Source organism: Saccoglossus kowalevskii, chromosome 15, assembly GCF_978046115.1.
Source record: "Saccoglossus kowalevskii chromosome 15, keSacKowa6.1, whole genome shotgun sequence".
Lineage (NCBI taxonomy): Eukaryota > Metazoa > Hemichordata > Enteropneusta > Harrimaniidae > Saccoglossus > Saccoglossus kowalevskii.
The window spans coordinates 4568339-4712517 of NC_140655.1; the positions used below are offsets into that span (position 1 = coordinate 4568339).

The 144179-nt window shown below is 35.2% G+C and overlaps 6 protein-coding genes and 2 pseudogenes across 8 annotated transcripts in view; 4 read left to right on the plus strand and 4 right to left on the minus strand.

Annotated features, from left to right (window-relative positions):
• Positions 1–895: 895 nt before the first annotated feature.
• Positions 896–16180, plus strand: LOC102804900 (cytochrome P450 1A5-like). 2 transcript variants are annotated; one of them, XM_006811059.2, is made up of 10 exons: positions 896–984; positions 1495–1675; positions 1955–2128; positions 11138–11234; positions 11543–11704; positions 11978–12186; positions 12562–12693; positions 13439–13678; positions 14339–14437; positions 15163–16180. In XM_006811059.2, exons 2-10 carry the CDS (start codon positions 1510–1512, stop codon positions 15414–15416), a joined length of 1533 nt encoding a protein of 510 aa, XP_006811122.2. In that variant the 5' UTR covers positions 896–984; positions 1495–1509; the 3' UTR covers positions 15417–16180. The 2 variants fall into 2 exon arrangements, with proteins under 2 accessions (XP_006811122.2, XP_085364758.1); XM_085508632.1 differs by lacking the exon at positions 896–984 and having other exon boundaries at positions 1535–1675; positions 1934–2128.
• A 9220-nt stretch (positions 16181–25400) lies between these two features.
• LOC144345425 (cytochrome P450 1A5-like) lies at positions 25401–33973 on the minus strand. Of its 2 annotated transcripts, XM_078006867.2 has the most exons (10): positions 33884–33973; positions 31912–32092; positions 30961–31134; positions 30164–30260; positions 29769–29930; positions 29214–29422; positions 28710–28841; positions 27557–27796; positions 26749–26847; positions 25401–26380 (listed from the first exon to the last, which is right to left on the minus strand). In XM_078006867.2, exons 2-10 carry the CDS (start codon positions 32075–32077, stop codon positions 26127–26129), a joined length of 1533 nt encoding a protein of 510 aa, XP_077862993.1. In that variant the 5' UTR covers positions 32078–32092; positions 33884–33973; the 3' UTR covers positions 25401–26126. The 2 variants fall into 2 exon arrangements, with proteins under 2 accessions (XP_077862993.1, XP_085364759.1); XM_085508633.1 differs by lacking the exons at positions 31912–32092; positions 33884–33973 and adding an exon at positions 30538–30571 and having other exon boundaries at positions 30961–31127.
• Positions 33974–38638: 4665 nt separating this feature from the next.
• LOC144363063 (cytochrome P450 1A5-like) lies at positions 38639–47413 on the minus strand. Its single transcript, XM_085490791.1, has 10 exons — positions 47368–47413; positions 46303–46482; positions 45972–46149; positions 44247–44336; positions 42974–43135; positions 42524–42732; positions 41400–41531; positions 40729–40968; positions 39485–39583; positions 38639–39106 (listed from the first exon to the last, which is right to left on the minus strand). Exons 1-10 carry the CDS (start codon positions 47411–47413, stop codon positions 38853–38855), a joined length of 1590 nt encoding a protein of 529 aa, XP_085346917.1. The 3' UTR covers positions 38639–38852.
• A 29359-nt stretch (positions 47414–76772) lies between these two features.
• LOC102804791 (cytochrome P450 1A5-like) lies at positions 76773–84843 on the plus strand. Its single transcript, XM_078006840.1, has 9 exons — positions 76773–76938; positions 77923–78100; positions 78715–78804; positions 79006–79167; positions 79983–80191; positions 80895–81026; positions 81920–82159; positions 83665–83763; positions 84549–84843. The coding sequence occupies exons 1-9, from the start codon at positions 76773–76775 to the stop codon at positions 84800–84802; spliced, it is 1530 nt and encodes a 509-aa protein (XP_077862966.1). The 3' UTR covers positions 84803–84843.
• An 11699-nt stretch (positions 84844–96542) lies between these two features.
• Positions 96543–106100, minus strand: LOC100369896 (steroid 17-alpha-hydroxylase/17,20 lyase-like). Its single transcript, XM_078006822.1, has 9 exons — positions 105935–106100; positions 103899–104076; positions 102351–102440; positions 101339–101500; positions 100856–101064; positions 100325–100447; positions 99314–99553; positions 97266–97364; positions 96543–96802 (listed from the first exon to the last, which is right to left on the minus strand). Exons 1-9 carry the CDS (start codon positions 106098–106100, stop codon positions 96543–96545), a joined length of 1527 nt encoding a protein of 508 aa, XP_077862948.1.
• A 10844-nt stretch (positions 106101–116944) lies between these two features.
• Positions 116945–134488, plus strand: LOC102804565 (steroid 17-alpha-hydroxylase/17,20 lyase-like; annotated as a pseudogene).
• On the plus strand, positions 124076–125870 carry LOC144344847 (uncharacterized; annotated as a pseudogene).
• Positions 134489–141671: 7183 nt separating the features above from the next.
• Positions 141672–144179, minus strand: part of LOC102804456 (cytochrome P450 1A5-like) — an 8815-nt gene continuing 6307 nt past the window's right edge. The window contains exons 8-9 of the mRNA XM_085490792.1: positions 142578–142676; positions 141672–141925 (exon numbers count right to left, since the gene is read on the minus strand). Of these exons, the coding sequence (XP_085346918.1) occupies positions 141672–141925; positions 142578–142676 (353 nt within the window). The remainder of the gene's footprint in view (positions 141926–142577; positions 142677–144179) is intronic.

The window sequence follows — 144179 nt, forward strand, 5'->3', positions numbered from 1 at the left end:
TTGCGAGACAAATTTGGGAATTAAATGCTTGTATCTTCTAAAATATCTTTTAAAAGTTCTAACAAGCACTGATTGTGAGTATCCTTGCTTCATCAGCTATGAAGCAATTGAGTTTGTCGTACCCGAAAATCGTCGTACAACACATAAATAAGCTCTAGAATATCTAAGAAGCTGTGAGATATAGATTAAGTTCATGAACATGTAACTTCCTTATGTGACTTTTATTTACTAATTTATGGTTGGTTTGTTTATTCCACTCTCCAACAACAAATTTAATGCCATGATTTTGCATGGTGTATGCCGTGTTATACTGTACTCATGCTTAGATATTTTGTGTAATCTTCGGTAATTTTGCAAGGCTAAACATTACTTTTCAATTTTGTTATTTATAGAAATTAGGTCACCTCGTGGTGGGAAAATTCATACAAAACTTGTCAAATCCGATTCCTATCCAAATTGCTCTACCAGAGATATACATTTCTTATCTGGCGTAGATGGCGTTATTTCGTATGTATGCGGACGGAGTCTGTGTTACCAGCCATAGTTATGGCCTAAGACGCCAATGCACTGTACTACAATGGTTTTTACGTGGTACAAAGAGGTCGACTCGAACTTTCTCCGTCTCTGTGGAGTTTGCAATTGAATCCGTCTGAAATTGTTTTGATTTTTTCAATGCATTTGCGCGCCCCAAATCACTACGCTTGAATATGATTTTCGGTTGTTTTAATTACGAAACCAGTGACTCTGTGCGAGTGCATATACAAGTCAAACGAGGGTAATGAATTGTTCACAGTTGGTTCACCTATGAATGGGTTGACAATGCGTGTAGAAACGCACTGTGTAAATAGAACTCATTGACCTATAAAGTCACATAGAATATTCGCAAGGTGAGTTGAAGGTTATTTGTGAGGACTGGTAACTGCGGATTTTACAGCCAATGTAAATAGCTTTTCATTTAATCGTAGGATTGTAATGTGCAGAAAGGTAAGTTTACAGAGCACAGTAGTATCTGTAGATGCTGCGATCGTATATTAGATGGTGACATAACTAGTAGTATTGGTCAGTATTGTATGTTTTTGGTGTTGTGGCGGGTTGTCGCAAATTTGGCACTATACGTTTATTTGATTTCAGAACAAAAGGTCACGCGATATATGTGATAATCCAATAAATACGACTAGTTTGGCGATATTTACTGAAAGGAACGGTCATCTTTAATCCGACTAGGTTTCAAGTTTTCCTAGTCAAACGATATGTACATTAATGATCCCCTTAACGACATTCGAAATGAAATAATTCCTTGCATACGAGCATTCATTAGGAACAAGATCATAGAGCCCATTTCCCAAGGCTTTTGAAAATATCATCGTGATCCAATTAAAAGCCAAACAGCGTCAGTTTTACATTTGAACAAAAATGTTTTCTCCTCACCATGAACGACCAGTCTTATCTTCCATTCACTATGTTTGTAGAATATACTATTTATTTTGTTTTCAGATTTAAATCAGAATCATGATAACTTATAACCTGCATCATATCTTTGAAATTCTCAACACTCCAACTAATGTTATGTTACTGTTGTTGGTGTTTATCATAACATATGGATTGTTCAGTTTACGCAAACCATCTGGGTTTCCACCTGGACCAATGGGATACCCGTTTATTGGCTCTATGGTAGGTGAGTATATCCCAAGTAATCATAGCATACTGATATTCATATAAAATACACAAGTTTTTGTGATCGGAATTCGTGCTTAAGTTTGAGGGCCACCTACCGGCTGAAGTTGTGTAACCTAATGATGTTTTCCTTCTGCTTCAACATTGAGATTCGATTGCGTTTGTTCCACTTTTGAACACCAACATACGAATTTTTACTGACACTGTCATATGTATAATAATATAACTATAAAAATTTATATTCAATGCATGCTCCAAGCGCTTTAATCACATTCATTAGATTTGTTGAAAGAACCCCACCTAACGCTGATGAAATATGGTATAAAATATGGCGATATATTTACAATCAAGATTGGCAGTCAGCCTGTGATTGTACTCAACTCCCTAGATGTTATTAAAGAAGCATTGGTGAAGAAACAAAATGATTTTGCTGGGAGGCCATATTTTTATACATGTAAGTCAACTTTTAACACTTTGATACGTTATATTCACAAGACAAACAACGGTTTAAAATTGAGATGTGTAAAATCATCCCCATTATTTGAACTGAAGAATACTAGTACCCTAAACGTCCTTTCGGTACCCGTAATTTTAAACTGATTTTGGCAAAATAAATTTGACCTTTGTACGAACGGTGACCAGTAGGGTTGTCAAAAACTAAATAAACAAATTAGTTGACCGTCTTGGGTAAAGTTCACCATTCCAGATTTATGTGTATGCTCATATGAGACACTAACTAACGTGATTCGTTTTAATACAACAACCTATGCTTTAGCTATTTTTTTCATTCCTAGTAGTTACCAAAGCGATTATATCGACATACATAAAAGTAAATAATTATACAACGTGAGTGGTTAATAACATACTATAGGTACGATTATTAAATTGACGTCACAAATAAATTAGCATAAAGTGTCATACATTTCTTCACGTTTTCTGTAATCGTACGAGTAATGACGACGTCACGAATAAATTATGACGTTACATCCGGTATGACATCATTTCCGGTTCAGTGACCCTTTTTTATCGTACTGGTAATTACAGCGTCGCAAATTATTTATTGCGCCACCCTGGCATGAATGTTATGATGAACAATAGAGGGCGCTCTTTCTCACACACACGCACATACATCCACTCTGAGTACGTTAATAAATATGCGGTGTTTTTGCATACTAACTAACTAGTTAGTTGATAAAACAGTATAAATTTATAGCGTTATAGGTTAAGTATTTTTTCAACGCCACGAAGTACGATATGAGTAAGAAACACTTCGATTAAAAACATAGAAGAGAGAAACACTGATAAATAAAAAATAATGTTGCATACAAATATTTTGTTAATTTTGTTAATTTTGTTTATTTGTTTCTTTCTTTCGTCCAATGAGTACATTTTTTTCATTCAGTTACTTTTTGCACACTTTTTTTCTAATCAGAATCTAAATCTGTATCGTTATCTGTCGTAAAAAAAGACAGTGATATAAATTGAGTATACGTTATATCTTTGTTCTTGTTTGAAATGTCGAAGTATAAATCACCCAGTAAAACTTTGTGGGAAAAATACCTGTCAAAAAGCGGTAGATTGAGTCTGGTGAAGTTCTTAAAATATCTGTTCACATAAACATCGTTTAAATGTCTATTATACGTAAAAGAGTCAACTATGTAGTGCATGGGTTTACCTTGATATCTGCACAACAAATAATACACAATGTATTGACCACACACTGTAGAGAATGGTGCTTGACAAATGCGATGTAGATCCACGTACGAACGTTTTGTTCGAAAAATCTCTTAAATTGTGTGCAGTGGGCGGACTACTGTCAGGGGGAAATTCTCGTCTCTCTCTATATCTCATCTGCTTGAGGTACCGGACCGGGAAAGTCACTTAAGCTTTACAGTCAAATAGACGCACACAACGAAATACGTTTCAATAGCTAGTCTTCAGCCACATCGAGAACGCCTCGAGGCAAACTACCTTGTCGGAGTCTCTACCCAGGACTGACCAAGACTCTCTCGCCTCGTGGAGCTCTCTCCGTCTCCCTGTGACCGAGGACTTAGATATTTATTACGTATCAAAACTTAACCAATTACAGAGAAGTTTAAAGACTCTAAGGTGTGGCCTTCAATCATACAGCCAATCACACTAAGTACTGAACACGTCATATCTTTTGATTAATCGTTCACTATATTACTAACTGCAAATTCAAACTGTCAGAAATAGCGGTCCGGATGGTGACGGTTATATCGTAATTAGTTCCAAATCACTGAGTCAAATTCTGTCCAGGATCTCGCATGAGCCTAAATGATGACAGATATAACACAGCCATTCACTAGTAATCAGCTAAATAAGTAAGTCAACAACGCAAAAACTAATTCATGACACTACCATACGTGTACGGATTAGTCGACAGAATACGATCTTTAACTTCGGTGTAATTTTAGCCTGTTTTCCATGCCGTTGAGTAAATACTTCATTTAAAATATTATGTATTCATGTATTCGCCCGATCATGTCGACCGTCTTACTGCATGACGTAATGCTATCAACGTTGGCGCTCGGGTTTGCAACAGTTTTTCAGTGGTATTGGCGAGTCGGTCTACGTTCATGGGCCCTACAGCGGCATCCCCAGCTAGATTTCTCCAATTGGCATTAGCGATATTAGCCTTGATGTTCCAAAGCGTAGAACCAATATCGATGATGTTTATGTCATGAATTTGTTTTCGCGTATCTGTTGACCGACTTAATTAGCTGATTATTAGCGAATTGCTGTGTTATGTCTGTCATCGTTTAGGTCTATTTGAAGTTTTGGACGGAACTTGGCTCAGTGGTTTGGAACTAATTACAAGATACCGTCGCTATTCTGACGACCGTAGTTATTAATGTAGTGAACGATTAATCAAAAGATATGACGTATTCAGTACTTAGTGTGATTGGCTTTATGATTGAAGGTTACGCCCTAGAGTCTTTTTACTGTTTTGTAATTGGTCAGAGTTTTGAAAATGAATAAAGAGAGTTTGAGTTGGTCTTGGCGAATACTCCACGACAGACGCAGTCGAGTCGAGTCGAGAGTCCAAGAGAGTCCTGGGGCGAGCCTTGAGGCAGTCCAGTCTTGGGCGAGTCTTGGGTCAGCCTTGCGAGAGTCTTGGGGACTTTTCCCCAGGGCGCTGTGTCTTATAGAGTGCTCCAAAAGATCGACTAAGACGAGAGCTGAAACGTATTTCGTTGTGTGTGTCTTATTTGACTGTAAAGTTAAAGTGACTTTCCCGATCCCGTACCTCAAGGGGACGAGATAGAGAGACGAGACGAGTTTCCCCCCTGACACGAGTGGAGACCCGAGAGAAAGAAGATTATCCCCTGATACGTGAGTGGAGATCCCGGGCAGGTGTTTTACACACATTGACATCCTGTGAAGAGAAGTGAAATGACGAAGGGGTGTCTTTCTTGTGAACCGAACTAACTAGCAGCGATGGCAGAGACGACTCGGAAACTGCGTTTGACGACTAACGGCTTTACCCGAACGACACCGATGAACGACGCTGAAGAGATGAAGACCTCTGAACCCCTTATGAAGGACGAGTACCGGATAGGACTGTATAATTAAGAATTGAGCGACATTAAAGACAAGAAGATGAAAGAACGACCCCGGACTAACGCGACAAGAGAAGAGACGCTTATAGACTTTGATTAGAACTTTAGTGATCTGTGTATTGCTTAGAGAACCGCTCGTTGGACACTGTAACTGACACTGTGTAACTCAAGACGTTGAACTCTTTTCCAGAACCCTAACCCTATTGCTCAGTAATGTAATGTATTGGTGGTTTTTTCTATTGTTTTTACCGTTTTTTTGTGGTGTCGAATTGTATGTGTGTAAGCGCCCAGATTTTTGTTTTGAAATGATATTTAGTGACGTTCGAGGTCCTTTATAACGATTTAAGCGCGTTTCAGTGGACAAGTATTTGCAACATAGTGTTTTGAGTTTTGTGATGTTTTATGGAGTTTTTATGAGTTTATGAGTACGGATTATAATGGGGAAAGTAATGCCCCAATGAGTTTTTCAGAGTTTTGAGATTTGTCGAGTACAGAGATATCGACGTTTTAAGAGTTGTTTTTGTTCATGTGTTGTTTTCCGGAATACTTCTGACGCTTTTTGAGTTGATAGCACCTTTGTAACGTTTTTTAATGTCTTTTTGAGATGAGAGTTTGGTGCGCTTATATACGTATTGTTTGATATCGCAAGCTTTTGTTCATGATTGACAGGATTATATGTAACTCAGTAGTGTATATCGTTTTAGTCTTTTCCGTCATTTTGCCAGAGGAGTAATGTGTTATGAAAGCGACATTGTCTTTGCATTCTGTTTCCACGCCGTATGACTTTTGTTTAGATTAACGACTTTCGAGTTCAGTTGAAGTTTATAAGCGTATATGACAAGAGTTTGATTAATAGCTTTTTATTCATTCTTTATTAGTTACCGCTTTGCAATGCTTTAACCGAGAGACGCATCCCTGGTAATCACGTGATCATGCTGTCGACTGCAGCGATTGGCTGATCGCTTGGTTACACCGCAACGCCTTAGTTTTTGACCTTTTGATATAGAGTTTGTAACCTTTAGTAACTGAGACAGTGCAGCGAAGGGTCACCTCAGCGAACCGTTTTGAGAAAAGTGAGTCGATTGGTAGCCTTTCCCTTGTTTTTGATTTATAACCGTTGATATTTGCGACTTTATAACCATTGTATTTAGACTTTATAATCATTGTACTTAATTAGTGTGTTTTTCTCTTTTTGATTTATTCCTTTTATTAGTATTGTATTTAACCTGTATGACGATGAGTAGAGGACGGTATCTTTGATTTGTGAACGTGCAATGCCGAGAGGCATATCTCAGTTTGGGTGAAGGGATGTGTCATGAATTTGTTTTCGCGTATCTGTTGGCCGACTTAATTAGCTGATTATTAGCGAATTGCTGTGTTATGTCTGTCATCGTTTAGGTCTATTTGAAGTTTTGGACGGAACTTGGCTCAGTGGTTTGGAACTAATTACAAGATACCGTCGCTATTCTGACGACCGTAGTTATTAATGTAGTGAACGATTAATCAAAAGATATGACGTATTCAGTACTTAGTGTGATTGGCTTTATGATTGAAGGTTACGCCCTAGAGTCTTTTTACTGTTTTGTAATTGGTCAGAGTTTTGAAAATGAATAAAGTTGTTTTGAGTTGGTCTTGGCGAATACTCCACGACAGACGCAGTCGAGTCGAGTCGAGAGTCCAAGAGAGTCCTGGGGCGAGCCTTGAGGCAGTCCAGTCTTGGGCAAGTCTTGGGTCAGCCTTGCGAGAGTCTTGGGGACTTTTCCCCAGGGCGCTGTGTCTTATAGAGTGCTCCAAAAGATCGACTAAGACGAGAGCTGAAACGTATTTCGTTGTGTGTGTCTTATTTGACTGTAAAGTTAAAGTGACTTTCCCGATCCCGTACCTCGAGGGGACGAGATATAGAGACGAGACGAGATTCCCCCCTGACAAGTGTGGAGAACCCAGAGAGAGAAAGATTTACCCCTGATATTTATATGATATATTCTCCTCTACTTAGGTTTGGAAGAAGTTACATGTCTTGTCATCATCTTCATCCTTTTGATGACGCATCCACAACCCGTTTGAGAAGGTCTCCCAACTAAATTGTCTAATACCGAATAAGTAATGTGTGGAGTGTACGGTTGATATCTGTTCACTCTAGCGATAGACGAGCTTTGCGAAAACTTAATACCACAATCACCCGTCCACGTTAATATGGCACCTTCTCCCCATATTCTACCTTATATCAATCTCCACAGTCTCTAAAGTCGACATTCGAATCGGGAGTAAGCATTGACTGTTGAAAGTGTGATTGATCTTATCTCCATTCATTGTTTCAACATTTACTATCCTCAAAAGTGGAACGGAGATGTCCCTGGCGATTTCATTTTCGACTATGTTGCAATACATGTAGAGGAAATAAAAACTTCTACTATCAGAAAGGTAGTGTTTCATTTATAATCGTTGTATTTTGGGAAATTCTAACTATGGTCACTCTCTCTCACCTCGACTTATATGTCATCAGTATCTCATCTGGCAGATCTTTGTCCTGGACCACGTCTAAAGTCATTTCGATCAAGTTGTAGTAGCCTGGATTCAATTTCATTTCTCTGTGATTTCTTTGACCGACTGTGGCATCATAAAAGATTCCATCTTGTTCATGTACGACGTTGTACCACGAATTTGGGTAGTGGATGTCAGCCAACTCTACTTCCCAAATTGCCACCTAATGAAAGTGTTTTCGCTTAGTTTGACAGTGTACATGTGTATTTCGTCAACGTGTTTTCCAGGAAATATCAAGTAAGGCATTACATGATGGGTCTTTGAAATAAATCAGTTTGCCGCATGTGTGTATCTTATATACGAACGTTGCAAGTTACCATCTAATAATTAAACAAGCCATACCTGTGCCACTTTTTTTTGGCATTTACATTTTCTTTTTTTTTCTCCACAGCATACAATACATCATCTTCCTTTACATCCCATTTTTGTAAAAGGGGGGACTTCCAGTGACCGTGAATACCTCTTTGGTCCAATTCGGCAAGTATCCATTCTTTAAAACTTGGCTGGTTTTACTTGATGGTTCTGTTGTACCTCTCCATACTGCTTGATTTAGAACTATAGAAGAGTCTCTTGGTGAATTTCATTCCTCTGTCAATGTGCAAAACATCCTGTTTAGTGTATTGCATCTGGAGGTTGAGGAACATTTGAAATTTTCATAACCTCGACAAACTCTCTCCAACTGACGAGGTTCAAATTCCTCCTTTATGCAAGAAATAATTGACTAAATTGATGGCGTGCGTGCCTGGCATGGATTGTCTAGCAATGGTTAATGGTTTCACCCCAGTCAGCCAGTTGGTTCTGTTCAACTTTCTGAATTAGGAGCTTCGCTTTTCTCTGCATACTCTTAGGAACACTTTGTAAGATTTGTATGTAATTCCATCTGCATATAGTTGAGGTTCCCAACCAGCAACAGCGACACCAGTGGTTAATTGCCACATAACAGAGATTTGAATATGCTCCTTTTCATCCCCTGGAACAATAAGTACTTGTGAATAGAGATTTTTGACACAGTTTGTCATTTGACAATCCATTTGTCATTTGCGTTTTGTCAGCGATTACACCACATTGGAGCATACTAGTCTTGGATGGTGGATAATTGCTCAGCCGGGATTAACGACGTCCTCTTCACAGATACCATCTATTTAAGACCGAGTAGGGGTGAGCGTATTGAAAGGGACAATTAAAGCGGACAGGAAACCTTCTTTCTGAACCAAAATTGTTTCTTCTCAACTGGAGTTTTCTTGTCGGACAGTGTTCAGAGCTGCTTCGCGTACCATGATAATTTTATTCTCTGACTAGGCGATAGCTGGAGGTTCGTTTTCAACACATTGAGCAAACATTCGCACAGAGTACCCCATTTTGTTGTTTCGAGTTGTACAATATGGAGAGGAAATGGACGTTCCTTAGCATGTGGGCTAATATGATGAAATGACTATCGACTATATACTGTACACTATTGATACTCGAGATGGAAGAATTTTCGTTTGAATGCGTACTTTCTCAAGAGTGTCTGGTAACAGATGCTTGAGGAGGTATCTGTGAGAATCTTGGCTGACGTGGGTGGATGGTTAGACCTCGCCCGTCATCGTGCCTTCTTTTACGTTCTTCAATGTACTTTCTCAGAATCCCGCTCAAAACAAAATAATGCAGTACGCAGAATAGGCGAGTGATAGAACTACGTCCGTTTTGGCAGAGCCCATGTCATTGTGATTGGGCTACTTGTCCCCCACATGAGTCGGTTCATGGATTCGAAATTAAATGCCAGTTTATTTCTGTAATTCGTTTTCACTTTTGTCGCGTTTATGTAGTCAGTATGCATTAATCGTCAGCCTTCCCGATAAGAATTCTTTGACATAATTATCCGCTGGACCTCTTTTTTCATCAGATCTCTCAGATAATTACCTGTCAGCGGATTCCAACTTGCTGGATGTCAATGATGGAATTCGTGTCAAAGTAGAAGAGTCTGCTACTTAGTTTCTTCAGATCACTGCACAGTTTAAGTCAGGCAGTGCTGGACGTGCACCATCTCATTGGACACAAATGTGATTTGTGATGTCCTTCGTAGTATCCGCCAACAATACCAACAGTTCTGCGATAATTTCTACATTCATGCTCTGTCCAAAGTTATACCTCTGTCCTAACTTTCCCCAGAACGAGTTGAGATTTAGCTTGGAGAGGACTCTGAGGCCTGAATTGGGAGTTATCTTGCTTCTGTTCAAGACGATACCTCCTCGTTCATGGTACCTCTGGATATAGGTGGTTTGGTCTTCCTCTGTCCGGTACCACTCTGGATAACCAGAAGACTCTTGTTCAACCTTCAGAAACATGTTCTCGGTGGCAGATTGTTGATTCATCATAATGTCAAACTTGATAGACCATGGTGATGTGATACCCCATTCCGTCAGCCTCTCAAATTCCGGAGTGTGAGCTGACGCTCATTGCCACAGTGCCTGTCTTGATTCATGGTTTATGTGCATTTGGAGTGGGAACATCAGTTTGTTTGCCTTGAAAAGCAGAACAGGTGTATACAATCTTCTCAGAGGCAAAACGTCAAACTTGTTAATATTGAAATAGCCTGGCGATGACGTATTTAGTCATGACTGCCCAACTGGATATCTCGTGGACTTTTTGATGTATAGATAGAGGGTGCAGGAATCAACATGTTCTATCCTTTCACCTTCTTTAATCTTGTAACACAGTCACAGGGAATTCGTACCACCGCCGAGAAAATCCTCCCTGCAACTGATAGAGTTTGTGATACCCAAATTCCGACAAACGTCTTGACTGGCGATCGCTCTTCGCACAGGGTCATTGAACCCGAAATGATGTCATACCGAATGTGACATCATATTTTATTCACGACATCGTCATTACTCGTACGATTAAAAAAACGTGAAAAAATGAACGTAAGATAATGTATGCTAATGTATTCGTGACGTCATATGTATTAAATCGTACCTACAGTTTGTTATTAACTATTCATTTGAAACAAATCACACTGAACCCACCAATTGTACTGGGATTGAAAACTTTCCAAAGCAAGGCATCTTTGCTAAAGATTTCTTCTTTTGAAGATTATATTGAGAGCAGCATAAATACTGCAAACATAGTGCATTACAGTAAAATCACTGTTCCATTTTTGAAATGCTGTTCTATGTCATATTTCCCATACTGTGCGCATGCGTTTTTATTTGTACTCAATCATTCTGCCATCAGCGAACAAAATTCGTTTTATGAATGCCTATCCCCGTGAGTGTAACCATTGTGAACTTAGTGTACAAACCCGAGTGTAACAACATTTAGCGGGGTAAGTTTAATTAAATTATCTTATACTGCAGTTTCGAGTCTGATGGCAGAAGAGAGTCAAAACATTATATTTGGTAACTTCACTGATAAGTGGAAGTTGCAGCGAAAGATAGGTCACCAAGCCATTAGGTGAGTTTATATAATTTGTATCCTCCACTGTTGCATTGACATGGATTGAATATTGTCAGTATGTTGGTTTCCTAGCATTAATTCTAGGCGTACGAGATTAGTAGTGTATTGAAACATCCTCAATTGAAAGCACCCATAAATACTTCAAGCACGTAATCTCATTGACAGAAATGGAATTAGTATACGCTACATTAGTGATCAAATAGTGTATTATTACCTCCAATAAACTTCTCCAACATTCAGAGCAAGACCGCCTCACATATATAGAAAGTAATTAACATCAGCACTTCTTATTGATTCCATTTTAGAAATTATGCTAGCGGCGAAAATCTAGAATCTCTTATACGATGTGACGCCTTTCCTAGTTTCCAGAGAGCTATCGCTAAATACAATGGAAAGCCATTCATTCCGAAAACATTACTTTACCTGCTCGTAGGTAATATCATTGCTTCCATGTGTTTTGGAAAGAAGTAAGTCAATGGTGATGCTGCTAACATATTCACACCATTTATTATTTTGTGTTATTAATCTCATCATACGTTCACTTCACTATAGTATCTTAAAATCGGCCAAATTTGAGGTAGGGAATCGCCGACAATTATGAAATAGAACATCTCTAGAGCCACAAAAAAACATGTGCCTAAGCAGACTTTGGGACAAAACTTGGAACACAAAAAAATTATAATCCAGATCTGTATTATAAATCTTGATATTTCATCATCGTAACGTCTGTTTTATTACAGATACGAATATGACGACCCTGAACTTCTAAAGATTATGGTACTCATGAACAATTTGTTTGAATCTTTTGGGAATGGACTAGCTGCTGACTTTGTTCCACTGTTCCGTTATATACCTACTCCCGGACACATTGCAATGAAGAAATATATGAAAGAATGGTTGAACATAATTCAACATCAGATCGATGAACATAAAGGCAAGCTTGGAAATGGTAAAATATATTTTTTTGTTGGGGAGGTATTTCTCGTTTCATGAATTGTGTGTGCGTTGCCGATAATTGACGTGATTCACCAAGATGTGAAAAATGTCTTGTACTAACGTTTTCAGTTTGTAGTCCATTTTATTTGTCTTTTATATTTGTTAATTCCGTAACATGGATTACTTCAGTATCCTAGTCACTGGTGATTATTGGGTCCCCATTTCGTCGTTGGTTTGTTTGTCATAATTTCCTTCAATTTATTTTGCTAAACTGTTCAACTTTTCAACATACTGACTGAGCTGACTGGAATATAAGCACTGACAAAAGATATAGTGTTACTAAAGTGTTCTATTACAAACAAGTTTCCTATTGTTACTATATACTCAGGTAATACAAAAGTGAAAAGTCTCATCGATGACCTTTTATCAATTCAGCGTAAAGCAGAGTTGGCTGGAGAAGACCAGGCCAAGCAACTTACAGACGTCAATCTACGTCAGACATTGTCTGATATATTTGCAGGTACGTTTAATAGAACTATTGACACTAACAAGAAGACAACGCATGACGCGAAAATTACAACGTTTTGCACGAATTTAACCAAAATATAACGAATACTTATGAATGTTGAATGCGATTCAGTACCAAATATCAGACGAAAGTACCAGACAAAACCTGTGAAACATTTGTATTGATGAAATGAGTATCATAACAAATATTTGTGTCACGCCTACTAGATATTCGGCACATACTAGTACATAAGGAGATTTGGGTAAACTCCTAAATGAGTATTGTGTTCATTGGTGAAGATATTTGAACTATTTGCTTTTGATTTGACACCATCAATTATGCCCATATAAAATTCCTAGATATTGATTATAAATAATCTAAATAAACTAATCAGAAATTTGGCTTGCAGCATGTATGTACCAAGGGAATTACATGTTAGCGAGGATTTAGAGATTTTGTAGAGACTTGGACTACTGTGAAGCCGTTTGCAAGTTTAATATTATTATGCCGTGTGATTTCATAGTATTATGTCATTAATGCATCATGTTTGAATAATAACATGACATAATAATGTAAAAATAAAGAAAGAATAACACCATAATGATGAAATCTAACAAAATTACATATATAAGTAACATCTTTTAAAATTAGCACTAATCTCATATCACACAACAACGACGTAAATACATTTGCATAGTATTATGTATAGCGTAGTGATGTAGTGGTAAATAGATTATTGACTATTTCATTTCTTCAGCGGGAATGGAAACCACAATCAACACGTTAGATTGGAGCATTGCTTATCTCACGTATTACCCTGATATACAATCTAAAGTACAGAGAGAAATCGATGACGTCATTGGAGATAGTCGTCTTCCATTGCTAGCTGATAGGGGTAAACTACCGTACTGTGAAGCCGTTATGCGTGAGCTCATGCGAATACGAACAGTTATACCATTTGCCTTGCCTCATACTACTACGGTGGATACATTTGTAGGTGCGTCTTTTTTTGCATAATGTGCAAATACATTTGTTTAAGTATAACCAAATAGTAACTTCGTCTCTTATAATTCATAGTACAATGGACTAGCTCAGCTGAGTAACCTTGATAAATGTTACAAAGAAATGTGTAGCCTATTTGTATTTCAATGAAGCTGATCTACAACTGCCAAGACGTTCCAAAATATAAAGATGCCAAAACATACTATATTATATTTATTCTGGTTACCGCATGAGCAAGCACATCAACTTCAATACATTTATGAGTGACTCACATATACAAACGAGGTCCATAGACCAGTTCATGCACGCATGCAAAGAACAAGTTCAAATAAATTATTTAAACATGTACTATACACACAAATACACAACATATACTACATAAAATCAAATTGTTAAACAAACAAAATGTCAGCTCGGCTACCTAATATATTCAATATAACTTCGTACTAAATTATAAAGATTTCTGCCGATTCTGTTAAACCGTTCTACTTGTGTATTCTACCATTATACTAATGTGTTATACCGCACTTATTTTATCTGACAGATCATTTTATCTTTAATTGCAAGAAGTTTTCCCCCAGAAAGTCAACCATTTCTTCAGAAAGTCTTGAATGTAGCTCATATTATTCTCAATTTCTTGTTAAATCTAATACAGGAGGGTATGCAGTACCGAAGGATACATGGATTTGGTGTAACCTGTGGAATGTTCATATGGATGGGAAATATTGGGAAGAACCGGAGGACTTTTGTCCAGGTAACTTGCATATCAAATCAGCTTGATTGAAACAGTCAACAATGTTCTCATACACGACACGATGTTTCATATACACCTTAGCCTCAAACATATCATTGATAGCGAGCAAGCAATGGAACTTTTCGCCTCAAATATTTGATCATTAATTCCCGTCATCGCGTTAATTATTGGACTAATCTCTCTGACCCAGATATTTAAAAACAATGAACGAGGTGACGGGAAAAATAGAACATTATTGGTGGAGTAAAAACTTGTCTTATGACTCCCAACCGATATCACTACAGACATTTGCGTCTCAGGTTTTTTTTTTGAAATTCTATGCGATCCAATGATTAGTTAGACGACATTAAAATAAACCTGGAAATAAGCCGAGGGTCTAAAACAATTATAAAACCAACCACTGAGGCGTTTTCAGGACATTTCGTTTTTATTTTAGACTTTCAGAAGTGTAGTATATCGAAGTTATTTTAGTGTAATTATGATATCCCATAATTACATTTTCAGATTTTATGTTTAGAAATATTTTGGGTTGTATTTCCGAAATAAAAATATTATTGGTAATTGCTATTGCATAAATAAAAATCATGCAAACAATGACATATTTAATATTGTTTATTCTTGCAAATTTGAAAAAAAAACATATTTGTTTCATAAATACTTGCCTCCTTAATTCGCAGAATGCATGAACAGTGTAACACAAACATAGCGTATGTTTCATTCTACAGAACGTTTCTTGCATGCCGATGGAGAGATGCTGTCAAAACGGGATAGTTTCATGCCATTTTCAGCTGGACGCCGAGTGTGTATGGGAGAAGCATTGGCTAAGAATGAACTGTTTCTTCTTTTTACGAGTGTATTTCAACAGTACACATTTACTCTGCCAATAGGCCACAGAAAGCCGTGCTTGAAGCCACACTTCATCACACAGGTCATAAAATGTTGTCCATATAAGGTCATTGCCGTTAACAGGAGAAAATAAACTCGTGTTATCAACTTCAGAAACATTACTATATTTTTGTATAATTGATCATAAAATCATTTTAGGAGAGCCCAAATGCGAACGGCATCTATGAGAAGGGAATATCATGTTTTACTTAGTGGGCACTTCTAGGTCATTCCCTAGAGGCGAGCTATTAGTATTAGCTTTTATTTAAACGAATGATGTATGCACCCTGGAACAGCGCTTGGTAAAACAGTCACATTTTGATTTGATATGTAGTGATAGTTGTTACACAATTCATCCTTTTCAAGTGTTTTGCTCTGAACATCTGAAGTTAGAAAATATTTTTAATCTTGACCCGAATTTTTAACGCAAAAACTCACTACTCCAGTATTTTTTATTTTATGTTTGTTAATCTGAAAAATGTATTTCTTTGTTGTTCCGTTGGCCTGTAGTGCCAGTTTATTGTGATCGCATACACCTCAACGTTTTGTCTTGATTGTGCGAATATTTTTCTGTGCTAATTATGAAGTGGTTTCAAGGTGTTCGTAATATTCATATGATTAGTAATACGTAAAATCTTGTGACACAAGCTTATACATTTTTTAAATAATTTGTGTCATACTTTCAATTTACATTAAAAATTATTTTTTCATATTCTGATAATGAGGTAAAATTGATTCCCTGCATTTATCATTTATGATTTACAGATAGCGCATGTAAAATATAGTTAAACATTTATTTTCTGAAAGTATAAGTAGCAATAATTCATTGATCAATAATAAAATAAGAAATACAAGTAATTAACAATTTGGTTTGTTTTTGCTGCATTGCCGCTTATAAATTCTTTGTAGACTTTGTCATGCATCATATAGCAAATGCAACACAAAAATTACAAATATTGAAAATCTTTTCAACTGTAGAATTGTCATTGAAATGACTGCGAGAACGATGTAATACAGGATATTTATTTATGCGCATGTCCGTGCAAGATGCCAACCTTTTGCACTGATAAAAGTTCAATCATAAAGGATATTTAATAACAATTTAATTTGAATAATACATGATGCAAATAATAATTGGAATATTAACGGCTTCAAACTGCAGGTAAATCTTCATTACGTGAATTATCTGGATTACGATTATGGAGCTTGGCAAGCTACCACAAGCCAGCAACACACGATTTTGGCCAGTGACAGTACCGTTTGCATCTTGCTACCTTGTGGAAATGCGATGGGCCCATTGTGTAGTCACATCATGCGTCGTCATTGTTATGCAATCTATCTCCCTCAACCGTCGTTTTACGCAGGAATACCAACAGGGTTCTATTTTTACCAGTGTCCCCAGAATCAGAATATCAACAAATCGCGGATAACAATTCGTCTGTTCGACTGAAAGTTTGCAATGTAAAGAAAATAAGAGCAGGGATTTATATGACGAGTGCTCTTGAATGAACAAACAAATAATATTGATAATTTATTGATGATAAATAATGCAGCATATTTGAGATTCCAACATATTGCATTGGCTATCAAAAAGTGAGTCAATGTTTGAGCTACCCTACAAATGTCCTACTGTACTTCACTGACACTCCATTTCGCATGATTACGCAAGAGAGCGTAGTGATCTTAAGATAACAAGATACATTCCACAATGCAACTTTTCGAGGTAGACAGTAAGGGCAGTAAGTCAAGTCAAGTCAGAAAGTTAGTGTCAGAGTATGAGAGTACAGTAGAGACAGAATGCAGAGTACACGTCAAAGAGAGAGTTGGGTCGAGGACAACAGATCGGTTCAGTACGGCTCAACACTCTGCGTTGACGTACAATTAGGCCTCGGAACGTGCAACTATGGGTGTGTGTTATATTATAAATGATGAAAACGACATGCAGTAAATTGAGTAAATATTGTTTAGCAGTTAAAATATCACCTATGCGATTCCCGGAAGGTACTCTCAAAGCCAAGCAACATACCCCAAATTTAACTCAGACAGCGTCACTTATTTCCCCCAGACGACGAACTACATCCATCCATCTAGCCAACCAACCTAAATCCTATAGAAGAGCAAGAAACGCGCGCGAGAACCCGATGACAGATCCATAAACATTTGTCTTTCTGTGTCACAGTGTTTATTTATTTTGAATGTTATTTATTAATATTTTCACTTGAGACTGTTATATATGAATGGCGGATAGAATATAAATATCCGAAATATAAATGCATCATTCCATTAGTTATAAATTGTATTTGAGTTTTCTCTGTTTTCGTCAAAACCACAGTCACAATAAAATATAATAAATAGCCATACTGTACACTAATATGCCGTACCAAGGTTTCCATGAAACGTTCGGCGTGATAAATACATTAATGTAATTAGCAATCATACTAGGATAACAATTAACTGATAAACCAAGTTTCATAATAATATATTTGTCTTGCTAGTGTATTTGAGTAAAACCGGAAAAGTTTATGTGTACTTTAAGAATACAAGAGCGACTGATTATGCGCGCTCGTCAATAACTGTGAAAGTGAACTGTAATTTATTCTATTATAAAACTTGTTTCTTATGACAGTCGGGTATGGAAAATCAAGTTAATTGTAGTTATTAATATTAAAGAAAAATTTTCATCAGAAATCTACACCACATGAGATTCTGTAAATTTGTGTGAATACTGTATTTAATGTCTTTCTCCTGCCTGGATGCGTATATGCACCATATCACTTAGGCAACTTTCTATCGCTCAACGAATTCCATGATACATATAATAGTTTGTATTTCCGTTTCTGCAGTTGTCATACATTTAGAAATAATATAAAATAATTTGGCAAAACCACTAGTATTTTACGTTTCTTATATATTTTTTTGGTAAAACCACTCTTACAGTGACAGTGCGTAATTCGTAGTGCATAATAGTTTCAATAATTCTAAATAATGTACTATGATAATTTACTAAAAAATACTAATAATTAAATACTAAATAGAAATTTTCAGTTTGCAATAACAAAAATATGTAGGTGAAAGCAGTTGACAGTAATAATTTAAGTGTGACTGTTTTCCGGCTGATATTTTCATTTTAAATAATATTTATTTATTTATTTATTTCAAAATATGTTATTTACGTGAAATGTATATAAGTGTATTCGAAGATTGGAATACTTCAGATATCCTATACGTTGTGTTGTTTAATCGATATATACGGGAATAGCACAACATCTTTCAAGAGTGAAAAGGACACGAGATTTGTTCATGCGTCGAATGTCCCTACAATTGTGTTACAATATTTTATTTAGTTCATTTCTTTTGTGAACAACACACACCTACCCACAGACTGTAGTAGCATGGCGTACCACCGGTCCCATTCGCAGAAGTTCACGAATTTACCCTTATCAGATAACATCACATCGACCATCACCATTGACGTCATCAATTTCATTTTATACTTTGAACTGCACATCCGGGTAGTACGTCAGGAAAATAACATCCCAATTTATTGAAGACATCGTAGTATCTAGACCCGCTAAAATGCAATTAATTAGAAATGTAGAATATATTGTAAATTATAAACTATAAAACTCTCCTAGTTTCAGAGTAAACGAATTACGAGAAACACACCCTTCTGTGAATGGGTCTGGCATATCGTTATATAATCAATATATACAAGACTGTGATCTATATTTAACTAACACTGATTTAGTTATATTTCTGTTAAACGCTGAATAGTTCAGAAATGAAAAACACAGTTAGTAAACAATTGAATTGAAATTGAAGTTGTTAGATTTGTAACGTTTCGTCAATATTGAAACGAAACGTACCTCCAACTAGATCGGCAAGAGTCTGACGTAGATTGACGTCTGTAAGTTGCTCGACAAGGTCTTCTCCAGCCAACTTGTAATTTGTAAAGAGGTCATCGATGAGACTTTTCCCGTCATTATTATTAGTATATAGTAACAATATGATTTTTTAGTAGTAGAACAGTTATACCCTATCTGGAGTCAAGGGTTATATTTTACAGTCAGCAAAATCAGTATGAAATTGAAAGAATTAACAAATATGAATGACAAACAAAATTAAAACTTTGAACTGAAAATGCTAGTGGCAACATTTTTCACAACTTTACATGCATTTTGTTGAATCACGTCAATTGTCGGCAATGCACACACAATTCATGAAACTAGAAATATTACCTGAGAATATTGAATATTGTATGCAAATTCGTCGGAAAACAATAATTTACGAATAAGTATTCGTATAATAATACATAGTTCCCGTCAAACAATTCGGAGAAAATAAATTAAGAAATGCAATATGGAAATAAGTTTTGTGTTCAGGTAATGATTTATGCAAATTAGCCGCCTTCATAATTCGTAGTCGTACAGCACGTACTAAATACAACGTCAACGATACCGGAGTTATGTGCCCCTGCTGAAGCCTATCAGGTTTTTGTTTTCTTAAAGAAATCAATAAACTGTCGTTTCCTGCAGCTTTCCATACACTAAAAACCCACTGTCACTCTCTTTTAGTCAGAGTGTAGATGTCATTAAATTGTACAGGATTTTTATTTTGCGACCTTCCAGAATTTGTTTGATTCCTTTCTTGGTTGGCCGCACAGCGGCGACGCGATGCGTGTCTGGCAACAATTGCAGAAACGCCTAATTATTCAATTGAACGGAAAACATAGGTTACCACACTTCATTACAAGTTTTCTAATTAATTAATTAATTTACTTCTAACATTTAAAACGATCAGAAACTTTTGGATCAGTTGTATGGAAATGGGACATCAATGCGTCTTTACCAATATTCCCAAGTTGATATTACTTTCAACTGGACTCAAATTAATTTGCAACTAGATGTGTATTATTGCCCCAGCTCGTTAATTAGAGTATTATCTCTCAAAATCGAGTTGTCATAACATGAAACGCGTTTGCTCTCACAATAACTAATGTCAGATTAAATATGATACGTCCTTCACCTAACAAAATGGTGACTTGGACTTCACCTCATAAGGTACTGACCCATTTGAGAAAATATTAGATTTTTTAACTGATTCAAATTTGCCTTTACATTCATTGACCTGATTTTGAATTAAGTTGGACGACTCCTTAAGAACTTTCTTTAATCTGTTGACACCAGGAGTAGGTATGTAACGAAATATTGGAACAAAGTCAGCGACGAATATATTCTAAAACTTGATCCAGGTTATTCAGAACTTCGAGAATCTTTAGAAATTCAGGATCGTCATTTACGAATCTGTTATCAAACGTATGAAATAGCAATTATAACATATCCACTGAGTGCGAATTTTATAGCAATTATAACATATCTATGCCAATTGAGGGGACCGCCCCCTATTTAGGTCAACCTCGTATTTGTTGACTGGTTATGTTACAACAGTGAGTTTGTTGATTTCAATATAATCGAATGATTCCAAGTCGCACACGAAGCAGAATTGCACCAATGAAAACTTTGTGACATTCAGAAGATTGTTTATGACTTGGTTGACATGTTTAATGATTATTATAAACCACTACACCACAATAAAGAGATTCATCGGTAGTAGTAATAGTAACATTGACTTACTTCTTCCCCAAACACATGGAATTAAAGATGTTTTAGCTGTGAACAATTACTCTCTTCGGTGCAAACATTTTCTAAAACCATTTCTGTCAGGATCTGACCCGTTGGAGGTATGAATAAATTATATATTTGCTCACATCCGTTGCGTATAACCTCTTATGCAGACCATATTAGCTGGTCAATAATACACACCAGTTAACGTCAGTTTCAGTCAGACTCTTTATTACTGTTGAATACGTGCAACTATATTCTGCACCACGGATGAATAAGTACATCTGTAACTGGTCTATTGGCGGCGTGATTGGATTACAATGCCAGAGTGAATGCCAAATGAATCTTGATTGTAAAAATATCTCCATATATGTGAGTTGTTTAGTATGCCTGTTAGCTAAATCAGAATAGCGTTATAATTGTTGGTTAAAGTACGTATGAGTGAACACCAACGGTAGCTAGCGGCCTGATTGGTGTCGAGGTTATAGTAACGTTCCCTCCATGGTTTTTAGTCCAAAAGTTCAGGAACAAAAAATGACTGCCAATAATCGCCAAAACAAGGCAGACTGCACTTTTACTTGCAAACTTCACTTTCAAACAAATTCAATTCTAAGTCGACTGAAACGGAAGTAATTAAATAAAAAAACAGCAACGAACCAACAAAACTTTATACACGGTGAAAATAACTGACAAGTACACAACACTACATAGTCAAATCAGTCACAGAAAGATATATGAACCCTATGGTATACATGATGAAATGATATCAGGTGAAAATAATTGTTTAAATATGTTTACCCCGATCATAAATATCCGGAATATATGTAAACAAATATAAAATTGTAAACAGTATCGTTCTAGTTTATTTTCAGAACGGTTCTTGGATGCAGATAGAGCATCTGTCTCATCCAGTTTCATGCCTTTTTCAGCTGTATACCGAGTGTGTATGGGAGAAGCATTTGCAAAAAATAAATGGTTTCTCATTTTCACGTTTTTGTTTCAAAACTACGTATTTAAGGTACCACCTGGAAGAAAAAAGTCGTGTTTAAAGGGACACTGAGTTGGTTTGGTTATGCGATGCGCTTCGTATAAAGTTGTTGCCATTAAAGGAAGCGAATTAATATAAATTCTTGTTGATGAATAGTTTGATTATATTCATACCAGGAACAACGTGTTTCAAAACATGTTGTGATATGCATTAACGTTGCTGCTACTTTTTAACAAGAATTATGGGATATCTCGGCACCAGCTGCAGTGTTAAAGTAAAATATTGCTATCGTTTATATCGTCAACTGCTTTCACCTAAAATTTGTTTTTATTGTAAAACTGAAAATTTCTATTTAGTACTTAATTATTAGTATTTTCAGTATTAAATTCAACTGCTTATAATAGTACATTATTTAGAATTAGTGAAACAAGTAAGCACTACAAGTTACGCACTGTCACTGTAAAAATTGTTTTACCTAAAAATATATAGGAAACGAAAAATACTAATGGTTTTGCCAACCAAATTATTTATAAATGTCTGACAACTGCAGAAACGGAAATACAAATTATTATATGTATCATGGAATATGTTGCTCGAGTGATATAGTGCATCTGGCACATTAAAAGTGATAAAACTATCTCGAGAGGGGGTTCTTTCACTGCTAAAATGAGTTAGACAAGACTATAGTACTGGAAATGAAATAAACATACACCAAAATATCGAGTTAAAGCTCCTGGCTTTAATACCTCTCAAAATAATTACAAGAAATAAAGCACCGAAAATATAATGAAAAAGTCACTAAAATATGGAATTGCTTAAGGAAGTGTGCATTGGTGATAACTCACAGTTCCAGGACGTAGAAATGGACGATAGTCAATTGCTTCTGCAACATAACTTGATGTATCACTTGATTCACAATATCGTAGCAGCAGACACAGGATACAACGTTGAAATGATGGACCCAACTGTCCTCAGTCTGTTCAATTTATAGACATGATTCAGTGACACCACTTGGGTTTCCACATGAGGCAATCAGAATGTCATCTTGCTAACAGCTCAGGCAACTCATAAACGTCCTTTGTTATTCAAATAACAGCACATCTGGTAGATTCCAATTTTCCTTCCAAAGTTGTAAACGCCCCTTTTATGTAAATCACAAGCACACCTGGTAGATTCCAACTGTCTTTCTAGAGTTGAAAACAAGTATGACCTGCCAATCACCGTTTCTTCCCATGATTCTATGCACATTCCTCTTTGCAGGCTTTGAGGTAATATGACAAAACCATAGAATCTTTTTACCTATCCAGGTAGGAGAAATACATTAAACACAGGATTCACTGGAAATAATTTACAGGCATCTCATGTAGTGTAGGTTTCTGATGAAAATATTTTTTAAATATTAATCGATACAATTAATTCGATTTTTCCATACCCAACTGTCATAAAGCACAAATCGCCTTCACAGTAAATTGTGTTCACTTCCACAGTTATGGACGAGAGATAATAATCAGTCTCTCTTATAATTCTTGAAGTACACAAATACACTAGCAAGACAAATATATTATTATGAAACTCGGTGTATCAGTAAATTTTTATCCTAGTATGATTGCTAATTACATTTATGTATTTATCACGCCGAACGTTTCATGGAAACCTTGGTACGGCATATTCGTGTACAGTATGGCTATTTATTATATTTATTGTGACTGTGGTTTTGACGAAAACAGAGAAAACTTAAAAAATATTTTTTTAATTAATGGAGTAATGCATTTTGGTCAGGCGGGCTTACGGTTTGGGATGGTTGGTTGGATGGATGGATGTGGTTGAATTTATGGTCTGTTGCTTGGCTTTGAAGGTGTCTTCTGGGAATCGCAAAGGTGATATTTTAACTTCTCAACAATATTTACACAAGTCACTGCATGTCGTTTATATCATTTATAATAAAACACAAACGCAGAGTTGCACGTTCTGAGGCACAATTGTACATCAACGCAGAGTAGTGAGCCGTACTGAACCGATCTGTCGTCCACTCTGTCTTCGACCCAACCCTCGTTGACCGTTTACTCTGCATTCTGTTCCCACAGTACTCTCTCACTCTTAAACAAAATTTCTGACTTATGGACTTCAACTCAGAGAAGTGTAGCCAATATCGTAATATGGCTCAAACTGTCATTGAAAATGCAAATCATTTGGTTTTCCAATGATGCCATTTGGTCTAGCATTAGCCATATTGGTATATTGCATTTAGTAACTAATTTGACAATTAATACCCCAGTTCATTGTATTCATTGTGCTTTGTTTTAGGAATAATATTCAATATTATAATACTTTTTGATTATTATGTCATATGGCAACTTTTATTTGATTGGAAAGTTTATATAAAACACCATGAAATTAGGTCGACCAATTCTAATAATCAGAATTACCACAATTTGACAAAAGCACTAAACAAAATATAACAAATCCAAAGTCGAGACATAATGTAGCACCTGCAAGGAAACAAGACGCACCATACGAGGTAATAATGACGACTTTGTGAACATACATTTAATATATTATTGTTATTTCCATTCACATGAATAATTAAATAATGTTTATACTTACACTGCCATGATTTGTATTGTATTTGTGCATGGTGCGAATAAAATACTTTTTCATTTCAAATCTTAGACATTCCAGATATCACAAGAGTTCATAAGACCGATATTCCAAAAATTTTAATTCCAAAATGTTGTATAATTGAAAAGCAGGTCTAGCGTTCTACTATACAATACTTTCATGTGATATATTAATGATGTTTTCGAGATGTATGCAAGGTTTGCCACTCAATATCAAGAATATAACATTATTACAAGTTCATGCTATTTAGGTGTGGTCTACAACACACAGGTCACTTTTTGTTCTATTTGAACTTACACAATTAACTCAGGAATGTGGAATCAATTCAGTGAGTCTCACATAGTCCTTTCATCGTTGTTTTTGATCGAAACACCATATGAAACTATTGCATGTGTTATATTCCGTATCAAATTGTTTGTGATGGTATTTCAGAATTGAATTCTACAGTAAAATATTTTTAACACAATGTTTTGTTATCTAAATGTGTTGACTTATTGGTAAACAAATCAAAACAGCACGTCATTTATTGGACTTGATAACACATACTTCAAATCTAGCATAAACACAGCATGAATTTCTGGAACAGAGTTGCGACATCTAACTTATACATTTGTGTATCTTTTCTCTTAGAAGAAAGCAACAGCAAATTTAATTAGCCTCGCCAGTTTATTTGTTTGTTTTGGCCTCTGAACTCTTTATATCGCATCAAGTGCTGGTTATCGTTATCTTCCTATTTGCAAGAAACCTCTAGTCCAGATATCTTCAATGAATACTGTTGTTGTATTTAGTATAAAACATACAACAACCAATATATAAGCAACAGTATAAAAAAAGCCAACAAGTTTGAACATTCCTGAATAATCACACATATTTTTATTAGAAACAGACATAACAATCAAAAACATTAGATCAATGTGTTAATTTCGACCACCGTTTCATATTTAAGATTAAAGTTTAAAGAGGTCTGAAATTTCCTAAATTGAATGTTATGTTCTTATCAGTCATTTACAATTACAGTTATTTAAAGCTAGTTTTCTTTTTGCAAACAAAACATATTGTTATAATAGAAATAAATATCTTATACTTACAACTGCGAATTTTGCATGGATATTACGTCACATTAAAATAATTTCCAATATTTTGATATGAGCGTTTATAACAAATTACATGAAAGGTCAGGTCCCTTAGTCCATAGGAGACCATTCATTCATTCGCTCAGATAGTATAAGTAAAGTACTAGACTGGGTAGCCGCATTTTACTACATCAGATAAAAACGACTGTTGTAGTTCCATCTTGCACGTCAGCGTTATACTGATTAGCACACGGAAATCGTGTCATAGACATAGCACTGAGCCTGTGCTCGATTTAATTCATGCTGTTCAAACAAAGGTTCAAACATGTAGTTTAGGGGCCACTCTCTTGAAATGTTTTTTTCTGATCAAATGTATAAAAATTCGGAAATATTTTAAACGTCTTGTGATAATCATAAATATACTCAAAATTAGTAGAATGTGAAATCTAGTGACTCAAGTTTACATACTGTAGATTTTTTTAAATGTATGATAATTAAAATGTTCATTTGCTTCTACCAATGGCAATGACTTCATAGGGACAACATCTTATGATCTGCGCGACGCAATGCGGCTCTAAACACGGCTTCTTGCCGCCAGCTGGCACCTTGAACGTGTACTGTTGAAATATACTTATAAAAAGGAGAAACAGTTCATTCTTTGCCAATGCTTCTCCCATACACACTCGGCGTCCACCTGAAAAGGGCATGTAACCATCTAGTTTAGGAAGCATCGCTCTATCGGAATCTAAGAATCTTTCTGAAAATAAAACACACAAATAGAATGCACTAATGTTTGAATTATAACGTATTGGTATTTGGCTCCTCCGATGGTAAAATCTGCGATTTTTTGACATCATAAATACAAATGATTTCTGTGATGTTGTTGAAACGGGGACACAAGACATGTTTTTGTCTCTAAAATAATGTTCCATTTTCTACCTACCATAATATACGCAATGACGTGGGAGAATGGGCAGATACTTGTGATTCAAATTTCACTCGCGTGTCTTCAGTCTTTCCCCAATGATATATCGGCGGCCGTGTTATATTGCAATTATTTAATTGCAATGGATAAGGGCATCCTGTCACATAAGAGAACATAGCAAACTGTTCAAATCACTTTACCTGGACGAAACTCTTCTGGTTTGTCCCAATGTTTCTCATTCATATGGACATTCCACAGGTTACACCAAATCCATGTGTCCTTTGGTATTGCGTACCCACCTGTATTATAATGGGTCATTAAAAATAGCACAGTCCACGTTTAGTCTATTGTTGTAAGCAAAATACCAGACATTCTAATGTAAGGTTTGAATATGTGTGAAATATTTGTTGTATTCAATTGTAGGACCAATTCAAATGTGTAATTACTGTTAGTAGGATTACATCATTCGAAATGGCATAAATGCTTGACTCATTTAGCTACCTTTAACTCGATCATTAAGCAAAAGCATTTGCATATGCATGACATGATGAAAAAGGTCGAATAAAGCCTTCAAACTTGGCAACCATTTTTTTACTTTTTTTCAGACGTGATTTCAATTCAAATACAAATTCAAAGGTCAAGGCATGTGTTTTACTTATGTTCAGTATAAAACTACAAGTGGAAAATACTGAAGGCCTCAAATTAGCAGATACAACATAAAACTGTTTCAGTGCGGGTTGTAGGTTTCAGGTGTAACATGGTCGTAAATACGTGACGAATACATTAGGTTATGATTTACTATAAGTCAGAAATGCATTTCCATTATAGCATTTCGTCATCTCAAAATACCTGCAATAACAAATGTCTGTCAACTTGCAAATTTCAATTTCGTGAAATAAGCATTTGCCGGCGAATACACACTCAGCAGGGGTAATCCACTATATTGTACATAAATTGGGGTTTTAATATATATTTAGTATATATTTATACAAATAATGCAAAACATACCTACAGACGTATCCACTGTAGTAGTATGAGGTATGGCAAATGGTACAACTGTTCTTATTCGCAAGAGCTCGTGAATAACGGCTTCACAGTACGGTAGTTTGCCCTTATCAGATAACAGCGGCAGACGATCATCACCAATGACGTCATCAATTTCTCTCTGTACCTTGGACTGCACGTCAGGGTAATACGTTAGGTAAGCAACAGCCCAATTTAGCGCGTTGATCGTGGTGTCTAATCCCGCTAAATATGAGTTAGCCAAAACATACTAATTACCATAGTACTACAACGTGCAACGTATGTTGTTGTGTATGATACGTTTAATATGCCATGTCTATATTGTTATATTGTTAGTTCAGGTACTTGGCATGGTGCAGTGTCCAGATGAAATAAGAAGCGAATAGAAAAATTTGATTTGCTGTTAAATATGAATATGACAATACAATCTATTGATACAATGGCAACATAATTACAAAACATTGAAATATAAAGATCATAATATAAAGTTGATAAAATAAATTCACAACAATGGTGAAATAAAAAGACAAAATAAAATAATAACATAACGATGGTGAAAAAACAATAAAACAATATGAAATAGTATTTAAACAATTGTTAATTTTAGCACATAATCCTGAAATAGCATAGAATTTGCAATCGTTCGCGTAATCGGGATGACATTGTTTTTTAATATTTTGCTACAGTGTTATTACGCGTGTTTGTAGATGTCACTAAACCTACCCCTCCAAATATTAGCTAGTATTCATGATGAACTGAACAATCATACTGAAGCTTTATTTTCACGCAACAGTTTGGTATCAAAGGAAAAGAAAAAAGAAAAAGAAACAAAGTAAAATAGCTCGCCGTAGAGCACCATTTACACAAAAGACACGTTACGGCAGTTATATATGTCAAGACGTATCATGTTACTAAGTATTGTGATCACAATAACTATTATAACTCATCTTATTACAAGTAGTACTGTTTCACAACGTCTTTATGTGCATCTGATACATCGTAATGAATCACATTCTGCATTTATAGATATTAGTTTTGTTTTACGTAATATTCTCAGAACTATTTTTGTTCAAATAGTTCTAATTACTCGCATTTCACATAACCGAATTTCCTGTGTGAATACTAATATTAAACGTACCTGCGAATATATCAGACACAGTCTGGCGTAGATTGACGTCTGTAAGTTGTATGGTACGATCTCCTCCAGCCAACTCGGCTTCACGCTGAATTGATAAGATGTCATCAATAAGACTTTCCACATCTTTATCACCTGTATATATTGATAACAATATTCAAATTTAATTCAAATTGTTTTAGTGGTCGATGCACATACGCGGAAGTATCATAGGACTAAAGACGATAAATCTATAAAAGCATTTCAATTTTCGACATTGTGAAATCTTTTTTTTAATGGAAAAAAATAATGCAGTAATTTTATCACGTAAAATTATATTTATTAAAGTTGAATAGAGGACTCTATCGAATAAGCCTAGCTGCTGAATTAACCAATGCAAAGGTCAAATAGAAGAAACTGACAACACTGACAATGTAGTAATATATTTCACAATAGCTTTACATACATCGGGTTCAATCATGTGAATATGTAACCAAAAATACCGCCAGAAAATAAAAATCATCTTACCTTTTCCAAGCTTGGCTTTATGTTCATCAATCTGACGTTGAATTATTGTTAACCATTCTTTCAGAAGTGTTTTAACTTCAATGTGACCAGGGGTAGATATATAACGGAATATTGGAACAAAGTCAGCTGCTAGTCCATTCCCAAATGATTCATTCACGTCATTCATGACTCCCATTATTTTCAGAAGTTCAGGGTCATCATACTCGTATCTGTTATAACATACATTACGACGATGAAGCACAAATACCTCTAACAACTATTCTAGAGTACTACATCCTTTAGTTTCACGTCTTGTCCCAAAGTCTCGTTTTGGTATGTGTTTTGCAACTAATGTGTAACTATGTTACTACAACAACATAGCTGTCAGTGTTACATTTGCCGGAACTGATTTATCTCACATTAGGCCGCATATCGCTATTGCATCGCTGTTGCATTTCATCCGATTTAAAAAAGTGAAGCGTGCATATAAGAAGAGGAACAATATAATTAAACAGAATAAAAAAAACAGATACAGTACAATGATGTAAATAAATGTTAGTCACATCATCGACTTACCTTTTTCCAAAACACATGGAAGCTATAATATTACCTACAAGCAGGAAAAGTAATGGTTTCGGAAGGAATGGCTTTCCATTGTTTTGGGCGACAGCTCTCTGGAAAGTAGGAAATGCTTCACGTCGTATAAGAGATTCCAGCTTTTCGCCGCTCGCATAATTTCTAAATGAAAACAAAAATGATCACTAATGGTAATAAATATTCGATACATGTTACGTAGAATGAATGCAGTACCAATACCAGTACAAATGTTAGCTGCTTAACAAAAAAACATTTGCTTTAATCATTTATGGTCGGTTTAAATCGGGGGTGATTCAATACACCACAAGTCGTGTACCGATAGATTGAATCTATGTAAATACAAACAATGGAGGATACAAATCTTATAAACTCACCTAATGGCTTGATGTCCTATTTTTCGCTGCAGTTTCCACTTAGCAGTGAAGTTACCAAATAAAATATTTTGACTCTCTTCTGCCATTAGACTTGACACTGTAACGTTTTGTAAAAAAAAATGTACGTGACCATTCACTCTGACTTGTGTGCTTCACTCGGGGTAATCGTTCAAAAAAATGCGAATTTATGATTGGTTGGATGGTTGAGTAAAAATCAAGACGCACGCTTATGCGTGGAAAATATATTTAAGCCGCTGTCATTATATCATAAAGAAGAAGAAATCTCCGGAAAAGACTTATCGCTTTGAAGGATTTCAATCGTGCTACAAACAGTGGTTTCATTGTTATTTGCCTCATACTGTATGGTTATTTACTTCGTGTACGTCGATATGATCGTTGTGATAAGTACTGCGAATAAAAACTGATAAATCACATGTGGCTGTTTTAAAACGTTAGTGACTATCTCATACGAGCACACACATAAAGCTACAGCAGAAAAAAAATATCCAAGACGGTAAACTAATTTATTTCAATTATTTAGTCTTAACTGGACAACATTCGTAGCACAAAGGTCATTTAACAGATTTAAATTCATATTGTGGTGTAAGGCAGATAAAATCGCGCATATACCGGAATTGGGCACAAGGGATACGTGCGGCAGACCTGTATTTCGTGGAAAAATACTTTTCAAATCCTAAAAATTTAAAAATTTTAAAAACTATATGAAATATATTTTCGCATTGTTGATTTAATGCCTCAAATTGAAAACATCGAGGCTTTTAGGTTAATTGACTTACATGAATAAAAATATGGTCTCCCAGCAAAATCATTCTGTTTCTTCACCAATGCTTCTTTAATAACATCTAAGGAGTTGAGTACAATCACAGGCTGACTGCCAATCTTCATTGTAAATACATCTCCATATTCCTTACCATAGTTTACAAGAGTTAGGTGGGGATCGTTCACCAAATCTAATAGACATAGTTAAACCTGATTAAATATTGTATGTATATTAGTCAGCTCGTTGGACGCAAAACAATTTATAATTATGTATACCCGGAGATTTTGTTACTGAAAATGAGTTCAATATACCCCACTTATGAATATGATGGATGCACCATTGGAAATATTTTGCTACTTTCACAGGCTTCGAATGACCGCCATTGTGAATGTTATCAGCTTATTTTCTGGTACACTGATGTTTATCTGTATTTACAGCCATATAATGTTCGCTTCTACTGATGTGTGATCTTTTCATCTTGTTGCTATCAACTTTATTATCAATATTGTAGCCATGTCCAAACTTCTTCATCATCTTCCTCATACATGTTTACACATACCTGCCTCACCCACCAGCGTTTTTAAGTATATATTGTGATAAACTTTTACAATTCATAATAGATGAATATACAATTCAATGAAAAAATATATGAATATGTGTGAATTTTTGTGAATATCTCAATGACGAAAACAAACTTAAAAAGAAAGCGATACTTTCATAATTAAAATTATCTGTTAATGTGTTATGAATTGTAGTATTGATACTACTACTAACATTTTCACATTGACAAATATATGTTGAGCTAAACTTTCTATAGAGTAGAATCTCAAATAAGTCATATTATTGAACATTTGGCAGCTACGATAATATGGTTCACCAGTCAGTATTATGGGCGCATTCGAATTTCAATTTGGAAGGTAAAAGGAATAACGTCATGAGGTGCAATCATTGTGTGCAATATACTCACCCAATATAGAACCAATAAACGGGTATCCAATTGGTCCAGGTGGAAACCCAGATGGTTTGCGTAAACTGAACAATCCATATGTTATGATAAACACCAACAACAGTAAAATAACATTAGTTGGAGTGTTAAAAATATCAAAGATATTATGCAGGATATAAGTAATCATGATTATGATTTGAATCTGAAAACAAAATAAATAGTGTACTTTATTTAATGGCGAATGGATATTCATGAGAGAACATTGTCATAGAGTAGGAGAACGACTGCAGTTCCAAATAAAAGTATTCTAGCTTTTGTGACTAATGTGATCGTCGTGCGCAACACATGTTTCTGTGAAAAAAATGCCGAATGTGGTCGTATTTTGTTGGCGAATGGACTTATGTTACCTAAACACATCGACTGGCAAGTTTGGGACTGTTTTACAATTTAAACAAATTTTAAACAAAGTTTGCGTTTCTTCTTGTTCCCTCTCACGATATTTGCTCTCAATGAAATCTTAGTACACATTTATTTCACACAGAGATGACTTTATATCATTAACACATAATAGGAGAGTAGTACTGGAACATATGTTTTGGTTTGTCTTGTTGAGTTGGTTTTGATTGGAAACTGATTTAAATTTGAAAGTAAATGTAGAGTCTCCGTCGGGGCGCATTTCGTCCGTTCGTTCAGACATGATTCCCGAAAATGTCTCCATCAACCACATTCAAATTTACACAAACATTACATATCATTGGATACATACATCTGATCTGAATAAAAATGGCCGAATGTTGGTCATTTTGATGTTTCATTAAAATCAGGCAATTCTGCCACCCGGAACTTGACCTTGCTCGTTCAAGGCTAGATTTTGTTCAAACATGGTACATATATTTGGTATTATGGTAACCCATGAACGTCATTTTGTTTCCTAGATAGACGAATAAACGTGGTTCCGGGGATATGACTCAGACATGCCTTGATCAATCAAGTTCAAATATTTTTCTATATACGCCATATATCTTGTAAATATGCAGGTATATATGATTTAGTATTAAATTCTAATGGTTGAATGGCGGTAATTTTAATGTTGAAATTAAAAAAAACAAGCAAAAAAAAAAAAAACGATCTTGATTGTGTAAAGATTATTTTTCGTAGATTTTCGTCGATTCAGTATACGTTTGAAATTTTTTTTAGGAATCTCAATACATTCAGAGAGTCTATTTCGTTTTCCACAATTACTACGTCTATATCGGGTTACCAGGAAACACGACGAATGCCTTAACGGAAAATTGAACACATGTGATAAAAACACAGGTTATACTTGCCCTACATATCACTATGTAACATAAGAATTAGTGACGTAATATGGACGTATGCCGTAACACTTTAACATCTTACAGATGAAACGACAATAAAAAACAAGTTCGAAGCGTGAAAGAACAAGTTATTTTTAGATTGGGAACTAACAAACATAATGGAGGATGTAATATGTTTACGTCATTTCCGCTTGCAATATATATTTTATGTAGTCGTGCATGCTTTGTTCGATTTTTCTACGATCTCTCACTCTATTCATTTCTACTAATGAGATATGATAGCTTGTCAGAAAAGTTATCTTCAATACTAAGACGACGATTACCAGCTACCATTTTCTAAACATGGCATTAAAGATGGGCGCCACATTTAGTACATATTTTCAGATCGGTCGCGTTTATTATCTTAATACAATACAGACGATAACAATTAGCTATAGTGTACATAGCACCCACACGAGAGACTGCGATCGACCCAACAGCTTTGTTCAGCAGTTTATTCTGAGCGTGACTCTCCAACCCTGAAATACAATGTACTTGCATTGCATATAAACAACAACTCGCCACAACACAAACAGCATAGTTGTGTTTACTCGCGTAGACTACACTGCACTTGTATCACAATCTGCGACACGATCACGCCATCTCTAGATACCACTGTATACTATATTACTCACCTTTCAACAGATTAGCGATGCTGCTATTAAATGAAGAACTGTTTTAAACTAGCTACACTGTTCGGAGTCGCAATGCGCAGTGACCAATTGCGCACAAATAACCTTCAAATGACCTTGCAGGTATTGTAAATAGCACACTGAGTTCATTTAATTTCAGTGAGTATAAATGTTATACATCAACAAACGAATAGTACACAATAACACAGAAAAAATAAATTCAATTCAGACGTGCCCGAAACAGTTCAAGCAACAAAAAACAGATAAAGTTCGAACTGACCCACTTATGTCATGTGACACGAGCCTTTGTAGTCGTGCTTATTTGCGTCTGAGGTCATTAATGAGTTGTAGAGTAATGCAGTGTTACAGTACAGTACCAGTACAACAGATGAATTTTGGTCTTAACACCAATCAGTGAATCACACAAGCCGTGATTTCTAATTTATATTTAACTAGAACCAAAAACAAACGCTGATCGTTTTGTGTCGGGAACCCTCGCACAGACATTGTGTGTATACTTGCAATGACGCCATCTACGCCAGGAACATAATATGACAATATGAATATCTCAATGTTGCCAGGCATCGAAATTAACTATTTTCATATAATTATGTAACCTTGTTTCATTAAACTTGCGAAATTACTTTTCTTGACATTATTTGACTGATACGTGTTAATTACATTGTGATAGTTATATATATTTATAATTATATACCACCCAACACTAATCATAAGGAGAATGTGATGTTAGCAGTGATTATTGAACACACTTACCATGGAAACACAGAAATATTTTGAAAATGTATTCATTAAGTTTAATTTGAAGACATTACTATCTTTTTAGGTGACCTTGGCTTGTCTCAAATTACCATATATTAACATAACCTGTTCTTGTTGTTCGTAAACCCTGCTTCTTTCCTGAATACAGAAACCATGTTACAACCCAATGTAGGAATTTCAAAGAGTTTGACTACAAATGCAGAACTATATTAAGAATTATCGACAACGAAATGTATTTAATATGCTCGATAAACAATACAGTGGTACTTTTTAGTCCGATTTTGAATATTCATGATGTAATTTCTGAGTGTCAGTTTTGGAAATCCCGTTTAGGCATACAGCTATATTTAAGTTAAGTGATGCAATGTAAATGATGAATTTTTGAGTGAATTGCTTTTTCTTATGGCGTTTCTCTAAAATGGGATAGTACTTATTTATATGATGAAAGTCAATTATTAACATCGATGGCGTAAATGTCATGGGATGTTAATAGTCGTTTTGGTGTTCTACAAAGTTCAATTTTAGGAGAGTATTTTAATTGTGTTCGTAGAAATAGTATCAGTCGGCATCATCGCACTGGTGAATTATGGGTAGCCAGTGGCTGTAGTTCATGAATTGAAGTGTCAAACTCTACCTTTGTAACAGGACAACCAGTTCTTCTAAATTTGAATTCAGACTGTTAAACGCCGGATTCTTCTATGATACTACCATGGATCTGCTCGCCAAATTTCAGAGTCACTCAAAGCGTAAATCTCGATGACATCCAATAACCACGCTGTCTTAGGTTTAAATACTAATACATTCAATCATAATTTTCCATAGCATATTTCAACAGTTTTGGAACATTATATATTTTCTCTCAAAAGTCAAAGAATTCCACAATCTCGGAAAAGGCAAAGTGTTTATCGGAATGATCACACATACACGGCATCCAGCTAAAAATGGTATGTAACCATCTATTTTAGGTAGCATTTAGATGCACATGCTATGGTTTCTAAGATCTTGCTGAAAGCAAGACGTGTAGTTGTCTTTCAAATAATGTTCCATATTTTCCCAACATCGCGTCCACAGTTCCTAATAACGTGGCCGCAATGACGTGAGGGAATAGACGAATGTTTGTTGCAAAAATATCATTCACGTGTCTTCAGTCGTTCTCCAATGATATAAGGGCGGCCAAGATGTATTGCAATTGTGTAAATTGGAGAGGATAAGGGCATACTGTCGAATAAGAGAACGTTACAAACTGTTGGAATCACTTTAACTGGAAATCACTTTTTCTGGTTCTTCCCAATGTTTTTTATTCAAATGGACATTCGATAGGTTAAACCAAATCTATGTATACTTCGGTACTGCATATTCCATGTATTATATTGGGCCATCCAAAATGACACCTGAAAATAACAACTATAAAATAAGTCTACGTTGAGCCTCTTTTTGCAAAGTGATTTGTGTAATCCAATAGCAGCACTCTAAAGTGAGTGTGATAAAAAAATCATTCATTCAATTTCAGGTAAAACAATCAATTTAAATGCGTCAGTAGAAAATCATTAAAGATACTGTTGGTATTTTGACGATTTTAGCATTGAAATGACCGCCATTATGCTATCTTGAACTCGATTATGAAATACAACCATTGTATAGAAGAAAATGTAAAGGAAAGGGAAGGTATAACGTCAAACGTGGCACATGTATCTCACACAATTTCCCTTCAAATACATGAAGTCAAAGTTTAAAGCTATAGCATGAAGCTGGATGGTTGATTGACCTAGATATAAACAAAATAAAAAAATTATGTCATTTGTTAGACCCCAATATCTGCCATCAACCCAGCTGTCGAAATGATTTTTTGGAACAGAGATGCCTCATCTTTCTTCATAATGTGCGCCAAACATTAATTAAGCTTCTTCTGTTATTTGGCGCAAAACTATTCATAACGTATCAGATTATTACCGTTACCTCTGGCCCAGATATGCCAATGAACAAAGTAAAAGTTGCACAAAAGCGTCAATTCCCCAATACATATTTTTATTCTGAACATGGAATAGAATATTTGTCATGACAATCAAAAAATTAAATAAATGGGTTATTAATTTTGACTACCGTTTCAAGTGTTCCTACATTTTAATAGAATAATTAGACAAACATGTTGATTAACAGATAAATAGAGTGTGATGATGATATCTGCCTTTTATTTACAATCATAGTTATTCAAATCGATTTTGTATTACTTTTATACTAGAAAAAAACAGTATATACAACTAAGAATTCTGCATGGATACTGCGACGCGATAGAATAATTCCATGTTGATATAACCACTTATAACAAATTGGAAGAAAGGTTGGGTCCTCCAATCTGACTGTATTCGTGTTATATCGATACTTGAGATAATATAATATAAAAAATATGATTGGAAAGTATGTCAACAAATTAAGTAAAAACAGGTCGGAAATAGTGCAAATATTTCTATATTTAGAAAAACATTTTAAAAGGTCAGTTAGCCTATAATATATTAGTAAACTACATCAGAAAAAGCGGCTTTAAATTTTCAACCATGCACTACAGAGTTATACTGTTATTTGGGAAGCATGTGGAAAACGTGAGACCCCGCCATCGTTCACCGGGTATGTTTTGAACAAATCTTTTGCTAAAGCTATGTTTGCTTAGTCACTGGTGACAAATATTTGATTTTATGGACAAAGATTTCGATATAGAAATTATACTCTGTTCGATCTACTTTTTAGAAAAAAAAAATGGAAACTGAGATAAAAGATTTTTCCCACACCATTTCCAAATATTATGAACACCCTGAGACCAACCAGTATATGTAGCCTCACCGGTGTATTCAGTATTGTATGATTGTGCTATAGTCATGTACGTCTACTACACACTTTAATTCAAGAATGGCTCAGAGAAAAAACACTTGTAGTATACTTGTATGTATGCATTTATGTGAATGGGTAATGAATGACCAATTGTGTTTTTAATTTAAACAGTACTAACATCGTTTGTTAAATGGTTGTGTATTTCATCTGCTCATTTGTAATTAGATTTGTATTATTGGAAACAACTTGAGTATTTTGACAAATTTGAGTCAAAATATGGTTCTCGTAACTATGCTGATGGAAACCTTACTAACATTATAATTATAAAGGTTGTTATACTTTACTACAGAAACCTCTTGTCCAATGTAGCTATAACTATAACCAAATCCTACCAAAGTGGGACGTTTGTGCCATATACCCACTGAACAAATTAACAACACATAAATACGTAATTTACTGGTTGAACATAATAACATGGAGAAACAAATGTACTGGTAGTTTTTGCAATGGAAAAGCAGAACGAGCCCGAATAGTTTTCTGATTTAGATGTGCAGGACAAAACAATGTTAGCTTATAACCTGTTGTTACAAAATAGCATAACATTATAGAGTGTGGTCATTACGTTCAACGCCACATTCGTTTACAATAAAACCTAGTGTAAGTCAACTTTGCCAAAGGCCCACCATCAGAAAATGATCTAGAGGGGCCTCCTCATAAAAAAAAATTTAGTTCTTCTCTGGATATTACTCCTATGGGATGTATAGGACCTTTATGTCGGGATATATCCATATGAAGTACAATTCGTGTCGCTTCCATCTCCAAAGTTGTCTGGCACCATGATTGAAATATTGTATCTTATTTGGCTACAAATGGGGCTTTTTTAAACAAATAGCAGAAAATACGAAGACAAGGATGCTAGCTTCGTATTAGTTGACGACATAGCCGCAACGATTTCGACGTTATTGAACGTCTTAAAAAATCTTCTCTGGTCTTTAACTGAATTGTATACTACGTGACTACTGGCATATTAGGGTCACCCATTGCGATCTATCAATAAATGTAGCCTCCCGGGGATAGTGATAGTCTCTGTTAGCATCTATTGCATCATTGTCAAAACTTTCTTAGAAAAGAACTCACACAGATATGTTGCCGGAGTATATCTGTACATGCAATAAATTATTGCTGAATGACCGTAAAAAATAGCTGTACAATTCGAGCTCGTTCAAAATGTGAGGTTGGAGATTAAGAAACCACTTGTCCTTTGCCTGTTTTTTATGATCATTTATATCATACATTTTTTCTTAGTACGTAAATCTTAGTGGTAATTTTCAGAGTACTTTTTTCCGACGTCGTTGACGCATTGGTTAATTTATTTACTTCTTTTAAAAGCTATGACCTCATATGGACAGACTGTTATGGTCAGTCCAACGCAATGAGTCTTCAAGCACGGCTTCACACCTTCAGTTGGTACCTTGAATGTGTAGTGTTGAAATAAACTTGTGAATAGGAGAAACAGCTCCTTTTTAGCCAATGCTTCCCCCATACAGACTCGGCGTCCAGCTGAAAAGGGCATGAAACTATCTAATTTAGACAGCGTGGCTCCGTCCGTGTCCAGAAATCGTTCTGAAGGTAAAATACATAGAGAATTAACGTTCGAATCAGCGATTATGAAAATATTTGGTTTGTACATGACCATAAAAATGGCACTGAATTATTGTCAATATATGCGAATGGCGTTAAAAGCGTGAATCGCAAGACTTGTTTTGTCAAATAGTGTTCACATTCACTGCTCCAAATACTATGAACGAGTAAGAACGAACCAATATTTGAATGTCAAATTCAAGTTGTGTGGTCTTTTTGCTCTCAATGATATATCGGTGGGTGTGTACGTCAAAGGTATATTGCAATTATACGAATATTTTTTGGAAAGAGTGTGTATTTTTGTGGTATAAGAAAACATTAGAAAATATTTAAATCAATGCGATTTGAGTTCTGCTTTACCTGGACGAAACTTTTCTGGTTCTTCCCAATGTTTCTCATCCATATGGACATTCCACAGGTTACACCAAATCCATGTGTCCTTCGGTATTGCGTACCCAGCTATTTATATTAAATAGGACACAGTTCCCCTTAGTACTTTATTCAAAGAGATATTTTATGAGTCAAATTATAATGACATTCTAAAAAAGGGTAGATTATTTGTGAAAGGAAACAATTTCATGCAATTGCAGATGGAATTAACTATTTAAATATGTCAATTGAAATTGGTGTGATTACATCAGTAAAGTGGTGTAATAGTATTGATAGCAGTATTATGGTTTAGATATGACATAATACAAATTTGAGCCAATTTACATTATATTAAATTCGGCTTTCATTTTTAGGCTTACATCCATCGATCTTAAATCAGATTATGTAATTGATTCATGTACAATTGTACGACATGAGAACAGCTACTAGAAGACATTTCTTTAAATGCGATCTGAAAAACGCCGTACAAAAGACACTTTATACACATAGAGATTCAGATACAGAATGGCAGAAATGCTTGATTTTGATGAATTGTTTGTAGTAAAATGGCCGACTTTCGGCCATCGTAAATGTGAACACGAAACAAAAGCTGTATATTTGTGTGCGTTTTTTTTTATTTGTTAAAATATATTGTTAAAACAATATTCATTTAGTCGGCAGCTATGACAGGCATAATGGTGCAACTGCTCTGAAAAAAAATCTGTCCTCATCTTGCTATCAAACAACAATATTATATATTTTGTTAATATTGTATATTTAATCACAATGTAATTGAAGCTTTTCTGGACGTATTCTAATTATTATTTTACTCAGTATAGATCGCCTGTAAGTTGTCAATACCAAAATGCCACTTAGTTTGTGGGCATGCGCAGTATGTGAAATAACCTTTTGTCACACATTGCAAGCCAGAATAGAAACATATATGACTCGCAACGAAGTAATCATGTACATGTGACTCGGATCAATTGAATGATTTCTACGCGTTCATCAACGCAAGGTTATTTTCATTACGTAAAAGTATCTACAATCAGAATTGTTTGAATATATTACTGCATGTCAACTTCTTCAGATTAGTTTAGATACAAATGCTACATACTTATTTGTTACATAAGTATTTACCGGGCAATACATACTAAGCATTGCTTGTTCCCTGGAACATGAATTGTAAAATGTTCTATATATTCGCACATATATAGCGCATATACAACACGTACCTACAAATGTATCCACAGTAGTAGTATGAGGTAAGGCAAACGGAAGAGTTGGTCTTACACGCATGACCTCGTGTATAACGGCTTCGCAATACGGTAGTTTTCCCTTATCAGACAACATTGGCAGACGACCATCACCAATGACGTCATCAATTTCTCTCTGTATCTTGGACTGCACATCCGGGTAGTATGTTAGGTAAGCAATGGCCCAATCTAACGTGTTGACCGAGGTTTCTAGCCCCGCTAGAAAAAATACATATTGATCAAGGTCACTAAACCAAGCCTTTTTAATACACCACATTGTAAAGCTTATAGTATCGCTTGCATTACAAGATGAGTCATTTTTGAGTAAACACGTCACTCTACCTAAAATCCATAATAGCTGGGTTAGTCGGAATAGTTTGAATGAATGAAAACTAATGGTCACATTATCTAACTAATGAATTGCAGTTTAAATCAGCTCCTAATTGTTTGACATGTTATGTATAAAAGTATACTTGATAGTAGGTAGAACATACGTCTTTTTTTTCATTTTCTTTTTTTTTCTTTTACAAAATCAGATATTGCAATCACATATATCGTAGGACCATTGGGACTTTTAGTGTAAAAGTGTTCTGTGTTGTAATCTTTGTATATAGCCTAGTTATTTATGTCGACATTACTATCAGACGCACCTGCAATCATGTCAGACACACTCTGGCGTAGATTGACGTCTGAAAGTTGCTTCGCCTGGTCTTCTCCAGCCAACTCTGCTTCATGCTGAATTGATAAGAGGTCATCGATGAGACTTTTCACTTCCTTGTTACCTGGGTATAGTGTAACAGTAAGCAAATTGGTGTGCAAATTGTTTGTAGTAGAATACTTTAGTAATACTATTTCTGGACACGCTAGCCACCTCATCGACTACAAACATATTCTGAAATTCAGAATGCTATGATGAAATTGTTTGCACGTATCTGTTGATCGACTTATTTAGCTGATTACTAGCGAATGGCTGTGTTATATCTGTCATCGTTTAGGCCCATGTGAGGTCCTGGACGGAACTCGACTCAGTAATTTGGAACTAATTACGATATAACCGTCGCTATCCGGACTACTATTTCTGACAGTTGGTATTCGCAGTTACTAATATAGTGAACGATTAATCAAAAGATATGTCGTATTCAGTACTTAGTGTGATTGGCTGTATGATTGAAGGTTGGTTAAGATTTTGAAATTGAATAAAGTTGTTTTAGTTGGTCTTGGCGAGTACACGAGGAGAGACGCAGTCTTAGGCAGTCTAAGGGCAGTCTGGGTCAGCCTTGTGATAGTCTTGGGGACTTTTCCCCAGGGCGCTGTGTCTTATAGAGTACTCGACTGACTGACTGAAGACGAGAGTTGAAACGTATTTTGTTGTGTGTGTCTTATTTGACTGTAAAGCTTAAGTGACTTTCCTGATCCCGTACCTCAAGGGGACGCGATAGAGAGACAGAGACGAGATCCCCCCCCCGCACGTGTGGAGAACCCCAGGGAGAAGAAATTCACCCTCATAATGCTAACGAGCACGCAGTTTGGGGGAAATACAGACAGAAGAAACAGATTGAACACACTGGCTAACGAAGAAATTGGTCAAATAATTACTAGTGACTGGAACACTGAGAATTATGAACTAACCATTGGGGATGTGCAATATAGTGTAATGTAATATAATGGAACACAAAATGTTAGCAAGCCATACTTTCTCACCAATGTCACATTCACCCAGTGCATTCATTAAACCAAAAATATAATTAGCAAAAATATAATTAGCAAGTGTTACTTTTTCCAAGCTTGTCTTTATGTTCATCAATCTGATGTTGAATTATGTTTAACCATTCTTTCAGATATTTCTTCACTGCAATGTGTCCGGGAGTGGGTATATAACGAAACAGTGGAACAAAGTCAGCTGCTAGTCCATTCCCAAATGATGTATTCACATTTTTTATGACTTCCATAAACTTAAGAAGGTCGGGGTCTTCATATTCATATCTGTCATCAAACATACGTTGAGTAATGAAATTATAACACACATTTAGAGTACTACTTATTTTGCGTTCAAAGTTTCAACCTAGGGTCTGATTAGATAAATGGTTTGTGAAAACCTATGTTGCCACAGTATTGCCAGTGTTCGAGGACATACATTATATGTTTGTATCACTGTGTTTTAGCGGGTTTACGAAAGTGAAGAGAACGAACGATGAGAGGTCTGTTGGTCACAGCGTCGACTTACTTTTTTCCAAAACACATAGAAGCAATGATATTACCCACAAGTAAGTACATTAATGGTTTCGGAAGAAATGGTTTTCCATTATTTTTATCGACAGCTCTCTGGAAACTAGGAAAAGCATCAAATCGTATAAGATTTTCTAACTTTTCCCCAGTGGCATAATTTCTATAATAAAAACAAGCAATACATCGCACAAGTTCCGTTATAAACTTAGAATATATAGTTTTGTTTATAGTAATATAGTTGGAACATAAACATGATAGAGATATGGTTGGATAAGATTTATTAACATTATAATGATTGACATCCTGTATCTGATCATCAAACGAGTAATTGTTCATGTTGAGATATATTGATCAGATCTTGTCACCAATACATCAGTATTTAAACAAATCAGTTAAAGCATGTCAGAAATATGGCACTAGAACCGCATTCAATAAAAAAATGGCCGTCAGCCAGAAATGCTTGATTTTTATGATATTTCAGCACAAAAATGGCTTTCTGGCCATCTTGAATCAGATCATGAAACAAATTGATGTGCATATGTATAATTTTAGGTTTGATGCATGTGTGAAACTTGAATAATGGAATAATGGAATAATAATCTGATTGGTCCACACTAGGTGAGTAAGCCAATATCTCAAGATATTGGTGGTTTTAGAATTTATTTTGACTCAAACGCCTGTTGTTATTATGTTTCAAATGCAATCCCAAAACGTAAAGATTGCGATATATCAGTATTTTTAATTGTAATGGGGTAAACAGTAATCTGTGTTTATGCACAGCGAAAATGGTCAGAACGCTCTATGTGTCTTTATGCCTGCTCACAAATTGCGACCCCTGTGTTAATTTTAGTCTTTGGAAAGTGTGAAATGGATATATGGAATAAACTGGATATCACATTCGTGACCCTACTATATCAGATTCAATAAAATCGTGTATCTGGTTATGTACATTACCTCGACCAATTGACTGTTCTGATGGTCAGTGTTGTCTTTTGAGGCCAGGCCTCAGCTTACCAGTTTGTACTGAACCATGAATACTACAAATTGAAATTACCACACACGTTTTATAAATCTAATATCGTGGGTTGCCGATGACCATATCAGTTGGCCATTGAATAATGTGCCGCAATATATTTGGGTGATTTTAGCCGAGGGTGAATCAAAACACCACTAGTCGCATACATATGATAAGTAATATACTGTCAATAATGTGAGCAAGGTTCAACGTATGTAAATGCAAACATTGAAGGATACAAATTATATAAACTCACCTAATGGCTTGATGACCTATCTTTCGCTGCAGTTTCCACTTAGCATTGAAGTTACCAAATGTAATGTTTTGACTCCCTTCCGACATTAGACTTGATACTGCAATATTGTCAAGGTAATTTCAAATTAACCAAAACATTTCGAATTTCGCCGTTACCGTGTATGTTCTGGTGTGAAAACGTTTCAATATTATCTGCGCAGGAAGGGGGAGGATGATTTCGCCGCTTAAACACTCATTAGCACGTCAGAAAGCCGGAAACCTGGAAAATAGGCAAATAAATGCGCGAGCAAGAAATCTACCCACTATTTTTCACTCGACTGATCACGCTATAACTCACAATTCGTCTATTATCCAATTATGGATCAACGATTTGAAAATTCATACAGCGTCTTTTCTTTATTAGAGCCGAAACTCGGTATTTTTTATTAGAGCCGAAACACGGTTATTTTTATTAGCGCCGAAACTCGGTTCAGTCGAGAATTACGCCTTCGCTGTTATTACGAGACTGTTGAACGGTATTTATAATTGACGTGACTGGCGTAAATTATGTCTACCAATCCTGTGCAGTTTTGGAATTGAAATCGAAATCGCCAAAAATCATGTTCTCTGTTACAATGCTTTTAGAAAAGCCGTTTACATATTCATAACAAATATTGTTTTAATCATATCCATTTCAGACCACATGGATTGGCTTGTCATATCGTTCATACGGACACCTACCATTGGGCGTTGTCAGGAATCCCACGGGTGACGCTTGTATGGGAGCATTATAAAGCTTATCTTCATATTTCTATCAACAGGCATGGTTTCTAAAACAATATTCGTGTCGCTTTTAGCAAGTGTGTGTGTGGTATATAGGCAGCTGACAGTGTATGGCACCACGTGTAATAATATAATTCGTAAAACGTTATCACCTACTAAAAATAAACCAGTAAAACATTTAATCACGATGTGGAGGTGCTAAGATCACTTTTGTATTTTTATTCAATGTTTTTTTCGGTGTATTAAATCATTTTTCTATCATAAAAGGTGTTTTGAGTCATGTGATGTATCAATTTGGATTTATAAAAAGACATGCTACTTTAGATAGAGAGACTTAGATAGTCTCAGGGAAACATACACATATACACCGGACCTGGTCCACTTGTTTTCTCTCTTGAGCTTGGTCATTTGGCCAACGCCCAGATACAACTTTTGTACTTTAGGATTCGTTTTACCGATGTCACCATCCGAATAAAGATAAACGGTTCATACCACACTACGTTACAGACTAAATTGTCTTTTTATAGGCTATAATAACAACCCATTGCGTCCATGATTTATTGGAACATGGCGGATTTTGTGTTCAAAAGAAAACAATTTGCGGGCTCGGGTCAGCGCTGAAGAATGAGTGGTTGTATTAAAATTTAACTTGATCACAGTTGTGAATGTCTCATATGAGCACACACCACAAAACAACAACAGTGAACATTATTTGCCTATCTGTACTGGTGACTACGCGTCAGGAATGGAGGGGGGGCTGTGACATGGTTAGTGAATATCTACGCGTGGATGATACTCGTGTAGCCAATTCTCAACAATGTAGTTAAGTGATTTATTGAAAAAAAACTAAAAATTCAAAAAATCAGTGACAATGAAAGAATTACCTTAATGTTTTATCACAGACAAACGCTTTGCTGATTTGTTGCGTTTAATTAAAGCCATTAATGCAATTCAAATCACTGACTTACATGAATAAAAGTATGGTCTCCCAGCAAAATCATTCTGTTTCTTCACCAATGCTTCTTTAATAACATCTAAGGAGTTGAGTACAATCACAGGCTGACTGCCAATCTTGATTGTAAATACATCTCCATATTTCTTGCCATATCTCGTCAGAGTTAGGTGGGGATCGTTCATCAAATCTAATAAATGTAAATGAGTACATATCTGTATCCCCTTGACCTTTCAACTCATGACGTCAAATCATGATAAACCAACTACATCACGTCATATGTGACGTACAAGAACATTCTCATGTCAGCCCAGGGTGCTATGCTCACTTGGGATATACTCACCCATTATAGAGCCAATAAATGGATATCCCATTGGTCCAGGTGGAAACCCAGATGGTTTACGTAAACTGAACAATCCATATGTTATGATAAACACCAACAACAGTAACATAACATTAGTTGGAGTGTTAAGAATATCAAAGATATGATGCAGGTTATAAGTAATCATGATTCCATTTAAATCTGAAAACAAAAATAAATATTATATTGTATACAAATATCTGATGAATGTTACTTCTTTGTATTCGAAAAAATAAAAACAAATTCAGTTATTTGTTCATCCTTGGTAGAGAGATGGGCACCATGGTATCCATAACAGAACAAGATTACCGAGGACTTTCAACTTAAACATTAGTTAAAACACAAGCTTTCAGTTGAGAGAGCCCTGCATTATTTGGATTAATATTACCAAAAAACAGTGAATACATAGTTTTAGTGAGACTCGGAGATCATCGCGTAAGCTTTACCTTGCTTCTCCAGCCACTAAAACTGTATGTCCACCTCTGTTAGGATGAACATTTATATAATGTTTATTTTATGACTAGCGAAGGTGAAGCGTAGTACAATACAGTCGACGTGGGACAACACGCCATAACACCAACATCTTAACTTTTTTATACATACTATACTACAATACATACTAATACAAGATAAAAGACCTAATGCAATCGTGTATAATACTTACATTTCGACAGACCAAATTCATGGAATGATTACCGTTTTACGTTGGCTGTACTGCTCGCAATTGAGGTGCGCAGTTTCAATCGCGCACCAATTATACTAAACTGACCTTGCTGATATTGTATGTGACAGATTTAATTCTTTGCAGCTCAGTGCGTTTGATTGCTATTTACAAAGTGCTGTCACATTTGAAAAGAAAATATATTCATAGATTACAAATAGAACTCAACTGTACACACAACTATCGCAGTGAGAATGGCGTAAATTTAAATGTAGTGAGGTTATGAAGAAACAAAAAAATGCGAGTTGACCTTCTTCTCTCAGTAGACATTATGCCCATTGTAGTTGACTTTCTTTGTACGCGTCTAATGTTAAGATGGTCGTTACTGGGCTGCTGGTGCTTGGACAGAACATTCATGTCGTCAAATGGCATTGTTAAACGTTTTAGTAGTGGCGTACGTGAGATCGTATAACATCGATCTAGTAAGCACTTATCTATTCACCACTCAAGTAGAGTAAACACAGTTTCCATAGTGTATTTCAAAGTTAAACGCAATTGGTTTTTCTAGATACAAATCACGACACACAGACCTCATCCCGTTGACGAATAGCTTAAATCATTTCAACGACTAAAATTGTGTAAGATTTTGTCATCATCATTGTCCACATTCTTTTGTAATAAGAACCCTCATTTACTGTATATGGTGTTAACCCGATTACAATATGATGTGTTGTAGGTGTATATCTATATTTTTAACTTTCATAAGTTTAATTTAATTGGTGGTAAATTTTTATCGTTTTTTTAAGATTACGTACATCTTAAAACGATATTTCAACGACATCTCTTCTGATTAACAACTCACATACCTCTCGTTATAGTTTGCCTGGTGACATAGCGGATCGGAAACATGACACAAACAAACTCAAATAAAATAGCAGCTTTCATCGACGTAAGCGATGAACACGATGCAGAAAAACGCGATGCTCGTGAAAATATGCCAACAAAAATAAATTATATGAAGATAGTTCTACATATTTGGAACACAAAGCATACATGTGTAATGTGAAGTGACTGTGTTTCGCAAAATGTCGATGCAGCGGGACTGTGGACTGAGGCTAATGTTGATGTGGTTTTTATTTCCAAATTACGATGCCAATCCATGCCAAAGTGTCAAATACTGACCAGTTAATGTATGAAAATTTATAATTTCGAGAAGACCTTCGCTACTGAAAATCATCTACCATAGACTGGTTTGCCTTTTTTTCTCAACTTGCAAAAAAAAATGATTCTCCGTGTACCCTTGTGTATCTCATCCTTGTTATTCATTTTTAACTTTGTCAAAATATACCGATGTTGTGTCATGAATTTGTTTTCGCGTATCTGTTGACCGACTTAATTAGCTGATTATTAGCTGAATTGCTGTGTTATGTCTGTCATCGTTTAGGCCTATTTGAAGTTTTGGACGGAACTTGGCTCAGTGATTTGGAACTAATTACAGATAACCGTCGCTATTCTGACTACACATTCTGACAGTTGGTATCCGTAGTTATTAATGTAGTGAACGATTAATCAAAAGATATGACGTATTCAGTACTTAGTGTGATTGGCTTTATGATTGAAGGTTACGCCCTAGAGTCTTTTTACTGCTTTGTAATTGGTTAGAGTTTTGAAAATGAATAAAGTTGTTTTAGTTGATCTTGGGGAGTACAGCAGAACAGACGCAGTCCTGGAGAGCCTTGGGGCGAGTGTTGACGCAGTCTAAGAGAGTCTTGGGTCAGCCTTGCGATAGTCTTGGGGATTTTTTCCCCAGGGCGCTGTGTCTGATAGAGTGCTCGATTGACCGACTAAGACGAAAGCTGAAACATATTCCGTTGTGTGTGTCTTATTTGACTGTAAAGTTAAAGTGACTTTCCCAATCCCGCACCTCAAGGGGACGAGATATAGAGACAGAGACGAGATTCCCCCCTGACACGTGTGGAGAACCCCGAGAGAAAGAATATTCTCCGTGATAGTTGCTCGAGTTAATAATTATGAAGCCTGTCGAAGCCCAATAATACAAGTATGTGAATTGACACCGGTGATTGAAGGGTGTTCCAACCTTTTAATTTTTGTCAAATACGCTTTGTTACAACATAATTGATTGGCTGAAAGTCGCAAAACCATATGTGTCCGTATCATCCACAGGATTTTGTGATAGAACCACGCCTATACTGTGATACAACACTTACGCGACATTAAGTACACAAAACTCGGTCCATTTAATTATTTCATGACTTCTCCATGTTTTCTTCGTGGGGAAAACAAGAATAATTTTACAGACACTTTAAAAGTCAACAATCAGGAAAGGAAACCCTAGAAATTACATCGACGTACTTTTCAAATAAGATAATCATACCGTACTTGTGTTGTTACATTTTTGTGGCATTATGTAACGTCATAATGTTTAAAATAAAATATTCCATCCCGATCAAATCTAGCTCAAGGGGCCAGATTGTGTGTATATAATAATAAACAGTTAAAATACATTTTAGTTGTTGACGGCTATTCAACGTCTGTGTAACATAGAATGGAATAGATATGTGTTTACAACAGCGATGTGGATGAGACATCATGTTCATTAGAGACGTTAGAGCGCCAGGCAAAAATAACGTTTGTTTTCTACTTCACAGACCGTTTTTATTCCTGATATTTAGAACATTTGCAGCACTTACAAGTTGTTTTTATCGCCAGAATTCATTCATAGATCTCAAATTGTATGTACGGAGTGACAAAATCTTCCCTTTAAAGTTATAGAGATGAGAACATATATTTTGACGCCTTTGATGTAGTGAGTAATGCATCATAAATACTATGCGTTTGTATTAAACAATGTAACTAAATTAAGAACATAACCAGTGCCTTCAAAATTGGCACACAAATTATCCATACAATTCAAAATAGCTTATCACATTCTTGGGTCAAACGTCGAAATTACAGAAGCGTTATGAATGTGTGTTATATAACTACAGGGGGGACATGTTGCAAACACGACTCACAAACACCCAATTTGCGGGTCAAAAGACAAGGTCGCCGTGTTTAGTATTGAAATTACAATGGTTATGAGGGTCAAACTTGGCACTTCCTGTACTCGTTGCATGACGTGACTAATTTGACGTATCAACGATCTAGGACATAGTAAAAGTGTTTGTCTTTTGTTATATAACCACATGGTTAAAACAGTCATTGCATGCAAACTTAGTTATTTTAAGAAAGTATAATGAAAACCCAATAATTAATTGCATTTAATTACAATTGTCATGTAACTATAAGGCCATTGCTGATTGGCTTCTGAGTTGGAACGACAATTTTTGTTTCAAATACCCCAGGAAAGTGTGCTTTGTGTAATTAGATTGGCTTAATATTACCCCCAATGAATCGTTTGGTTGTGAAAGTTTTTCATTTTTTTCCTGATTTGTAGGATTCTGAAAAACGCGTCTATTTAACTAGTATTCAAGATGGCTAGCCCCCATATTAGTCAGTTGGCTTAGCAAGATGATATTGACATTCTGGACAAAAGTACCAAATCCATGTACTCCTCAATGCATTACCTTTTTAGTAGGATCCACTAAACATATTATGGCGGCAATCTTGGATTCCAATATGTAAAATTCTGTAACAACCCATATGTCGGCTTCTTCATATTCACATTCTTGTTTAGAATTGCGATAAAAAATATAGAAAGTTTCAAGTAAAAAACAAGTGGAATAATGGAAACGATCAGTATATTGTAGATACACTCGTACTGAACTAAAACTAGATACGTGACATAGATTGTTCAGAAAAAAACATTTGTAATAAGCCCTGTACTGAAAAACATATCAGTATAGATGCACTACTAATTTACCTTTCACAGTAATAGCTGCACAATTCACACGGCATGAAATCGCGTGTTTCCGGTACGGTTACAAAGCGGTTACATGGCGGTTATGCAGTAAATCCGCCGCGTAACCGTCGCGTAACCGTCGGACTATGGGGGTGGCATATCCGTCGCGTAACCATCAGCCGGAAATGCTACGTTTGTCGTCCATTCAGTCCAACGTTAATCAACGGTAATTTCTGAAAAACCGCAGATTTCCGTTCAACGTTTATAACGTATACTTTTAAATAACCGTTGATTAAGTTGGACGGAAGAAACGTAAATGCAAAAATATACGCCAATTTACGTTAAAACTTAAACAACATATACAGCTGGGTAACCGATCATTACGTGAACGGTTTCCGGCATATTCTTGTGTTCTTCCACGTCATGTACGCAGAGTACGCCCATTGTAAATTACATTTATTTTGACGTTTTCCGGGAACTGCCTTATAATATTTATCCTTACATGGTGTGTATAACCGTTTACAATTTAAATGTGCTTTAGCAAATATAATAAAATTATTCCATATTCGTATATAGCGCCCACGTACGGCTTGTTTTTAAATTGCTTGTTAAGTACAATTACTCCCGCGTCATGATCCCGCCATCAACGACAAACACAGTCGTGGCTTGAGGATTGATGTACCCCCAGACGTGCTTAGCTCCAATACATCACGCTTCTTGTACGTCTTTATCAGTTCAATTCCATGACATTTCAAAAATCTAAAGAAAAGTCTAGTATGATAGAACGAAGTTCCGTCATATTTTACGTTTTGGGAAAAAAAAACGTGTAAAGGGCTGCACTTGAACTCAGCCAAGACAGCTCACACTTGTTTGTTAATACATTGTTTATAATCACGTGTGTTACTTCTGCAACAAAAGAGGTGTTACCACTGTGGCATCAAGTGATATTTGTTTTGTCTGACGTGACTGAACGTTCGTCAAATTGCTTATTCGTTAACCCATGGAGGTCTCCTTTTACCTCCATGGTTAACCCAAGTGAACGCAAGCCTACTTTTCTATTACCATAAAATTAGCATATGGTATGACATATGACAACAGAAGCCTTCTTGAATCACATCTACGCATGCGTATACACTTGGTGACGTTTCTCAATTTATAAACTTGCCACGCTACTAATTTCGCCCAATCACCCGCTTTTATCGGTTTTAAGCAACCAATTATCACATAATATCCGACCACGGGATCTTTTCCGACCGAAAAAACTACCACATTTATATCACTTTCTTTTCTCCCTCGCTTATTTAAAACACCAATCGCTGGCTCAAACACTGATCACTGGTACACGAGCGGTTGAATTTGTTGTTTCGAACAAAAAAATATTGCAATTACGTTGAACGAAAATAACCCTCCTTGCCCCCTTGTATCATTCGCGCACGCAACTTGAACTACGACCTTTTGAAGGAGCCGAACTGTGTTCCGTTTGAATCCAGGACTGCTCTCTCCTTTCACAATGATTATCGAGACAGTTACTTGATAAAGACAACGCTAACTCCCTAGGGCAAAGAAACGAAAAAAATATTGATGTGTTTTCCCAAAAATAACGATGCCAAAACCACGAATTAAAATGCGCGCAGCGGGCGATATTTTCAAAATAAAGCGGAAATTAGACAGGTTGGATGAAATTAATACTGTGCACTCGGTTGGTATAAACAGATCCTTAAATACGTAAAAATACGACCGGACAATATCTATCATTATGAAATATGCCCAAGACAGAAACAAATGCAGCACGTGTTTTTTTATGAGCCAAAATAAACAAAACAAAAATTCTACGAACGAAACAGACCCTGTTTGCAATGTTTATTTACACCGCGGCATCTCTTAAACACATTCTCAAAATTTGCGATGTTAATTTTACAAACGTTTAAAACATTGTTATTCTGATATTATTTTGTCAGCATATAAAATAAAAAATCTTTTGTTCAAAGGGCGGTGGTCATCGCGTCCTGTTGGATAGGGGACTCATAACGACGTATACAACACGTGTAAACATTGCTTCATTACATGAAGTACGAAAACGCGCTGCGCAACGACCAGCGCCCTTCAAATTTGTACCTGTATCATACTATTTTAAAGGACGTTGGCGTTTTTTAGTTTGGAAAATAACTTTTCAAAAAAGTGGTTATACACTAAATATTTATGTAAACAACTAAACATGTACGCCGAAATAACGGAATAGACTACTAGTATGTTTTAATATTTTTGTAAACTGAATGACGACATCATTTCTGTGAACAATTGATCACCGATATCACGTACTAGTAATTGACTATGTATTAAATATTTCTGTGAACAACTGATCACTTATATCGTGTAATAGACAACAACTGTAACAACCAGTCTTCTCGGTCATTATTATATTCAGTATTATGTAAATTAGATAATGAAAAGTTCTTATTTGTATTGTTGTTTTATTTGCGAAGAATAATTAGAATGTACTGTATACACGTAATTTCTATAGCATGTTCAAGGGTACCGAATATCCCGCCGTTTAGCGCCCCATCCACAGCTTTACCCTAATGTAATACCATGGAGGTAAAAGTCTTTTTTACCTCCATGGTGATACCAAGTGAAACGTATATTATTACTATCGCATTTTACAAAAGTCGAAACTGGGTGTATCATGGTACAACACACGCTGCGACAACTGAGTGATCAGCGACATCTTTGTTGGGCGATGTTTCAATGGTGAATTAGTTTATTTGAAATGGAGTGAATATGAATATGAACTCTATTACAACGTGTTTGAATTATGTGCAGCAATGGGCAATGACCTCCAGAGTTCACGCACGTGAAAAGCAGGAGATATTTTAGATTAGTTTTATGTTTACCGATCTTCAACTTTTTAGAATACTAGTAAATGATAGCTACCGTTGTCGAATCAATCAAGAGGCTCGAATCCGGAAGGCTTGGCTATTTTAAACTTCGTAAATAGCATTCTTTTCAAGCGGCGACTTCATTCAAGTTTAATGAACGTAAGTGAAATGTATGGAAGAGTCACGATACTTGTACGACTCTTATTCTTGAAATTGGTCATAAATACATGCACAAAATACAAGCATATACTATTTTTTCAATGGCACAAAAATCATACTTATTGTTTGAAATACTAGTAACTGATACCTACACATATAACGATAGGTGCGAATTTCAAATATTGAAACCCTTGGCCGAAACGTCCGTCCACCGGAACGCCCAAACCCAATTTTCTGTCATTTTAAATATAATTACTCAGTAAAGTAACAAGGAAGGTATACATGTTCGATTTATAGTTATAAATCGATGCCAAAGCAAATTCAAAAATGCAGATAACAATATAACAGGAAGTGGACACGGTGTCTCGACGTCAGTTATTTTTTTCGCTTTCACACATTATTATTTAGGCCGCAGTTTGGTTACGTCAGAAGTGTCCAACACGCCGGACCTCAGCGTGTTGTTTCTCGGTGTTTTCCTTTATGTACGTAGCACATTTCGACGAAAAGGTAGTCTGCATTATCAGATTAGTGTCTTAAATTGAAGTCTCTGCTTTACGTTTCTACAATGCTGTCTTTGGAATAACCATTGAGAAATTAGTGTTCCTTTAATATATACCAACCATTGGTTTTGTTTCCTCGGCAGGCTAATTGACATCTCTCACAGCCATCCTGGTTGCAATTGTAAAAACAAATTTCACGAACCTAATTTAGTCAATGCATGGAGGTATCTGTTTATACCTCCATGGTCAATGATAGTTGCGGTTACGCAATCTAGCGCTTGATCATGCTGTAGTTAGGTCACCCATGGAGGCTCTTTTTACCTCCATGGGCTACCTAACCTTGGGATTAAAATGCAATGGTTGTCGCGACGTATACAACACGTTGTTTACTTACATAAAATTCAAACACGCACTGAGCAAAGACCACCGCCCTTTCATCAAAGGCCTATTCTAAGCTATGATTTATTTATACCGCCCGAATATTTTGATTCGAAATTGAGGCAAGCCACAGCCCCTCCACAAAAGCCTCCATTATTTTACAATGTGAAACCACCTTATTATCGATATCCAACAACATTTATTATCTTGAATATTACATTTAAGCCCAAATAATAAACGTCAACAATATTAGTAAATGCTAGAACAATCTCAATTATGAATTCTAAGTAGGAAGACTGAATAGACGTGATGTCACAGCGTCAACCGTAGTGCTTGGCATGATTACAAGATCCTTAAGCGGAAGTGATGCAATCGTAGAACGATTTTTAGCCCTTGAAAGAGAAGCAACGTCACAAAAGTTATAAATACGCCTGTCGCTGTGTTGGCTGTTGGTTGTTGGCTCACCCGCTTCAAGTTGTCCGAATAAAACGCCTCGTTAATTACTACTTAATGCTAAGTGGTGTTGTTTGAAATAACGCTATTTTACAGAGTGGGTTGCGTGGAACGAATTGTCGTATGTTTTAAAATTACGTCAATTAGTCGCGTGAATCCGGGCCAGAATCCCAGGGCCGACCTGCCGTTCACAAAAAAAACTCCTGTAGATTCGTGTGCTACAGTAACTCATGAGTAGACATCATCTTCATAAAAAAAGATCATAAAATTTTCCCTGAAAATTACATGGTCATCAAGTATTGCAATACACTACATAGTAATATAAACAGCGTCCGGATTACTTTCGGAAATTCCGTCGCGTTTCGGAAAGTTTTAATTTTCAAAACTTTTGAATATTTATTTGTGCTTTTAGGTTAGTGAGAAGGTTATAATAATTCTTCATTTCACTTTAACACTGTTTTTACACCCCTCAGACCCCTTTAAAAAGTCACTTCTGGCCATTATAATGGCCACTATTTTCTTAATGGCCAGAGTATTGACCAGAATTTTTTAAGTGGCCAAAATATTTACCAGTGTTTTTAAAATGGCGGTTTTAATAACCCATGTTTTTTATACTGGTCAGAATAATTACAATTGCTTTTTAAATGATGGAGTTGATGAACATTTTTTTTGATGGGCAGTATAATGGTCATTTTATTTTTCATTACATACATAAAATGACCAGTATTTTTGTTCATGTCTCTAAATATAATGGCCCAGAAAACAGCCTGCTACCTCGTGTGAGCTCAATATACGTGTGGGAATTTATTTTTCCCAAGTTTTACTGAAGCTTGCAAGTACACTTAAATGAAATTTCGCGAATATTGCCTCGATCCCCAGTGAAATTTCATAGTAACGCTGATGCCAGTGACTGCTGGTGGACTGCATAACCTGCGGAGTATTTAGATGGTGTTGAATCATAGGACGATTGCAGTACTGCAACTGGCACATCAAGGTATGAATTTGTAATTATTTTACCATTTTACAATGACTTCAATACAATATTAGATACTTTTGTTGTTGTTTATGTAGCAGGATAGTCTTTTGGGGCTTTCGTTTTTGTTCAGTCATGGCACACTGTGTAAGTAATGCTTCATTATTATTCATAATTGTCAAACAACAAGCTCAAGTAGGTGTTAATGAGGATTAGCTCCTATGTTTGTTAATACAAGAAAAGTATAAACAAAGGTTATTTCCAACTCCTGAAATCTGCAAAAAAACATCAACGTAAATTTGTTTCCATTCATGGCAATGTTTTCAAATTATTTTAATAAAATAATTTAACTGACTGCAAAATGTTTGTTTTTTTTAAATTTTCGAAGACTATGTATATTGTTTTTTTTTCTCTTCAGACAATACCAGCAATAGTGTACTGTACACTGGGAAATCTAATTTAGTAATCATGTATTAACTATACATGTATATATTATGCCCATAACATCAAATACCATACAGAATCCCTTTTTCCTGTAAACTAGTATAGATGATATATGCCTACAGTGTGCAACAGTTCATTTTTCTTTGCGCACAAAAGAAAAAAGTAAAACTCATACTCAAAATAACTTTTAATTTAGCATGGATTTAAACTAAATTTCAATTGAATCTAATATTCTTTGCTCATCTTTGAGCCCAATTTGATTTGAATGAGTTGTAGAGATCAATATAAAAGGGAAGTGAACCTGAATGTATGCACCTAAAGTAGGAATAAACAGAAGACACTTATTCGTAGCATTCACGTAGAGCGCTTTAGCAAAGGCTAAGAGGTCCAATACGTTACCCTGTGCTAAAAAAATGTGCATGAATACAGGCTAAGAAATACTAGGTACAGAGTAAATCTGGTCAGTCCAAAGCCTTAGCACAGGCAAAACAAAACATGCATGAACGCTTAGCTCGGCTAAAAAAACCATTGTATTTAATGTTCATTTAGGAGATTTACTACTATATTCATAACTTTTTATTTTGGTGTGCCATTTCCTGCATGACAATCAACGCTAACACATATAGAGAGATTGACTCAAGAAAAAATGTACCGATGATGAGACTGTGCTACTTCCTGTTATTCTGCAATTTGCACTTTCTGAATTTGCTTTGGTATTGTTTTATAACTGTAGAACTAACTTTCCTAGTTACTCTTACTGAGCACTCATAGTTAAAATTTCTGAAGATTTTGCCTATTCTTAATAAGTTTGGGCGTTCCTTACCCCGTGCTAACCATTGTTTCCTTCTGTGCATGAACTCAAACATATGAGATTAGCTTAAATCTTAGCCCGTACTTTGTGTAGCATGAACACTACTATTGAAGATACAGGGGGCAAATGGGCGAGACTTAAACAAAATATAATGAAGGTGTAATATGCAGTCAGTAAATGTCCTGGGCGTTTCTGGGTCAGCCAAATTGATCATGGGTACTCTGGCTCAACTGGGACAAAAAAATATTTAGTCTATACATGTATAACATTACTTAAATCATAGACCTTAGAGAACAGGGACATACTACTGTGGCTACCCCTTTCATGTAACCTTAGTTATAATCCTCTACCCAAATTAACACCTTAGAGAAACTGATAATAAAGCTATGTCAACACCACTGTTACATCTTTTTCTATTTCATAAGCCAAACATGGCTGCCAGGGTGTAGCTACACAAAATGAGACAATTTTGTGGTTGGAATATAATCAGAAAAATTAAATTTTATCAAAACTTGAATAGCCAAGTCCATTCTATTGATGCGAGTGAAACTAAAAATTAACAATTTTTATTCCACTATGAAATCAGGAAAGGGAAACAAAAATGGTAAGTTTTCTCTGCAAGGAAACAAAACTGCCTAAAAGTAAACAATGACCAAGAAAATTTGTGTCATTATAACAAGTGGATTTTTCATCATATTTAGAACAGATATAGCATAGTGCACTTGTTATACACTGACTAATGGGAATACTAGTAAAAACTGTTTCAGATGTATAAATCTTCTAGGTACATGTATATGTATTAATGAGATTATACAGGAGGTTATAACCCACATTGCACATTGTCTCAGACAGAAGTTGCATGACCCTGTTTTCTAAGGTCATGCTTAAATCATAACCATCCGAATACCATTATTTCACTTTTCAAACTAAACTGTTTTTATATTTTTAATAGCATTTTTTTTATTTTGAAAAAAAAATATAGAAACAATATTACACTTAACATAATTACTCTATTAGCAGCACATGCGCTTAGGTAAATTACAGGGATCTTCAACGGTCGAAATATGTAATATTTTCATGATTTAGTATCCACAAATGTAATTTTAGAGCAAATATGGTATTGTATTGGATCATAATTATAATACAATTATTTATTTTGTGAAAGTACCTGGGGATCGATGAAGTTGTACATGCATGGTGGCATTCCCATTGTGGAGGGACTCTATAATTTTGTATGTACACAACTTCCTACTTTGAAAGACAAAATCATGCAGCTGCATTGTTACATAACATTCTTTTGTCTCTTGTAGGAAGTTAAATCCCCCTATTGTTCTCAGAAATTAGGTTCCCAAGTACAGCAATGTACTGTCCACAGAGGGACTGTGTACTGTCCTAGTCTCTCAAGAGATGAACTGTGTGTATATATGGCACAACCCCTTAATATATTCGGTTAGGAAACAATTTGATGTTATTCTGTTTTATTTGATATTTATATTTTTTCAATCAGAATGTACCGGGTATCATCTTTTTGGAAGTATATCTGAGTTGCATAGGGGAAAAATTGACATATCACAAGATGTCATTTTATCCACTTTGTTATTTGTGAGGACAGAAATATGCCAGAATACACAGACACCACAAATTTTTGTTTCCAAAATTGATTACAAAGTGTCTTAATTAAAAACTGGTCATTGTAAGCTAATAGCAATCTGAATTATTTTTTGCAGATAATGACAATTTAAAAAAAGGAAATACTATATAAATGGAACGTAAGAAGTTGAAGAACCAGAATTTATGGACGTGACGTTAAGGGGAAAAAAAGTTTAACCAGTATTGATTGATGGATGCAATGGTTTAGCATTTGCATGTTTATCAGTTTTACATTTGCACACATATTTTGAAAGTTCCAAGTGTGTAGAGTTACTGTACATTCCTTTTTTTATGTTTTCCCTCAAATAAAAGTGACATCTTTCAACTGGTATTTCATGATTTTCAGCTATCTTATATAGTTCTTCTTGCTGACCCGTTTGTACACACCCACACTCACTCCACAATCTTTCATCTTCTTAATAATAATTAACAGGAAAATATAATTGAAAAAATCCTGTAGAGATCAAAAACATGAACAAATTTGACACGCCTACATCTTTGAGAAAAAATATTTTACACTAGAAAAAGAATAGCACAAAAACAAAGAGGAGAAAAAACATTTTGCACAGCCCCCTCCTTAAGCTAATCGCCTCTCAAGAAAACTTGATGAATATCTGGAGGAGTATGACATTGCAAACCTAAAATATTATTATCCACTAAAACAGTCTGTATGGCTGTGCACTACATCATGATTTTTCAAAAACAAAACAAAACATGGCATACTTTTAATATTGCTTACATATTCTTGTTTTGTCTAATGTTTTCATTAATTATCCAATTTCTGTACTTTATGTGTTTGTACACTGAGCTGAATAATTAAGATGATGTTTTGAAGCACAGCGATAGAGGGACTGTGTTTGAAGCAATGTTTTAACCCCCCCTCCCCCCATATGACTTTTTTACTTTGCAAAGCTGTACCTCCCAGATCTTTAGTTGTTTATGCATAGATGGTCTTTGGTTATAAATTATTTACTTTCCAGTCATTTTTGAAGTGTAAACCTTTGTCATACTTTCTGCTGTGTTGACTTCCTGTCACTATGCTTTTGTTTCCCTTTGGTTAGCTAAACATATGAACGCTTGTTGAAAATCACACTTGGAAGTAAGAGTTTCTAATGGAATAGCAAGCAATCTAATCTATTCCTGAAATTGTTAAATTATATATAGTGTTATTTGGAAATGTCAAAATAAACTTCTAGGAATCTGTTATTCAGTTCAAAAAATAAACTGGTTGCATGCAGAATCTCAGAGAAACAATTGCATGTATATGCAAGAATGGACGGATGTTGCAGCAGCAGAAGTTTGGGCCTGGACATTCCAGTCGCATTTTTAAAATGATTTTAAATAATGTACGTATTCTTAAACTGTTACATGAGAGGGGCCAGAGCATGAAATAATATTTTAGTTTTGGAAACTATGCAAAGATGTGTGTTCAGTAATTCAATACCTTTGATGAGCCATTATTAAATTAGCATACTAAGGGTTAGATTTGAATAGATTCCTAGTAAGATTGGTGCATTCTTAATTCAAAAAAACTTAAAAAGTTTTAATACTACTAAATTATACATATGTTTGATATAATTTATTGTAAAACATTAATGTTGTTGTGAAAATAGTTTCATACAAAACGGTGAAAATTTGCCAAAATCCTTATATGTGTTGCCAGTGATATGCTAGTTTCCATTGTTATTTAAATGTACTCATCAGGGAGGTAATCCATTACAAAACATCACTAATCCACAGTAGTCTGGTTTCAGGCTACACCAAGTCATAGTCATAAGAGGGACTTTGACCAAGTACAGGCTAAGATATAAGTGAATCCCAAATGTTTGCATATCAGCTATACCCAATTGTGTTCACTCACAGGAGGGCCCAACAGTTATAGCACAGGCCACAGTGTTGAGGGTCTCTGCACTGGCTAAGAACACCCAAACTTGTTTCCCAAGGGAGGCAGCAATTATGAACAAACAATTAAACAGCAATGGTACAGTGCCATAACTACACTGTTAACCGAAATAAACCAACCACAAATTATCGAAACAACCACCATATATTTCTCTCCCTTAATATTTTTTTTTTCATTCCTTTTCCATGTTTTATTGATTTATAATGCTTATTTTTTTTATTAATATCATCACCAGTTTTTTCAATTGTTTTTTTTTAAACCATTGTGGTGCTTCCGATACTAGTTTGCTGATAGTTGTTAGAAGGGAATTTTTGTGATGTTGATTGGTACACTCAAAAGCAATATCACATGTGCAATTTACGTTACACCCCAAAACGGCATGCGTGCGCATGCGAAACACCATATCTTCGACTTCTGGGGAAGTCGTCTACTAGTATCCCACCAGTCATTAATTACTCCGTACACGCTTCCACACTGATTGGGTCGCTGTAGTAGAGCATACAACAACGCCAATTTGGTTCGCTGTCTACGACATGCACTAATAAAACTCTGCATTCTGTAACGCCGTTATATACTGTTCCTGTGCATCCAAATAAGTCGGTCTGTCTACGCTCGTGTTCCAGTGCACTTCGCTTCATAAATTAGAATGAAACATGTCAGCAGCAGAAATTTTGCGTTCGTAAACAGCGCCCCTTAGCCCCCGTGCTAAGGACTGGCCCTCCCAATGCATGGATGCAATTGGGTCTAGTCAAAATGCAAACATCAGCTAAAATCTTAGCCAGTACTTCATGTAGCATGAACACTATTATTGTCCAGCATTATAATACCGTGAACAAAAAAACATGCCATTCACTGCTAAGTCAGCTAGCGCTACACACATGGAGCTCTATGCTAGACCCCCTCCCCCATATAACTTACTGAACCACCCAACCCAGTTTTGTACACATGCAGTAGTCGTGGAATATTTTCACAGATAATTTTCATATCACATTAAACCATTCATAATAGAGAAAATAGCAAAATATAAAAATAAAGCAGAGCATCATGGGTATTTTTTAGTTGACTGTGTCTTAGCCACTTTAAAATCACCTTCCATCAACCCTTCAACATAAACTTCTACAGTTTATAACACATGTTATGAAAAGTTTCAATTTAAAATGTTATAGTTTGGGTGTATTTGAAGACTAAACTTTAGTTTTTTGTCATTATTAAAATGGGAATTTTGTTTATGTTTGAGCTTAACCCCACTCATAAAGACAGGCTCTTTTTTCGGATTAATAACTCGCTGTTTATGTGACTTTTTGGAGTAACCAGCTGTTTATGTGACTTTTTTTGGTGGAAACGTCAGTTGCTGAGTATTTTTGGGGTTGCACACTTTTCAAAGGTTCAGTAGTGAATGTCTTGTTTGTTTGTTTGTTCAAGGTATTAAAATGCTGGATATTGCCTTTATAAGAACAGGATGTAGTACAGAGTCTCATTGTCAGTCCATTTTTATCTCAAGAATAATGTCACAGAATGTGCTTGTATTGATTGTCAAGTTTAGTATAGTTATGAATAAGAATAGTTATGAATATAATAGTTAAATTTTCAAATGGACATCAAGTACAATGGTATTTTGGGTGATTAGCCTGGGCTCAATGTTTGCACACACTTCGTTAGCGCCCGTGATAAGGGTCTAGGCCGAATTTTGAAAACGGGTCATCTTCTATGTTCAATAATAACCTATTGCATTATACTATATATTATTAAGTCAACAGTATCAAGTGCATGATTTGTTGTGATTTTAAAAACAAATTAACCCAAAACGTCATATTTTTTCAAGATATATAATTCCATATTTCAAATTTTTCAAAATCTTGTATTTTACGTTTACCTACAATTGTACTGGCTTAAAATTGAAGCAAACTGAAGCGAGTGAGGAAAAAGAGGAGAGCTGTCAATCCCCATGTGCCATTACCGGGTATATCTGTGACATGAAAAAAAAAATGACCATTTTATTCATGTAATGAAAAATAAAATGATCATTATAATACCCATTAAAAAAATAGATTGTCACCCACTCCATCATTAAATAAAAAATTACTATTATTCTGACCAGTGTAAAAATAGTGGTCATTATAACTACCAGTTTGAAAATACTGGCCAATATTTTGACCATTAAAAAATTTCTGGTTGGTATTCTGGCCATTAAAAAAAAAAGTGGCCATTACAATGGCCAGAAGTGACTTTTCAAAGGGGTCTGAGGGGTGAAAAAAACAGAGTTAAAGTGAAATGAAAAATTATTATAACCTCCTCACTAGCCTAAAAGTATGAATAAATATTCAAAAGTTGTGAAAATTAAATCTTTCCGAAACGCGACGGAATTTCCGAAAGTTATCCGGACGCTGTTTATAGTATTTTGTTTAAAAATTGTAATATAAGTGATGATATAGAAAACATTCCCTGTAGACACAATCAGGGTAGAACAAACTCCCAGACAGTACATCGCATGGAGACAATGGCATTTAATGTGAGCGTACCATAATCCGTTAATTGTTAAACCACCTATTTTTAGCTGTATATTATATATTATGATTTATAAAGCAACAATAGGACTATTTGTATTTTAAAATAAAGATTGAAATTGGTGACCTTTTAGATCTACTGTGAAATACTTTATTTTCGCGAATATACCTTTTTCCTATATGTCACAGTCAACTCGTCAGAGATCAGTAAAAAAAATCCATGCAAAACACTCAGAAACACTTTTCAGCAAACAATAATTCCAGCTAAAATAAAGTATTTCACAGTACATCAATGTTCATCGTCTACCCTGTTCTATTGTAATGTGTTGGCAGTAACTTAAAAATTACATTATCTAAACACATGTTTTCTGAGATAATGTCCGCCGGGATCTTGCTCTGCCGGAATCCAGTAAATCTCAAATTCAGGTTAACCTCAAAACACATTTCGTGCTCGTAGGATTAGCGATGGTGCGGGTTAAACCCATACATTATCCATGTAAGGTCCAAGGCCACTTCACAAAATGTCAATAGTCGCTAAAGTGTTAATTCCATAGATAAACATACACAATTTACAGAGGGCGCACAACCATCGCATAAGCCATGATAAGGAGCTATTTTGCTTCGCATGAATTGTAAAGTTCAACTGGATTTGAGATCGGCGAGGGCCCAATAACAGAAGTAATATTATTATTAGTCACTACGGATTCGTATGTAATAAATTATTATATGTCGCTATAATAGCATATTTATGTAATGTACAGTTACAGTCGCTAGTTAAGCACTTCGCCACAATCGAATCATTGAGTATTAGTTCAAACAATACCATTGTAAAACAAAAAATATATAGTTGACGATAAATTAGTAAATTATAAACGGATTAGTTAGAAATATATTTCTATAGTCTTTAGACCTGGCCACCTAAGCAGGTTTATATGAAAAGTGAATGATTTCTACCATGTCAAGCCAGTAGTGCAGCAGTTCAAGCTGCGTGATTTCCGCTTAATAAGTTGAACGTAAAACAACGACAAACTCAGAGTTGCCCGTCAATTTACGTTGAAAATATACAACGGGCAACGTAGTATATCAGTTCTTTAAGTTCAGCGTAAAACGACAGCAAATTTGGGAATTTCCGCTGTTTACATTGGGCGTATCAAACGCGCAATTTCTAAATTTACGTCGTTTCAGTTTCGACGGTTACGCGAGGGAAATTCGAACGTTTACGCACCCAAATATAAACAACGGATTTACTGCAAAACACGTTGCTAATCCGGCAAGCGGCTACGACGGAAATTCGAATTTTCATGCAGTGTCAGTGCACTTCTTTCATGCTTTTTTTACAACCACATCTTGTGTCACATCTTCTCTGACAGTCGGATTAACGACATAGTCCTTCAATCTGCAGAAATGCAAGGACAATTTTTCTTTGTGATGATATATGTTATGCACTTTCTTTCTTTTGTGAGACAGTCTTTGACAAACTCCCTCAATAACCATGCTTGTTCAGGCCCCAAGATCATCCACAAGGATATTCAGTTAAACCAACTTCCCCAACAGTGCCCTTGACTTCTTCATTATTCTCCTCATTTGCCTGGTCAATTAACATGCCCGAAAATATTTTAGTTGTTCGTGAACGACGTAACGACAATGAAATTGAAACTCGCCGAAAATGGGTTCTTGAAAATTGTTCATGACTCTGATGTGTACTCTTAATCACCAGGTATATTTTTGTTAGTCTAATGCAAACACCCATGGATTAGTGCCTTTAGGCTTTTACATACATTGTACAATAGAACATTGTCCTCAAGTTGTGATCTAATGAAAAGGAGACCTATAAGCTCCATGTTTATGATTGTATCTGAGCCATTATTGTCATGTATCTTTGGTTTTATCATTCTTGGACGTCAAGGTGAGTAAGAAAGCATTATGTTTGAGCTTTGATGAGCATATATTGTCCTTGTTACATGTGTTGCCTTTAAAAAAGAATCAGCAGTACCTGATGAAGCAATAACAGCTTGTGTCAGAACATTGGTCTATCATTATCCTACTAAATAGTCAACATGACCATTTCTATGTGTAGACCACCCAACATTATGATGCATTTGTCCTCCCAGTGAGTGTCAGTGCCATTCCATTGAGTGAACTTAGCTAGTACATAAAGTGGTGCACCCACTACTACAACAGGCATCTGAAGCACAATTCACAACATCTATTCCATGCTTGATCATAGCTGATGCATCTGCCTTCTCATTAAACAAGAGGCAAAAGTTGCGTGAGAGTAGAATGAAAATCTATTAACGAACCTTGTTTGGAAGCATGAAACACTATTACCCTTTCCACTTCTTCTTTTTCCATTACTTGACCAGCATTCTCCAGCTAGTTCTTCTCGTTCAGCTCAGTTCAGTACCCGATGGATTGTAATCCAAGTTGTCAAGTGATCCAACAGTGAATAATTCTCGTCGAAGTAAGGCAGGAACCACCACAATTCATAGAGACAGCACTTGCAAGCTGGTTCTCATGTAGAAGGACTCTGTCATAGCTTTCACTAAGAAGAAGTCATAAGGCTGGTTAATCATTTTTAGACCGAGTCTGTGAATCTTAATTCCAATATATAGAGGCAGTGGCATTTTCTTCAAGGAATGACGAGAATTGCCAGATGCGGGTGAATGTTTTTTTGTAGTCGGAAGACATTGCCTGTTTCAGCATCTAGTTCATACTCGGTTGGAAAACCAAAATCTTGTAATTGTCATCACTTTGCTTTTGTGCTTCTGGGAAGTATATGATAATTTTCTCTTTAAGTCATTTCCTAAGGTATCATCCGGATGTACAAAGAAATATAAGTATAATAAATCTACGTCATTTGGTGATGGTTGTCTAGCACTGCTATCAGATAAGAACAAACTACAGTACTGTGAAGCAGTTATACATGAGCTCATGTGAATAGGTACAATTGTACCGCTTGCCTTACCTCAGATGACTGCTGTGGATACGTCTGTAGAAAGGTTTTTTCAGCTAGATGTAAATATTTTTTTATTATAACCCTTTTTTTTGTTTTTTCAAATCATTGTACACTGAACTAATAGTCATTTGAATGAGGAACATTGGGGAAAACCGGAAACGTTTCGTCTAGGTAAAGTGATTTGAACAGTTTGCTGATTGAATGTATTGTTATTTAAACCTGAGACAGCGATGTCATGGGTTGTTGCCGTTTGCCGTTTTTGCGTGACCCTCAGTTTCGGGAGCAAATCCACTTACTGAATTCAAACTGGGATTGAAGCCTGGTTGTCCAGTTACGAAGATGGAATTTGACGCTTCAATTTATGAACTCCACGCCACTGACTACCTACAATTCACCAGTGCGATGACGCTGATTGATACTATTCGACGTATGTCAGAAAATACCGAACATTTCTACACTTACACATTTTGGTTTTGGGATTTCAGTTAATATACTAAGCTGTTAATTGACAATTATTATTTTGGTGGTCAGTTTATTTATGTAGCATATTACAAATATATATATGACTAATACGAAATGTCGTTTCTCCTTGTTACCAACCTTGCTATAGTGTACGTTCTCTTCTGTTGGAAACATTACATTTTAGTAACTGGGTATTGTCCGTGTTTGTCCGTGGTGAGATCCGCATTTAAATCGTTTAAATGTGGAGTGAACAACAACAACTATGCACATTAGATAACTTGTGTACCTAATAAACATTGGTTTCACGTAACTCATGCATGTATGTGTAGGATTGACATTGTTTCTAATTATATATGCATACAACTGTATTAAACTATAATGATGCCTATCATTCTAAATTATTCCCGTTATATGAATTGTGTAATTTTAAAATTAAATTGGTTATGAACCCGCACATGAGGTGGTAACAATTTTGAATGTTATTTGATGTTTTGGGTTATCGTGAAATGAGATAGCGTTCGACTGATGAGATTGTACGTTATCTGGAATATTAATATAATTATATAATATTACGCATACACATATCTTGGTTGCAATTGTCTATGATATGTGCCTATTATCGTTCTCGCAAATCCAGTTTTTAGAAAATGGTCAAAGTGACCATCATGACATTGCAAGGTCATATTAATACAAAACCATACAGAGACCACTATTGAAACATATAATTTAGTGATGAAAGAACTACGTCTGATGAAACTGGGTTCATTGACAGGTCTGATTCACCTTAATGCTTGCTCATTGTGCTTATTGGGAAGCCGGATGGAGGTCTTTCAATTTCCATGGGATTCAAGAGGCTCAAAAGGATACCAATCGTCGATGATGAGTCAATTACTTGACCAAACTCGATCTCACTAAAGGCTTATAGCACATACAATTAATTCCGACAAGGTATTTAGTGGCTGACATCGTGATATAGAGTAAGACTTGGCAAACCCATCTGAAGAGATTCTAGAATTTACTATATCGCCTCCAGGGCTTAATGACTAAACCAACAAAATGCTATGCTGGTTTTAACAAGCCCAAATTTCAGGCAAATGGTGGAACAGGGTCAATTAGGTCCAGTCCCAGAAAAGTTTGCACATTGCAGCATGTTCTGTGACTCCTGATATTAACAAATGTTAGATCACTTGTAGGCCTGGTGGGGTACTATCATAATTCGCCCAAATTCACTACCATTGTTGAACATACAAACGAAGTTCGTTCGTCGATTGAAAGCTATGTATCTGGAATTTGAACATCTGCAAAATATTATAAGCAATGCACCCATATTGTTTCTTCCTGATTTTTACCAGTATTATGTTGTTGCGTTTCCAGTGCTATATGTTAGCTCGAAGGTGAGCCATGTAGAGTCACATTATAGTGATTGAAAAAGAATTACATGTCATAGTTTGGGGAATAAAGGAGTTGTTCTATTATTATTCATCCTTTCCTAATTGCGAGAGGTGTATATTATGAAAACACTTTTATTGGAACATTTCAAAAATGTTTTTGCCCATAACACATTATGTGAAGTGGTGCCATTAGAAACACGTTTTTAAAAGTGTTTCCACTAAGAACATTTATATAAAGTGCTTATTATTACAACAATTTTTACTATACACATATTTTGTCAAGTATTTATAATCACGACACGTAGACAAATTTTTCAACCGAAGACACGTTTTAATGAAGTGTTCACTATCACACCAGAAATATTTATTGAAAAAGTGTTTATCATCGCAACACTTTGAAAGGTAAAACACAAACTGAATATTGACAAATGCTCGTAACAGAGACACATTTTAAAATGTATTTGCAGTGATGACATTGTACAAAATCAGTGAATCGCCCAAGTTGAATATATGCTGTTTTTATAATTTGTAATTAACTACAGCCGCCAAACTTTCACACAGACATTCTGCGTAAACTTGAAAAGACAACATCTGCGCAAGAAACAGAATATAACACATCACAATGTAGCCAGGCATCACATGTAGCTATTTTTATAGAAATATGTTATTGTATTTCATTAAAACTACTTGTTTTTTTTATAGAATTCCTTGGTATATCTCAAATTGTCAATAGTTTTACTCTGTAATGTATTTACATCGTTAAAAAAATTCAGTGATAAGTGTGAAGTTGGTAAATAAAAACTTCGTAACTTACAATAGACAGCTATGACATTATGCCATATGTAGTGCAGTCAACTTCTGACAATCATTGGATTAACAGGTTAAGGATAAGGCATTTGAAATGAACCAAAAATTACTTGGGCGATTCACTGATTGGTGTTCACTAGATCGCTGCTTTTAGGATCCACAACCAGTACTGTACTGCACTGTAACACTGCATTACATTTCAGCGATAAGAATGACCGGTCAAATCACCTCATTCATGACCCCATGACCCCATGACCCCAAGTACGCAAGAATACAAAGGTTCGTTACACATGACAAGTGAGTCAGCTTTAACTATCCGGGTTTTTTTGTGACTTCAATTGATACATGCATGTATAAAATTGAATTTATTTTTTCTATACCTTTGTGCACCACAACTTATTGCGTATCAAAATGATTTTCTGTTCTGTTTTCTTGTGTGTTTACTATTCGTTTGTTGATTAATAAAATTCACACGCACTGCAATGTCATTTGAAGGTTATTGTAATATAGTACATAGTGGTATCTAGAGATTACGCAGATTGTGATGTAACTGCAGTGTAGCATTATATTTCAGGGTTGGAGAGTCACGCTCAGAATAAACTGCTTTAGCGACTGAAGCTGTAGGGTTGATCGCAGTCTCGTGTGGGAGTTATGTACGCCATAGGTAATTGTTATCGGCTGTGCAGTAATAATATAATGAACGCGACCATTCTGAAGATATGTACCAAATAGGGCGTCCGTCATTAATGGGATATTTAGAAAATGGTAGTTGGTAATCGTCTTCCTAGATTAGTATTGAACATAACCTTTTCAGAAAAACTTTCATTTCTCAATGATAGAAATGAATAGAGTGAGAGATTGTAAAAAATCTAGCAAAGTGTCATCGGGTTTTACGTTGTTTTATCGGCTTGTTCTTTCTGGTTTGTGAACAGTCCCTGTCTTCATTAAGACAGCGGATGGTCTGGATTAAACACACAGACACAACAGATTAAACTCAGCTCTGGGCTGCCATCTTGGGTGTAATGACCTCCGTTTTAATAGTACTTCCGGGTTAACACACAAATAAGACTCCTTAGCTTAATAAGGTTAATGTACTAATGTGAACCCACTGATGGGTTAATACACTACATCCCTTTTCTTTTCCAGACACAAATGCCTTGGGTATCAGTTTAAGTTTAAGCATTCAGGAGTTCACTTTAACAATTTCAAAACAAAATAAACAGTAAAAGTTTTAGACTTCAAACTACAGCATTTAACAAAACACATGTAATACCTGGTACCTTGGGCAAGGGTTGGACCACCCTTTAAAAACCCATACTGGCAAGACGGGGATTATTCTTACCCATATGTCATTACCAGTTTTTTTCTAAGTAACATAATCCTCTAAATACCTGGGTGCATGAATAGTGCGCTGAGGTCTCAAGTTGGGTACAGATTTTGGTGTCCCTGGAATATTTAAAAGTTCAGATTGTTCAATACCAGGGGATTCTTTTAACTGACTATCCTCAGGCATGTCATTATAAAGCACCTTGTCAGGTTCCATATTAACACTTGTTTCATCAAGAAATCTTTTCACATGAGAAGTATTTCGTTTATATCTAACCCCTTGCGGTGACTCCACAGTGACCTGATTGCCATATTTATTTACCACTTTGTATGGGACTTCTTTATAAGGTGTAGATAACTTGTTCCCTCGTTTCTGTTGTAGTAACACTGTGTCACCTGTTTGTATATCACTCTCATGTGCACGTCTACGAAAGTCTGCATAGTCCTTCACCTTTTGTTTCATTTCACTATCTCTGTCACGTACAGCTCTATCATCCTCTCTTTTCAAAGAAGTTTCTGAGTATTCTGGTAACTTTGTGCGCAACTTTCGGCGATATAGTAACTCAGCTGGGGACACTCCTGTAGTCGAATGTGGAGTTGTACGATAAGCTAACAAAAACTTGTTTAGCTCTTTCTTCCAATCTTGACCTTGCGCTTGTGCTATTCTCATACACTTTAGCAATGTGTTGTTTTGTCTCTCAACCTCGCCATTGGCTTGTGGCCAAAGCGGAGTGGTACGTCTATGCTTTATACCAGTCTCGTTTAGGTATCTTTCAAACAGTTCTGATATAAACTGTGGACCGTTATCAGCTTTTATTGACACTGGATAACCATGAGATGCAAAACACCTTTCCATGGCTTCTATAATTTTGTCACTTGTCACAGTTTTCAGTATTTCTACTTCAAAGTATCGACTATAATAATCTACTATAACCAAGAGATACTCACTCGAGGGTAGCGGACCAAGAAGATCTGCAGCAACATCTACCCATGGACTGCTTGGTAGGGGAGTAGACTGTACTGGCTCTGGATTTGATGGCTGGCTGACCAATTGGCATCCATAACATGCTCTGCATTTCCTTTCAGCTTCATGGTCCATCCTTGGCCACCAAACTTTGGTACGTAATCTTTGTTTAGTCTTCACTATGCCCTGATGTCCCTCATGAGCTAGATCAATCACTTGTCCTCTTAATTTTGCTGGAACGATGATTCTGGTATCTCTTAGTACAACTTGTCCTATTACACTTAATTCAGTTCTGATAGCTTTATAACCTGGAGGGCAGTCTCTCCAGTCACCTGATTTAACACATCTTCTCAGTGTGGTCAACTCGCCGTCCACTGCAGATTCTTGCTCAATTTTTTGTACTGGTATAGCTGAAGGTGCTGCATTCTCAGCAACAAATCTAATGAACTCCTCAGCTTTATTTCTCTCTTTATCATGCTTGGGTTGTTCACTCACCAGTCGAGATAAGGCATCAGCTATGTTACGTGGACCAGGAATATACTTCACAGAAAAGTCATATGGTTGAAGACGTAACACCCACCTCTCGACACGTGCAGATGGTTTTGACCTCTCTGAGTAAATGTAGGTCAGTGGTTTGTGATCTGTTAGTAATTCAAACTTGATTCCATACAGGTATACATGGAACCGCTCACACGCCCAAACCAATGCCAGTGCTTCTTTTTCTGTCTGGGAGTAGCGACGCTCCACACTAGTCAAACTTCTACTTGCATAACTGACTACGCGGCTTTCACCTTTCTGTGTTTGAACCAATACAGCACCAATACCAACTGGACTGGCATCCGCAACCACTTGTGTTTTAGCATCTTTATCAAAGTATGCCAACGTCTCTGCAGTAGCAAGTGCTTCTTTTAATGCCCTGAATGCATCTATCTGTTCACTTCCCCATGCGAACTTTGTTTCTTTGCGGGTGAGCTTTCTCAGAGGTTCCGCCACAGTTGCTAAGTCAGGGATATACCGTGCTGAAAAGTTAACCAAGCCTAGAAAACTCCTAACTTCTCTTGCATCATCTGGCTCTCTAGCATCAATCACCGCTTTCACATTAGCTTGTGTAGGACCAATACCCCTCTTAGACAGCATATGTCCCATGAATGTCAGTTGGTCCATGCCGTACACACACTTGTCTTTGTTTAGTGTTAGTCCCTTTTCTTCTAGACGTTTTAACACTTCAACTAATCTTTGGTCATGTTCTTTCTGGTCACGACCATGCACTATCATATCATCTGCTATGTTATAAGCTCCATCACACCCAGCTATTGCTTGCTGTATAATGTATTGGTAAAGTTCAGGAGCGGAACTAATACCAAACATTAACCTCTTGTATTGAAAAAGTCCCTTGTGTGTCACAAAAGTAGTTATATATCTGGACTCTTCCGATAGCTCAATTTGGTGAAATCCCCATTTCAAGTCTAACTTGCTGTACACTGTACTTTGGTTCATATTGTGCAGTATCTCGTCTACCGTTGGAATAGGATGGCGCTCCCTGATCACGGCTTTATTGGCTGACCTCATGTCAACACACAATCTTATGTCACCACATGGTTTGGGAATTATCACTACTGGGCTGACCCATGGAGTTGGACCCACTGCTTTCTCTACAATATCTAACTTGATCAGCTCATCCAATTTTGACTCTAGCTTTGACCTCATGCTGAAGGGTATACGTCTAGGATTTTGAGCCACTGGGGTCACTGACTTATCAATATGTATCGTAGCTTGATACCCCTTTAGTTTACCTATACCATCAAAACACCTTGGAAAACTATCAAAAATATACTTAGTGTTAACTGTATAAGCATGTAAACCTACTTTCAAAACCCCTAGTTTCTCAGCTGCTAAACAGCCTAATAAAGATCTATGGCTACCTCTAATTACATAGAATTCAACTTTAGAATTACAATCTCCTATTTCAGCTGTGGCATAAAATTTGCCTAAAATATCTAATGGCTTCTCAGATGCATAAGAGAACAGCTTCTTTGATGTCAGCTCGGTTTTACACTTGATACCCTTCGCTTTCAGTGCTAACCATACTGGTTCACCTATAACATTGCATGTTGCACCTGAATCAATGAGCATATCATGTATTATTACGCCACCAACTTTAACATCAACTAAACTACCTTGCCAGTGTTCCTTACTAGGATCAACGGTAAAAACATAGTCATGTTCAATGTCACTTTCAACATGGTGTACCTTATCACTACCTTTAAATTGTGCTTGTTTTGCACTACATTTATCTGATTTTAGCTTATTTCTATCCCCTATAAATTTAGATCTACATACAACTGCAAAATGCCCTTTCTTGTGACATTTATTACACGTTGCTCCTTTTGCTGGACATTCTTTATCTTTGGCATGATGCCCTTCCTTATTACATCGATAACATGCCCCTCTTCTCTGTTTTGTAGCTGGTTGTCTACTTCTATACTGCTGTACATGATTCACTTCATCACGAATTGCTGTACGACATGTAAGCCCCTCCATTTGTTTTACTTGAAAATCAACTGCCTCCATTGCTCTAGCAATTTCTTGAGCATTTGTCAGACTGAGTGCAGTGCCTTTCTCCAATAATTTACGGCGGAGCCCTGAAGATCTACACTTATCAATCAACTGGTCACGTATCTGCTCTTCAGAATCTGCAAAATTACAATTCTGGGCCTGGCGTCTCAAACGACCAACAAATTGATCAACCGTTTCTGTTTCCTCTTGTTTTAACTGACGGAAAATATGTCTTTCATATGGCACATTGATCTTTGGTGTAAAATAAGCATTCAATGTCCGTACAGTCTTATCATACTGCCCTGCATTATCTTGCTCACCTTCTTGTAATTCTCCTGGACCAGGGTCTCTCAGTGTTTCAAACACGTCTTGTACATCAATCCCTGCACAGTGAAGCAGAAGAGCATTTTTCTGGCCATCATTTGTCACACCTTTTCCAATTGCATAAAACTCAAAAGACTTTATCCACCTCTTCCATCTCGTAGAAAGTGTAGCTGGTTCCGTTTTACAATCAAATGCAGGAATTCCGCCCAATTCAATATTCACTGCCATAATTACCAGGTAGATCAAAGGCTAGTCTATTATTATTATCCTCGTCGCCAATTGAACAGTCCCTGTCTTCATTAAGACAGCGGATGGTCTGGATTAAACACACAGACACAACAGATTAAACTCAGCTCTGGGCTGCCATCTTGGGTGTAATGACCTCCGTTTTAATAGTACTTCCGGGTTAACACACAAATAAGACTCCTTAGCTTAATAAGGTTAATGTACTAATGTGAACCCACTGATGGGTTAATACACTACAGTTTGGGGTTGGTTGGGGGTTCGTCGTCCGGGAGAAATGAGTGACGCTGTCTAGGTTGAATTTGGGGTATGTTGCTTGGCTTCGAGAGTACCTTCTGAGATTCGCATAGGTGATATTTGAACTACTCAACAATTATTTACACAAGTTACTGTATGTCGTTTTCATCACTTTATAATATAACACACACTCAGAGTTGCACGTTCCAAGGCCTAAATGTGGTGAGCCGTACTGAACCTATCTGTCGTTCACTCGGTCTTTGACCCAACTCTCTCGTTGACCAGCTACCCTGTACACTCCTCTACTAACCCTGACTACTTAGTAACTAACTGTCTCACTGTCCTAACTCGTACAGTTGCATTGTGGGATGTATCGTGTTACCTTGAGATCACTACTCTCTCTTGCGTAATCATGCAAATTGTAGTGCGCCCGCAGCGACGGAGTTAAATACAATTCGGGCAGCAATCACCTCTGTGATTGCTCATATAGCCAAAGGGAATGCTTACATGTAATTTTAAGTGTATCTCAGACTGGTGACAAAAGCATGAATAACGGCTAGGATAAAAGATAAATTGCAAGCTCGTCGAATCGTACATAGCGGAAATGACGTAAACATTTTACTCCTTCCATTATGTTTCTTAAATCCCAATCAAAAAACTAACTTGATTTTCATTGCCCTTCATCATTACCGCGTAAGATTTTAAAGTGCTTTAACAAAATATGTCCTTAATTCCTATGTTATGTAGCGCAAGTATAACCCGTTTTTATCACGTGTATTTCGACACTTGATGCAACTCTGTCCGAGACTAAGCTCCGTTACGACATTTGCTTAAACACTGTAAGTTACAGTGTGAATCAGTCGGCGTTGTGTAAATGGATGTCGAAATGAAGTCGTCATCAGCATTAACACAAATATCAAGAAGTGTTATTTCAAAGCTATACTGAATAGTCAAAAATACACAAACGTAATTTCTACTCGATGAAGATCTGTTAATTTCCGGAATGACAAAAGTGATTTTTTTAATTTAACATTTAAATTACAACAATTCAACTATTAGAATTGGATCCTAAACATATACACCTGTATGCGTACGACAAGAAGTATGATGTATTATTTAAACATGATTAATCAAAGCATGTCTGAATCACAATCTCATAACCACGTTTATTCAGCTATTATGAATCTGATCCGGGAAACAATGACGTACGTGTTTCCATAATATCCAATATATGTTCAAAGTTTGAAAGAAATTAGCCTTGAACGAACAAGATCAAGTTCCGGGTGGCAAAAATGCCTGATTTTAATGAAACATCAAAATCGTCAAATTGACATATTATCGTGTTTATGTACCCAACGATATGTAGTGTGTGGGTAAAATTGAATATGATCGACGGAGACATTTCCGAGATACATGTCTGAACAAACAAACAAACTGCGCTCTAAAAGGAACTTAACATTTATTGCCAAATTTGAAACAGTTACTAGTCAAAACCAACTACACTAGACAAAGCAAAAATATGTTCCAGTACTGCTCTCCCACGAAACGAAATGTGTTACTGATATAACATCATCTGTGAGTTGAATGTGTTTTACATCTATTGAAAACAAATACCTAGGCATATGCGAAACCAAATAATTCTAGTTTTTTTAGCATCATTAATTTCTATATTAAAATCGAGTCTGATCTAGATGAAACCCAAACTTAAATTTTCTTCAAAACATTAAAACAGTTTCCAACTTGCCAATCAATGTGTTTAGATAATATAAATACATTCGCCGAAACAATACGACCTAGTCTGCATTTTCTTTGCATTTGCATAATTTCTTGTAAACGACTACCACATTAGTGTACAACAGCTAGATCACTTTTATTTGAAACCAAACTCGTCCTCCTACACAATGGCGAATCAGACTTGTTGTAACAGTTCAACGATAAAGTTCTCTAATGAACATCAACCACTATTAAATAAGTATAATATTTATTTTTCTTTGAAGGTTTAAATCAGCAACATGCTTACTTATATCCTGCATAATATCTTTGATATTCTTAACACTCCAACTAATGTTATTTTACTGTTGTTGGTGTTTATCATAACATATGGATTGTTCAGTTTACGTAAACCATCTGAATTTCCACCTGGACCAATGGGATACCCGTTTATTGGCTCTATGATAGGTGAGTATATCCCAAACAATATTTGCAATTTGAGATTGGCCCCGACCTTTTCTATATGCTGCATATGAAGTGTTTCAATATGTTGTGACGTCATGAGTTAAACAGGGAACATATACATACACAATTGTGAAAGACTCTTTTTTATCGGAATTTAATTTCATGACGTCATAATACTGACAGGTCAATCATATATTTTTATACATTTTGCAATAACAACCTATTTTCGATTGATTGCATTGTAAGTTTATTGCGTTCTGTTGACCAGCTAAATATATATTTGTCAATGTGAGAATGCCTGCTAGTAGGCCTATTGTTGTTTCCTGAAGCAATTATGTGTTATGTGTTTCTACAATTTGTAACACAATAACAGACAACTGTAATCATGAATCTATAAATTTCTCTCTAAGTTTGTTACCTTTATTGAGATACTCACGTTCAAACATATTATTACATTTTCTCATCGAATATTTTATTCATATATTATAAATTGTAATACATTTTGAACTTCTAGCCAAATATTTGTGTTTTGAGAGTTTATTTAAAATGTCAACAAAATATATACTAAATAAGGTAGTAGGTGAGTGTAAATGTATATGAGGAGGTTGATAAGAAGTTTGAACATGTCTACAGTATTGTTGGTCATAAAAGTTGTGCAAACGAAACAAGATGAACTGTTAATAAATATAATAAAAATATTTAGTAACTTTAATAATTTTCAGACTTCTTATATGTGTTATTCATTATTTTAATATTACATATTATTATTGTGGTATTTGAACTAAAATATCTTGCTTATTTGATCTTTTTCTAATATCTTATATATTTATCAATATTATGATATGTTAGGCCAAGCAGAACAATTTTCAGAGCAGCCATTTGGGGTATAAAGTTGAAGTTATTTCAGAAAAAAAATCCCGGCTATAACCAATCGTAAACTTATTTTCAACAAGTTGAATAATAATCAGCTTTAACAATGTTTGTCAGATTTGATGAAGGAACCCCACCTAACTTTGACGAAATATGGCAAGAAATATGGAGATGTTTTTACAATGAAGATTGGCAGTCAGCCTGTGATTGTACTCAACTCCTTAGATGTTATTAAAGAAGCATTGGTGAAGAAACAGAATGATTTTGCTGGGAGACCATATTTTTATTCATGTAAGTCAATAAACTGAGACGATTTAATGGTTTCAATTTGAGACACTAAATCGAAGGTTAACGTTTTTGCATTTGCGCATATTCATAACATCATTTTTTTCCGATTTGATAAGAAATTAACCTACGAAATTCGGATAGGCCGCAAGTATCTCTCGACGTCATTTCCGGAATATGTGCGATTTTATTTGCCTTACGCCACAATGTGAATTTAAATTTGTTACATGACCTTTGTGCTAGAAATGTTGTTCAGTAGTCCAGTCAACTTCTAAATAATTTAAATAAATTAGTTGAACGTCCTGGATAAATTTTGGATAAATGGGTGTGCTCACATGAGATGCATACTAACATGATTCGTTTCGACAAAAACACATGTGATTTCGTACTTGTTATTCCCAGTATGTAGCACAACAAGCATGTCGACATACGTGAAGTAAATCATCATACAACGTGAGATAAATAACTTAATAAATCATTCAATCAAACCATATTATTATGTAATTATAGATCTTTCCACTTGAGCTAGGAACAGCTCAAATTTGTTAGGAGGGAAATATGTCAGTGTAAAAGTAAAAGGTCACGTGTAAATTTAATTTTGTTACAAAACATTACAGTGTCAAGTCTGATGTCAGAAAAGAGTCAAAACATCATATTTGGTGACTTCACTGCTAAGTGGAAACTGCAGCGAAAAATAGGCCATCAAGCCATTAGGTGAGTTTATGTAATTTGTATCCTCCATTGTTTGCATCGACGATTGAATTGTTTGGTACAAGACTAGTAGTCTATTGCATCATCCTCGACATAAACCGTCAATAAATGATTAAAGCGAATTATTTTTTATTGTACAGCTAACATGATGGATATAAATTGTTCCGGCATTTACAACATGTCTGTCCTTTTTGTTTTATTTAGAAATTATGCGAGCGGCGAAAAGCTAGAATCTCTTGTACGATGTGAAGCCTTTCCTACTTTCCAGAGAGCTGTCGCCCAAAACAATGGAAGGCCATTCCTTCCGAAACCACTACTTTTCCTGCTTGTGGGTAATATCATAGCTTCCATGTGTTTTGGAAAAAGGCAAGTCGATGCTGTGACTAACATTTATTTACATCACTGTACTGTACTGTTTTTTTTTCATTCTGTTTAATTATATTGAACCTCTTATTATATGATCTCTTTACTTTTTTTAAATCGCATTAAATTCCACAGCGATTCAATAGCGACATGCGGCCTAGTGTAACGTAAATAATTCCTGCAAATGTAACACTGACAATGCTGTAGCAACACAGTAGTTGCAAAATATTATCTAAAAGATACTTTGGGAATAGACATGAAATTAAAAGATGTACCGGTAAAAGTACCGGTCACTGGTAGCATAGTGGTTGTCGCTCCAGACTCATGATCGGTAGACCCATGTTCAAATCCTACCTTAGGCTGAACATCAAAGGGTCAACCCCTACCCTGGGTGAGTGTGCCACAGACTCAATGGTAAGGCCTATTCCACTGGCCGAGATTCATTCACTAACGAATGCGACTTTGGGGGAACCTTTGTTAAGGTCCGCAGGTGCTTGTGTTCGACCGAGCCTGGTTGACGCCAGGATAGCGCATTAAAATTGCCATTTGACAGAGAGATGGCCACACAGCCCTGTCATGTAGTCCCAAACATGAATATGACTTCTGTGGCAAAATGCACTATGTGTCATCACTAGCACTTGCAATTTGCACATACAAAAAAAAAAAAAAAGTCAGGAGAGACAACGGTGACATTCAATTTCCAGAACTGTCGCCTGGCACAAAAATATTTAAAAAAAAAAAAAAATTAAAAGATGTTGTACTCTAGAGTTGTTGTTAGAGGTATTTGTACTTCATCGTCGTAACGTCTGTTATAACAGATACGAGTATGAGGACCGTGAACTTCTGAAGTTTATGCGTGTCTTGAATGACCTGAGTGAATCATTAGGTAATGGAATAACAGCTGACTTTGTTCCAATGTTCCGTTATATACCTACTCCTGGACACATTGAAGTGAAAAAACGTGTGAATGAATTGCAAAAAATAATCCAATGTAAGATTGATGAACATAAAGACAGGCTTGAAAAAGGTAAAGTATCATTTGATTATGTGGGCTATTTCTGGTTTCATTATTTCATTTTTTTTGTGTGTTACTGACAATTCACATGATTCAACCCGATGTATTTTGAAAAATATTCATTCTATTACACTTTGATCAGTTCGTTCATTTTATATTATTTCGAAACACTGCCAAAAGACCTTCTATTTAACATTTACATGGTGAAAACACTGTATTTTCTTTCGTAAAAACAAAACAATTTCACAATGTCGAAAATTGAAGGTCTTTATCATAGTCTTTTCTCTTTCTTCCTATCCAAATTGTGTGCTTGTTAATATTCCCCGCGTGTATGTGCATCAACCACTAGGAAACATTTGCATTTTAATAGAAATCTGGTTACATATTCACATGATTGAACCCGATGTATGTAAAGCTATTGTGAAATATATTACTACATTGTCAGTGTTGTCAGTTTCTTCTATTTGATCTTTACATTGGTTAATTCAGCAGCTAGGCTTATTCGATAGAGTCCTCTATTCAACTTTAATAAATATAATTTTACGTGGTAAAATTACTGCATTATTTTTTTCCATTAAAAAAAAGATTTCACAATGTCGAAAATTGAAATGCTTTTATAGATTTATCGTCTTTAGTCCTATGATACTTCCGCGTATGTGCATCGACCACTAAAACAATTTGCATTAAATTTGAATATTTTTTTCAATATATTCAGGTAACAAAGATGTTGAAAGTCTCATCGATGACATCTTATCAATTCAGCGTGAAGCCGAGTCGGCTGGAGGAGATCGTACCATACAACTTACAGACGTCAATATACGTCAAACTGTGTCTGATATATTCGCAGGTACGTTTAGCATCACTATTCACGCACACAATTCGGTTATTTAAAATGCAAACAATTATAACTACTTGAGCCAAAATGATTCTGAGAATATGACGTAAAACAAAACTAATATCTATGAATACAAATATGATTCATTACGATGTATTAGATGCACATAAAGACGTTGTGAAACAGTACTACTTGTAATAAGATGAGTTATAATAGTTATTGATATCACAATACTTAGTAACTATATAGTCGTCTACGGCAGAGTATTGACTTCCGTAACGCGCTTATTGTGTGAACTGCGTTCTACCGCGATGTAGCTTACTTTTCTCTCTCTATTTTTTTTGTATTTTTCTTGGATACTATACTGTTGCACGCGCGAAACAGATATTTTTGGCCATATAAATGTTAAGTGAGCTTTCAGTTAAGATATTAAAGCTATAAATACAATATTGAACGGGTTGAAACATGCGTATCACTCGTTATGCAAAACCAATCAATATATTCCCGATTAAAGTACGATTGCTAATTCCAAGCTATCAATTAACATTTTGTTTATTATTTCATATTATTTTCATCTTTTTCACCATCGTTATGTTATTTTTGTATAATCATCATGTCTTGTTTGTTTTATTACACCACTATAGTGCATTTTTTTCATCATTATTTTGCCTGCTATATATATTTTCAGTGTCAATATATTATGTTAATTTTATTTCTAAATTATTTTGATTGTATTTTCATACTACATATCACTGTAATATAAAAATTACCTGGACTAACAATGGTGAATTAATGTAAACCTGGCATATTAATGATGTCATACACAATGAGGTAAAAAGGTTATACACATTATCATGCACGTTGTAGTACAACGGTGATTAGCATGGTCTTGTATCATTTCCTAGCGGGATTAGATACCACAATCAACACATTAAATTGGTTCGTTGCTTACCTAACGTATTACCCTGACGTGCAGTCCAAGGTACAGAGAGAAATTGATGACGTCATCGGTGATGGTCGTCTGCCACTGTTATCTGATAAGGGCAAACTACCCTATTGTAAGGCCGTTATACACGAGGTCATGCGAATAAGAACAGTTGTACCGCTTGCCATACCTCATACTACTACAGTGGATACGTCTGTAGGTATGTTTTGCATTATGTGTAAATTTGTACTTTTCTATAACAGGGCTTTCGTTTTTACAATAAATTGCACTAGACCAGCTGAGTGTGCATTGCCATGACAATGCTTATTTCACAAAATGAGTTTAGAATATATGTTTTTTCAATAGAACTGAAATTTTCAAGGTGACATCCAATTTACATTCATAGACATTTGTTAGTGCAGTTATTTTAAGGTCACGAGCAAACTAGTGTGTTTAGCAATCACAAATTCCCACACACAAATGACCGACACTGCGCATCGAGTTATTGTATTATTTGGGAGCATCTATTTTGATACAGTGATGAAAGGTGTGAGAAAGGGTTATTATAAAACACATATTATATAATATTAGGTTAGTACGATAAGTATGCACGAAGACAGTACAGTTGGAGTATTGACCGACGCGAAGCGGAGGCCTATGCGTGGTGTACTGTCTGAGTGCATACTTTGAGGTATCCTTGTTACCTTATTATTATACATCTTTTCCTTACAAGGATACACCATTGCAATACCGAAATTCAAAATGTTTAGAACAGAATCAGCGAACATTTTTGTGTGGAGTCATGTTTGTTTTTATTATTAGAGGACGCTTACGTGTGTAATCATTCCATATTTGGAATTCGCATTTCCTAATATGGTTGGATGAAAATATCCCGTAAAATACCCCAAAATTACACACGCTGTAACTTATGGCGTTACGGTGACAGATGTATGATAATAGTGTTTACATTATGGCATGCTGAGGCTAGAACTAAAGAATGATTGATCGGAACCTGCAAATAGTTATGTTGCAGCTCTTTGTATGGTATTCGTTCGATAATAAATTTAAAGACTCAAATGCCTATGTGTCGTTAACATACCAAAGTACAAAGTACCAAAACAATCAGAGCACATGTGTAGTACTGAATACTGTTGTTTCATTGAACAATGTAATTACTTGTTTGCTGTAAGAATGGTGTTTTGGGTTTATAGAAAATCATAAACTAATTTATCTGTAAAAGCGAAGTATTTACGACCATGTTGCATCTTTAATTGAAACCCACACCCCAGCACCCACTGTTTCACAGCATACGATGTACATACCAATGTGAGACCTTCAGTAGTTTCCCCTTGTAGTTCTATACTGAACATTCATAAACACATACTTGACCTTGACTCTGTATATTAGACATAAAACCGTGTCTTGTGAGTTACAAGTAACAAATGTGTGCCAAGTTTGAAAGCGTTATTCTTTTTTCTCCTTTTCATTTTTTTACAGAGCAAAAATGATCACATATTGAGACCTTGACTTTCAGCACCATGTCATACATATGCAAATGCTTGTGTTTCATAATCGAAATCAAGATAGCCAAATAACGGTCATTTTAGTTCTACATAACGTCAAAGTCAAGCATTTCTGCAATTTCGAAATTGGATCTCTGTCATGCAAGAACATATTTCGTTCAAATGTGTTCAAATTATGCTGAAGTCATGTTATCTAATACAGGTGGGTATGTAATACCGAAGAATACATGGATATGGTGTAACCTGTGGAATGTCCATATGGATGAGAAACATTGGGAAGAACCAGAAACGTTTCGGCCAGGTAAATTATATATATCAAATCACCCTGACAGTTTACAGTGTTCTATTATAAGGTAGGATACCCCTTTCTACTGCGATATTTGCAATATACCTTTGCCAATAACATTATATGAGAGACAAACCATGTATTGTGACTTACAACAAGAAATCATTTGTATTCAACACAAAATATCACAATTGAAAATAATCTTGGAAAAAACCCGAGCTGATGATTCGGCACAATTCTTGAACGCATTCATAATGAGCATTAATTATTTTACATTCAATTCAACTGGATTATTCAAATTCGAGCATAAGTTGTTTTTATTGGTAAACCCTCAAGTAAAAAAATGAAAGATAGGATATTATTTTTGTTTTCTTCCGAAGCTCTGGTGCGAAACTGTTGTGCTTTCCAGATTTTACCATTCTATGGAAATCTATTTCAATTTTGTTAGTTTTGGTTGCATTTCAGGAAAACAAACGTTACCAATTATTCATTCTCGCTATGATGTGAATCTGCTGTTATTGCCTAAATATGGAACACACAAATGATTAAATATTCACTATTGTTCATTGTAATAAATTCGAGTCATGTATAATTCTATGTGATATGAACATTTCTCCCATTAAATTATCTCATTATCATATTAAAAAAGAAAGTTTTTATTTAGCAAGAAATGGGTAAAATACTCCAATCCTACTTGTATTATCGATTATCGGAATTTTAGTTAATTACTCAGATACGCTGAACATCAATACAGTGTGTATCAAACATTAGTGCATCCTATTTGTGTGTTTTATTTTCAGAACGATTCTTAGATTCCGATGGAAAGATGCTACCTAACCTAGATGGTTACATGCCCTTTTCAGCTGGACGCCGAGTATGTGTGGGAGAAGCATTGGCCAAGAATCAACTGTTTCTCCTTTTTATAAGTATATTTCAACAGTACACGTTCAAGGTGCCAGCTGGCGGCAAGAAGCCGTGTTTAGAGCCACATTGTGCCGCTCAGGTCATAAAATGTTGTCCATATAAAGTCATTGCCATTGGTAGAAGCAAATAAACGTTTTAATTATCATACATTTTTTTTAAAAATCAGTACATATACTGTCTACTTGAGTCACTATATTTTACATGCTACTAACTTTGAGTATATTTATGAATATGAGAAAACGTTTGAAATATCACAAATTTGTATATATTTTATCAGAAAAAACATTACAGGGGAGACCAGGAGAGTGCCCCTCTAACTGCATGTTTGAACCCGGTAACATGAGGGCGTTCAGAGTGTAAATTACCAACAAGCATACATACAAATGTTCCAAATACATGCGTGAAAGTGATCCGCCACCTCAGCCGTGTGAGTTATTTTTTAGCCAGATGTGAAGTAAGACAAACTTGACGCTAGCACAATCACACAATACAGAAGACCCCGGTGAGACTATAAGGGTGACTCTACAATCCAGGTATGTATATTATTTGGAAAAAGTGTTTGCCAAACCCCATACTTTTCTGAAAGTAGATCGAACACAGGATCAATTCTATGTCAAAGTTTGTGTCCATAAAAGCAACTATATGTCGCCAGTGACTAAGTAACCATCGCTTTATCACAAGACTTGTTTTAAAAATCCCTGAAGAACGATGACTGGGCGTCACGATTTCAGTATAACTCTGAGTGCATAATTTTTCTGATGTAGTGAAAGAATGTTACACAGCTTAGGACTTCACTAATATAATATAGGCTATCTTGCATTTTAAAATGTTTTTTTTTTAAACAGAAATACTTCAACTATTTAGCTCATTTCGACCTTTTCATTGGGAAGACTGACTTCGTTTTTATGTTATCTTGTTTAATCTGAAAAGGGTGATTTTCGTGTAATTTCTGTGATGAATATGAATATTTTCAATCATCTTCCTTAATATTCATAAATATAACTCAGTTAATATGTGAAATCCTGTGACATGAACTCTTGCAAATTTAACTTAGTTTTTTTTTCTTTACTTTCTGACGTACTATCAATCAAATCATGTTTTTTAATGTTAAAATTTAAAATGTTAAAAAGTCATCGATGTACCACGAATTTTCTCATACAGTCAGATTCGGGGCCATGACCTTTCTTGTAATTTGTTATGAGCGGTTACAAACGTGTCGTAGTATTCATGTTTTTTAATGTCATGAGAAATATTCAATTGTCTGTCCAGAATAATAAAAATGTAATCAGAAATTGGGAAATTTGTTTATTTTTGTCATATTACCGCTTATATTTCGTTTGAAGCCTTTGTCGTACGTCATATACCAAATGCAACTTTTTCAGTATTCATTGAAGATATCTGGACCAAAGGTAATGATACGATATAAATAGTTTAGTGCCAAATAACCAGAAGTGGCTTATTTAACTTGTGTTAGATCGTCTTGTGAGGAAAGATGCACAGAATTTATAAGTTAGAGGTGACATCTCCGTTCCAAAAATTAATGTTGTAAAGCTGGGTTGATGGCAGATATTTAGGTGTGTGTATTAAGTCTAGCAAATAATGTATTTTGTTTAATTTAGGTCAAAAATACAAAAACATCTTGTTATATAGTGAATGGAAACTATTTTATGGAAATTCTGAAACAAGATCACAGATGTAAAATATTTCTTTGTGTAATTTGGTGGTTTTTTCCATGAAATATAAAACAGGCAACATTTTATACGTCAAAATAAATAATGTCATGCACGATTGTATTCAAATTTGCAATTGCCACACTTGTCCACTCGTTTAATGACCATATTGTGTTTTATCTGAATATAATTAATATATATATATTTGACGCTTAGAGGAAGAAGTAGAATTGTTGCGTGCGTCAAAATAATATATCGTTTCATATATCTATATATGTTACATACATACACTCACGTTATGTTTTGTGTACAGTGTATGCATATTTTGCAAACCGCATTTATAAGAAATATATTCCGCTCTTACGTAGATGGCTTGACCTCTTATAAAAGGGCATGAGTTTAGTGCCGACCGCCTAAAAAACAAATAGTGTTTGACTTTGATTTGTGTTTGATTTTAAAATGGAAATTTAGTGATTTGTTGAAAGTTGAATTCATTTTTCCTATGCATATGTACATCCAACCCTACTTAAAAATATGATAATATAGAGTTGTTTTTGATCATGTATTTTTTCTTCAGTACGCCCCTTTCACTACAATAAGCTCGTATATGCAGGCCTCACTATGGTATTAAATATAAAGTTGATACTTATGAATATATATTTACTATACAAATATGGCAGCGCTTTGTAAATAACAATTCAAACGCACTGAACTGCAATAAACTATGTCGGTCACACAAGGTAACTGGTCAGAGTGCAATTCAATGTCTAGTTGTACAGCTTGTGTAAAACGGTTCTCTGTTTAATTTTAGCATCATTAATCTTTTCTAGGGTAAGTAATATACGCACTGGTCTCTGTGGATGACTTGATCTCATGTGGGAATAGGCTAAGATATTTTGTGTTGTGGCGCATTGTTAATAAGTGTCACCTTGACTAGTAATGGCAGTATTATAGAGGTGTTCGCCTAAATAGAGCTGGCCATACATGCAGATTTAGTGACCCGAACTGAATAGAGACATTTCAATTAAAACTTGGTAAGCATGCTCCAACACAAAAAGATTTACAATGATTGCATTTACAACAGATAGTCTGGTTCCATGTGAACTCCCGGTGACGCTCAGAATTCTATCACATTAGGATTTGCTTTTGATTTATTAGTTTTTGAAATGAGTTATTATTTTCAATATGTGTGTACGCATTTAGGAGCGTTTTTCTAAGGCCAAATTTGAACGTGGGTCCGCATGCTTTAATTCGACAGCCCCCTGCTCCCCCGGTGTGGATCAGAGGAGCTCTCTGTTAAACGAGGCGAAGCACGGAAGTCGATACTGCGCTATAATGCTCGCTGAAACTGCCTGTCTACCACTGTTACAGTGAATATTTGTAGTAATATACTAAATAACGATTGTTACATTCAATTGTAAATAGCAACCTCCAAAGGCGTTCTCATCTGAATGCATGTATACACACCAATCTATTCGTTGGACGAGTTCAAGAGTTGCTAGTGATAAACTTGTAGTGTGTTTTATCATTAAAACCTCTTTACCACAATGATTTTTCGAAACCGTCATTTAAAAGCAGGTTAAACTCGACGAAAAACACGAAGCACCGCACGATACACTGACATAATCCGGACCTCAGCCATGCATCAAACGTCCAGTTCGCATCAGAAAAGTGAGTGTACACGGCCTGCTTGTTTGTATGCTGATCACCATAACTCTCTTTCAACAAATACAATATACATAATATGTAGGTTCACTGTCACACAAAACACATAAAAAAATAAAACACAGCGGTGCTTTACAGCGGCAGGATTTATGACATTTAAACGGCGGACTGTTAGAAACTCTGGATGGGGAGATGGCAGAAAATCTGTACACAATGTCTTTATTTAGTTCTGTTGTCTGCATCTGTTTATCAAATATATCGCCTCCCCTGGAATTCTCAATTGCCAACCCCTTAGAGGGGCGAATTGCCCATTGTAAATCAAATTTCCCTAAAGCGCAACCATAGTATGGTGCATAGGCGAACTCGTGGCGACCTTGACTAAAGAGTTGTTTTCATTGTTTTCTCTCAAATAGTCTAGCCTAATAGTAACAGTAAGCATTGTAAACTAGTCATCCCATAAACATTGTCGATTACCATTCCCATTACCAAGTGATATATATGTAAATATTAGGGTTAAAATATTTTCGTAGAGTGTTTTCCGACAGAGTAATACAGTAAACCGAATATTCTCAACAGTGGAACGTTTGACCGTGGTTTCGTTTATTTTCCAGATGCAGCAATCTTATACCAACTAGTTTACATAATGGTTTAGCCTGTGAGCAAAAAATGGATGGGAACCATTGATGTGTGCATAATACTAGTGTTTGATATAAAGAATAGAGAGACCATATTCCTCGATATATTGACTGGAAAGTTAGTGCTCAATATACTGACTTGAGAGGAAATCATAAATAAGGAAAAGATAGACCTTATGATAATGACAGTGGAGACAGTAATAACTATAGTTACTAGATATAGTTTCTAAATATAGTGAAAAGTGAGGGAGTCGTCAATAGAACGACTAGAGAGGTAGTTCTAGATACCGTGAATGATAGCTATGTTGCAACGTGCATCAAAGTTAAACATAGCGTTACCTTCAACATTTTTTTTCAATGAAGATCGACAGACTGAAACTATTTTCATTTGTATAGAATTGTTATAAATGTTACATTCATCCTCTATTATAATACATTATAATCTAATATAAATTATTATACACTATAATATTTATTTTTGTTTTCATATTTAAATCAGCAACATGCTTACTTATATCCTGCATAATATCTTTGATATTCTTAACACTCCAACTAATGTTATTTATTCTACTGCAAATGGTAACCAATAGGCTCTTCTTAAATAAATTAGTCGACAGTGTTGATTGAAGTTTACTGTTTCCTGTGAGTGCTCATGTGAGACTCTCGCAAATGTTATATCGTTTTCCGTTTTTCTACGTCTAAGCACATAAAAACATAAACGATCAGATCGACATCTGCCTAATAAAACACATTTACAATAATAAATGAAATAAACTCTCAGATTGTAAAGTCAATTATAAAAATCGACATGTCTTGGCCGGAGGTTTCGTTAATATTTGCAGACAAAACTATAAATATGATGACCATGAACTTCTGAAGATCATGAGAGTCCTGGACGATGTAAATGAATCTTTTGGGAATGGACTACTAGCTGACTTTGTCCCATTGTTCCGTTATATACCTACCCCAGATCACACCAAATTGAAGAAATATCTGACGGAATGGTTAAACATAATTCAACATCAGATTAATGAACATAAAGACAAGCTTGTAAAAGATAACACAATAAATCCTAATTATCTTTTTGGAAGTTATTTCTGGTATAATGAATTGCGTTGGTAGTCCGATGTTGGTAACTCACATGAATAAAGTCGGGGTGTGTATGTAACGTTGGTGTGAGAGTGTGGTGTGCTAACATTGTATGTTTTTATTACATTATATTTTCCCTTCACATTGGTTAACTTTAACAAATCTGTACCAGGCTTTACCGCCGTGTCCATCGTCATCCCTATCAAACGTAGATATCCTGTTTTGCAAGATCCTCTGCTAGTTGATGAGCTTACTATAGCCTTATGTGCATTTGCTCTTGATATAATATTATAATAAAAGTATTGTCTACAAGCAATATGTATTTTAATTTGCATATTGTTACACTATACTCAGGTAATAAAGAAGTGAAAAGTCTCATTGGTGACATCTTATCATTTCAGCGTGAAGCAGAGTTGGTGGGTGAAGACCAGGCCAAGCAACTTACTGACGTCAATCTACGTCAGACTGTGTCTGATATATTTTCAGGTATGTTTAATAGAAATGTCGACACTCGGCTAGGGTTACTACGTAAAACAGAACTAATATTTATAGATGAAGATTTGACTATTTACAATGTGCCAGGCGTACATACAACAGGTACATAACAACAGAACTCATAGTAAAATGAGTATCGTGACAAGTATAGAAACACGGCACTTGTAATTATAAAGTCGTCTCAGTCGGATTCCTGACAAATATGTTCGCAGTGGCGCGATTCTGGACAGATGTCATGAAATGAAATATTGTATTGTAGATATAAAATACACATAACTGGTACGATTGACAATTGAACGCAGTTTAAGTCATTTTCTATTTGTTGTATTTAAATAATGTAATTTAATAATAATAACTTTATCACACTACTATGTCATCAGAGGGCGCAGTACGGTAAATAAAATACAAATCATAAAAAATACAGTAGCTAAACTATAAGATAAAATTAAAATTAAAAGATGTTAAAAGTTTAATAGGAAAAAAACTTAAAGATAGTTACAGGATTCTCCCAATGTGGAGGTGATAGCTATCATATACCTGATTTCTGTTTTGCCTTATTTAGAAACTTTGCCAGCGGTATGAAACACTTCATTATTGTAATGAAACTGTCTGTTTTATTTAGTTTATTTTTAATTCCTATTTCTTGAAACAGCCCCCCTCTTTCTTTATCGAGAAATTCACAATATAGGATAAAATGTTGTTCGTCCTCAACTGAATTTGTACATTTTTTTACAAAATCGTTCTTCCGCAGGAATTTTTGGTCGTTGTTGTCTGCCTCTTTCAATTTCTAAATTATGATCACTAAGCCTATATTTACTCACAATTCTCACTCTATACTCACAAAGTTTGTTATTTCGGTTAGGTAAGTTTTTATTTTCAAAAACGATTTAAACATGTTATATGTTCTCATTTTATTGCCATCTGTACCATTTTTACTGTGAGGGGAATTTAAGCTTTCCTTCCATAATTTTTCATAATCTTTTGTGAGTTTTATTTCAACAACATTTGAGATTTGATCAATGTTATTCACTTTATGTTTTGATTTTATTGTTTCAAAGTCACTGTGGCCCATTATATGTTTTATCCAGCTAGAATTATTCTCAACTGCTTCATCGAGAGCACATTTAAGTATGTGGTTATCAGGTATTTAGCCTGAACCAATACTTAGTTGCCAATGTTGATGCCTTTATTCTTATTGGCGTTCTGCCAAGTTCTCCTTTAATACCGATTACTGATGTAGTTTTACTTACACCAAGTATGAAACGTAAAATTGATTACAGGTTTGTTCAAGGTCATCTTTTACTAAATCATGCCCAAATTTCTGACCCGAACATTAAAATTGGTGAAATTAGTTGGTCAAATAACTTTAAATACAGTGAAGGGGATACCATTTTGTGATTTAATATGGTTTGTCAACAGTGCGCGCGCATGCTTCACTTGACATGGCAACTGCAACCGTCCACATATTCAAAATGAGGTACACATGCTTGCTGATTGGATAATGTTGAACTATTAATATTAACTGAAACTAATAGTATTTCCGGATTGTTCAACTGAGTGAGATTATTGCTACGGGTAGTATTGAATCGTATCAAGGTGAAATCGAGGTGAAATTGAAGACTGAGAACAAAGATGTGACGACTTATAAAATGCCGGCGATCTGGATCACAATCTGGTGTGTTCAACACTGACACTCCATGGAGATAACAGTGGAAAACGTGTTTTGATATCATGATTCATTTTGGTAGACGGAGTCGCGATGGTTTGCATCAACTAACGAAGTCATCTCTAACAATATTACCCGACGAACCAAAATCGAACCTTATCGAAAAAGGAAATCATGAGAAATCTGGATGTTATTTTCTCTGTTGTATTTCTAACAGACAGATGCATTTTTAATTTAGCGACAGGAGAATCAAGATTTACAAATATATCTGTCATTCAGACATTCTCCAAACATTACTAAAGATGCTACTATAACAACCTATACATCATCTGAAAGCTTAGGTATACATTAGTTTCATATCGTATTGTACGTTTGTCTAAAGAATTAATTTACGGCCAATTTCGTAGGTAATAACAAGAAAAGTGTCTTACGCTTTACAATGTTTCAGACTCTATATTCATTCTGTATTGTTGATTCCTTGTGAGAAATAATTAATGACAATGTACAATGGTTATCTGTGCTTTAAGACACAGTCTGTCAAAACAATTTAACCCTTCAATTATATCCGGAATATACATAAACACATGTTATAACCTTCGATCGTTTGTCTCTAAAATGAATTCATGTCTTACGTGAAACATATGTACATGTTTTCTCTATGTCTACAATAGAAAATGATTTACTCCAAACAAGTAGACAACAAATACATAATTAATATACACTCATCTCTGTATGGAAGAAACATTAAATGCACACTAGACCTGGTTCCGATATAGTTATAAAACGGGGATGTACAGTTTCACTTTTGTGCATGTGTCTAACAGCGACTGTTATCTATCCAATTACACAATTCATTGCAGGTGGGTACAGACTGCCGAATGATACATGGATTTGGTGTAATTTGTGGAATATCCATATGGATGAGAAACATTAGGAAAAACCAGAAAAGTTTGGTCAAGGTAAAGTATATGTCAAAATCACCTGGATTTAAACAATGTTTACATTGTTTACTTATACAACAAGATGCCCGTATTCCCTGCTATTTATAAAATATCTTAGACGTAAATAGCCACAAAGTAATAGCGAGAGAGCCACATAGCTTGATTGTAACCTTCAAATATTGGTTTATTTTCTTCCCTCCGTGGACTTGAAACAGTGGACGCAATGAAAATGAAACAATAATAAAAACAGAAACAAGTCTCGCTGTCAACGAGACCACAGCGGTCAATTGCCTATACTTCTTGGACACATTCAACAGGAGAATTTAAAATTTAAAACTTTCAAAAATGCCGTCAGTATGGATTATTCAAATTCGAGCATGAGCTGAGTGTTTGACAGTAATTCATTACCACATGTAAATTAGGTGTTATTGCTTTAATGTGACCACACATATGATCGTGGTGGCAATCATAATATTCTAACCATAATGCCGAGTCTGTATGGGAGAAGCGTTGGCTAAGAATGAGTTGTTTCTTCTTTTTACGAGTGCGTTTCAACACTACACATTTAAGGTACCAACTGACGGCAAGAAACCGTGCTAACAACCGCACTGCATAGGACGGACGGTAAAATGTTGTTCCTATGAAGTCATTGCGATTGCGAGAACGAATTACTCTTATAGTATGAATTGTCCAATCTATCAACAAATACAGAAATCTGTTCTGCAATAGATGTGACCACTCACAATATTTCACATACTATCTACGAATACAAACTGTGCGTCAGCAGGATGGGAAAGCGTATAAAAAAAAAACATGCCCTTGTAGATCATTTCTTGGGAGCGGTGTATTTGCATGGAAAGTCGACTTCACCAAGTTTGCTGACCACACAAAAAATCAGTGTCATACAGTTTTATACTAAAAAGGTGAACGCTAGCCTTTTTAATAGTATTTTGTCCTACACATCCCAAACAATATTTTGACTATTCAGACTTTTCATTCATTCAAGAGTGACTCTTCCAATATGTGATTTGTACGTAATCTTGTTTATCATGATTAAATACAGTATTTTCCCCTAATATTTCGTAATATTCATAGATAGTTGGTAGTATGTGATTTCCTGCGACATAAGTTTATATAAATTTGATAAATCTAAGAAATTTAATGATACGAACGTTTCTATGCGGTCGCATTGGGAGATACAGATACGGGAGAGTCGCCACTGCACCTTCTCGTATTGTCTTAAGATCGGTTGTATCAAAATTTGAAAACCCAAATACAGTAATAATGGGAAATTGGCGATTTAAAAATCGTAAAATAGCAGTATGTTAAATTATCAACATTTTAAACTTATATATGTAAAACATAAATTCAGAACTATCCAGAACTCCCTATACGGGTCTGGGAATAAACATTTGTAGCTGTTTGAAACATCGTCGCAAAATGTACGTAACTTTGGAACTGGTTGTATGTAAATAATGATACAAAAGAACAAAAACGCAAAACAAATATAACTGAACCATTTGCTGAAAAATTTGTATTCACTTATCATGTCTCTTAGTATGTTCGTTTTGGTATTTTCTCATCAGAATGTTCACAAATCAAACATCAAACATATTGTGACAGCGTGTACAACCAGTTCTCACTACACAGTTGATTCCCAAGTCGTGTCAAACTGTGTTATTTTATCTAATGTGGCAGTTCTTTCTTTACTGAATACATAAGACATGAAAGTAATACTCATGCTCATTCAGGAATTTAATGCTTTATTAATGTTTATCTGTTGAACAAATGTAACGTACATTTCATATCTAAAGGTCAATAAAATAATTTTAATTTTAATGAAAGTAAATAACGCACTGCTAAATATGCATGTCGACCATGCTCACATGAATTAACATAAAACATATTTAACAGATTATTTTTATTCTTAATATATGCTTTATTGAGGCAATGTAAACTACGGCAATGGCTAATGATTCTCGCATCATTTGTTGTCAAGGTATAAAGAGTAGTGGGCATAATATAGACGCTTAGGTTCCGTGAGATCCTCAGTTCACAAGTTTCTGGACAGTGATTGGACTGGCTGGATACACCTGACGAATTAGGGTAATATGTTCGTCTTATTTTCTTTGTTTCTACTAAATAAACCATATATTAGCTCAATACCAAAGTGATATATCCATGCACAGAAAATATTAATTGCGGGTTTCAATGTGCTTCCCAAATTATTGAACAAAGGTAAAGGCTGATTTGCATAATAATGATTTGATGCATATTTAATCTCTTATTGCAAAACTTCCACATACATTTCGTTATTGAGTTGACTGTGCTGTGTTGTGTACTTATTCCTCAGCTCCCGAAAGTGACGTTTTTTTATATATATGCTGGTGATCGTCACTGTGTTTGCTAAAATACTCTGGGGGATTGCATGATGGGAGTGATAAGTATTTTGATCAGTAAAATAATTTTAGAAAAGTGAAAACTAGAGTGACTGTAAAATGAAGGTTGGTTTTAAATATTATGAAATTTAGATGAAATAATGGAAGGAAATCGAACTGGTATGAAAGGGCAGTAAATGTAGCCAGAATGCAAGGTCAGAATCCGGGGTCAAATACGTATCAATACATCCATCATGGCGGCTGCAAAGTGTCATTGACTTTGGATGCGGTATTGGCTTTGATTTGCAGTTTTCGTGAATGGCCTGGGGATACATGCAAATTCAGTTACAGTATTTGCTGTTTTTTTGCGCAATAGAAATTTATACAAGAAATGGTGTCAAAAGACACCTCCTTCTAGTAAACAAAACAGCATTGGGAGGTATTTTGAGAAGACGAAAATCCCTTGGGACAGTAATTTATTGTGACTGGTTAATGACTCATTGATCTTTTCAGTTGATTTGGCTAGTGTTGGTTAGATAGCAGTATGTTTAGAATAAGTTCATCCGCTTAATATTTGTAATTAGATTTGTATTGTTAGCAACAATTTGTTTAACCAGCCTTAAATTTTGATTGAGTTATGGTTCTCGTAGCTATGCTGATCGAAACCTGAAATTTTAATTGCCTCAATTCTTGCATGCATGCTTGTTTTACTTTAATGATGATATTTACTTCGATTGAGTGGCAAAATAAGTAACAATTTATCCAAGAAATACATGTGATGAACTTAATCATAATGTACGAAACTACTCATATGATGCTGGACATAGTAAATAGAAAAACGGCAATACAGCAAAGCGATCAAAATTGTCAACTCTGGAATAGTTATAATTCTTTTATTCTAAACAGAAAGATCATAGCACGTTTTTGTTGTCAAACTTAATAATAAGATTCCATATACAGGTAATTAAAACTGCGGAATTGTTTTGAATACTGAGATACGTGTCAATAATTCCCCAAATTTTTAGAAAAGGTTATAAATAATTGTGGGAAGGACCAGTGTTCATAACAGTACCCCCAAATCCCTGGTAAGTTGTTGGAGTACGTAAATAAATGCACTAAACGACCGCAAGTGAAATGAACGGTAACATACACACTCGCTAATACTGTTAGGTTGACAGATGCGGTTAAGGGAGTATTAAATTCTTTATGATCAATTATATCATATAATTCTGGATTTGTTTAAGGATTCATTACATTCGCAATGTTAGTAGGTGATTTCTTGGTGCTAAAGTTCAGTGTATTTTTCTGAAATCGTTGACACATTGGTTGTTTCATTTCATTCTCTCAACGGAAATAACCTCGTATGGACAGACACTTACAATCGGACCAAGTCCAACGCAATGCGACTTCAAACACGGCTTCTCGCCGTCGGCTGGTACCTTAAATGTGTAGTGTTGGAACACACTCACGAATAGCAGAAACAGCTCATTCTTAGCCAATGCTTCTCCCATACACACTCTGCGTCCAGCTGAAAAGGGCATAAAACTGTCTGAATGAGGCAATAATTCTCCATCTGCATCTAAGAATCGTTCTGAAAATAAATTACATATAGAATATTCATATGCATCTTTCGAAAGTATATAATCATCAAATCATCTACAGCACTATTTATCAACAAAGATATAGTTACATGACCAAAAGAGACTCAACTTACCCTCGAATTCGAATAATCAAGATTGATGGCAGAGTTAAAAACTACATTTTAAGTTCTCACGAAATATATGCAAATGGTGCCGAAATCTCGTTCAGAGCGAGAATAACAAGACTTGTTTTTGATCTCGCAAGTAGTGTCATCGTTATTACGTCAACTGTTCCAAGTAATATGGACGACAGACAATGAAACAATATTTGAAGGTCAAATTCAAGTCTTGTGTCACTTTAGCTTTTAATAATATCCCACACGCCATTTACATCAGTGGTACATTGCAATTATACAAATGTTAGCAGAAAGAGATATAAGTAAATTGTTTAATTCGAGGTGATTTGATATATACCTGGACGAAACTTTTCTGGTTCTTCCCAATGTTTCTCATTCATATGGACATTCCACACGTTACACCAAATCCATGTGTCCTTCGGTATTGCGTACCCACCTATATTATATTAAAAATGACACAGTCCCCGTGAGTAGTTTTTTTGTGTTATCTATTATAAGCTGCACACAATACATTCTAAAGAGTAAGGTAGATTATGAAACGAAACAATTTCATGCAATTGCTGATGAAATGTTCAATTCAATTGGTGATTAGTATGACGGTAAATTAAATCAGTAATATATTGCCAGTGGTATGATGAGTGATATAATGTATTCGTGTATGTAATAACCATTATGACTAACAGTCATTTGACATGATACAAATTGGAGCCAATTTACGTGTGTAATTACTTTCATTGCTCGGTACATAACATTTAATATGTATTTTTAGGATTAGAACGGCTAACATCGCTCGATCTTGAATCTAGTACAAATGTTTGACATGTGACATTCGCTGTTGTGAATCCGATTTGAAAAACTAAATACTAAATGCTTGATTTGAATTGTTTGCAGTAAAATGGCCGCCATTTGACCATTGTAAACATGAAAAAATAGCTTGTGAATGTAATCGACCCAGGCATGTCTAAGATACAGGTGCGGATGAATGCGTGCACGAATCCGATCAAATGTTCACACAATATATGTTTCTATGTGTGTACGGTATCCATGTGACACATAAGACCGAGTTAGATTTCATAGTTCATATATCAGTGTTACCAAACACATTTACGGTCGTAACTACGCAATCATAAAGGCAAAATTATAGCTCTTTGAGTTGATATAGATATCGACGAAAAGTGGCCCAGGTTGGCATCTCCTTTGAGTTCTGTTATATTACCGCATGGAATCGGCGGTACATGTATGTATTCAGCAATTCAAAGTTTCTCTTATGTTATAAGCAGTTATTCTACGCATTCAGTGTATTCTCATATTATGAAGTTTGTTGCATTGACTTATACATGACTTATGCTGGGGTGTGGGATTAACGTTGCGTTTAAGGGCGAAAACGTAGTTTAAAGGGCGGTAGTCGTCGCACCACGCATGCACGAGATATGGGTTTCATATATACAAAGATGGCTGCCTTGAATGTTGTGCAGACCAACAAGTACAAATTTAGAGACTACCAAGCTTTAATTAGGTATTATGTTATCAAAGGAGGTATCGAAGGAGTCAACAGCGGTGATTAGCTCAAGTGATGCCCGGGTCAAAACTCGTACTGCTAGAAAAACGCACATTGAATTGTGGGAAAATCAATGTTTATTTAAATGCACTAAAATGCACATGCGCGACGCGACGACCACAGCCCTTCAATGTGTATCTGTGACAATACATTTAAATAAAAACAATATTCCTGTCGTAAAAATCTAATTATTCGTTTAATGAAACACATGCGACTTGATTGTGTTGAAATATACAACAACAATCACTGCACATTCTTGGTTTTCATCATTCCCTATACATTGTGCTTCAAAATCAATATTTTTATTTTTCATTAAATCCAACTCCAGGTCGGTTCTTATGTTCCCGTCTATCAACAATATTATATTTTTTGTTCATATTGCATCTTTAATCACAATGTAATTGGTGCTTCTCTGAATGTAATCTCAATTATTATGTTATTTTACTTAGCATACTTTTACTGTGAGTAATACCATACACCAACTTAGTTTGTGGGCAGTGTGCGAAATAACCTCCTGGCACATAGTTCATCACAGAATAGAAACATACACCCTTCGCCATCACGAAGCAATCATATACATGTATTGCGGAACAATGGAGTGATATGCGATTCCTCACTACCTCACAATATCAACTCTCTGTTAAAATGTGTGAATATATCACTTGGTGTCAACGTGGAACCTTCAGCGCTTTTGAGAAACTAATATTTTACACTTAATTTGTAAGCTAAGTATTATCCGAAATATACATACTAAGCATGGCTTGTTCCCTGAAACATGAATTGTAAAACCTAATTTATATTTGCACATAATGCAAAACAATACGTACCTACAGACGTATCCACAGTAGTAGTATGAGGTAAGGCAAAGGGAACAATTGTTCTTATTCGCATGACCTCATGTATAACGGCTTCACAGTACGGTAGTTTTCCTTTATCAGATAACAGCGGCAGACGACCATCACCAATGACGTCATCGATTTCTCTTTGTACCTTGGACTGCACGTCAGGGTAATACGTTAGGTAAGCAACAGCCCAATCTAAGGTGTTGATCGTGGTTTCTAGTCCCCCTAGAAAAAATACATATTGATCACTGTATTAATAAACTGAATTGTTACGTATGTTTCATGACGTTACGAAACCAAAACTGTTTAATACACCATATTGTAAAGCTTATATTATCGCTGGCATTGCATGGTGAGTCATTTTGGAGTAAACACATCACTTAAAATTTTACTTAAAATTCATAACAAGTGGGTAAGTTTGAGTGAATGATCGCACATTTTACTTAGTGGCTTATATGTTGGAATATGTTATTCAGGGAAGCTATTGGTTATATTTTTAACAACTGAGTCAGTTCCTAGACACTTATTTAATTTATTTAAAAACACCAACTGAAAATATCTCAAACCGTGTTAAATAATTGTACTTGAACGCCAGTAGGTTCATTTTTTTTAATTTATTCAGCCTTTTTATTAAACAAAAGTATATGTTGCAGTCGCGAACGGCCATGAGAACGTGTAGTGTATGTGGGCATGATACACACTGTAGACTTGTATTCTATTTCACGACATCTGTAGATTTAGAAAATTGCCACGCTGGCCATATTTGTCAGGAATATGACTAAGACAACTATATAATTGCAAACATTGTAATTGTTTCTCATTTCAACTTCTGTATGTCTGTATCATATGTCACATATCATAATGAATCATATCCTTCATCTATACATACTAGTTATATTTTGTCGTAGTAGCCCAGAACTTAATAAAAGTTGTACTAAATGTTGCAATCTTTACATATATCTTAGTTATTAGTGTCGACATTGTTATTAGACGTACCTCCGAATATATCAGACACAGTCTGGCGTAGATTGACGTCTGTAAGTTGCTCGGCCTGGTCTTCTCCAGCCAACTCTGCTGTACGCTGAATTGTTAAGATGTCATCGATGAGACTTTTCACTTCTTTATTAGCTGGGTAACAGTAAGCAAATCGTTTGTTGTGGAATACTTTAGTGATATTATTTCTAGAAATCAGTGTACAACGACTACGGAAGGATTATAAGAACCAAAATTTTAACTTAATGAGCAGATAATTTGGAAAAGAAAAGAAAAGAAAATTATTGAATGAAGTGGCCAAAAAGGAAATGCGGCAATTAATTACCGGTGACATAGATGGTGAGGTAAAGACTGCTGCGATTTCTCAAAGCCAATGTGAATGGGAAATATAATGGAATACAAGTTAGCACACTATACACACCAACGTTACCTACACTGAGTGCTTTCATGTGAGCTACCAACACCGTACTAACCAATTCAATTCATGCAACCAGAAATACCTTCACAAATGATGATCAGCGTTTAAGTTTGTACCTTTTCCAAATTTGTCTTTATGTTCATTAATCTGATGTTGAATTATCTTTAACCATTCTTTCAAATGTTTCTTAACTGCAATGTGACCGGGAGTGGGTATATAACGGAACAGGGGGACATAGTCAGCTACTAGACCATTCCCAATTGATGTATGTATATCTCTCAAGACTCTCATAAACTTTAGAAGTTCGGGGTCATCATATTCATATCTGTCATCAAACAACATACGTTAAGTAGTGGAATTATAACACACCTTTAGAGTACTAGATAATTTGTATTCAAAATTTCGACCTAGGGTCTGATAGATACATGGACACATATTCGACACATAAGATCGTATATAATTGCTATTGTATCACTGTGTTTTTGTGGGTTTACGAAAGTAAAGACAACAAATGATGAGAGGAGCAACATAATCAAACAGAATATTAAACTACTACATCACAATGGTGTGATTATCTGTTAGTCACAGCGTTGACTTACTTTTTTCCAAAACACATAGAAGCAATAATATTTCCCACAAGCAGGTACAGTAATGGTTTCGGAACGAATGGTTTTCCATTGTTTTTAGCAACAGCGCTCTGGAAACTAGGAAAAGCGTCGCATCGTATAAGAGATTCTAGTTTTTCTCCACTGGCATAATTTCTGAATTCAAAAGGGAAATAAGCAATCAGTAATGTTATTTTGAAATATGTGACGCGGACACGCTATAAATATTATCGATTGACGGTAGCTTCGATGGTGGGATTGGTAAAAATATTCTGCTTTGGTCGACTTTTACCATTTGGTGTCGCAGGTTTGTGTTACGCAATTCTATAGAAGAAACTATAGCTCTTCTGTGTCGATAACAATCATAATGTCCTAATAACAAATTTAATGACACAAATGAAATGACTAAAATACCATGGCAAAGACGAAATACCGACCCGGTTATATGGATGCCGAGGCAGTCCATTGGAATTTTTAATTGCCTCAAAAATTAGTGATTATGTTACCAATGCATCCCTAAATCGTAAATATAGCGAAATAGATACAAGAAATAAACAGGATATCATATTCGTGACCATACTATATCAGATTTAATTAAGTCATGTAGCAATTTTCAATATTTTTTGTCCCGTTATGTCAATGGCGGTGCCTATAGTTATTTGTATTTTTTGGCAAATTCACTGTTCTGGTTGGCAGTGTTGTCTTTTGAGGCCAGACCTCGTACTGAACCATGAATACTAAAAATGGAAGTTATCACACACGTTTAATGAATCTGATATCGTAAGGTCGCTCATGAGATATACTTTATTTCTGTCAACCATGTTACATGTTAGTTAGTCAACGAAATATGCTTCACGCATTTATAAACCCGTTCAGACGAGGATAAATCAATACACTACTGGTCTCGTACCCTTAGAGTTAACGATAGATAATCAACATACTGTCAATCACGTGAGCAAGACCTATGCCAATGCAAACATGGAGGATACAAGTTATATAAACTTACCTAATGGCTTGATGACCTATTTTTCGCTGCAACTTCCACTTAGTATTGAAGTTACCAAATAAGATGTCTTGACTCTCTTCTGCCAACAGACTTGACACTGCAATGTTAAGGTATCTCTAAATTTAAGTATGTAAAAACGTTCCATTGTCTTCTGCGTGAAGGGGTTGATTTCGCCGCATAAACGTTCGAGAGGTCACCCGGAAGTGCGGGGAACCAGGGAAACCTGCAAATAAATTGCGCGATCTAGAATTTCCCCCCATAATTCGAAACTGGTTCGAGCCGAAACCATGGCCAAACAACGCATAAACAAATCGGAAATTCATACAACGTATTTTTCCATCATAGCAAAACACGGCACGAGCCAAAATTACACCCTTACTGTTGTTACTTGACTGTTGAGCAGTATTTATGCGTGACGTGAGTTATTACTATACATATTTTCTGTCATTAGAAAGCCACTCATTGAATTGAGACAACTTGATTGACTATAATAATCCACGCGGTGTAGGCTGTCGGCGAAGGTACGAAAATCGAGTGTCGTAGACGTCCCGTACTTTTCGTACGCAACGTTCTCTACCTACGGTACTCAGACAGCGGTTACGATGCTCCGACAGAAACGAGTATTCAGTAGGCGAGACAACCGACGACATTCTACACGATGCATCGCAAAGCCAATCAAAATCTGGTCAATACGCCAACGCACGCAGACTGGGTCTTCCCATTCAGGAGCGCATATTCATTCGCAGTGACGTCATGTGGATCGTTCTGATTGGTCAACAGCAGTCTTGAAATTTATGAATGTTTTATGTTTATAACTCGTCAATTTTGTAAACATTCAGAGAAAAGTAACGTTAGCTGATGTGACTTCCCTTTACAACCTATGCCATACTAATTGATTTCCCTGTCCGTATGGTATCGACAACTTTCAAACTAAAAATGTAGATATAAGGCCCATGTTCCTTTGTCTACATTTAATTATACCACAAGTAATGTAACTCTGGTTATAATTGTTTGCCATCACGGATAACGTGTCGACACTATCGATGCCATGGTTACAACAAAAGGTCATAAGACGCCAAAGTATTGTTCAACTCCAGTAATCGATCCATGGCGTATTTGTGTATTGGAGAATCGTGGATCTTGCGTTCAGGCCACGGTTAGAAGAAGAGATTTTGCGTTCTCCTAATAACCGTGTTCAGACGGACAATTTTGCCTGCGCTGAAGTATAGGTGAGAGTCTCATATGAGCAAACGCACAAAACCACAACGGTGAAAATAATTTGCATATCTGTACTGGTTATTACGGACCATGCAAGTAGAGGGACAGTGGCATGGTTTGTGAATTTGAGCACTGTGAATCTCTTGATCTACGTGCGGATGCTTCTCGTGTGACCAAATCCCACTGATGGAGTCCAATGATTCATTCAAAAAATTAAACATTTAATAATCATTGAAAAGTGATAAGAATCATCTTATTGGTTTCAAAGAACAACGCTTTGTTGATTTAATGCGTTTAGTTAAAGCCATAAAAGCGATTCAGTTTACTGACTTACATGAATAAAAATATGGTCTCCCAGCAAAATCATTCTTTTTCTTCACTAATGCTTCTGTAATAACATCTAGGGAATTGAGTACAATCACAGGCTGACTGCCAATCTTCATTGTAAATACATCTCCATATTTCTTACCATAATTTACTAGAGTTAGGTGGGGATCGTTCACCAAATCTAATAAATGAAACGATTAAACCATGAATATAATGTTGCACGTAACATAATGGTCATACGAAACTACTGACGGGACCACCAACAGTCATCTTCGAGTTGGCTAATATATAAAGACACTGAGCAGAACCCAATAAGCTTATTATGCGATTAACATAGAATCTGAAATACTAGTTATATGTTACACATCCAGCATTGTCCTTTGTTTACATCGGACTCAACGCCAATGTAGTGCGTGACTGAAATAGAAACTGAACGTAATCGACCGCATTGGCACGAACACTTTTCTGGCATATCAGGATTTTATATTTTGTTTCTTGTGGAAATGTAATGTACGATTTATTGGCGTATTAATTTATATTGAGAACATATCATAAGAAAGTGCAGTCTATCTTCTATTTCATCCTCTGTATATTGTCTGCAAATTCTGTTTTCAGTAGGTATTTTTGGTTGCGTATGCCTCCTTTTTTCTATACTAGTTCGAAATTTCAAATTCAACACATCCATTTTTTTGAAATTAAAAGAGTCTTTAATCCTTCATAAGTCCTACGTTTTTTTTTCAGTCAAATTTTCTCCAGAAATGTATGTATTTTTGTTTGACAACTTTGCCAATGTGCTTTATATGTTTTGTTAAAAATCATTCTGTTGTTCTAGTGAAAAAATTATGTTGTTCATATTTTTTTTTGTATTGAGAAAACCATTGTAAATTCAATTTTTTTTGTTCAAGGTATGCTTGTTTTGTAATATTATTGCCTGGTACTTTACTAATACGAGCCCAGAATTTTATTAAAGTGATCTGAATATCTACTAAGAGTGGGAATTCTCCTACTTTAGCTCTGCACGCAATATTTGCTACAAATTTGTTCAATCCTAGTAGTTGTTTGTAAAAATTGTGTGTTTTTTTCTGATATTGTTGTGTCCCATTTGTTGTAATCTTGAATTTCATGATCCCAGATTTTAGACCCATACAATAATATTGGTTGAATACACCTTTGAAAAAGATTGCTCGGGCTGCTTTATCTGCTAAATTTTGTTTGACTTCAGTGGAGCAGTCATTTGGCTTATGTTGATACCTAGTTAGTTGTACATATCTACACAGGTAATATTTTGTTCATTATAATAGTCTTTTTCAGTGTTCCTCATTTGAAAATAACAACTTTTGTTTTGCCAGATTTAGCTGGAGTTTCCATTTATGACAATAAACCTTTCTATTTAGTGCATTTTATAACCGTTTTTTGTGTCAGAGATCGTCTACATAGACAAGGGAACTTATTTTACAGTTATTCAATGTAACTGGGTCTAATTATTCATCTTCTAGTGAATTATGAGTATAAAAATAATTGAATATTAATGTATAATTTTAATTAGATTTTAAAACAATATCGCAAAGTAGGCAAGACGAGCTCGCACGGGATTCGTCGTAAGGCATTCGTGCAACCACTTTCCAACAAGGTGACTACACTATAACACATATACTGATAATATCTTGTCACATTAAATATATTTGTAGCTACATGTGTTTATTTATGCCAAGAAAGCCCAGGCGGTTTACACAACCTAACACTATTTCTAACATTTGGTGTCATTTGCTACAAATAAATCTATAAACTCTAAAATGACATACAGTGTAAAACACCCCAAAATAAGTAAATTTATCTTCTTTCAGTTAAGCTCAATTTGACAGAAGGGGAATGACATCAAGAAGTTAAACAACTACTGTCGACTGGTGGCGCTGTACTTGAAACGATTTCAACAATTTTAACGATTTCGCTACGTATAAGTATCTTCATTACCTTTCAACTCATGACGTCAAATCATGATATTAAAACAATTGTGTTTTGATTACTTGGGATGTACTCACCCATCATAGAGCCAATGAACGGGTATCCCATTGGTCCAGGTGGAAACCCAGATGGTTTGCGTAAACTAAACAATCCATATGTTATGATAAACACCAACAACAGTAACATAACATTAGTTGGAGTGTTAAGAATATCAAAGATATTATGCAGGATATAAGTAAGCATGTTGCTGATTTAAATCTGAAAACAAAAATAAATAATATAGTGTATAGAAACAGCGGATGGATGAGAATTCAGGAGAGAACAATAGTGAACAATTAAACTAATTTCAGCTTTTTAATCTTCATTGGTAGAGAGATGGTCAAGGTAACAGTAGAAGTGTTCACGCTACACGAAATACGGGCTAAGATTTAAGCTAATTTTCACTAGGATTATTCAGTACAATAACTCGGAAGGTATACTTGTTAGTTAATCTGTTATAAAACAATACCAAAGTCAATTCAGATAGTGCAGATTGCAGAATAACAGGAACTATCACGCAGAGTTTTTTTTTCTTTCCAGAACAATGTCTCTATGTATGTTCGCGTTGATTGTCATGTCGGTTATGGCATGCCGAAATGAATAGTTATGAATATGATAGTTAATATTCCAAATAGCATTGAATACAAAGGCGTTTTGAGCACTTAGCCCGAGCTAAGCGTTCACGCACACTGCGTTAGCTCGTGCTAAGGGTCTGGACTGGGTCTTAAAAACGGATCAGTTTTAATCTGTAAATAGCATTTCTTAGTCCAAGCTAAGCGTTCAAGCACGCTTTCCTGGCATGGGCCACAGACCTTAAAATACATGTATTTTTAAGGTCCGTGTATGGGCTAAGGCACGTGACCGCTTAGGCCGTGCTAGATGTGTGTGAACGCTACTCGTATGATATTTTTGATACTACCTTCGTTATTACTCACTTGCAAGAACTACGTCTCTAGATTCTAATATTACAGTTATAATTATTCTAATGTCTATATGGCACTTTTCAATGCCTAACTCTATCTGGAAACTTTAGTTCTGTATTTTCGTCTATAGTTCAATTCAGCAACGGGAACACGTTACTCGGTAATATTTAACAATTGACTAGTTTTACAACAATATTGTTCATTCATTGACTATATTATTTAAAAGAAAACAAAGAAGCTTAAAAAACCTTCGAACTGAGTTGCGCAATTCATTAGAAACTCGCGCGAGAGCAGAATTGGAAACAAAAATGGGTTTTTCACGCCTAGGTCCGAGGTGAAAAGAGTTTACACAGTCGGAACAAATTATAGCAATCAGTGATAAAACATCTCAATCACTCACAGCTCTTGAACTCTTTCAACTTAAAGATTGGTGCTCATACATGTATTCAGCTGACGGTGACCTGCATTATTTGGAATAATGATACCTAAAAACAGTGTTGTTCATTCATTCATACATACAGACGATATTCCTTGTATCATGGGCAATGTGTTGTTCATTCATTCATACATACAGTTTTAGTGAAACTCGGGGACTAAAGCGAATGCTTTGCTGTGCTCTTTCAGTTACTAATACTGTATGTATAAGGTTTACTCTCATGACTAGTTAAAGTAAAGTCGCTGCAGGACAACACGCCATAACACTAACATCTTAGCTTATTCACACATACTAAACCGAATAGTGTAATTTGGTTTAAGACCACGCCATCTCCAAAACGCCATCGCGTATATTACTTACATTTCGACAGATTAACGTCAAAACCATGAACTACAGAACCGTTTTACTCTGGCTGCACTGTTCGTCTTCGTAATGCGCACCAAAAACCTTAAACTGACCTTCCCGATATAAGTTCATTATACTTCAGCGTCTTTGTTTGTTATTTACACTGCCACACTTGTATGTTAAATATCATAGATCACACAGATAACTCAAACACAAGTTTATGTGTTCGCATAGAGACCCCGGGAATATAGAACCCTGTGTACACATATGTGTGGCCATATAAACAGTTTATAATGCAGTGAGATCGTATGTACATATGCATGGATATAAATAAAGCGCGAGTTGACCTGCCCATTGTATTTGGCTTTTTTTGTTTTTGTCCAAGGTCGTTACTGAGCTGAATGTGCTTGGGTTGACCATGCGTGTCGTCATATGTTAGTTCTATCCGGGGTTAAATTTAAATTAGTAATGGCGTACGTGAGATCGTACAGATCAGGTCAATCTAGTAAATACTAATCTGTGTATCACTAACGTAGATTACTAGCAGTCTCCAGTGTATATCTAACTACGATCAAAGTCAAACGCAGTTCGTTGTACTGGATAGAGACAACGTCGCGTAGACCTCGTCCCTTTTAAGGGTAGATGGAATCATTTCAGCGACTAACATTATGTCTATCGCAAAATAATTCAAGAGACAGCCAGTTGGGTGCTACTAGTTTCTTGCAGGAGTTCTACGCGTGATTTATTGTGTTCAAAATTGTACCATTTCAAACTGCGCATGCATACACACATGATCACTAGTCACCCGTAACAAATATTGAAAACATTATGCGCGTTTTGAGCTATAGTACTGGATTGAACTATCAACAAGCCTCTGCACTCTCCGTAAATTTCGTAACTTGCTAAGAAAAAGAAAAAAAAACGTTGTTATAGTTTGTTGGAATCTGATCAAAAACGTGTATCAAAAAATACTTTTTCACCAGCTTTTCGATTATTTTTCAGCTTTTATCGATGGAATCATAAAATTTATAATTATCATGTTGGCAATCGGAAAGCATTTTGGAAGTTGTTTCTGGAAGGTTTTTCATTGTTCATGAATATCCATTTATGAAAAAGAAGAAACACGTATGAAGCAGATTTCCTTCAAAAACTTAACATAAAAAAGTAATTTACACATGGACGCGAAACCATTCAATTTCATTCTTAGGTATATTAATGACATACTTTAAATCGAAAATCCTTCCATCAATAATTAAATAAAATAAATAATAAATAAAAATGTTTATTCACTCAATAATAACTTACATGGGATTGATAACATCACATAAATTATTAAAAAAAATATGATAAGGAAATCAGAACATTAATTAGAGCTAGTCGAATCTGCGGTGATCATTTCTTGTGAATAGTTGAGCAGAATTTATTTGTCTTTGTTATATCCACCTGAATTCGAAATCAATTAAACCGCAGAATCAATTTCTCCTGCCTCATACCTTAAATTTGTCTCTAAGCTACGAATGTTGTCCAGTAGTCCCGTCAACGACTAAATAATTTAAATAAAGTAGTTGACTGTCTTGGATAAAGTTTACTGTTGCAGCTTTATGTATGTGCTCATATGAGATACTCACCAACGTGATTCGTTTTACAACCACATGTGATTTAGTAGTTTCTATTCTCAGTACGTAGCACAACGATCATATCGACATACGTGAAGTAAATAATCATTCAACGTGAGACAAATAACTTGATAGATCATTTAAAGAACTATATTCTTTTTTAATTATAGATCTTTCCACTTGAGCTAGGGGACAGCTAAAATTTACTGAATAGTGTTGTTTCATTGAACAATGTAATTACTTGTTTGCTTCATGAAGTGTGTTTTGGGTTTGTAGTAAATCATAAGCTAATATATTCGATCATTGGACTTATTGTTAATAACTGATGAGCCGAACATCATTACAGTGTGCCTCAAACATTAGTGCATTTTCAGAACCATTCTTAGACTCCGATGGAGAGATGCTACCTAAACTAGATGGTTACACTCCTATGTGTTGGAGAAGCATTGGCCAAGAATGATCTATTTCTCCTTTTTACAAGGATATTTAAACAGAATTAGAGCCGCACTGTATCGTGAAATCATAAGATGTTGTCCTTAAGAAGTCGTAGCCGTTGATAAAAGAGTAAACTCGTGTTAATTATACAACAATTTGAAACAAATCTACAGTATGTATACTGTCAACTTAAGTCACAAGATTTCACATCCTACTAAATTTGAGTATATTTATGAATATCACAAAACGTTTGAAATAGTCCCGAATTTGTATATATTTTATCAGAAAAAACATTTCAGGGGAGAAAAGCGCAGTGGTCCCCTTAACTGCATGTTTCAACCCGGCAGCATGAGGGCGTTCAGTGTGTTTGAATCCCAAATCAAGTCCTAAATGTTACAGCCAATTACCAACAATGATCCAGCATGGAGTAGACACACTTGATCGTAGCACAATCATACAATACTGAAACCCCAGTGAGGCTACAAGTAGGTCGAACACGGGATCATTTCTGTGTCAAAGTCTTTGTTCGTGAAAGCAACTATTTATCTTCAGTGACTAAGCAACGATAGTTTTAGCACAAAACTTGTTTTAAAAATCCCCGATGAACGATGACGGGCGGTCACGATTTCAGTATAACTCTGTAGTGCATAATGGCAAATTAATAGTCGCATTTTCTGATGTAGTGAAAGAATGTAACACAGTTTAGTACTTTACTTATATAATATAGGGTAGCTGACATTTCAAAATGTTTTTCTAAACAGAAATACTTCAACTATTTTGCTCTTTTCGATCTTTTCATTGCAAAGACTGACTTTGTTTTTATGTTATCTTGTTTAATCTGAAAAGGGTGATTTTCGTAACGTGTAATTTCTGTGATGAATAGATGGTGGTATGTTTTTGTTAACTTTTTAATTATATTCCTTAATATTCATAAATATTACTCAGTTAATATGTGAAATCCTGTGACATGAACTCTTGCAAATTTAACTTTTTTTTTTTCTTAATTTTCTGACTTACTTTCAATCCAATAATGTTTTTTAAATGTTAAAATTTAAAATGTTAAAAAGTCATCAATATAACACGAATTTTCTCATACAGTCAGATTCGGGGTTCTGACCTTTCTTGTAATTTGTTATAAACGGTTACAAATGTGTCATAGTATCCATATATTTTAATGTCATGAGAAATATTCTATGGTCTGTCCAGAATAAAACAAATTGTATTCAGAAATTGACAAATTCGTTTATTTTTGTCATATTACCGCTTATATATCGTTTGAAGCCATTGTCGTACGTCATATACCAAATGCAACTTTTACAGTATTCATTGAAGATATCTGGACCAGAGGTAATGATAACCATCTGTCAGATACGATATAAATAGTTTAGAGCCAAATAACCAGAAGTGGTTTATTCAACTTGTGTTACACCCTAATGTGAGGAAAGGTGCACAGAATTTATAGGTTAGATGTGACATCTCCTTTCCAAAAAATCATGTTGTAAAGCTGGGGTGATATTTAGGTGTGTGTATTAAGGAAATTCTGAAACAAAATCACTGATGTAAAATATTTGTATGTGTAATTTGCTTGTTTTTTTTCCTTGAAATATTAAAACCGCCAACATTTTATACGTTAAAAACAAATTTCATTTCATGCACTTGTATATATGTTCTATTTTTATAGAAGAACCTTCCCAAATAAAAGAAATTCTAAAATTTAAAAATATAAGAGGTAGTCACTAAACCATGTACTTTCACATGTTGGTGAACTAGCCTTGCACTGTGAGTGTTTTATTGTTTACACTCTGTAAAATACCAGTTTTTTCACAAATAAAAAAAATTAAAAAAAAGAACTGCAGACCACACTTCTTTATATTTTTGAGTGGGCCAGCCATGTTTCCACATACAAAAATACACATAATATTTCTATTTAATTTATTTTATTTAAAAAAAAAATATTTTAGAAGAATAACAATACAACGACTAGATTTGGTGTCACAGTTTGCTCCCAATTCATACTGGAATATTGCCAGCAATAATTAATAAAGCTTGTACAGAAAACCATTTATTCCCGACATCATATTCAATGGCTAGTTCTCGGGATCTACAACAGTAAATAAATAAACAGAAATCAATTTGATGCGTGGTTTTTAGACGACACTGCCATATCGCACATATATTCAACACCGCCATATCGAATTTGGATTTGGACCATACCATTTCAAGCTTCAGGGTGTCTAAACAATGACTCAACAAACAATAAACACATCTTGCACCCACCACACAAATTTTAGCCACAATTGAACAACCAAGAAAGCAATAAATATCAGGCTGCATCTAGAAAACAACGAGATACCGCATTACAACCAGTCATTACAAACATGAAATCCTCCACCCCTCCCAGTACACCCTACAGCATTAATGGTTCCTATACTCATTTGCATCTATGTACAACAAGCTTAGCCAGTAGATGCACCTGACTCATCAAACTTTTGACCAACCACTCATTCTAAATATTGTTGAGTGAGGGCGCTATTTACTAATGAGAGGAATCTTTTAAACGAATTAAACAGATCTAATATTACAAGCAGTGAGTATCTAGTTGTGCTTTAATTAGAGAAGGTATACAATTCACTCACCAGTAAACATACTATGGCATGACATATAACTTTTAGCCATAGGGGGGGGGGTCAGTCTAGCCACAGTTTAAATCTTTTAAAATATGATTTCTCAGGTAGTAATTCAGCTTTAGTTCTGAAATTAAATTAAATTATTAAAATTAATTCATTAATATTATCAGCAGTGAGTATCCAGTTATGCTTTAATTAATGAATTCACTCATCTGGAAACATACTATGGCATGACTTATAACTTGTTCCTGTAGATTTTGTAGCCTAGGCGCAGTGAATACATGTACGATATGCGTCTCATGTAGTGAATTTGCTTTAGTTCTGAAATTAAAATAAAATATTAAAATTAATTCATTACATCTGTTCTATTTTTATAGAAGAACCTTCCCAAATAAAATAAAATTCTAAAATTTAAAAATATAAGAGGTAGTCACTAAACCATGTACTTTCACACTCAAGCAAGAGAATAGACATGTTGGTAAACTAGCCTTGCACTGTGAGTGTTTTATTGTTTACACTCCAGTTTTTTTTTCACAAATAAAAAAATTTAAAAAAAAGAACTGCAGACCACACTTCTTTATATTTTTTAGTGGGCAAGCCATGTTTCCACATACAAAAATACACATAATATTTCTATTTAATTTATTTTATTTAAAAAAAAATATTTTAGAAGCATAACAATACAACGACTAGATTTGGTGTCACAGTTTGCTCCCAATTCATACTGGAATATTGCCAGCAATAATTAAAAAAGCTTGTTCAGAAAACCATTTATTCCTGACATCATATTCAATGGCTAGTTCTCAGGATCTACAACAGTAAATAAATAAACAGAAATCATTTTGATGCGTGGTTTTTATATGAAACTGACATATCGCACAGATATTCAACACCACCATATCGAATTTGGATTTGGACCATACCATTTCAAGCTGCAGGGTGTCTAAACAATGACTCAACAAACGATAAACACATCTTCCACCCACTACACAAATTTTAGCCACAATTGAACAACCAAGAAAGCAACAAATATCAGGCTGCATCTAGAAAACAACGAGATACCGCATTACAACCAGTCATTACAAACATGAAATCCTCCACCCCTCCTAGTACACACTACAGCATTAATGGTTCCTATACTCATTTGCATCTATGTACAACAAGCTTAGCCAATAGATGCACCTGACTCATCAAACTTTTGACCAACCACTCATTCTAAATATTGTGGAGTGAGGGCGCTATTTACTAATGAGAAGAATCTTTTAAACGAATTAAACAGATCTAATATTACAAGCAGTGAGTATCTAGTTATGCTATAATTAGAGAAGGTATACACTCACCTGTAAACATACTATGGCATGACTTATAACTTGTTCCTATAGATTTGGTAGCCTAGGCGCAGTGAATACATGTACAATATACGTTTCAGATATTGAATTTGCTTTAGTTCTGAAATTAAAATAAAATATTAAAAATAATTCATTACAATATTACAAGGAGTGAGTATCTAGTTATGCTATAATTAGAGAAGGTATACAATTCACTCACCTGTAAACATACTATGGCATGACTTATAACTTGTTCCTATAGATTTGGTAGCCTAGGCGCAGTGAATACATCTACGATATACGTCTCAGATATTGAATTTGCTTTAGTTCTGAAATTAAAGTAAAATATTAAAAATAATTCATTACATCTGTTCTATTTTTATAGAAGAACCTTCCCAAATAAAAAAAATCTAAAATTTAAAAATATAAGAGGTAGTCACTAAACCATGTAGTTTCACACTCAAGCAAGCGAATAGACATGTTGGTGAACTAGCCTTGCACTGTGAGTGTTTTATTGTTTACACTCCAGTTTTTTTCACAAATAAAAAATTTAAAAAAAAAGAACTGCAGACCACACTTCTTTATATTTTTTAGTGGGGAAGCCATGTTTCCACATACAAAAATACACATAATATTTCTATTTAATTTATTTTATTTAAAAAAAAATATTTTAGAAGCATAACAATACGACGACTAGATTTGGTGTCACAGTTTGCTCCCAATTCATACTGGAATATTGCCAGCAATAATTAATAAAGCTTGTTCAGAAAACCATTTATTCCCGACATCATATTCAATGGCTAGTTCTCAGGATCTACAACAGTAAATAAATAAACAGAAATCATTTTGATGCGTGGTTTTTAGACGACACTGCCATATCGCACATATATTCAACACCGCCATATCGAATTTGGATTTGGACCATACCATTTCAAGCTTCAGGGTGTCTAAACAATGACTCAACAAACAATAAACACATCTTGCACCCACCACACAAATTTTAGCCACAATTGAACAACCAAGAAAGCAACAAATATCAGGCTGCATCTAGAAAACAACGAGATACCGCATTACAACCAGTCATTACAAACATGAAATCCTCCACCTCTCCCAGTACACCCTACAGCATTAATGGTTCCTATACTCATTTGCATCTATGTACAACAAGCTTAGCCAATAGATGCACCTGACTCATCAAACTTTTGACCAACCACTCATTCTAAATATTGTTGAGTGAGGGCGCTATTTACTAATGAGAGGAATCTTTTAAACGAATTATATATATATATATATATATATATATATATATATATATATATATATATATATATATATATATATATATATATATATATATTTATTTATTTATTTATTTATTTATTTAAGTTCATATATATATATCATAAGTTTAATTTTGTTAGTGATAAATTTCTATCGTTTTTTATCAGTACGTACATCTTAAAACGAGATTTCAACGAGATCTCTTCTGATTAACGACTCACATACCTCTCTTTATAGTGTGTCTGGTGACATAGCGGATCAGATACATGACACAAACAAACTGAAATAAAATAGCGGCTTTCATCGATGTAAGTGATGAACACGATCAAAAAAAACGCGATGCTCGTGAAATATAATGTAAAATTAATTATATGAACTTTATTTTATTAAGCGCAACAATTCCAACATATGAGGATTAAAGGCGCTGATACAATAAACAATCAGTCAAATAGATGGGAATATCCAAATCTACAAATAGTATAAGTGTGTGTTTCCATAGATTCAGATAACCAGTGCCTTCAAAATTGGCACACAAATTATCCATACAATTCAAAATAGCTTGTCACATTTTTTGGTCAAACGTCGAAATTACAGAAGCGTTTATGAATGTCTGTTATATAATTACAGGGGGGGGGGGCATGTTGCAAACGCGAATCACAAACACCCGATTTGCGCGTCAAACCTCAAGGTCGCTGTGTTTAGTATTGAAATTAGAATGATTATGAGCGTCAAACTTGGCTCTTCCTGTACTCGTTTCATGACATGACTAATTTTACGTGTCAATGATCTAGGACATAGTAAAAGTGTTTGTGTTTTGTTATATAACCACATGGTTAAAACAGTCATTGCATGCAAACTTTGATATTTTAAGAAAATATAATGAAAACCCAATAATTAATTACATTTAAGGACTGAAATTGTCATGGAAATATAAGGCCATCGCTGATTGGCTGCTGAGTTGGAACGACAATTTTTGTTTCAAATACCCCAGGAAAGTGTGCTTTGTGTAATTAGATTGGCTTAATATTACCCCCAATGGATCGTTTGGCTGTGAAAGTTTGTCATTTCCTGATTTGTAGGATTCTGAAAAACGCGTCTATTTAACTAGTATTCAAGATGGCTAGCCCCCATATTAGTCAGGTGGCTTAGCAAGATGATATTGACATTCTGGACAAAAGTACCAAATCCATGTACTCCGCAATGCATTACCTTTTTAATAGCATCCACTTCCGCTAAACATATTATGGCGGCAATCTTGGATTCCAAGATGAAAAAATCGGTAACAACCCATATCTCAGCTTCTTCACATTCACATTCTTGTTTAGAATTGTGAAAAAAAATATAGAAAGTTTCAAGTAAAGAACAAGTGGAATAATAGAAACGATCAGTATATTGTAGATACACTAGTACTGAACTAAAACCAGATACGTGACATAGATTTTTTAGAAAAAAACATTTGTAATAAGCCCGTATTGAACAACATATCAGTATAGATGCACTACTAATTTACCTTTCGCAGTAATAGCTGCACAATTCAGTGCACTTCTATCATGCTTTTTTACAACCACATATTGTGTCACATCCTCTCTGACAGTCGGATTAACAGCATAGTCCTTCAACCTGCAGAAATGCAAGGAAAATTCTTCTTTGTGATGATATATGTTATGCACTTTCTTTCTTTTGTGAGACAGTCTTCTACAAACTCCCTCAATAACCATGCTTGTTCAGGCCCTAAGATCATCCACAAGGATATTCAGTTAAACCAACTTCCCCAACAGTGCCCTTGACTTTGACTTCATTATTCTTCTCATGTGCGTGGTCAATTACCATGCCCGAAAATATTTCAGTTGTTCATGAATGACGTAATGACAATGGAATTGAAACTCGCCAAAAATGGGTTCTTGAAAATCGTTCATGTCTCTGATGTGTACTTTTAATCACCCGGCATAATTGTGGTAGTCTAATGCAAAAACCCATGGACCAGTGCCTTTAGGCTTTTACATACATTGTACAATAGAACATTGTCCTCATGTTGTGATCTGATGAAAAGGAGACCTATGAGCTCCATATATATGATTGTATCTAAACCATTTTTGTCATGTATCTTTGGTTTTATCATTCTTGGATGTCAAGGTGAGTAAGAACGCATTTTGTTTGAGCTTTGATGGCATATATTGTCCTTGTTACATGTGTTGCCTTTAAAAAAGACCTGATGAAGCAATAACAGCTTGTGTCAGAACATTGATCTATCAAGATCCTACTAAATAGTCAACATGACCATTTCTATGTGTAGACCACCCAACATTATCATGCATTTGTCCTCCCAGTGAGTGTCAGGCCCATTCCATTGAGTGAACTTAGCTAGTGCATAAAATGGTGCAGCAACTACTACAACAGGCATCTGAAGCACAATTCACAACATTTATTCCATGCTTGATCATAGCTGATGCATCTGCCTTCTCATAAAACAAGAGGCAAAAGTTGTGTGAGAGTAGAATGAAAATCTATTAACGAACCTTGTTTGGAAGCATGAAACACTATTACCATTTCCACTTCTTCTTTTTCCATTACTTGACCAGCATACGCCATACGTTCAGCTCAGTTCAGTGCCCGATGGATTGTAATCCAAGTTGTCAAGTGCTCCAACAGTGAATAATTCTCGTCGAAGTAAGGCAGGACAGAGTCTCTGTGTGAATCTTAATTCCAATATATAGACGCAGTGGCAGTTTTTTTCAAAGAATGTCGAGAATTGGCTCATGCGAGTGAATGTTTCGTTGTTGTCTGAATACATTGCCTGTTTCAGCATTTAGTTCATACTCGGTTGGAAAACCAAAATCTTTGCTCTTGTGCTTCTGAGAAGTAAGTGAGAATTTTCTCTTTAAGTCGCTTCCTGTTAGTGGGATTAGAAATCACGATTAACACATTAGATTGGGCTGTTGCTTACCTAACGTATCATCCGGATGTACAATCTCAAGAGTATAAATAAATCTACGTCATTGGTGATGGTCGTCTACCATCGTTGTGGAATTTTTTGATTTTTTTGAGAGAAAAATAAGTTGGCCAAAATAGTTTAAAAATATGCTAGGAAACAAATATGATTGAATGTATTGTTATTTAAACCTGAGACAGCGAGGTTATGGGTGCTGCCGTTTGAGATCTACTTTTTGCGTGACCCTCAAATTCGGGAGCAAATCCACTAACTGAATTCAAACTGAGATGGAAGCCTGGTTGTCCAGTTACGAAGATGGAATTAGACGCTTCAATTTATGAACTCCACGCCACTGACTACCTAAAATTCACCACCGATGACGCTGACTAATACTATTCGACGCATGTCGGAAAATACCCAACATTTCTACACATACACGTTTTGGTTTTGTGATTTCAGTTAATATATTGAGGTGTTAATTGATAATTATTATTTTCGTAGTCAGTTTATTTATGTAACATATTACAAATGTATATATGACTAATACGAAATGTCGTTTCTCCTTGTTACCAACCTTGCTATAGTGTACGTTCTCTTCTGTTGGAAACATTACATTTTAGTAACTGGGTATTGTCCGTGTTTGTCCGTGGTAATGCCCGCATTTAAATCGTTGCAGGAGTGAACAACTAAAACTATGCACATTAGATAACCTGTGTACCTAATAAACATTGGTTTCACGTAACTCATGCATGTATGTGTAGGATTGACATTGTTTCTAATTATATATGCATACAACTGTGTTAAACTATATTGATGTCTATCAGTCTAAATTATTCCCGTTATATGAATTGTGTAATTTTAAAATTAAATTGGTTATGAACCCGCACACGAGGTGGTAACAATCTTGAATGTTATTTGTTATGTTATCGTTCTCGTAAATCCAGTTTTTAAAAATAACCAAAGTGCCTCTTGCTATTGCAAAATTATAAAATTACGACAGTTGCCGATTTACAAATTCAGGGAGAGAAGTTGTTGGATTATTATACATTGATATTCAAAAAAGAAAGGACTGAACAAGCGGCAAGAAGAAAATATGCATGTGTAGAGAGAGACCTAAAGACATGAACCAAGCTCCACAAGCCAGCTTGGCATTTTCCCCTTTCGAGCCATATGGGATAACAGTGAAAGTTGCGATGACCATCTGGCAGGAGCTATGAATAAAAAAGTTCACAAATCTGGAAATTAAGGATACATATGAACGTCATTTACCTACGAAATCAAATGGAAGGCACTTGTTAAAGTGGTTCAGATAGAACAGAGCACGTCCATTTGACAAACATGAGGTGGTATTGTTGTTGCTTTCTATAAACAATGGATGCAATGGCAAGGACGCTATCATGTTAAAGAATGAATTGGACTGATATATACCGAAGGGCATACATATATGTTTGTGTCTACTTGATTAATTGAAAATTCACATATTACCTATTACATAGACAGCTTTATGTGGACTTAAAATAATTAGTTCACTTGCGAGGAAAAGAAACCATTCAGAATGTACATTTGTGCCCTGAACGTACTGATTCTCAGTATTGAGAAAATATACTTCCACACTTACAGAAATACTAGTCAAGACTAACATTGGTTTTCATGACATTGCATGATCATATTCATTCAAAACCATACAGAGACCAATATTGCAACATATAATGTAGTGATGAAAGAACTACATGTGGTGGAACTTGGTTCATTGACAGGTCTGATTCACCTTAATGCTTGCTCATTGTGCTTATTGGGAAGCCGGATGGAGGTCTTTCAATTTCTATGGATTCAAGAGGCTCAAAAGGATACCAATCGTCGATGATGAGTCAATTACTTGACCAAACTCGATCTCACTAAAGGCTTCTAGCACATACAATTAATTCCGACAAGGTATTTAGTGGCTGACATCGTGATATAGAGTAAGACTTGGCAAACCCATCTGAAGAGATTCTAGAATTTACTATATCGCCTCCAGGGCTTAATGACTAAACCAACAAAATGCTATGCTTGTTTTAATAAGCTCAAAGTTCAGGCAAATAGTGAAACAGGAAAAGTTTGCACATTGCAGCATGCTCTGTGAATCTGCTCTGACATTAACAAATGTTACATCATTTGTAGGCCTGGTTGGGTATTATCAGAATTCTCCCAAACTTCACTACCATTGTTGAACATACAAACGAACTTCGTTCGTCGATTGAAAGCTATGTATCTGGAATTTGAACATCTGAAAAATATCATGAGCAATGAACCCATATTGTTTATTCCTGATTTTAAGCAGTATTGTTGCAGTATTATGTTGTTGCGTTTCCAGTGCTATATGTTAGCTCGAAGGTGAGCTATGCAGAGTCACATTATAGTTTGGGGATTAAAGAACTTGTTCCATTATTATTCATTCTTTCCTGAATTTTGGATTAGGATCGACAAAATACTTCTAGTCTATACTAAGAGTGAGAATTATGCAGTGGACGATTTCAATTCATTTTCCTATTGAGTAATGAAACTAAAAGTAATGATGGAAGGAATCAATCATAGTATAATCAGTCTATCTGAAAGTGAAATTGAAAGATTTGGTCTATTTGAACTTTTTTTTGAACTAATTTCTTTAGAGATTCTGCTTCATGCAAATAAGTGAAGTAAGCACATCGAAGCACAATTTGTCCCCATTCCTGGTCATCTGGCAAGTTTTGAATTGTAATCTATACCTGCTAATCGCTTGCAAAAAAATGCAGAACAATTTTCAGGGCAGCCATTTGGAGTATAAAGTTGAAGCTATTTCAGAAAAAAAATCCCGGCTATAACCAATCGTAAACTTATTTTCAACAAGTTGAATAATAATCAGCTTTAACAACATTTATTAGATTTGATGAAGGAACCCCACCTAACTTTGACGAAATATGGTAAGAGATATGGAGATGTATTTACAATGAAGATTGGCAGTCTTAACAACATTATGTTATTATGTGACCATTATGTTACGTACAACATTATATTCATGGTTTAATCGTTTCATTTATTAGATTTGGTGAACGATCCCCACCTAACTCTAGTAAATTATGGTAAGAAATATGGAGATGTATTTACAATGAAGATTGGCAGTCAGCCTGTGATTGTACTCAACTCCATAGATGTTATTAAAGAAGCATTAGTCAAGAAACAGAATGATTTTGCTGGGAGACCATATTTTTATTCATGTAAGTAAATAAACTGAGACGATTTAATGGCTTCAATTTGAGACATTAAATCGAAGGTCAACGTTTTTAGCATTTGCGCATATTCATAAGATCATTTTGTTACAAAACATTACAGTGTCAAGTCTGATGTCAGAAAAGAGTCAAAACATTGTATTTGGTGACTTCACTGCTAAGTGGAAACTCCAGCGAAAAATAGGTCATCAAGCCATTAGGTGGGTTTATAAGATTTGTATCCTCCATTGTTTGCATCGACGATTGAATTGTTTGGTACAAGACTAGTAGTCTATTGCATCATCCTCGACCTAAACCGTCAATAAATGATTAAAGCGAATTATTTCTTATTGTGCATCTAACATGATGGATATAAATTGTTCCGGCATTTACAACATGTCTGTCCTTTTTTATTTTCATTATAGAAATTATGCTAGCGGCGAAAAGCTAGAATCTCTTATACGATGTGAAGCCTTTCCTACTTTCCAGAGAGCTGTCTCCCAAAACAATGGAAAACCATTCCTTCCGAAACCACTACTTTTCCTACTTGTGGGTAATATCATAGCTTCCATGTGTTTTGGAAAAAGGTAAGTCGATGATGTGACTAATATTTATTCAATTCTGTTTAATTATATTGAACCTCTTATTATATGATCACTTTACTTTTAAATCGCATTAAATTGCACAGCGATACAATAGCGACATGCGGCCTAGTGTAACGTAAATAATTCCTGGCAATGTAACACTGACAATGCTGTAGCAACACAGAAGTTGCAAAACATTGTCTAAAAGATACTTTTGGAAAAGACATGAAATTAAAAGATGTTGTACTCTAACAGATACGAGTATTAGGACCCTGAACTTCTGAAGTGTATGCGTGTCTTGAATGACCTGAGTGAATCATTAGGTAATGGAATAACAGCTGACTTTGTTCCAATGTTCCGTTATGTACCTACTCCTGGACACATTGAAGTGAAAAAACGTGTGAATGAATGGTTAAAAATAATCCAATGTAAGATTGATGAACATAAAGAAAAAGGTAAAGTATCATTTGATTATGTGGGCTATTTCTGGGTTCATTATTTCATTCGTTTGTGTGTTACTGGCAATTCACGTGATTCAACCCGATGTATTGTGAAAAATATTCATTCTATTTGTACACAATTACACTTTGTTCAGTTCGTTCATTTTATATTATTATATATTATTATATTATTATTATATATTATTATTATATATATTATATTATTTTATATTATTTCTGAACCTTCTATTTAACATATACATGGTAAAAACACTGTAATTTCTTAATTCGTAAAAACAAAACAATTTCACAATGTCGAAAATTGAAGGTCTTTATCATAGTGTTTTCTCTTTCTTCCTATCGAAATTGTGTGATTGTTAATATTCCCCGCGTGCATCAACCACTCGGAAAAAATTGTATTTTAAAGATGTTGAAAGTCTCATCGATGACATCTTATCAATTCAGCGTGAAGCCGAGTCGGCTGGAGGAGATCGTACCATACAACTTACAGATGTCAATATACGCCAAACTGTGTCTGATATATTCGCAGGCACGTTCACGCACACAATTCGGTTATATAAAATGCGAACAATTATAACTATTGGGCCAAAATTATTCTGAGAATATGACGTAAAACAAAACTAATATCTATAAATGTGATTCAATACGATGTATCAGATGCACATAAAGACGTTGTGAAACAGTACTACTTGTAATGAGATGAGTGTGATAATAGTTATTATATAATAGTCGTCTACGGCAGAGTATTGACTTCCGTAACGCGTTTTTTGTGTGAATTGCGTTCTACCGCGATGTGTCTTACTTTTCTCTCTCTATTTTTCTTGGATACCCTATTGTTGCACGCGCGAAACAGATATTTTTGGCCATATAAATGTTCAAATATTCAAGCTCCAAATACATTATTGAACGGGTTGAAACATGCGTATCACTAGTTATGTTGCAAAACCAATCAATTAATTATTAATTAATGTAAACCTGGCATATTAATGATGTCATACACAATGAGGTAAAAAGGTTATACACATTATCACGCATGTTGTAGTACAACGGTGATTAGTATGGTCTTGTCTCATTTCCTAGCGGGATTAGATACCACAATCAACACATTAAATTGGTTCGTTGCTTACCTAACGTATTACCCTGACGTGCAGTCTAAGGTACAGAGAGAAATCGATGACGTTATTGGTGATGGTCGTCTGCCGCTGTTATCTGATAAAGGCAAACTACCATATTGTGAAGCCGTTATATACGAGGTCATGCGAATAAGAACAGTTGTACCGCTTGCCATACCTCATACTACTACTGTGGATACGTCTGTGGGTATGTTTTGCATTATGTGTAAATATATACTTTTCTATAACAGCCCAACAGGCCTTTAGTTTTTACAATAAATTGGACTAGACCAGCTGAGTGTGCATTGCCATGACAATGCTTATTTCACAAAATGAGTTTTTCAATAGAACTGAAATTTTCAAGGTGACATCCAATTTACATTCATAGACATTTGTTAGTGCAGTTATTTTAAGGTCACGAGCAAACTAGTGTGTTTAGAAATCAGAAATTCCCACACACAAATGGCCGATACTGCGCATCGAGTTATTGTGTTATTTGGGAGCATCTATTTTGATACAGTGATGAAAGATGTAAGAAGGGCTTATTATAAAACACATATTATATATTATTAGGTTAGTACGATAAGTATGCACGAAGACAGTACAGTTGGAGTATTGACCGACGCGCAGCGGAGGTCTATGCGTTTCCTTCCAAGGATACACCATTGGAATACGGAAATTCAAAATGTTTAGAACAAAATCAGCAAACTTCTTTGTGTGGCTTCATGTTTGTTTTTATTAGAGAGGTTTAGATACGCGTAATTACGCGTAAGTGATTCCATGCGTCTGGTCTACCCGTACACGTACTGTCAGTTTCGGCGTCTGAGTTTAGTTGCGCGTTGTAACACGCGAACCTTAAAAAGAAAGCGTATATCCGTATGTCGCTGAGGGCGCCACTACACTGTGATTTGACGGCAATCAGCGTGCACGGTCCCGTGAAATATTGCCAACTTTTGCTGTCTTGGGTAAGTATAAATGACAAATTACAATAAAACTAGTATATATTCGAATATATAAAACTTACCTATTGTTTGTTTTTCGGCATAAAAACCTAGTATTTTATGTACTCCTGAATATTTGTCCGTCATTGTAAATTCGTATTACTTAAAAATTTGTTAAGAAACATACGTTTTATAAAGCTATTTATTTTGAACCTAGGATTCCACGATTTTAGTTCTTATTTTAGTGAAAATATATAACAACTGACTGTGGACTATTCATACTTTTGCATTGCCTAATGAAACCAGATAATTGGATTTCAACTACATGTACAAATTGTGTTTACAAATATAAGGCCAGACTTTTTTTATTCCTTGTTTCTCGGGTTTTTATATGGCACATTTTTTTAGGAGGACGGAAAAAAATTAATTCTTTTTTTTCATTAGATTTGTGTGATTCTCAAAAAATTGTAAGTGAGATCATTGATCAGAGAGAAGAAATGAAATAAAGTTTTATTCCATGTATAATCTTGTTTCTCATCTGCGAAAGACTTCGGTACTTTGATCATGATACTCCCACAAAAATGCAACTTGGATTTGTTACGCGGCGAGCGGAAACAAAAATGAAGATAAAAATTATTTTTTTAGTAATTTTTTGCACTTACAATTCGGCGGGCGCGAGAAATTACGCTGAAATAAAATTTTATTTTTATTTCATTTTTGGCTCCTGTTCATTCGACGGGTTCGCGAAACAAGGGATCAAAAATATTTAATGAATCTGTTACTGTATTTGTATACTATTTTCAGAGATAATTGACATCATTGATCTACTTTTGTAGGTTTACAAGATGAGGATCTTTGTCTGTTCGCAACCTCTATTTCTCAATCTACAGTTCCCACTCCAGATGGTGCCAGAATTGATGTTCTTTCACTAACCAATAATCAATGTCTTTCTATGTTCATATTTGAGAAAGATGAACTCTTTCGTTTGAAGTCTGCTCTGAAAATTCCGCATAAAAGACTGTGGCAACTGGAGTGGAAGCTTTATGCGTCCTACTGAGAAGGCTGGTTTATCCAAATCGCCTGGACGATTTGATACCCATATGGTTACAACCTGAATCTTTGCAGTTATTTTGCAATGCGATTCATGAACGCGATTCTCCACTCACCAACTGTTGGGGATTTATAGATGGTACAGCACGACCTATATCAAGACCAATACATTACCAGAAACAGGTCTTCAGTGAACATAAACGAATACATGCTATTAAATTTCAATCCATAATTGCCTTTAATGGGTTGATAGCTCACATGTTTGGGCCATTTGAAGATAGACGACACGACGCTGCCATGTTGGCAGAAAGTTTATTGGAACAACTTCAACAGCTGGATGCCCCAAATGGTGCCCCATATAGTGTGTACGGTGACACAGCCTACCCTTTGCGACCACATTTACTATGTCCATTTAAGGGCGCTCTTCTCTCTCCTGAAGAGAGAGAGTTTAACAAAAAATGAGTTCAGTACGTGAATGTGTTGAATGGTCTTTTGGCAAAATAATTAGATATTTGGGTTTTCTTGATTTCAGAAAGAATTTAAAATTATTTTTGCAACCGGTGGCAAAATATTACTTGGTAGGAGCACTGCTCACTAATTGTCATATTTATGGGAGTCAAACTGGCACAGCAATGTACAGCCCCCATCTCTAGAAGAATATTTGTCCAATGGCGAACAATGAGTTTAGAAAAAAAACTTTAGCTCGATAACCATGGAGAATTTTGATTCAAAAAAAAATAAGTGTAAATTTTCATATTATGAAATTTAGTTCAAGAAGTAGTAAGTTTAGTGTACATGTTTCAGTTGTAGTAAATAACAGCTATGTTGTAATCATATACCATAGTAGTGAATGCTGTGTTAAATAAACCACTATAATATTTGTGTCAAAGGTTATTCAGTTTTATGTGATTCTTTATATCTACATTTGTTTTCTTAATTATATTCATTGAGATCATTTAAAACATTCCTGAGGTAAAATCGAGAAAGAAACATTTTTTTAATTATCGGTAAATTTTACAATTCAAACTATTTGAAATGAAAATTATACATAAAACGTTAGACTACCAATATGAAAATGTATCTCAAATGGCCAAAGTAAACACAACAATTAATCTAAGAGTTTTTTTTAAGTAATTCAAAAATAATATTTCTTTCTTTATTTTCAATTTTAGCATGTTTTTCTCTATTTTGTCGATCATTTTCTAGGCGTTCCTTGTCGAGTTTAAGTCGCTGTTGTTCTAACTCCAACTCCTCTTTTCTTAATTATCGGTAAATTTTACAATTCAAACTATTTGAAATGAAAATTATACATAAAACGTTAGACTACCAATATGAAAATGTATCTCAAATGGGCAAAGTAAACACAACAATTAATCTAAGAGTTTTTTTTTAAGTAATTCAAAAATAATATTTATTTCTTTATTTTCAATTTTAGCATGTTCTTCTCTTTTTTTTCGATCATTTTCTAGGCGTTCCTTATCGAGTTTAAGTCGCTGTCGTTCTAACTCCAACTCCTCTTTTCTTAAAGCAATCTCCTCTCGCCGGAAACCAGCCTCATCATCTTGTCTTTTTTGATCAAAAGACAAAACATCAACCATGGAAGCAGAACGACGTGTTTGTTTTGGTGTTGATGGCATAGATGTTATCTCATTATTATCATTTTCAATGTTGCCAGCTAAAAGAGCAAATAAGTTTGGGTTACTGAATGTGAACATTAAACAAAAACAAAAATCTGTTTGAGTCACCAAACACAATTCCAAACATTGAATAATTTTAGCTGATTATTTAGTTTAACATCATACAAGGCAAATGTGGCACCTACATTTTGAGAGGAGAATTTATCGCATTCAAAATCAAATCAAAGTTATATCTGAGAAATGGTAAAACCAACGTGGCCTCCATTTGAGTTTTGAATAAAATAAGTATTCCAAATCTTCTCCTATTTGTACCAAATAATTATTCAAGATATAGTTGAGGACTAATAAAAGTAATGTAAACACAGATACCCTTGTGTAATTAAATAAAAACAATAAAGGACTGTGCTGTTCATTTTAATGTCCACTAATGACAAAACATTAACATGATGTTTTTTTACATTTTAACATTATACGCAATCCATTACTAATTATAATAAACCACAGTACTACTATACTTACTCGCTGGTCTTAACGTTTCCATGGTTCTTTTTCTTATCATTAATGCCTTTTGTTTTTCACCATTCTTCTCTTGAAACACTTTTAACTCTCTTTTTTTTTCTTTTTCCAATTGTTGTATTTCTTCTAAAAGCTGTTCCTTTTCCCTATACTGTTCTTCAGTTTCAGATCTGCAACAACAAATACAGGATTATAGTAATAATTTTTTTACCAATATTTCTGGTCAATTTGCTTTTATGTTTTTATGAATGTGTATTTAAATTTATGATTTTTATTTGATTTTTTTTATTTTGTTATATGCTTTTAACAATGACAAAAAGGGGTGATAATTTTTTGACTGATGCTTATAGCCAACACATAAAAAAACAATATTTGTTTCTATATTATTGTTTAAGACCTTTAGGCAATGAACAAGTTCATTTAAACTCACAATTAACAATGAAATTCAAAAAAATCGAAAATTTTAAATTGTGGCTAGAAAATATAATTTATAATTATATTGTTTTGACAGCAACGCGCATGACAACCCTTGGAAAGATGTCATGCGATTTTTTTTGGATGAATGTTGTACCAAAACAGTTTGAAAACAGATTTAAAACGTTAACTAACCTTTTCAGGCACGCAATATCCTGTCGTTTGTAGTATTCCAAAAGTAAATAAGTCCTCTCTCTGCACCGCCTACCATCCAACAAACGACTCGTCAACGTCGACCAGTTTTTCGGCGATAGCAGACCAGGCTTTCTCCGATTCTTTTAGAGTAGCAGTGAAAGGATTTTCCGCGACTATCTCCCTCAGTAACACTACATCCTGCCATGCGGCAAATCTCATATTTTTTTTTACAGAATGTTAGGAGCAGGGTTGTGCCAACTGAGATGGTCCAGCTGTCATGACGAAATTATATCATAAAAACACACAAATATTCATCATTGTTGTATTAAGTCTATATTCACTATCAATATTACATATAACAAGGATTTAGAGCAGAATGCGAGCATAATTGTAGAAAATTGTCTTTGAACTTACCGTAATCATAATAACGTCTAGAACTGCACCTAAACGTTCCGAACGCGACTTCTAGCCGTTCTTCCCGCGTATGTGTCACGTGATGATGACGTTACGTTCAGCACACGTAAATTGAATGAGAACGCGTAACTAAACCTCTCTATTATTAGAGGACGCTTACGTGTGTAATCATTCCATATTTGGAATTCGCATTTCATAATATGATAGAATGAAAATATCCCGTAAAATACCGCAAAATTACACACGCCATAACTTATGCCGTTGCGGTGACAGATGTATGATAATAGTGTTTACATTATGGCATGCTGAGGCCAGAACTAAAGAATGAATGATCGGAACCTGCAAATAGTTATGTTGCAGCTCATTGTATGGTATTCGTTCGATAATAAATTTAAAGACTCAAATGCCTATGTGCCGTTAACGTACCAAAGTACAAAGTACCAAAACAATCAGAGCACATGTGTTTCATTGAACAGTGTAATTACTTGTTTGCTGTAGGAATGGTGTTTTGGGTTTATAGAACAACATAAGCTAATTTATCTGTAAAAGCGAAGTATTTACGACCATGTTGCATCTTTAATTGAAACCCACACCCCAGCACGCACCGTTTCACAGCATACAATGTACATACCAATGTGAGATCTTCAGTAGTTTCCCCTTGTAGTTCTATACTGAACATTCAGAAACACATACTTGACCTTGACTCTGTATATTAGACATAAAACCGTATCTAGTAAGTTACAAGTAAAAAATGTGTGCCAAGTTGGAAGGCGTTATCCCTTTTTCCTTTTCATTTTTTATACAGAGCGTACATGAACACATCTTCTGACCTTGACCTCCTGCACCATGTCATACACATGCAAATGCTTGTGTTTCGTGATCAAGTTCAAGATGACGGCCAAATGACGGCCATTTTAGTGCTACATAACGTCGAGAAAAGCATTTCTGCCATTTCGAAAGTGGGTCTCTGTCATGAACATCATTCGTTCAAATGTATTCAAATTATGCTGAAGTCCTGTTATCTAATACAGGTGGGTACGCAATACCGAAGGGTACATGAATATGGTGTAACCTGTAGAATTTCCATATGGATGAGAAATATTGGGAAGAGTCAGAAACGTTTCGTCCAGATAAAGTATATATATCAAATCACCCTGACAGTTTACAGTGTTCTATTATAAGGTAGGATACCCCTTTCTACTGCGATATTTGCAATATACCTTTACCGATAACATTATATGAGAGACAAACCAAGTATTGTGACTCACAACAAGAAATCATTTGTATTCAATACACCTTTCAAAATGATTGATCACTCGAAACTGCCCTGTCTATTTTAAATAATTGAAAATAATCTTGGAAAAAACCCGAGCTGTTGACTTGGCGCAATTCTTGAACGCATTCATAATGAGCATTAATTATTTTACATTCAACTAAACTGGATTATTCAAATTCGAGCATAGGTTGTTTTTATTGGTAAACCCTCAAGTAAAAAGTGACAAATAGGATATTGTTTTTGTTTTCTTCCGAAGCTTTGGTGCGAAACTGTTGTGCTTTCCAGATTTTACAATTCTACAATTACAATTTCAGGAAAACCAACGTTACCAATTATTCATTCTCGCTATGATGCAAATCTGCTTTTATTGCCTAAATATGGTACACACAAATGATTAAATATTCACTATTGTTCATTGTGGTAAATTTGAATCACTATAAAACATTTATAATTCTGTGTAATATGAACATTTCTTCCATTAAATAATCTCATTATTCATGATCATATTAAAAAAGAAAGTCTTTATTTAGCAAGAAACGGGTAAAATACTTCAATCCTATGTTAATTACTCGGATGAGCCGAACATCAATACAGTGTGTTTCAAACATTAGTGCATCTTATTTGTCTGTGTTCTATTTTCAGAACGATTCTTAGATTCCGATGGAGAGATGCTACCTAAACTAGATGGTTACATGCCCTTTTCAGCTGGACACCGAGTATGTATGGGAGAAGCATTGGCCAAGAATCAACTGTTTCTCCTTTTTGTAAGTATATTTCAATAGCAGGCGTTCAAGGTGCCAGCTGGTGACAAGAAACTGTGCTTAGAACCACACTGTATCGGACAGAGCATAAGATGTTGTCCTTATGAAGTCATAGCCGTTGATAGAAGAAAGTAAACTCGTCTTAATTATACAACAGTTTAAACAAGTCTGCAGTACATATACTGTCAACTTAAGTCACAAGATTCCACATCCTACTAACTTTGAGTATATTTATGAATATCACAAAACGTTTGAAAAATTCAAGAATTTGTATATATTTGATCAGAAAAACATTTCAGGGGAGACCAGGGGAGTGCCCCCTTAACTGCATGTTTGAACCCGACAGCATGAGGGCGTTCAGAGTGTATGAATCCTAAATCAAGTCTCAAATGTTACAGCCAATTACAAACAAGCATACATACAAATGTTTCAATTACATGCGTGAAAGTGATCCGCCACCTTAGCCGTGTGAGTTATTTATTTTTTCCTGAGCCAGACTTGAAGTATTACTAGACAAACTTGAGCTAGCACAATCATACAATACTGAATACCCCGGTGAGACTACAAGGGTGACTCTACAGTCCATGTATTTATACCATTTGGTTGTCACGATCTCAGTATAATTCTGTAGTGCATAATGGAAAATTAAGAGTCGCTTTTTCTGGTGCAGTGAAAGAATTTTACTGAGTTTAGTACTTCACTAATATAATATAGGTTATGTGACATTTTAAAATGTTATTCTAAACAGAAATATTTTATCTATTTAGCTCTTTTCGATCTTTTCATTGCGAAGACTGACTGACTGGTCTTGTTATATAGTGAATGGAAACTATTTTTACGGCAAATCACTGAATTAAAATATTTGTATGTGTAATTTGGTTGTTTTTTATGAATAATTAAAACCGCCAACATTCTATGCGTCAGAACAAAGATTATTTTATGCAAGATTGTATTCTTGAAACAAATTTGTAATTGTCACACATTGTCGTTTAATGACCATATTGTGTGTTTTTTTCTGAATATAGTTAATATAGATATATTTGACGCATAGAGGGAGAAGTAGAGTTGTTGCGTATGTCTCAACAAATACCGTTTCATATATATATATACATACGTGGACAGAGAAATTAAGACACGGCTACATGAGTAAAGTTTACTCTACAGTACTGTTTCGTAAGGTACATGGAGTACCTCACTCATCAGGAGTTAAGACTTTATTAAATAAACCACCGAAACAGACTACGTTATAAGCGCTACAGATTTGCATAACAATGGAGTGTGTTTACGATATTAAAACTAGTTGTTGCATAGCAACGATTTGGCTCTGTGTCTACAGGAAGAAAAAAGCTCATTTCTTTTATTTAAACTACAGTAATGTGGTTGGAAAATTATAATATATTTCTCTCTAATACATAAGTTGCAACGTTTGCTTGAAGTATTGTATGGTGCAGCACGCGATAACACTCTCCATTTGATGTCGTAATCGATGTTACTGTCTTTCAATGACCAAGCGTATTTACCGAGTTCTGTTGCGTTTCTCAATGATTGGTTGCTTAGGGATGCAGTGTGGTTTCTGTACCGGGTTTTAAATTCATTTCCTGTTAGTCCCACATATGTTTCACACTTGTTGTTGTCTTGCCGTCTGATATTAGCTTGGTAAACCAAGGCCGATTGTAAACAATTTCCGTCTAAGGGGCATTCAGATTTCTTACGGCAGTTACATAATCTGTTGATCTCGGTACTGGGTGTATTGGTGTTGGCCGCTGTAAGTTGTTGTTTGTTTTGATTGCAGATTATTTGCTTCACGTTATTCGTACAACTGTAGCTCAATTTGATGGTGTTACGGCTGAAAATTTTCCTGAGTTTGTTTCCCTGTTGGAAACACTTATCCACCAGGGTGAGGAATCTTCTCCCGACGCTGTTAGTGACATTTTTACTGAAGGGTTAAACCAGAGGATGTTGTTACGAGGTCTGTTTGTCTGTTCCTATATATATATATATATATATATATATATATATATATATATATATATATATATATATATATATATATATATATATATATATATATATATATATATATATATAAACCTATTATAAAGGCGCGCGAGTTTGGTGTTGACCACCTAAAAGGACAAATAGTGTTTGACTTTGATTTGTGTTTGATTTTAAAATGGTAATTTAGTGATTTGTTGAATATTTAATTCATTTTTTCAATGCATATATACATCCAACCCTACTTATAAATATCATAATCTATTGTTGTTCTTGACCATATAGTGTTTTTTTTTCAGTACGCCCCTGTATGTATGGGTGAGTTTATATAATTTGTACCCTCCGTCGTTAATATTGCATTTCATTGCATCTAAATTTTGTTGATTGCCTATCATTAACTCTATGGGTACAAGACTAGTGGTGTATTGATTCAGCCTCGACGGAATCAACCCATGAGTGATTGAAGCAAATTGTTTTATAGTCGTGTAACATGGTCGTTGAAAATCGTCATTCAGGTGATCAAATAAGTGTATAATTACCTCTAATAGACAACTCCGACATTTACAGCTTGTATACTCACATGTATCTAAGATAATAAACAGTAGTTATGTTTTTTTTTTTTGTTTTTTTTATATTTATTCTAGAAATTATGCCAGCAGTCTCTGTAACGCTTTTCCTAGTTTCCAGAAACAATAGAAAACCATTTCTTACGAAACCATTACTGTACCTGCTTGTGAGAATATCATTGCTTTCATGTGTTTTGGAAATAAGTAAGTCAATGATGTAACTAACATATATTCACACCATCGTGCTTTGTACAAGTTTAATTATGTCCTTCCTCATATTATTTGCTCCCTTATTTGTCTTAAATGAGCCCAGAAATCAAAAGGCGCTCGTCGGTGTCGTGTGAAATGACTATCGTTATAAGTATTGAAAACACAGCATTTGTAATTGTAAAGTCGTCTCAGTCGGATACCTGACAAATATATTCACCGTGGCGCGATTCTGGACCGACTTCATGAAATTAAATATTGTATTGTATATAGCAAATACACATTGCCCGTACGACTGAAAATGTAACGTCGTCAACAATGCGCGGGCGTGCTTTACTTGACATGGCAACTGTAACCGCCCACATATTCAAAATAAGGTGTACGTGCTTGCTGATTTGATAATGTTGATCTATTAATAATAACTAAAACTAATAGTATTTCCGGATTGGTCAACTGAGTGAGGTTATTGCTACGGGCAGTATTGAATCGTCACCTAACTGATGACTCCAATAATCCTATAATATGTATCAAAGTGAAATTGAAGACTGAGAACAAAGATGTGACGACCTATAAAATGCCGGCGATCTGGATCACAATCTGGTGTGTTCAACAGTGACACTCGATGGATACAGCGGAAAGCGTGTTTTGATGTGATGATTCATTTTCGTAGGTGAAGTCGCGATGGTTTGCAGCAACTAACGAAGTCATCGCTGACAATATTACCTGACAAACCAAAATCGAACCCTAGCGAACAACGAAATTTGCCTATACTTCTTGGACACATTAAACAGGAGATTTTAAGATTTAATTTTCAAATCTGTCAAAAGTTCATTACCACATGTAAATTAGGTGTTATTGCTTTAATGTGATCAAACAGGTGATCATGGTTATGAACATTTCCTTCTTTGATTCTCTCTCGTTATTTATGATCATATACAAACGGACGAGGAAAACAAACATGTAGAATACTTTGTCTCAAAACAAATTTGTTAAATATCTCTAAATATCTCTTACCCAAATAGCAGTACAGAAGTAATGAATATTTTCTATGTATTTTACTTTCAGAACGATTCTTGGATACGGATGGAGAGGCATTACCTAAACTAGATAGTTTCATGCCCTTTTCAGCTGGGCGCCGAGTCTGCATGGGAGAAGCATTGGCTAAGAATGAGTTGTTTCTTCATTTTACGAGTGTGTTTCAACACTGCACATTTAAAGTACCAACTGATGGCACGAAACTGTGCTTACAACTGAACTGCATAGGGCGGACCGTAAAATGCTGTTCCTATGAAGTCATTGCGACTGTGGGAACGAATTAAACTTATCTTATGAATTTTCCAATCAATCAACAAATTCAGGAAACTGTTCTGCAATAGATGTCGTACTATGAACTTCAGTATCAGCAGGATGTTCTGACACAAGAGATAGGAAAGCGTATATAAAATAACATGCATTTGTAGATCATTTCTATTTCCTTGTAGGCTATTTGCATCGAAAGTCGATTTTCACCAGGTTATATTTAAAAAAAACGTTCCAAACAAACGTGATAACCACGTTCCTCATAAAACAGGGAGAATGATCTTTTTCATATGTTATACAATTTTATACCTATAATAAGTTGAAAGCTTATTTTGTCCCACACATCCTAAAAAAATATTTTGACTATTCAGGCTTTTCATTCATTCAAGAGTGACTCTTCCAATATACGATTTTTATGTTATCTTGTTTAACATGAGATATAGAGTGAAATAGTGCAATTTTATCATGATTAAATACATGTGAATATTTTTTCCCCAATATTTCGTAATATTCATAAATAGTTGGTATTATGTGATCTCTTGTGACATAAGTTTATACAAATTTGATAAATCTAAGAAACTTATTGACACGAACTTTTCTATGCGGTCGCATTGGGATATGCAGATAGGGGAGAGTCGCCACTGCACCTTCTTGTAAGCTGTTATGATCGGTTGTATCAAAATGTTGGGAACCCAAACACAATAAATAGGGAAAATTGAAAATTGTAAAATCTGAAAATAACAGTATGTTAAATTATCAACATTTTACTAACATTATAACTTATAAATGTAAAACATAAATTCAACGCAGTTAAGCGTACTAGAACTCCTTGTACGAGTCTGGCAATATACATTTGTAGTTGCTTGAAACATCATTGCAAAATGTACGTCACTTTGGAACTGGTTGTCTGTAAATAATGATTTTATGATACAAAATAACAAAAACGCAAAAAAATGTAACCATTGCTGAAAAATTGGTATACACTTATCATGTACCTTAGTATGTTCTTTGTGGTATTTTCTCTTACAAATATTCACACATAGCATATCATTATCGTGACATCAAACAGTGTGTACAACCAGTTATTACTACCAAGTTGATTGACAAGTCGTGTCAAGCTGTGTTATTTCACCTAATGTGCCAGTTCTCTCTTTACTGAATATATAAAACATGAAAGTAATAACCATGCTCATTCAGGAATTCAATACTTTATTAATGTTTATCTGTTGAACAAATGTAATGTACATTACAAATGTAAAGGTCAATAAATAATTCTGATTTTAATGTAATTAAATGACCCACTGCTAAATATGCATGTCGACCATGCTCACATGAAATAACATGAAACATAGTTAAGGTAGAGATGCAGGTTAGTGGGCACTTGAGAGTGAATTTTTTATTTTATTTTTACTTTTTATTATCCAAAAGGTCTTGGCTATAGACTGTTGAAATTTTGTAGAATTGTGAATAGTGAAACGATTTTAAAATATAGATAACAGGTGCAAAATTATCCCTTTTGAATGCTTAGCAAGATTTAGCAAGGCTGTACATAAATAATAAAAAGAAACATGGTGAAAAAAAGAAATGACGGGATCTCCATATTATGCAATGTATTTAACTTTTTACAAAACGATACTACATTTAAATTCGAAACTGTAACAGCCATTTTAATTATGAGCATTAGCAAACTTCTAACTGAGTGAATTGTCGTTGAGTGGAAACCCCGGAAAACACTAAACCTGTCGAAAAACACTAAACCTGTCGAAAAACACTAAACCTGACAATAAAAACACTAAACCCGAGGTAAAGGGTGTATTATGGGAGTACCATAATCGTCCAGTGAATATTTGATTAAAAGAAAGCGAAAACATGAAACAGAACCCACGACGGCAGCTGATTTCACAAGTCTTTTACAACAGGTTTAGTCTTTTTTAATAGGTTTAGTGTTTTTCAACTGGTTTAGTGTTTTCCGGGGTTTCCACTCAACGTGAATTGTTATGCAAATTAGCAATTATTTCAGCTTCTTTTTAGTGCACATTCCAGAACTTAAAAAAATAGCTCCCAGACGCTTTGACCTTTTGTTTTGAAATTTTCACAAATGATTGACAATGTGTTTATCTTCAAAACGCCTTTGGGGCATTGTTTTTAGTTGAATAGTGTTACAGCAATCGTACAGACATCTAGCCTGGTTGTTAATTTATGCATAAACTTGAAGTAGTGAGTTTGAGCTACTGTCCTACAAAATTGACAACTGGTAGACAGTTTTCAAGAGGCGCTTTCTTCATAGTAAACAGATGTACCCATAAACCAATTTTGACAGGAAACAGAAGCATGGTTTAGAAGCTATTTTTTTTAAATCACTTTTGACCAAAAAAAGCACATTTTTGTGCATATTTCAAACTACAGTGTCCATAAAAATAAAATACTAACAAAACTTTAAAATTCATACAATAAGCTTTCCGAAAATATATAGTTTTGTGAACAAGGGAGGTCATCTTGGTTTCCTAATTAACTAATTAAATTACCTGTCAGGTAAACTGTATCTCTACCTTAACAGATTATTTTTATTCTTAATATATGCTTTATTGAGGCAATGTAAACTGCGGCACTGGCTAATGATTCTCGCATCCTTTGTTGTCAAGGTATAAAGAGTAGTGGGTTTCAATGTGCTTCCCAAAATATTGAACACATATGAAGGCTGATTTGTTAAATATTGATTTGATGCATATTTAATCTCTTATTGCAAAACTTATTAACATTTCAATCACCTGCATCGTTTTCTAGATAGTTTTGTCGATGAGAGGGAGAATAATCCACTATTATTTCCCTAATTATTACTGTGATATTCGTTTGTATTATTGATTCAATATTATTCAATTGTGTTTCAGTGCTTTCTTATATTGTTATTGTGTTTATTCAATTCAATCGTCTTTATTACATGTTTAACTCGAAGAGAACTAGCACAAATAACGATAGCAGACGCCATTTCAAATGATATTCTCTTATTAGCCAATCATAGCTCATAGCACTATGAACCAATCAGCACCAAACCCGCTAAAATTTGTTACGGTGGCTGATCTTACCGAGCATATAAAAGGCCTGAATACTTGTCTTAGCACGCGAGTACATGTAACTTTTTCTAGTGACGAGTAATAAATGCAGTTTCTTCATATCGTTTATTTGTTTCCTGTTCCTTTGATTGACAGTCACTTGTTTCACGCGCCTTGAACTTTACGCTCGTTAGGGTTGAGATAAGTGTGAAACCCTATTCTTAATTCCCCCCACAAGTTTAAGCACGTCATTTCTATGACAAACACGCATTGGATATTAATGCCCAGCAGAATACCTTAGTCGGTACTTTGCGTCAATGCCCAGTAAGATCAAATAAAATGTTAATAATATTGAAGCTATCAAATGGGGGTATTGCACCACACGAACTAGGAGATGTTCATAAGTAAGGTATGAATTTTTGTTGGAAAATCACGACAAGGGATTATTTAATCTGTTATCAAATGAGTACATAATCTGCATTTCGTAATGTTATATGACGGGTGTAACAGTAAGATTGCCAACTCGTTTTGAAATCCTAAAATCACTTCATGTATACCATGGGGTCCACATACAGTTCGTTATTGAGTTGACTGTGCTGTGTTGTGTAGTCATTCCTCAGCTCCCGAAAGTGAGGTTTTTTGTATTTATGTTGGTGATCGTCGCTGTGCTTGCGGAAGTACTCTATGAGGGATTGCATGATGGGAGTGAAGTCTTTTGATCAGTAAAATAATTTTAGAAAAGTGAAAACTGGAGTGACTGTAAAATGAAGGTTGGTTTTAAATATTAAATATCATGACATCTACTTCTAGTAACATTGGGAGGTTTATTGTGAGAAATTGAGAAGAAAGTCCCTTGGGACAGTCGTTCTTGTGAAACAATAGATATACTTCTACAGGGTATCAAGGGTATTATTTGAAGTGGGAAACCACTAGAGGGTTTCACTGTGACTCCGAACTTCTTATTCGGGTTTATACAACACTTGTCAAAACCCCACACCCTTGCCACCACCACTGCGAATGGACATCATTTTAAACCTCCTGTTGCAGACCACGTTACAATTAGGTTATATTATTTACAGTAATAAAACAGTTTTCCGTTCTGAAACCATTTCCAGTTATTCTGATTGTGTACATGACAGCTTTTCCCCCCACACAATAAGGATGATGTGTACGGATGTGTGTGATTAATAGGCCACTCCTTTGCTTCAATTCCAACTACATCTCTGAAAATGTCACTTGCTGTTTATCATTCATATTTCGATATCCCACAATGTCTTGATTGCGTGTCTGGTGATTCTAACTAACTACTATTCAAGTTTCGGAAGATTTGCCCAACCTTGCTCTACCAGTCATTTAAGTCAACTCCCACATTGTCCTTCACATTGAAGGTTAATGCAGATATATTGTAAATTACACAGAGGTAACATTAAAATACATTTCCCTTTACATTCACATATATTACATGACAGTCTTTGTGCTGAGGCAGGTATGGTTCCACAACCATCACCAGTTCTCTTTATTTTGTTTTGTTCTTGTCGCTTGTTTTGTCGATTTTTGTCATTGGTTTGTGTTCTTGTATGTACGGCTTTTGTACAAAAAAATGGTTGGGTATATTATTTCTACCTTGTTTCATTCTGATGTGAAAATAATATATTACATTAAAGCCATGTATATAGACGTACAAATATTAAATATTAAAAATGTTCGGCGTTCATATTTATTACATGTATTAACTTCACACACATATATTAGGATATGTGTGGGTTTTTTCACTTAGTGCGTTCCAGCATCAAAGCCATTATTAATGTTTAATTGGATATGTAAACAGTTGAACACAAGTAAATGCCTTTGGTAACTGCATTTGGCGAATCTTTGTAAACAGGATATTAGCTCTTATACAGAACGACCGTACCTGGCAGTCAAAGTCCATATTGTCATTTAAATCCGTAGTCAATATGTGACCGAGGTAAGTTAAGCGCTCAACAAAGCTGATATTATGATCATATATAGTAATAGAAGGTAATGTGAAAGTGCATACATTTAGTTTTGGTAAGATTATATTCAATATAATGATAAATCGCATAGATTTCCTGAATATGTTTTCTCATATAATATCTTAATCATATCTGCTAAACTAAGGTTAACGTTATTGTTTAATGTTTGTCCAACTAGACATCCGCACATAGTATTGTTCGAAAATTCAAAATATGACAAGCATAAAAGGTGAATTTCTTGTTGTTCCTTTTGTTCAACATATAATGCGTGCGTGGTGTATTGTTTGGCTGTATTTAGTGTTTTCGTTACTACTGATGAAGTGTCATATACCAACAATCGCAGATTTTTCAACATAGTGTCGATACTCCCATTGAAGCAAATTTACGTTTTTCGCCTATAGCAATTGCTAATTGAATTGGTTAAAAACAAATGGTACGCAAATAAAAAATTATTTAATTTCACATTCAGATATATTAATATATACTTTGAAGTTATGCAGCTGCAATCAAAATTGGACAATTTACAAAATCTGCTTCATACTTGAATTTGGTTCGGAGGGCATTAGACAAAGATTAAACTCTATTATATATTAGGTATATATTTCTGAGTGCATTTGCTATGTCTATGTCTGTAGTACATAGGAAGAGATTTAAAGATACGTGTCCTTTGTTCCTACAAAATGATCAAACCAATACGTCCGTAGTTTAACATGATAAAACTGTTACACAGAGGATTTCAAATGGCATTAATGACGCTAGTTTTATTAAGACCCAAAGTTTTATACTGAAATCATCTCATGTAATTTTGACTCAGAAATATATTTAACTGGTGCAACTTATGAAGCAGGGTGTTCCAGACATCACGTTTTGGTATACTTTGGACTCTATGTATTATTCATTATCTTCTGATGTACTTTAGTAGTCGTATTTTATGAACTTGTATATTTTCTATATGACTTTAGTTTAATGTTCTATGTTTGGGTATGTTATTTCTACATTTATTTTTATCCTGAAATGCTCAGTCCCACAGATAAAAAGAGTGTTAAAACCACATCCTTGAATAATAGTAATCCTTTAGTAATATGCGCCATTCCTTATAAAATCGGGTATGGTAGTTTAGTATAAATGTCACATTATTCCGATACATATTGGAACTTTTCTTAGTGGAGCCATTATCTGTTATATTCGCCTTGTGTAATACATATCATGTGACACGTGCTCATGCATAATTCATATATGCGATAACCTAATTCATTGTGACAGGTTAATGACCCATTGAGCTTTTTAGTTGATTTGGCTAGTGTTGGTTAGATGGTAGAATGTTTAGAATAAGTTCATTCGCTCAATATTTGTAATTAGATTTGTATTGTTAGCAAATATGTGTGAAACCATCCTTAAATTTTAACTGAGTTATGGTTCTCGTAGCTATGCTGATCGAAACCAGAAAAGCTTATTATAATTGTCTTCAATCCTTGTACGTATGCTTGTTCATACTTTACACTTTAATGATTGATATTTACTTCGATCGAGTGGCAACATAAGTAAGAATTTATCCAAGAATGTAATGAACTTAATCATAATCTACGAAACTACTCATATGATGTTGTACATATCAAATAGAAAAACGGCAATACAGCAAAAACAATCAAATTTGTCAATTCTGGAATAGTTATAATTATTTTTTTCTGAACAGAAAATCATAGCACATTTGTCATGAAAATCTTTGAATATATACTGTTGACCTCATTTACAATCACTCAAACTCCATTTTTGTTGTTATACTTAATAACAAAATATCATATACTAGTAATTAAAACTTGGAATCGTTTTGGATACTGAGACATGTGTCAATAGTTTGCAAAATGTTCATGAAAAGATTTATAAGAAATTTCTAGTGTCCATAACAGTACCTCCCAATCCCCGATAAGTTTATGGAGTACGTAAATAAATGCACTAAACGACCGCAAATGAAATGATCGGTAAAATACACACTCGCTTATACTGTTAGGTTGGGAGATACGGTTAAGGGGGCACTGGATTCTTCATGATCAATTGTGTCATATAATTCTGGATTGTTTTACATTGACAAATGTTAGTAAGTAAATTCTTAGTGCTAACGTTTAGTGTATTTTTCTGAATTCGTTAACACATTGGTTGATTCATTTCATTCTCTCAACGGCAATGACCTCGTATGGACAGACTCTTATAACCTGCCCGACGCAATGCGTCTTCAAGCACGGCTTCTCGCCGTCGGTTGGTACCTTAAATGTGTAGTGTTGGAACACACTCGCGAAAAGGAGAAACAGTTCATTCTTAGCCAATGCTTCTCCCATACACACTCTGCGTCCAGCTGAAAAGGGCATGAAACTGTCTGGATGGGGCAATAATTTTCCATCTGCATCCAGGAATCGTTCTGAAAATAAATTACATATAAGAACATGCATTAATGTTTGTGTTATTGACATCAGGCAACATATTAGGTTTTTGGTAGTGAATTATTTTCAATGTTTTTTTTTGTTTTTGTTTTTTTTGGAAATCCGACCTGAACCTTAAACAAATATTTACAAAATCGAAGAATGTAAAAACGCAGTTTTATGATACCATAAAAGTAATTAGGTAAGCTCAGCCCCTCCCCAAAAGATCTTTCGAAAGTGTATAATCAACATCTTATCTACTTCATTATTTATCAACAAAGATATAGTTACATGACAAAAACAAACTCAACTCTCGAATTCGAATGATCCAGACTGAAGGCAGAGTTAAAAACTACATTTTAAGTTCTCACGTCTAAGAAATATATGCAAATGGCGCCAAAATCTCGTTGAGAGCGAGAATCGCGAGACTTGTTTTTGATCTCTCAAGTAGTGTCATCACGTCCACTGTTCCAAATATTACGAACGACAGAGAATGAACCAATATTTGACGTTTAAATTCAAGTCATATGTAACTTTAGCCTCCAACGATATCCCAGATGCCATTTACATCAGTGTTACATTGCAGTTATACCAATGTCAGCAGAAAGTGGTATAGGTAAACTGTTTAATTCGAGGTGATTTGATATATACCTGGACGAAACTCTTCTGGTGTGTCCCAATGTTTCTCATTCATATGGACATTCCAAACGTTACACCAAATCCATGTATCCTTCGGTATTGCATACCCACCTGTATTATATTAAAAATGACACAGTCCCCATGTTTTTTTTTAAAGTGATCTATAATAAGCTGCACACAATACATTCTAAAGAGTAAGGTAGATTATGAAAAGAAACAATTTCATGCAATTGCTGACGAAATTACCTATTTAAATTTTTCAATTGAAATGCAGTGATTAGTATGACGTTAGATTACATTAGTAATGTAATGACAGTGACATGACTAATGATACAATATCTCTGTCTGTAATAACCATCATGACTAAAAGATGCATGACAATTTACACGTGTAATTACTTTCATTACTCTGTACATAACATAAGTTATGTATTTTTAGGATTAGAACGGCTAAACATCAATCGATCTTGATCAAGTACAAACGCGTGACATGTGACATTCAAGTATGACTGAAATGTCTATGCACGATTGAGTTCCGGATACGGAATGGCAGAAATGCTTGATTTTGAATTGTTTGCAGTGAAATGGCTGCCATTCGACCATAGTGAACATGAAACAATAACTTGAGTGATATAACATTGATTTATGTGTGAATTTTGAATGTAATTGAGCATGGCATGATAGAGGTGCAAATGAATGCGTGCACGAATCCAGGTAAATGTTCACAATATGTATGTTTCTATTTATGTACATTACCCATGTGACACATAAGACCTAGTTAGATTTCATAGTTCATAAATCAGTGTTACCAAACCAATTTCCAGTCATAACTACGCAACCATAAAGGCAAAATTAGAGTTGATATGGATATCGGCGAAAAGATGCAGTTCAACGTGTGATCAGCAGTTATTATACGCATTCAGTGTATTCTCATATTATGAAGTTTCTTGCATTGACTTATACATCATAAGAATATTTTATTGCTGGGGTGTGGGATTAATGTTACATTTAAGGGCGAAAACGTATGTTAAAGGGCGGTAGTCGTCGCGCCACGCATGCACGAGATATGGGTTTCATATATACAAAGATGGCTGCTTTGAATGTTGCAGACCAACAAGTACTAATTTAGAGACTACCAAGCTTTAATTAGGTATTTCTTTGGTGATTGGAAGATATCGAATGAGTCACCGGCGGTTATGAGCACAAAAGGCGCCCGAGTCAAAACTCGCAACAGTGATTCTTTTAGAAAAGCACATTTGATTGTGGCAAAATCAATGTTTATCAACTAAAATGTACATGCGCGACGCAACGACCACCGCCCTTCAATATATATTTGTGACACAACATTTTAATAAAAAATAAAACATTCCTGTCGTAAACATCTAATTATTCGTTTAATGAAGCAGAGCGTTTTTTTTTAATACACATGTGACTTGATTGTGTTTAAATGTACAAAAACAATCACTGTACATGCACATTGTTGGTTTTCATTTTTCACGATACATTGCGCTACAAAATCAATATTTTTATTTTCCGTTAAATCCAAATCCAGTTCGGTTCTTATGTTGCAATATTACATTTTTTCGTTCATATTGCATCTTAAATCACAATATAA

Bases quoted from the DNA above. Each gene is read 5' to 3' on its own strand.
- LOC100369896 (XM_078006822.1), bottom strand. From the start codon at position 106,100: ATGCTTACTTATATCCTGCATAATATCTTTGATATTCTTAACACTCCA. The intron at 100,448-100,855 runs GTACAAACTTAA...CAGCTAATAAAG, and splicing joins TAAAGACAAATTTGGAAAAG to AAGTGAAAAGTCTCATCGAT. The intron at 97,365-99,313 runs GTACGTATTGTT...AATATAATATAG, and splicing joins TACTGTGGATACGTCTGTAG to GTGGGTACGCAATACCGAAG.
- LOC102804791 (XM_078006840.1), top strand. From the start codon at position 76,773: ATGCTTACTTATATCCTGCATAATATCTTTGATATTCTTAACACTCCA. The intron at 80,192-80,894 runs GTAAAGTATCAT...CAATATATTCAG, and splicing joins TAAAGACAGGCTTGAAAAAG to GTAACAAAGATGTTGAAAGT. The intron at 83,764-84,548 runs GTAAATTATATA...TTTTATTTTCAG, and splicing joins ACCAGAAACGTTTCGGCCAG to AACGATTCTTAGATTCCGAT.
- LOC102804900 (XM_006811059.2), top strand. From the start codon at position 1,510: ATGATAACTTATAACCTGCATCATATCTTTGAAATTCTCAACACTCCA. The intron at 1,676-1,954 runs GTGAGTATATCC...CACATTCATTAG, and splicing joins GTTTATTGGCTCTATGGTAG to ATTTGTTGAAAGAACCCCAC. The intron at 13,679-14,338 runs GTGCGTCTTTTT...AATCTAATACAG, and splicing joins TACGGTGGATACATTTGTAG to GAGGGTATGCAGTACCGAAG.
- LOC144363063 (XM_085490791.1), bottom strand. From the start codon at position 47,413: ATGCCATTTGACGACATGAATGTTCTGTCCAAGCACCAGCAGCCCA. The intron at 44,337-45,971 runs GTCAGTGATTTG...TGCAGTATCAAG, and splicing joins CCATACTTTTATTCATGTAA to TCTAATGTCGGAAGGGAGTC. The intron at 39,107-39,484 runs GTAAAGCAGAAC...TTTTACCTTCAG, and splicing joins ACCAGAAAAGTTTCGTCCAG to AACGATTTCTGGACACGGAC.
- LOC144345425 (XM_078006867.2), bottom strand. From the start codon at position 32,077: ATGATTACTTATATCCTGCATAATATCTTTGATATTTTTAACACTCCA. The intron at 30,261-30,960 runs GTAAGTCAATTA...AAAACGTTACAG, and splicing joins GAGACCATATTTTTATTCAT to TGTCAAGTCTAATGGCAGAA. The intron at 26,381-26,748 runs GTAAAGTGATTT...TTTTATTTTCAG, and splicing joins ACCAGAAGAGTTTCGTCCAG to AAAGATTCTTAGATTCCGAT.